The sequence below is a fragment of the Balearica regulorum genome, chromosome 14 (assembly GCF_011004875.1).
Source record: "Balearica regulorum gibbericeps isolate bBalReg1 chromosome 14, bBalReg1.pri, whole genome shotgun sequence".
Taxonomy (NCBI): Eukaryota; Metazoa; Chordata; class Aves; order Gruiformes; family Gruidae; genus Balearica; species Balearica regulorum.
The window spans coordinates 2845780-2988863 of NC_046197.1; the positions used below are offsets into that span (position 1 = coordinate 2845780).

At 44.4% G+C, this 143084-nt stretch overlaps 1 protein-coding gene and 1 long non-coding RNA gene across 4 annotated transcripts; both read left to right on the plus strand.

The window, feature by feature from the left end:
- The first annotated feature begins 14575 nt into the window (after window positions 1–14575).
- FBXW11 (F-box and WD repeat domain containing 11) lies at window positions 14576–91680 on the plus strand. Of its 3 annotated transcripts, none has more exons than XM_075766911.1 (14): window positions 14576–14735; window positions 23534–23613; window positions 54786–54848; window positions 55922–56147; window positions 65761–65947; window positions 66760–66850; window positions 78752–78889; window positions 79457–79575; window positions 80589–80838; window positions 82005–82123; window positions 82763–82873; window positions 83872–83950; window positions 85488–85676; window positions 89120–91680. In XM_075766911.1, the coding sequence occupies exons 3-13, from the start codon at window positions 54798–54800 to the stop codon at window positions 85647–85649; spliced, it is 1533 nt and encodes a 510-aa protein (XP_075623026.1). In that variant the 5' UTR covers window positions 14576–14735; window positions 23534–23613; window positions 54786–54797; the 3' UTR covers window positions 85650–85676; window positions 89120–91680. The 3 variants fall into 3 exon arrangements, with proteins under 3 accessions (XP_075623026.1, XP_075623025.1, XP_075623024.1); XM_075766909.1 differs by lacking the exon at window positions 23534–23613 and adding an exon at window positions 31952–32053 and having other exon boundaries at window positions 14656–14735; XM_075766910.1 differs by lacking the exon at window positions 23534–23613 and having other exon boundaries at window positions 14607–14735.
- Window positions 91681–109855: 18175 nt separating this feature from the next.
- LOC142603918 (uncharacterized) lies at window positions 109856–118355 on the plus strand. Its single transcript, XR_012837797.1, has 4 exons — window positions 109856–109970; window positions 113020–113176; window positions 113429–113542; window positions 118216–118355. It is a non-coding gene; the product is annotated as an uncharacterized LOC142603918 (long non-coding RNA).
- The last annotated feature ends 24729 nt before the right edge of the window (window positions 118356–143084 follow it).

A 143084-nucleotide genomic window follows, 5' to 3' on the forward strand; every position in this document is an offset into this window, starting at 1 on the left:
CGCCCTTAATATTCCAGTCACAGAACACCAGGGCATTTTTTTTTTTTTAAGAAGCCTTTTCTGCCCTGCCTTTTAGTGCAGGACACATCCGGATGGGAAGTGTCCTTGCTGCCTCTGGTTTGGTTTTTTTTCCTGTGTCTGAGCCAGGTGTCTGGATGACTTTCCAGAGAGGACCTGCCTCCCTCCCTAGCTGGGGAGGTGACATGCAAAAGACATCATTAATCTCAGGAATTTTAAGGGATGCTTTAAATCACCTGCCAGCTGGTCATGCCTAGCAGCGATTCTCTGGCTGAAGCTGAGCATCCACCTTCTTGTGCCAGAGGAGAGACAGGATCGGTGCCGTGTAGCTGCTTTGCCCGTTGCTGTTACGTGCAGGCTCACACAGCGATAGGTTTTCCTGGGAGCTCGGGCGGATTTTGGCTGCTGTACTCACTGCTTCGCGCTGCTGTTCTGCAGTTGTAGCAGACGGCAGAGCGTGGCTCACAATCTCCAGATAGCAGGAGTTTTGGAGAAGTGACGTTTCTGCTGGAGCAGAAATAAAAATGATGCACAAACCCCCTTTGCTGCACGCATCTCATGCTGTCTGCAGCCTCGGTACAGAAAACTGATCACCGCTGCTCAGCTCGTGGTGCAGATAAAAGCATCAGGCTGAGATCAGCACAAAATATTTAAAAAAGAAAAAAAGAATCCCATCAGTCAGCACATGTCACAGGAGAAGCTATTGCTTGCAGAAGACTACCCACGCAGTCCCACCAGTTGGTGTTACCAGGCATGTGGATGTACATTGTTTTCAAAAAACCAGAAGTATTTCTGTTAACCCTTTACTGGCACCAACAGCAAACCTGGTTTCTGCTTTTCAGTTTCTGTTCCGAGGGAGAAGGAGGACAGGGAAGCCTGGCTGCTGCCGAGGGATGCCCGAGAGCTGTCGAGTTCGGCGTCACAAGCGCTCCGTGCCAGGCGGGCTTGGAAGCCGCTCCTTCCTCACGTGCTAACCTTCTCGGCTGGTTCTCACGTCTCTTCCCCTTCACGTTTCAGTGAGAAAACACAAGTGTGTCTAGCCGCCGGAGCCGTGTGTTGGGTCCCTCTGTGCTCGTCTGGCCCCTCCAGCTGGCCGACCGCAGAGGGGCTCGCATCTAACTCCTCCCGGAGGCACTTCGCAACGTACAGAAAGATGAGGCCGCTGGAGAGAAACCTGGTGAAGCTATTTTCTTTCTCGTACCTGCTTAAAAAAGGTCACAGGGTCCCCTTAACCCCTCGGAAAGCAGTTTCTGTCACAGACCTGCTTCTGTCCCAGTTGCGGGGTCAGTGTTAGCACCCCGATTGTCTTGTACGTGAAAGCGCTGATTTACAGTCATTTTTACTTTGCCTCAAATACTGCAGAGCCACCGCGGTGTCGGGGCGGGTGGGTTCTGCCCGGCGTATAATATATATCATCGCTTGCAGCGCTCTCACCCGCGAGATTCGACCACCGTCGGCACGCTGGGTTGCGGCAGCGTGGAATGCGGAGGGAGTTCGGCGGGGCCGAGTCTCCGCAAGTGATCAGCGGATGCAGGTTTGTATTGGAAAGCTGGGCAGGATGGCTTCCCGCGTGCCCGCTCTGCTGGGGGCTCTCAAGTAATGTCACCCCAGAAGGAATCCAGTCTTCATTAGCTGGGAATCAAGAGGAGACATAAAAGTGTCGTTTCCAGTACGTGGCATGGAGCTGCTACACTGCACCTCGGAGAGGTTTAAAGCGCGCCCCGAGGGTCCCGTCCCTGTGCCGTTGCACACCTGAGCTCGGAAGCGGCGTGTCGCTGGGCACACACCGCCGCAGCAAGCTGCGAGGAGGCTCACCTGAGCGCTTGTCGCGGATGATCAGCTTCTGCTTGCTGTCTGAATGCAAGTTGGTTTGGTTTTTTTTCCTCTCGTGCCAAAGGGCTTCAGCTTTTCTGAATGCTTCAACTGCGTGTGCCTTACACCCTCGGTAATACCCGCTGAATTTTTATTTTGTGCGCAGTAAGTCCAGACGGCTCTTACTGCGTTCCCTGGTTCGGTTCTACGTTGGTACTGCGTACTCAGATCCTCTGATAATGCTCTTTTTAAACGCTACTTTTTGTATAGCTGTAATTAAAGACAGAATTTGCCCTTTCTAACTTGTTATTTCGGGAGCTGGAGCCCAGCCTGCGCTGTTGTTGCTAGCAGGCTACAAATGCCATTGTCCTGGGAAGCCGAGCGCAGCCGGCGGCGCTGAAAGGCAGCTCTGGAATTTCACTCGGCTATTTTTAGTCGGTGGTGAAAAATTGCACTTCCACTACTTTTGAATCTTTGTCAGTGCTTAAATAAATCAAAGGGCAAATCCTAACTTCTCGCTAACGAGTGGGATGAGGAGGTGACCTTGAGAAGGTGAAGTGCAGGGGGGGAGAAAAGCCCCAGCTCGGCCCGGCTGGTGATTGCCTTGCTCGGAAGGGGAAGGGGCTGCGAGGGCGGTAGGACATCACAGCCATAGCTGCCGGCCTGTCCCGCTTTATGCAGGTGGTCCGTGGCCGTAGCTATGCTGGGGTGGCTCCTGGCTCTCTGCTCTGCTCCCTGTGCCCCTTTTGGGGTCGGTCCCCCCTGTTTCCCTCTGCCTCCCCTGGGTCTCCTCCTGTGTAGCCGTGGTGGTGCCGTGCCTGCAGGTCTGCTCTGCGCAGAGCCGCCGTGGTGGCCGCCCTGGACTGGCAGCTCTTCAAAAGCCGGGACCTGGAGGCAGGAGCTCCTGAAGGATGCTGTGTGCCAGTCCGGGTGGCTGAATATCAACCTGTTGTGTGTTGGACTGTGCACTTCAACCCCGACCACCTCCGTAGCCTTAAGGCAAAACCAGCTTCTAACCCACGGTTTCTTCTTTTTAATGCCAGGGCAGGAGTTTTCTGAGAAGCTGCTTGGCCACCAAGTTTCCACATGGGCACAAACCGCCCTAATTCTCTGGCAACAGGATCCTCACAGCCGAGTTTCCTTGTCTTGGTGTTCCCTGCCGTGTGCTTGGAGAGTCCCAGGCGGCTGCTTTACTGCTTTCTTTCCCTGTGCTCTGACTTCAGGACTTGGTTTGAACGGGGAGACCTTTGACAGGGCTTGGTTGCGGCTCCCAGTAGCCTCCAGTTACCCGAGAGCTGCTCTGCGCATCGCCCAGGCTCCATCAGCCCCGTGGAGGTAAGACGGTACCGAGGGCAACAGCTCCTGGAAGGACACGCGCCGCGTGCGGTGACCCTGGCCGTGCAAGGGCTGCGCAGCCGCCACAACCCGCGGCCGGCTCCAGGACGCCCTGCCGCGTCCCCAGGGCAGGAGACCCACGGTGCTGGGTGCGGGCAGGACTGACCCTGCCCACGCTGCTGGGTGCCGCAGAGCTGAGCACCCCGGGCCAGCCCGCAGCAGAGGGCAGCCATGGCCGGCGTGCGCTGCCCGTCTGCCGGCTCCTGCCGCACTGTTCACGTGGGCGCTGGCCACTCCTCCGGGGTCATCGGCCCCTTTTTTGGGGATTTGCCTGGGTTTGGAGTTGCTCTGAGCATCCGAGCGTGGGGCTCGGTGCCGTGCTGGGGAGGAGCTGGGCCCCCGCAGCACCACGGGAGACTCGCCCTGTCCCTGGACACGGCGCGGTGCAGCCCCCGGGAAGCGGGCTGAGGGCAGAGGAGCTTTACCCAGGCTCACAGAATCCCTCTGCTTCTCTCTAGCTGATTTCTGGGGAGCTGCTTTCAGCCCAGGTTGCTGCAATTTAGTAGAAAAGTTCCTGAATGCTCCTGCGTTGCCGCTCGTGCTGCTCCTCAAAACCCCACGGGAGTGCTCGGGACACGTCAGACAGCCACGCTGAACCGCTCTCCAGTTAAACTCCCCGAAGGATGTTTAACCTTCTGTTTTGGTAAAAGGAATCGCGCCTGTTGCCTGCGTAGCCTCGTGCCCGCGCCTCTCGCTTCAGCACCTCTCCCTGCGTGCAGCCACCTCACGCCCCTCTCCATCTTTGCTTCTCTAGACTAAACAAGCCAGCTCCTTCGGTCCTTCCCCGGGGATCAGGTTGTGCCGCAAGTCTCTGCCCTGGTCGCACGCGTGCGTGAGCGTTCCTCGCAGCGAGGGGCTGGGCCTGGGATCCGACCAAGGCTGCGCAGGGCACAGCCCGCGTCTCACGTGCTTCTTGACCACGTGTTGGTTTTGGGATGGGGTTGGGGCTGCACAGGAGGACGCTGACTCGGTGGATTGGTGTGCGGGAAGGACACGCAGAGGACAGACCTCGGGGTTTCCCCCAATGGGGTGGTTCTGCATAATCCTGTCTAAATTCACCCAAAATAGCAGAGAAGTTTGTATTATTTGAGGACAGGAGGGGATGGAGGCCAGCAACTTGCCTGAAAGGTAAAAGTGTGCAAACTCCCTGTTTTCCTAGTGAGGAAAATTGAAAATCTAGAGGAAATAAGTGGCAGAAGAGAAGAGGAAGGGATGGCCGGTCTGATCCGAGCGCTGCTGTAGCTGGATGCCATCCTTCGGGAACACCGGGCAGCTCTGCCTGCTCACAGACATGCCCAGTGGTGGGGGACACTGGTCGGGGGGTCCCCAGCCGGGCTGTCACCGCTGGTGCTCGGCTGAGATGGAGGTGCCTCCCCTCTGCATCCTCTTGGTTTTTTCCTGCTGTGGTGCCTCTGTCCGGGCGCGGGGAGGGGACACCGCAGTCCGTATCGCTGGATGTTTTGTGGGTATCTGCCTTTCAGCACAGCACGTGGCTCCTCTGGCTCCCAAACTGCTCCTCCGAGCTGGGACTCGGCCGGTGCTCAGAGAATCCAGAGCTGTTCAGAAACATCGGCATCCCTGCGGCTTTGGTGGACACGGATTGAAGCCGCTTGGGTCACCAAGCAAAAAGGGAAAAGTTTACTTAGAGATCGTCTCTGTTTAAAGAAGGAGGGGTTATATCTATTTAAACAGCGGTTTGCGAGGTTTGCTTAGTGCTTAGCTGACGCGGAGGCATTTTGGAGTTGTCCGCAGGAGCCCACCGCGGGGGCAGGCGATGGGGACAGGCAGAGGGACCAGCTCATGTTCCTGGAACCGGTTTTCATTAAGAAAAGATTCCGTTCGTACGCTGCCCGCAAGGACCGCCTAAGGAAGCTCCCGCTGACTCAGTGCCTGCGGAACGCAGCAGGTAACCAGCCGAAAGGACGATGTTCATGCTTTGCATACGAGATAAGGCACGGGGACTTCCCGCGAGCGTCAGAGGTGTAGCAAGCGGTTGCCGTAAGCTGAAGCCGGCCGCCTTCGCTCAAGCGCCGCTTGGGAGCCAAGAACATATTTCTGGAGGGTGGGGAGGGAAGGGAGGATGCTTTAAATCCACGTCACGGGTGGCAGGGGGCTGTCGGGACCGTGCGCTGCCAGGACATGTCGTGTACCTCTGTGCTGGGGTTTCTGCTCTCATTCCCGTTTCGTCACGCATAGACGTGCCCTGTCTCTTCCTTGCCGCTCTCCCGACCTCCAGTCTCCACTTGACCTGCTTATTTTATTATGCCAGGATGGAGTTCAGCTGCATCCGCGGCCAAGTGAATCTTAAACACCTTCCATCCCGTGTCCTCTGTGCACTCCAGGACGGACCGAGGTCTGCATGGTTTTCCCAAGCGCATTTAGGGATGGCAAAGATATGCTTTGCAAAGCAGGGCCTGTGCTTCTCTAGACCCACCGTTGCTTTTCCATCTGGAGAGGAGCCTTGCTGCGCTCCTGCCGCCTTTGCTTTAATGCCTGGCGGCATTATTGCTTTTGCTCGTTTGCTCGAGCAGCTCCAGGAGAGGCGTCGCGGGGGTGTAAGGGCAGCGCCGAGGGGGCACATGCTGCGCGTGGCTCCGGGTGCGAGGAGCGTCAGGAGCTGCCCCCCGGCAGCGGCTTGGAGCTGCTCCAGGGCATCGGGGGATTCTCCATGTGGGAAGGGCAGATCCCCCGGAGCCGCTCTGACGGCTCATTAGTTTTTGTGTGACAACTTATTTATCTCGAGTATATCAGAGCTTGTTCATGAGGAATGCAGGGGCTGGGTTTGAAAGATTGAGACACGTGGGAGGTGAGTGGAGATGGTACCAGGACAAGCTCCTCTGCTGTGACCGTAGCTGAAAATCATTTAAATTAAATGAAAATTATTCTCCCGTCCTTTTCCTTGCTGAGGTGGAGATCCTCTCACGCCATGGGCACAGACCCCGGCGTGTGCTGCTCTGACGTGCTGTGGTTTGAGAGGGGCCCCTGTGCCACGTCCCCCGCCGGCTCGGCTCCCGCAGTACAAGCTACCAGGGAAATCAAAGAGCTGCCATAAATATGTAGAAGTACACCCGAGACTCGGCCAGAACTGCTGTTTCTCAGCCTCTGTCTGCAAAAAGCTGCGTTTCCTTTGGTGTCTGGCCAGAGCGGGGCTGTGGGGGGCTCCAGGGCTCCGCGCTGCTGTAGCTCAGGGGCTCCCGAGCAGGTTCCTGCAGCCGGGGCAGAAACCTGGTCTGTTGGGGGCCGGCGGGGGCTGGGGGAAACCCCAGGGCACTGATCCTTCCCAAAGTCCGCACAGTTGTAATACGTGGCAAAAAATAACCTGGAAATAATTTCCAGTTAAGACCAACAAAAGGGCTGGGGCTTTCCCTTCCACTTGCAAAACCGAGGGGTGGTTTAATGCCTCGCTGCCCCGGTGCTGGGAGTAAAGACCGTGTGTGTGAACTGCTTTCGTTCTCACGTTCTTATTAGCGGGGTAACCGAGCTAGTCATAGTCCCTCGCTGTCGTGCTCAGGTAGGTGGATGCGCCTGAAGGGTGCTGCATTGCAAAGCAAGTCTGTTCTTAGCTTTATTGTCGTCTCCTGATCGATTATTGGCTTCATGAGGTCGTCTTACAGTTGGCAGGACACCAGCTTCCCCGATGTCACCTCCTCTCGTGCAGGGTGGGGAGCCAGCACTGCCCACTTCCACGCCTAGGAGCTCCTGTCCTGCTCTTACAACTCTTCTGCCTTGCCAATGGATCTGTAAATTTAATTCAATCCTGAGGACTGTATTTTGCGGCACCTTCAATATACGATCCAATTCTGGAAGGGGACAACCACATAATTGCAGAAATTTAGACCGAAGCTGGGAGCGCAGCGAGCCGCCGCTCGCGCCATGGTGCAGCAGCTCCCCCGTTCCAGGGAGGAGAACCCATTGCACCGCTGGGCGGTGGGGTCGAGTTCAAGCCGAGGCCAGGAGAAGTCCTTTGGCTTTGTGGTGGGCTGACAGCGATGGCACCACTGAATTTACCGCGTTGCAGCCCACCTCGGCACCGGCACCGCCGAGCTGAGCTTCGGTAAAGGTTTGGTTCTGTTCTCAAATGGTGAAGCGACAGCAAAACGGAGGGTGACGTGCCTGGCGAGGGATGGAGAAACCCTCTTTTGTCTCACCGGAAAATACAGGCGAGAGCCGGGCAGGCTGCAGGGCAAGGCTGGCTCTGAGGGTACAGCGGGGATTGTGGTGCTGTTTCTTGTTCTCGCCATCCAGCACAAGGTGAAAATACATTTTTATTTCTTAAGTCTCCAAAACATGCTGAAGGCATCAAAGAGAAAATAAAGACATTGCTGGAATGACCTGACAGCGTGTCTACAGGATTTGCCAGTGAGAACAGACACAAACGTACTGCAGACATCCCAGGCAGGAAATAAATAATTAGAAGGGTGCATGTTTGGTTTGGGTTTGGTTTTTTTTTTTTTAATATTTGGGCACCAGAGCTTCAAAAGAAGCATTTTGATCACCCCAGGGTGCCCGTGAATGCTGCAAATAACTCAGGAGAGCAGCTGGGCTGGGAGAAGCAGGAGCGGGGGCCAAGGATCGCCCAGGGGTGTCTCTCGCAGGGGGTGTCCCCCCACCCCGAGGCCAGTGGGTTTCTGGCCGGGAAGGATGCGTGCGCTGGGGATGCTGAGCCGCTCGTTTCCGCACGCCGGGCTCAGGCAAGGGGCTGCGGGTGACTCCGGCCTGGGAGGTGCTGCGCAGGGCAGCGCAGTTCCCGCCCCGAAAGTGCAAGCAGTTGTTCGGACAAAGTGAAATGGCGTCAAAACCCTCAATTAAAGGGGTGCTACGGCACGTGACAGTGCCGGGACTGGGCGGCTCTGGTGAACCAGCCAGTTTCAAATACAGCTTATTAAAATTCAGCGTTTTTTTCTTAATAATCCAAAGCTGACAGTCTCTGAACTGTTCCCAGTTTGCAAAGATCCTTCTGAATTGTATGAGCTGACCTTTTTTTATTTTTTCTTTTTTAGTTTTCACGTGACAGGAAACGTTATTCCCTATTAAAGACCAGGTCCTGCCGTACTGGGCAGCTTTTATGTTACTGGCTTCACCTCTGTGAAGAACCTATGAAAAAAGCAACTATGTGCTGTTTTCTTACACCTGAGAAATGGTTTCTGGTTGGTTTTGGAGACCTGAGGAGTGGTGGAACTTGTCTGACCTGGATGAGCAGCGGTCCAGGGTCTGCGGAGGAGCATGAAGGAAAGCGGTGATCCCGTGAGGGACAGAGGGTCAGACGTTAAACCACGCTTGGGAACGGGATCTTCTGGCGCGCTCTGATCTTCAGACCACAAACTCACGTCCTGCTTTATCACGTAGGATGTGTCAACTGAAGCAGCACGGCCCAAGTGCTGGTGAGTCACAAAACCCCGGCACTGCAGCTGGCAGCCATCTCGCTGCCCACACCTGCTTTTCCTCCTGCTTTCCCCGTTCCTTATCTCCCCATCTTTATCGAACAAAGCCACAGGAAAGAAAAAGTGGGGTGCTGGATCCCGTGCTTGGGAGCGTGGATCCGTGCTCTCTGTGGTGCCCTCTGCCCCATCGTCCCAAAGCAGCAGTGCCGCCTGTGCCCATGTCCTCGTGAGCCCCGTGCCCGCGTCCTCGTGAGCCGTGGCCGTGCGAGAAGCAGCGCTGGGCACTCACGGGACAGTCACGTGGGTTTTGCTGCTCCGTGTCCCGTGCAGCCTTAGGGAAGGCAGCACCTCCTCCTTCACCCAAGGATGTGAGGGCTTTGCATTGATATTTTTTCTTCTTCCTTATTTACAAATAGTGGTATTTTGAGCTTCCTTCACTCCTCATCTCATTATTTTAGGTGGTGTTGCAGAGCTGGAGAAGGACCGGCTGCTTCTGTCTGGGTGGTGGCAGAGTTAGTGCATCTGTTACTGGGTAAGACTCCTTCCAAATCTGCTCAGGGTTTTTCCAGGTCTTTAAAAAAATCACCAAACCCAGTGTCACCCCAGATTGACTACAAAATACTTCTTTGAAGGAAGAATAAACGTTTTCATACTTCAAGTGCACTGGTCCCTGTCCTAACAAGAACATTTATTTATATCTTTCTTACTCCTACCAGCTCTAAGTTCAATAATTATTCTTCCAGCAGGAGCATTTGAAATGTACCTGCCCTTGCTTTTCTTGTGCTGTAACTTGTCACTGGCCATTGAGTAACCTCTGATCCCTATCCAAACAGCCAAATAAATGATTGCAAGATCCTCAGACGAGGGGTTTAGTGAGTAGACTATGTTAGGCTGGGGATTTCGGGAAGGCATCTGAAGTTTGGGAAATGGATACCCACAGAGCTGCCGGAGGATTTGAGCAGCTACCTCCTACCAGCTCCAGAGCAAATCCCAGAGATTGTGTCGTTTTTCCGCTGCCTGTCTCTTATTTTTTTTTTTTTATTCTTTTTTTCCACCTGTCTGCAGCCTTGCTGGAGCTGCGGTGGGACTGGGGGCAGCGTCCTTGCCTGCTGGTATGGAGGAGCCTGTCTGGGAGACACCCATGGCCGGTTGCTTTTATCCTCGTCCCGTGGGTGTTTTAACACCAAGCGGGAGCCCTGGAATAAGGGACGGCCTGACAGGATGACTGCCACCTGACTGGGCTATTCGAGGCCTAAAAAAATTGCAGAAATTTAAAAATAAATCACTTTATTCTACAGAAAAGATTTGGGGAGAAAAAAATTGAATTGTGTCCTACCTGGGAAATATTTCTCTACTGTGTTGGTCCCAGTATCCTCCCCCAGGTGCTTTTTGGGGTGCTGGCCCATGGCAGCGTGAGCTGCAGACAGACCTGCCCGTGTGCGAGAAGAGGTTGGAGGGGATTAGTGAGCAAATCCTTCCGCGGGACTGGGCAGGCTCCAGGGCTGGCAGCGTGGCTCCCTGCCGGGCTCCCCCCACGCCGCCCGCCCGGTCCCGATGCAGTTTGTCCTCTCTCTGCTGGAAAATACCTGTTGGGAGAGAAATACGGTGCATCACGCAATGAACGTACGGATAATGCGGACTTCAAGCGACAGCTGAGTTTCGATAGAGGTCCCAGCCCAGGGGGGACGGTCTGGGTTGGGGCTGCATCCCGGCACATCCCCGGCTCTTCGGGACAGCCTCTGGCCCCCTCGCAGAGCGGACACCGTCACTCGGATGCCCACACCTTTGGGGTAGTGCCAGTCTTTGCACCCGTGACACAACCTTTCCAGGGCTTTCTTTTAAACGCACAATTACTTTTGCTTCAATATGGTGAGGATGACGCCAACCTTAATTCTCGTGCTGTTGCACAATGTGGAGGTATCTCCGGTTCACTGGTGCCGGGGCTTTCCCTCTTCTACTTCCCCCTGGTCCTCATCCTCGCCGGAAAACTGGCAGAGCGAGTCCTCTGAGGCTGAAACTGCCCCACCACCCTGGTGTGCTTCCACTTAAACAAGGTCATCGTTAGAGCTAATGACCAGCTTTGGCCCTGCTTTGCCGCCGTGCAGATGCGTGACACAGATCTGTCAGCAACTGGCCGTACACACACGGAGGAGCCGGTGGTACAGCCTTGCGTTAACCCGAATTCGGAGCACACACCCAGAGACGTGCTCCTCAACTTAGTGCAGTCGTCCAGTTCACGTAGTCGTGGGAATAGAGTGTTCAGCTCCAGCAGAACCCAGTGGGTTTGGATCTCAGAATAAATTTATCAAAACCCTGATGTTTTCATCCATCTTATTAGACCTTGCCTTGGACACATCGCTCGGTCCTGATGAGCTCTTAAGTCACGAGTTGCTCAGAAACAATTTAAGGATTGATATGCCCTTCTCCTGCTTTTTCTTGGTGTTCTGCACTAAAGCAAAAAAAAAAGTGGGTTTTTTTTTTTTAATAATGCTTTCCTTAATTATTTTCAACATTTTTCTCTCCCATATCATAGAAATTGCTTTTTTTTCCATGCAATTAAAAGGAGATTACTGGCAGGTCGTGCCACAGTTTTAAAGACCCACGCCTGCTTCTGCCCTGCTTCGTCCGTCGTTGCAATGCGTTAACCATTCAGACTGCCAGAACGAGACCACAGATTTACTCTTTCTGCAAAGAACTGGAGGATTTTTGCCTTTTTTTTTTTCTCTTTTCCTATGTTCTGGGCAATCCTTTCCGTAGTCAAACTCGCCTGACTGTGCAGCTGTACTTTGGAAAGTGCCATGTAAAATAGCATTGTCCCAGTCACCAGATCTCTTCCCTGCGTATATTTAGACTGAGACATGCTGATTTTTTACTTTGGTGTCACAAACAAATATCTGCTGCCTTGCTTGATCTACAGAGCGAACGTCTGATTAGAGGGAGAGCAAAAGCAAGCTGGATTTTGTCCCACCTTGGTCTCGGTGACACCTTTGTGAGCTCACCGAGGTCGGTGGCATTACACAACGTGAAGGACGGGGTATAATTTGACCTGCGAGTCCTTTGTTATAGGTCGTGATGTGAAAGTGGAAAGAATTCAGCTCAGCTGTCAGCCCCAGTGCCCAGGTTTGACACGTCAAAGTTTCACCCCCAGACTCTGAGCAGCAGCAGTTTGATGGGGAAGGAGATCTGCTGCTCTTGCTTTACGGTTTTAAATGCTATGAGAAGAGTTTAGACCTCGTCATAAGTATTCTTTTAAGCATTTTTCAATTAATAAAATACATTTCTGCTGACATAAATGTACTGTAGAGCAGGTGTGTTGTCAGTAGGAAAGAACTTTCTGACATTTACATTTGTTCATCTTAACTGTTTGGCAGAGGTTTAAACGGGTAACGGGAAAAACGCTTAGGCTGAAGCTACTGTGTCCATTTTCATTGCCAGCACAGAGTCACTAGTGCTGTGCTGTCACATCAGATTGCTGCTTAGGACATTTTTTTGCTTCCAATTTCCAACGTCTACAAACACATTCGGTCCCTGCTGTGTCATCGGATCGCAGCCCGCGTGCCCTCGGTCACCCAAAGCACCTGAGCTTTTGGTGTCGCCGATCCCGTAACCCCACCTGACGCTCCCGGCAGCCGAAGCCTGCGGATGCTCGGTGCCTCTCCGCGGCAGTGGTAGCGGAGGATGGCGGCGAGCCGCGGTTTGCCAGCAGGATACAGACCCCAGAGGTTGAAAAAGCTGCTCGTTCCGAAGGGCTGCGATTAGCTGGATGGAAACGCCGCCACCTTACCCAAGTGTTTCCACGTTTCCTCACAAGTACGGCGCATCTCCTTTTCAGGCTTTTTATTCACCCCTTTGTCTTCATCTACAAGGACCATCCGCTTATTTTCCCAATGCTGTGCCCGCTGGCAGTCGGTAAATAATCCCATTTCAGTATATCCGCGGTGGGGTGGACCTCCGCTGCGCAGCTGGAGTAGCAAGGCAAGCAGAAATTGGTACTACTCCGTTTAAAAGCGCTGACACTAATGCCTGACCGAACAAAGCCAGCAAGATAAGTTCTGAGGCATGTGACTGGACAGAATAGGACTTATTAAATAAAACTGTTTATTAAATAAACAGTGGAGCGTGCAGAATCAGCACGTGGTTCTGCATACTGTAATGCTTTCCTAATTAAGTACCGTTTGCAGAAGCTGGCATTTTTCATGGGTTCTATTTTCATTTCTTAACACCACCTCAGGAAAAAAACCCAACGCTGCTTAATAGTTTGGTAATTCTAAAAAACATTATGCTAACAAGCTTCCGTGTATTCACTGTTTTACGAGGAAAAAGGTAAAAATAAACTACTGTTGGTGCTTTAGTTTGTTAAACAAAGCAAGTCCCATCCTCCAACTGCAGGTCCCTACGGACCGATCGGGAGCACCGGGAGGACTGCGGGTCCCAGGCGGCGATGCCTCCTCCCGTTACGCCGCAGCTGTGCAGGGGCTCGGACGGTGAGGTTTCTTATTTCCTAAGGTACCGTCACGTGCTGCAACTGCTCTGGGGTTTTAACCGTCATTTGGGGCTCAGCGGGTAATACCCAGCTCTGCCGCTGAGAAGAAACTCGGTCAGAGGTGTGTTAACAGCTTGCAGCAATTAGCTACAACACCAACCAAAGTATTGGTCTTTATGAAAGTGTTACTCTTTGCAAATCCTAAAATAAACCTCACTCTGACATTGACCAAAGCGTGCCTGACTTGGCCACTCCTCCTGAGCTCGTCCTGCTTCCCACCAAGTGTTTTCTTGATTAAAAATTAGAAACGTAGTCCTCAGATGCGGCACAAAGACAGGGGCCAACTTCCTCTCTGGGTAAGTCAAAAGGATTTGAGAGACGCTTCCTTGTGCGTGCTCCGTAGCCGACGCGGGGATTCTCCTAGGGACCGGCTGCCGGAAGGTTCTGCCCTCCCTTTGGGCCCTCCGTTGGTCTAGGTACAAAAGCAGGAAAACGAAATGAAGCCAACTCCTGGTTCAATGCTAGGATGTTAAACCTGACTCAGACGAAGTGAATTTATTGCGGGCGAGATAAAGTCATCTACTTAAAGTTGTTAATTTGATAAGTCGGGACAGGGAAAGGTGGGAGGGCAGGAGAGCGCAGGGCGAGCAGACGGTGGGGTCTCAAAGGCGTCCTCCAGCTTCTGACCCCCGGCATCCTGCAGCAAACCCCACGCCATTTCCTCTGCCACAAACGGGCACCGTAAGAAACGGGGCAGGACGGCCGGCACGCTCCTCCGGTTCGGTTCTGCGGAAAGGACCCCGGTCCCGGGCAGCGCGGCGAGAGGAGACGCCGTCCTTCTCGGCCCCTGCGCTCCCCCCGTGAAGCCCCGCCGCTCGTCCCCTCACCCCGCCTTTGGGCCGAGGCGCCGCTTTGCCCTGACTGAGACGGGGCGGCCCCAGTGCCGGTGCCGCTCCCCGGGAGAGACACCGGGCGCGGCTGGGCCCCGCGGCGGTGGCTATCCAGGTCGGTGCCGTCGGGCGGCGCGCCCCGGGCTCCGCGGGGGGAGGGAATCCCTGAGGCAGGGCGGGCCGCGGCCCCACACCGCCACACGGCCCCGGCCGGGCCCCCGCGGCCCGGGCACCCCCGCCGCTCCCAGCACCCCCCGCGCTGGCCGCGGGGCACGCCGGGAGCCGCCCGCAGCCAATGGCGGCGCAGGAGCCGCGGGGCCGCTGGGAGTTGTGGTCGGTTCCCAGAGGCGGGGGGGGTGTGTGTGGGTGGGGGGGGTGTGTAGGGGGGTGTGTGTGTGTGGGTGGGGGGTGTGTGTGTGTGCGGGTGTGTGTGGGGGGGGGTGTGTGGGGGTGTGTGTGTGTGGGGGGGGTGTGTGGGTGTTTTTCTTTTCTTTTCTTTTCTTCCGGGCGTCGGGGACGTCGCGGAGGACGCAGCGTGCGTGCGTTGGCGCGTGCGCGTGTGTGTGTGGTGTGTGTGGTGTGTGTGCGCGCGCGGCGGTGGGGGGGGGGGCGGGCGGGCGAGCGGCGGTGGCGGCGGGGCCTGGCGGGCGCGGGGAGGCGGCGGCGGCGGCGGGGGGCGGGCGGGGCGCCGCGGCGGAGCTGCCCGCCGCTATGGAGCCCGACTCGGTGATCGAGGACAAGACCATCGAGCTGATGGTGAGTGACCCCCGCCTCCCGCGCACCCCCCTCCCCGCGCCGCCGCCGTCCGTCCCCGTTCCCCCAGCACCTCTTCCCCCGCCCTTCCCCAGCTCTCCCCGTTCCTCCGCCCGCCGGTAGGCCCCGCCGCCGCGCCCGGGCCTGCGGGTGGGTCCGGCGCCGCCGCCCCGCCGCGAAGGTGACTCCGGCGAGGCCGCGTTCGGCCCCGGCCCAGGCCCGCCCCGCCGCCGGCGCCCCCGGCCCGCTCGGCTCCTCCCGCCGCCCCGGGGATCGGCTGCGCTCCGCTCCGCTCCTCCACCGCGGCCGCCGGTCGATCCTCCCGGCGCAGGCCGGGGCGCGACGAGCGCTTTAATTTAATTAAAAAAAAAAAAAAAAGAAAGAAAATCAAACCGCACCACTAAATCCCCCCCCCCCCCCCCCAAAAGGCAGGAGCCGGGCTGGGAGGCGCGGAAAATCGCGCTCGGTGATGCGGACACGCTGCAAAAACCGAAACCGAAATGCCCCGGAGCACACCGGCCGTGCGGGGCTCGGGCTCCCGCCGCCCCCCTCCCCGAGCCGCAGCCTCTCGTTTCCCGCCGGGGCCTCCCCGCACCACCGCCCCGCCGGAGCCGTCCCGGGGCCCTCCCCGGTGGCACTTGCGAGAGGCCGGCGGGCCCCGGGGTGGGTGGGGGGGTGGGCTGGGGGGGGGGATTTACACTTCCAACGGGAGGATTTGGGGCTCCTCCAGCAGCGGTGCCGCTCGGGTCGGTGCGGGGGGCAGCTCCCGTCTTCCCGGGGCAGCACGCAGGGGATTATCGACCTAGACCTAACGGGTGTATTTGTTATCCCCCCCCTAATTAACGCTCACGCCGCTAAATTCGGGTTAGTGGAGAGGCGGCCAGATGGAAGCAATAGAAAGAGGAGGTTGTTTTTGGAAAAAAAATTTTTTTTTTTTTTTTTAATATAAGCAAATCATAGATGTTTGTAGCCAAAAATTAGGAGGCCCTAATTTTACTGCCTTTAGGGATGAATAAAATTAAGTTAGGAGCTGAGAGAGAATAATAATCAGTAAATATCTTCTAGTTTATTTGTCATAAGCATCATTTGCTTTCACATACAAAATTTCATTAAATGCTGCAGAATTGGACGGTAAAATGCAAAAAAAATGGCTTTTGAGGCACACTGAAGGTGAGCTGGGTTCAGTGGAGACATTAAATGGGTTTTTTAGTTTGCTAAACTACCTGATCTGGAAAATACAAACTTTGGTCAGGTGTTGTCTGCTCTCAAGTAGCAGAAATTACAAAAAAAAAACAAGAAAAAAGAAAAAAAAAGGTAAACCCCCCAAAACCTTTGCAATTCTTTCTGTATTTGTTTCTAATCACTGAGGCCAGTAGCTTAAAAGCTGTACTTCGTGAGCCTCCTTTCCTCATCCCTATCGATTCGGTGATCTTGCACTTAACCGTGGGTGACATCAGAACTGTTTCCGCGTTAGTGGACTGCAGCGGCGTGGAGGATAAAGGCTGGGGGCAGCTGTGCGGGTATCCGTTACAGGACGAGTCGCCTACAGAAAAGATGTCCGCTAAATTTCTGAGGTGTAAAGTGAGTTCTGGGGGCTTTTTATCCCACCTGGAAATGGAGGGTTACTAATAAGTCCTCAGCCTGGGGTTATGTGAGGCGCTAAAAAAAGCATTTGAGGCTGGAAGGTGTGTTTGCCTCGCTCAACTTTCTTGCTCGTCTTTTTATAAATGCTCTCCTGTTTTAGAAGTTTCTTCTATTCAGGGCCAAATTGTTAGCAGGCAGAAGGAAATGTAACTTTTGCTGATAATTTGTTGTACCCTCTGTTTACAGTTGGACCTGGGAAATGTGCTTAATCGATGCAAATATTGATGGGGGTTATTAAGATTTTTATTAGGTGGTAGGAGGTTTAAGTAACAAATTTTTCTCTCTTTCACAAGAAATTAATAAATATAAAAATTTAATAAGATGACCGGTTAATTCCGTAGTTTCCAGTAGAAAATGATACTCTCTAAAATGTAGTTGGTAGCTGAATTTAATTTCAAGCTTAGGGAAGGCTTGGATAGAAGCACTTGCGTTTGAGCGTAAATGTTTCACTAAAATCATTGAAAGTCATTCCTAAATGAAGACATGGCTTGGAGGTTTTGCCTTCTTGTGTGTTGTAGAAGATAAGATTCTCCGGAAGATTTGTTTAAATACACAAAGCAGAAGCCGTATTGACAGAGTTTTCGGTCAGTGATTTCAGTATTATATGCAAACTCTTGTATCGGCTGTTAATGCTGGTGGCAAACATCCCTAAAGCAGGGATCCTCTTAGCCACTCAGGCTTAGCGCGATGCTTTTCTTTTTAAGAATGTTACTGTTTACTAAAAGCAGGATGTTTTACGCCTCTCTTTGATACAGGAGATTGGGTTTGGTGCACGTTGGGTACTCGATCACTTCCTTCCAATGCCAAGGATGAATCTATAGCAATTACAGGAGCAAACCTATGATGCGAAAGTTCCGAAGAGCAAATACAATATAATTCTGAGTGGCTGATAAATAAGAGATAACGTGTCAACATGTTAGTTGCACGGAAGTTTCAGAACCCGATGTTCTAGCCCTCGACTGTGCCTTTACTGGATAGATCATTTGCATTTATTTAAAGAAAAATCAGTCATGGAAATAATACTGTTCTATTTTTAAAGCTGGAATCTCAGAGAAATATTTTAAGGTTTCAGAGCGACAACTTTCATTTGCCGTATGAAGTCTTAGCGAGTGCTCTGAAGTCACTGTATCTTTTAGGACAGCTTAGGGCTTTGCATGTCTTGTTCTAGATTTGCACATCATGTCATCTAGCCATTTTAACCGTGATGAGCAATTGATTTAGTTATGACATTTCATTTGTAGATGGTATCTAACTCCACAGGGAAGATACCCGTTGCCTGTAGAGGTGATTTCAAGAGGCACGAGGCCTCAAAGTTCACCTTGTGTTGACTGCGGGAGGTCCAGATTTAGGCTAACAGGGATCTGACAGGGGTGGTTTTAGTTTAGATACCTTCGTACTTACGCTGTCTCAGTTAAATGCTTTGTCTGAGTGGGCAACCTATTAGAAAATGAGTAGTAAGGAAGTAATCCAGAACAGATGGAGGGCCAGCCAAAATGATTGAAAGGGCTCTTTCTTCCCCTGGTTTTGATTTTCTCTGTGCAATTAGATAACTGTAACCTCTTTGCTCCTTTAAAGAATCAAACTTTTTTCTTTCTTAAGGTGAAGTACCATCAACGATGCTTTGTGAAATAAGGGGGTTTTTTACCTTATTTCTGAGGTAAAATTCTGAGTTGTGTGTAAAGTCTGTATTGCTCAGTTGCATCAAACCCATATATGCGTTTATCTTCGATGCCTGCTAAAAGCCTTGTGTTTTTCAGTTTCTCAGAAAGCTTCACGGAACCATGCTTTTACCAGCAGACTTTCAAAGTAGGGAGTAATTCTCAGTTTGTATTAAAGTGGTTGTAAAAGAATACATAAGCATGGCGAAGATGTATTTTTATACAGGTTAAAAAGCTACACGTTTATGGGACGAACTGCCTGCAGCATAAGATGTGGGTAGTATATAAAAAAAAATAAATCTGTTGCTCTGAGACTCTTGCACCCAGCAGGCACCTATGGGACACGGTTACTGAAGCAGAAAGCCAACTGCGTGTAAATTCTCTCACTTACTGAGCTTATTATCATCTGTCTTTCCACTGTGTCCTTGATGTGCATGCTGTTCTCCAAACACAGACACCCCCCCCGCTGCAGAGCTGGCAGTTTAAATTCAATATAACATCGCTCCGTGGTAGTAGCATGAGCAGATTATGGAAAGACCACGCCTAGGAATAAAACCAACAAGCACTTGTTTACTTTGAATTAGCATTTGTATCTTAAAGTTATCTATATGGAAAATATTCTTCCTCATATATTGCCTTCACTGTCTAGAATGTCTCTCTCTGTCTCTCATAAAAATGTCCAGTGTTTAAGTGCCTCTGTAAATAATAAATGAAGAACTCTAATTGAATATCTTGCCACAAGTCTTTCAGTTTCTCCTGGCAGAACTTTGATGTGAGCTGAAGGTCTTCAAATCCAAAAGATAACAAAATCTCGGAATAAAGTATTTCACATAGGCATGCCTTGCCAGCAGGAGCCTCTTCTCTAAGTCATGCTGGCGGTACCTGAAGTTCCTTGGTTACTGCAACTGGAGATGGCTGTGCCCCCAAAACTATTTAAAGCTTTACAGTGCAAAAAGAAATCTTAGCATTCTGTTTGGAAACTAAAATACAGCTGCCTTATGGGTCTCAGTCGGGCTGTAACGTTCTGGCTTTTTTCTTCCCTGTCTCAATCATTGCACGCAAAATGGGCAGTTACGTTTTCGTGAATTCTTTTCCACACGTTCTTGGAGGAATCCCTTCAAAGAGTTTACTTTTGCAGCGATACAGATGGGCTAGGCAACGATCATCTTTGCATCTGAAACAAAGGAGGTACTGTTCTAGCTAAAATGTGACTGCTTCTTAATCGAAGGCTGGGAGTAGATGGAGAGCAAGACGTTTGTAAACCTGCGTGTAAACTAGTTGTGCTCTCTTCTGTAGGATAACAATCCATTTGCTTTGCAGTTATCTTTTTTTTTTTTTTTTTAATCTGCGGTAGCTAATTTAGAGTTGAGAGCTGCGTGTCAGACATTTAAGCATGCAGTTGGTGGCATGCTGGGCAGTTTCATACATGGGGGGGAAAAAAGGAAATGGTTAGAGCAGCTATCTAAAGAGGTGGTGGTTAGGTGGCTGTTAGGAAATCACAGATGAGCCTTTGGGGCAGGGGATTAAGATCTGTGCTGCTGCACAGGCCGTCAGATTGACAGTCACATTTCAGAGAGTGCCTGTGAGAGGAAGGATGCAAATATAAAGAGAATAGATTGCTGTGACTTTGGCAGTGGTGCAGAAAATGGGAAGGAAGAGCTTAAGAAAATGAATTAGAGCAAGGCAGCCAAATTCAGAGCCAGCAGAGTGCTGATGAAATGAGGGAGGTGGACAAAGAAGCGTGGAAAGCTGTATCTTTTGGGAAGGGTTAGATGAAACAATAGGCTGAGTGGGGAAATGGGGTGGCAAAGGGAAGAAGGAGAATACAAAGATGCGGAAGAGAGGTTACAAAGAAAAAAGTGATCTGAAGTTTGTGATGGCTGTGGCAGCAGCCATCGGTTTATACGGGTGATGGAAAACTGCCGATGCTCCGTTTGTAGGGATAATTCTGAAACTAGATTGCTTTTAGGTCTAATAGAAAAAAAGTTAGTTTCTTGGGGAGACTAAACGCTGGTGTTTCACCAAAGGCTTTTTAAATCTCTTTTGAGATCCAGAGACTTATTTTGCCTCGCAACGCAGTTAAATTCTCTAACGTGACTAAATTTTTCAACCTTTGCAACAATGCTGAGCGAGTAAGATGCAGCAGAGAAAGTTCCCTTGCTGCCTGCAATGCGCGTATGAGCACCTGCGTGTGCGAGCACCGCTGGGAAGTTTTCAGGGCGATGAGTTGCCTGTGAGCGCTGGCTTGGGACCGAGAGGTCCCGAATTGTGCTCGTAAATCCAGCGTCCAGGTGTCACTGTGGAATGAGATCACATCTCTGCAGGCACGCTGGTGTGCGTGCCAGCTGCCCTCTCCAAAGTGCTATTGGGTTGCTCCTTTAAAAAGTTGTAAAGGACACGTATGCCATTTCTGCGTGTCAGACTGTGCTGACTCTGTCCCTTAGGCAGAGTTGTTGAACGTTGCTAAAAATTTGGGTCACCTATAAGCGTTGCAGCAGCATCTCAGCAAAACAAACTGCCTTGTTACAAGCTGTACCCTCAGAGAGACTCGGGAACGCTCCTTGAAGGATGGATGTACCTTTTCATTTCACGTGTGTTTTAGAAAACACCTTCGCCACTTGTACAGTCGACTTGATGTATGTCTTTTGATGCATTACGTTTTATTGCTGGGGAGTTTTGAGGTCACTGTTGCTTTGGCATTTTCAGTTTCATCTTCCTGTGCAGCTTTGCTTGTGCAGCGGCGTGCAAAGTGAGATTGCTGATGGGTTTAAAATGAAATGGATGTTGCAGCAAACGTGCCAATGCAAGAAGAATGATGTGTGGGAGAGAATAAGAGACCATGGTTATAAGAGGGCTGCTCTATGACAAGTAATTTTTTGTTACTGTTGTTGTTGTTACAAGAGAGCAAATAAATTGAAGGAAAATGAGAATATTTACTGAGTTCTTTAATGCTGATTAATAACAATACTTATTTTTCTCTGGCGATGTCTTCTTTATACTAATGACACTGTTTATGTTGTTATATAATCTGATTCCTCGGTTTGATTTTCATAGTATGGATAATGCTTCATTATTCACAGAAAATCCACTTTTTCTGGAAAATCCCTTCCTTCCCCAGTTTATTGGTGTGTTTATCAGCTCAGTGGTGTGACGTCTGACAGCCTACTCCGTTCGCCTGTACCACTTCCACACATTTCCCAGTACAAGTAGTGCACGACCGAAACCAGATAATGCAAAAATAACGCAATGCCATTTGTATCTTAACAACAAAAAAGCACTGACTCTTTTTGGTAATTTAATTTGCTTCTCATGCAGGCTAAATTAACGATGGGAGCGTTTGAAGGCGTGTTGTTTCTTTGTTGTTTTGTTAGTCCAGGTCCCCTGGGGACTTGCATCCCTGTACCCCGGGAAATTAATGTTATTAATGGGAATCAAAGAGTAGTTCAGCTTCCCAGGCCCATTTTTTGTATGAATACAGAGAGAAATTTATAAGTTGTAGGTAGGTACCTACTTGCTAGGAATAGGGACTGATGTGCTTTCTGGGGAAATGGTAAAAAAGCTTTTTGGGTCAACTTCTAGCTGTGGCAGCGCTACAAGATTTTGGTTTGCTCATTGACTTAGAGGAGAAACACAACTGTATATTCGGTGTTACGAGTTGCAGGACTTCGTTCTGAGTTTCGTACTGTTGAGAAGTTCTTGAAAATGGAGTTTTGGTTCAAAAGGCGTTGTGACAACTTGCAGTGTTTGCCTTTTTGCAAGGCGTATGGATGTCAGGATGCTTTGTACGATGATACCTTGTTCACATCTTCCATCCTTTTCAGTCACGCCAATGTAAGGATTTCGGACAAAAATAGATACAGCTTTTTGAAATTTATACTTGCAAAATTTAAGTTACGATTACAGCTTGTATTTGATAGAGAATCTTTTAGGCAATGCTGTTTTGGCAGCGAAGGACTAGCCAGGGAAACTTGATATTCAGGCTGTCTCCATCACGCCAGCACATCTCGAGACAAAAATCAGACCTGCGCAGTAACGCTTGCGAGTACTTTTAAGGAATGCCTTCATGGTGAAGTGCCTCTCCTTCCAACACCCTGCTGGCTCTGTTGTGACTTAGCAAATCAGTACATTTATATAATTTTGATAGCTGGCTTCTTACTGAGCTACATTGTACTCTTAAAATTCTGAGTCATATGCCTTGACATCTTACCGCTTTACTTGGCAGCCTTAAAAATCATAGATTGGACGTGGCACCAGGCTTACAGTGCTGCTTTGTCCTTGAAATGTCGCCCTAAAATCGACTATTGCTTTACCACTGATAGAAAAGCAGAAAATCGCCCCACGATGAAGATGCTTCTTTCTTCGGGTAGCTCTGGGTGGTCAGGGATATGACTGTCCCCATCGAGACAGTTTCTTGGCACAGCTTCTCCCAACCTTCCTTCTCCAAGCTGCTGGGACTTTGAGACGTGGGACACAGTTGTGGAAGCTGAAGGACGCCTGGTTCAGCTCTCCAGAGGGCTAGGAGAGCGGAGGAAAGGGTGAGAGACAGCGTTGGCATGCTCTTCTGTGGATGTCGCAGCTTTATGTTCTAGAAAACGTTGCTGTTGCTTCTGGCTGCTGTTAGGGGAAATTTTATAGGCCATTATCTCAAACTTTTTGAAGATCTGACTGGAAGGTGCAGTCTGGTCTCTGTCTAGGGTATGCTTTCCGTTACACACGTAGTATGGGCGGGCGTTCTGCAGGCTTCGTCTTCTCTTAGATGTTACTGTTAAAACTGCTGTAAATTAGTCACTTAAACTCGAAGCGTAGTGCTGAAAGCGCTGGATGAAGGCCTTCTATCATCTTGCTCAGTAAGCGGTGACTTTTTCTTGTTTCAGGAGCAGCATGTCTTGGCTTCCTCTCTTCTAGTTCTAGATTGTTTTCCAGAGACATGGAATTTCCTGAACTCAGTGCTGTCATTCAGATCATAAGTGTCTTGAAGACTCCGTCTTTGTGGGGCAGACGCGTAAGGCAAGTCAGACCATTTTGAGCCTGGAGACAGGGAAATAATCATTCCAGTAAAAGGCTTTAGACCATGTATATGGCAAATTAGGAGAACTGTACTGGGCTGTTTTGAAAACCTATGTATTACCGTTCTGGCAGTCATGGAGCAGCTTGTGAGGCGTAAGCTGGCGGCTGAAGCTTTAGTGTTTGCTTCGTTACTTGCACTGCACTTTCTTCTCATCTTCCCTTCATCTCTGCCAAGTGAGCTGTAGCCCCCAAACACTTGTTGTGCGTTGGGTGATTCAGGGCAGGGGAAGGAGCAATTTCTTGTCCGTGAATCCGTTTCTCTGTCTTAGATCCACCAATCCGATGACCCCACTAACGTAGTCGTTACCGGACTGGTAGGGTGCCTAGGCTGCCTTGTCTCTCTAACAGCATTAGGAGTACGTAGTTGGGATTTCGTTCAAGAAAGAAGTAGATACACCAAGCTGAAGATGATTGGCTGCTCTCTTTTAACAGACAAGTCTGAGAAGGAAAACCCATTCGAATCCCCTTTCATTCTGGATTGGTGGATCTGAAGCCCAGAAACAAAGTTTCAGGTAAGAAGTCACCCTGTACTATATCTTGCTGCTTCTGCTTAGATGAGTTTGTCTGCAAATTCAGTATCTTGCTTTAACTGCTTGAAGTGTTAGAACACACCAAGTTAGCTGCTGAGCTTAGAGTAAGGAAGGGCGTATTCGGTAAATACACGTGCAATTTGTTAGGAAATCGCAGCTCCTGGAAAACGACCCTAGGAGCGTACAATAAACTTGCCTTCTGTGGAGCTGGCAAGCAGTGTGTACAGGTACAGGGGCACTGAGCGAAAGCTTTACAGACCCTGCTTCTGAAAGGAGAAAGCCTCACCAGTGACTTCGTTGAACTTCTCAGTCGAGTTCAGGAAAGGAGTAGCTATCTGCTCTGATTTCTAGCCACGTTCTCTGATAAGTCCATCAGAAGTTTAGAGAACTTGTCTAGTTGTTCGTAGTACAAATTCCAGTAGCTTCATCCTGCTAAAATATCATTTGAAACTCTGTTGCGGGCAGCATTTGGAGTCAGCCTTTTAAATCCTTCATGAGATTTCAACACAAAGTTGTGTTCCTAGTTGTTTTCAAAGCATAGCTGAGCCAGTTGTAAGGCACGGATCTCAAGAGGAACTTGAAAGTTATAGTGGGCTTATTTCAGAGTAGGGGAGTATGGTTGTATTTTGAGTCACATTCATCTGAGATTTTGAAATTACTATAAAAGGCTACAGTGTGCTGTCTTAAAGACAGGTTTGGGAGGTATTTGTGTGCATTGGGAAGGAAAGCCGGGTCCCTGGCTGATAGGAGGATAAAGCTATGTGAGTTAAATATCTGGTGTGGACAGGTGACCTGCACCTCTCCTAGTGCCCAGCTTTATTGTGACTTAGTGCTCTAATGAACTTGGCAACTTATTTCTAAAGTTAGTACGAAGCAATATGCCTCAATTCCTTTTGATATTAATAGCAATAACACTAAGCCGCTTGAGTGTTCTTTTTTGTAGACGGCTATTAAAGCGAATGTTAAGGCCTCGTTATTTAATCTACTGTAGAAGAAACTCTTGTAGGTGCTGTTGATCTCGTGTATTGTTTTAGCTCTGCGTTTGTTTTGCTGGCGTGGTATTTTGTGCAAAAATTACACTTGAATTGATGAATACATATATAATGAATTGCTTGTGCACAGGGTACTGTTGTTTCCTGGTTTGATTTTTTGAGTACTTGAATTTTATTTGGTTAGGGTGGAGAAGTCTTGGGCATGCTTTTTTAGTCTAATTCTTGTTAAAAAACCTGAGGGAAAATCGAAGGGAAATACTCATTAACCTTAGTCTGACACGTTTCTTGCAGTCTCGTCTAATATTCAATTGAATTTGCCCCTCATGCCAATCAGACTCACCTTGGAGTTAACATCTTCCCGTGGAATGTTTGCTGTTCAGGGTGTGCCTTTTTCTAAAATGAGAGAATGGGGAGGCAGAAGTCAACTTGGCATCTTTAATGATGAAAACTGAAAAGAGGAAATAATTTAAAATACATTGGGGGGTGGGGGGGGTGGGGAAAGAGGAACCATAAATGTGTACTCCTGCTGATTAAGATCCCCAATGTTATGATATTTAATATTGCTTAACTTTTTGAAAGATGAGAGAGTCCTACCAAAGGCAGTAGTAAAGCTAAGTTGAACTTGAGCGGGAGTATATGCAAGTTGGAGGCTTAGTTCTTGCCCGGGTTTCGAATCTTACATTTCAAAAAGTAAAATGTAAGTCAGCTATCAAAGGCTGTGTAAATATTCCTCTGCAGCATTTGATGTCCAAACCCTGAAAGTGCAAAGCTAGCATTTTATTATGTACTGAGCGCAGACTTCATATGCATTGGCGCGTCAAGTCGAAGTGCACGCTGCCTTGTCTGTACTAGATTATTAGATGGGGTTAATACTATTTTTAGATTGTGTTAGGCCTCCTCCTTAAAAAGTTAATACAGAAAAGAGTCTAAGACAAGTTTGAGCCATGCTTTTCTAAGTGTTTAACTTATTCACTCAAAATTTCTGCTATTTCAGTTGGCAGTGCTAGCTCTCTTCAATGTTTCTCTTTTTTTCCTGGCCCCAGTTCTGATTTACTATGAGCAGGTGGGCTGCTGTCTGTGGATGTCTGTAACCCCTCTGTTCCTGCTGCATAAGAGCATAGGAAAGCCATTTTTCTTGTCAAATGGCCTTTTTATGCGTAACGTAGGATACGTTAGTGCAGAAAGGAGTATCACACTTCAGGAGGTTTGGAACTGGGGGAATTGGGATGTATGTACATGAAAGAAGCAAGGGTTAATTTAAATACTGTGTATTTTTGGAAAATTTAGATGATTACAGTTAACATTCAGAGTGACTTACATAAACGTCTTGGGATTTTCTTCCTAGTCTTTTGTATCTTCCTGAAAATGAGACACTGCATCTCATGAGTCTTATCCTGATGAATAAATTATAATGGAGTAAGATTGTTGTTATATTCAAAGAAAGCATTTAATCTTTTCTCCACTGAACCCATATTCCTTTTGTAGCATTCATTTTGTTGTAGCAAACGCGTACTTTGATCTTCAGGAGCAGAGTGGGACTGCGTTATCGATCACCCTTCCGTGAATTCATTGTCCTATCTATAGAAGAACGGTGTGGTAATGAGGAGAATTTATCTGATAAATTATTTTCCCTTTGTCTTGCTTTAAATTTCCTGATTCCTCACTTAGTGTTTTTCCCCAAATGCAAGAAGCTTGTGTGCAGATCTTGAATGGCTGTTGGAAGGTCGTAATGTTGAGCGATTTTTATTTTGAATGGCAATCATTTAGATAAATGGATTTTTCTAATGGAAGGGTGACTCAGCTATTGGTTACCTATTTTTTTTTAGAATGATCTGATAACAATAAAGGAATAATCAAAAGCATTTCACAAGTTAAAATGAGTTTGCCACTCTGTGGATGCTTGTTTTTGAGAAATTCACTTTTGCATTTGTAGTTCATTGAAGGACAGAAATGCGAGAGTAAATTACATCTAAGACAAGGTTCTTGACCTGAGAATGTAGCCGTTCTTAAATCAAAGCAGAACACTTGAGTGCATTGTTAAATTCCATGGATTTTGGAAATATATTGTACAACTGGTACTCCAACAGCCTTCCAAATCAGACGCTCAAGACTGGATGTGAGATTGCATTTTGGACACGGAAAAGGTAGTGGTGTGATGGCACCGATTCCAACAAACTTGTATGGAGCATGTGGATACACTGCATCTCTCAAGGGACAACTTGGTTTTGAAATGAGAATAGGATGAGTGCAAAATACTGCCATTGATCTGACGTAAATTGTTTCTTTGAGTACCTCAGCAAAGATACTAAATGTTGCACCAAAACGTGCAGCGTAGTGAAGAAGTTATTGTGCCAAGCCAGGCTGTCACTTGCAGAACACGTGTATTTGTGTTACATGCATGCCCCCACACTTTACTTCTGATTAAGTATTCACACTTAAGAGTATACTTTGACATTTTTACTCTTCCACCTCTTGCAAATATTCAGACTACTTGTTCCAATGCCTGGTTGGTTCAACACTGTTCTGCTTGTCACTGTTTTGAATCAACCGCTTAAGGTGAAAACACCAGGTAAGATCTTGATGGTATCCCAGCTAGCAAAAGGGGATGGAGTTTGAGAACTTGGCAAGTGTAAAATAATACTGAAGGCCTTTGAACAGTGTTACTGCTTTATTTTTTTTTTTTAATGTCTTATTGTGGTTAATGCTGATTTTTGAGAAACTGAGATCTGAGCTTGATGTTAAATTTGACTTGGGAGCATACAGGTTTCATGAATGGTCATACTGTCCTTAGGTCTAAGTTTGCTTTTCAGAATTGCCTCTTTTTGAAGCATTAACTCTGAGCTACCGGGGAATGTGTCTGTCATTCCCAGCCATAGGGAGGGGTTTAAGTAACAGCAGTTACCCACAAATTTATCAATATGGTTAATGGAAATAAAGAAGTATCAGTTCTGTTGGCCCATGCCCTAAATCAAAGTAAATTAAACAGTAAATCACCAATGTTGAATAGCACGCATGTTTCTTATAGCTAAAAACCCAAAGAGAATTCAGAACAAAGGTTGAAGTTTTTTGGTTGTGCCTTTTTTGCCAGTCCAAAGCTCTGTTCGTAGCCCTGTGGACATCCAGAACATAAACTGACTTTACTGAGGAGCTGGTTTGTTGTCCCAAGACAGTTGGGAAAAGCATTTCAGACTTTAGCATTTGTGAACTTGAATGGTGTGCTAGGTTCTTACATTGAATTTAGTTTTGTAATGAACTGCATAAGATAAAAGTTGTTGCAGGAGCAGTGAATTAATATAATTAGTCATGCTCCCTAGAAAAAATAATGGAGTAAATTAGCTCCCTCATTTGTTTTACTGTATTTTTCTTTGAAATTCCAAAATACCTCCCCTCGCCAATCTTTTCTGGACTCTGTCTAGAAACTGCTTTTCAAAACCAAGGGTATTTTTGCCTTAAGAACAGAATTTCCCAAATTGTAAATACACCAATCAATTTTGATTCCTTAAATTATCTTGTATAAATAAAATGAATGCAGTGAAAAATTCTGAGGTTACAATTTTAATACTTTATAAAACTTCCAGCCATAAGGCTTCTTATGTAAATGCTGTCATTCTTAATTATGACATTGCAATATTTCCATCACTTGATATCAAAGGTGAATTAGTTCCATCAGGAGCACAGGCTATAGCCCATATTAATTTCTTGAGCAGATTAGTGGGCTTTATAGGATAAAGGGGTGATTTTTTTTTTTTTTTAAGGGGTAAGAAATTGTGGGGATTTCTGTGTGACACAACTCTTCATTTCACATGCACTGAAATGAAAGATTTTGGGACATTTTACAGTGCTTTAACAAAATTGCAGTGCTGTATACCTATAAGAAGTGAAAAGTAAATGTAAAATTTGGATTGTTCAGGGGCTGGTAGGTATGGGGTTTTATTTTTGTGCCTCTATCCTAAAAGTTACCACCTACAAAGTTGATTGCTTGGAAGAACATTGCTGCATGCTTTACTATTAATATAAGAAGTTCTTAGCATCTGACATTTAAAGACATTGAAGCATATTCCTTTTTTACTGAAACTACTGAGAATTTATAATTTTGAATGTAAATGCAACCATTCACGTAGGTTTCTTAAATTTGAGATTTAAGATTGAAACCTAAATCTTGAAATGTAATTCCTGAGGCTGGACCACCAAAGCAGTTCTTTGCATATAGAATGAAAATCAATCCTATAATAACAAAATTAATGTATTAATCTTTCCAAACCTAAAGGATCTAAAAGATCAGAATGAGGGTTTCTCTATTTGTCTTTATTCTTTCAGCATCATTCGCTCCATGCCACGAAGCCCCTCTTTTCATCTGCTCGCTCCTCCCCTGCCGGTAGTGCGTTCAGATGAACACACACCTATCTTAATGTGAGTCGATTAAAGCTCTGCATTGCAAATTAGTTTCTTCCTTAAAATTGGAATTTTGATTGGCCTTAGCTTAGGCTGTATGGTTCTGTTGTCTGCCAGTGGGTTCGACACTGGTTTATACGTGCATTTAATATTACACCCGTTGGCCAGTGTCGTTTTCCCATTCCCAAACTTTATTAAATAGCGCTGCAGCTCCCTGGGATCCTGACGAAAGGCAAGTGCAAAGTGAAGGCGTAAGTTCAGGCTCTTGTTATGCAAAAATTAAATCGTTAGTACGCTATTATGCTTTTATTTATGACAGTTCCTGTGCAAGCAGGGTTAAGAAATAACATGTCAGTGAAGCACACAAAAATTTGTGCATTCCTCTTTTAGTGTGAAGTAGAATGCAATATTTAATTTGTAGCATTGTGCAATATCGTTGCTGCAGCTGAGTGTCCAGTGATTTTTGTAAATCCTTTTATTCAGGGTTTTATAATACTGTGGAAGGGTTTTTGTGTGGCTTAAACTTGGCACAGAAATGGCCTCTGTGTCTAAATGTATTCTGAAATAAAGTAAAAAGTTGTTCTCAAGTTACTCTTATTTCTCTTAAGTTCTTATTCAGCTTATTTAGCTAGAGTAGTTCCTAAAACAAAACACAATCTAATAACCTAAACCAGTGATTTTTAGTGTATAATTTGTGGACTTCTGTAGGTGTAGGTAAATTTTACAGATTATACACACAATTTTGTAGATCTTATTTGAAAATCTTAAGAGAGAATTTTGTTGCATTTCTCAATCAGTGACTTTACTAAGTGATGTGAGCAGAACTGAAATTTTTACCGGGCCTATGTGTTTAAAAATGCAAAAACTGATTTGGATTTTAACACATACCTGCAGCAATTTTGATGGTTCAGTGTTGTGGAAACACCGTTCAGGTATTGTGCCAAATAGGATTAAATAATGAAAGAGATTAGAAGGGAAGGTTCTTGAATTATATGCGTTTGTTTGGAAGCAGAGCTATAAATGGTCATATAAGATCCTGCATCTTCACTATCACAGTCAGTGGGTTTGAACGGTATATCCTATCTTTCTTTAAAAATATAAAAATCTTCTTTTTTTTTTTTTTTTTTTTTTGGTGTCTCGTTGACATTAAGGTAGTTTCCCTAATGTCACTGGTTGACTATCTTAGAACAATTCTGGGAACTAAATTTCAAGTGTTTGCATGAGGAAATGTCAAAGTGAGTTATTGCAATGTAATTATAGATATACTGAATTAATTACTTGATAGCTAAATGAAAAAATCACGTTTCCCTAAACATCAATAAGAAACTTTTAATAATAGAAAATTGTGATTTATTTTCATATTGAAGGAAGAATAATACAATATAGCAGAAATATGTTTATTTTTACCTCTGTACATAAGGTATATACACCCACTCATCGCATGACGAGTGCATAGTGCAGAACATCCCTGTGGAATTGCAACGTCCCTGCTGGATAAGAGGGGAGAGGATTCCAGTGCATTTTGGTGCTGCTAGGGTTGTTCTTCTCCTGGTTTTGCTTTAATTTCTTTCCTTAGCATGGAGATGAAAATATTAGGCTATCTTTTTTTAATTCATAAGATACAAAATTTAAAAGTAAATAAAGTTTTTAACCTTTTAACCTCTTCAGTTGCTCTGGGCTCCCTCCTTCCCCTCGTTACTGGCACGATAACCGCTTTCCCTGAGTCTTCACCTCCAGTTATTCCACTTTCAACTTGATCTGTGTGGAATTTTTCTTTTAAAGATTTGGTGTTTGTTATAACTGAATTGGAAGCCTATGTGAAAAATATTGAAAGCTAAGTCTGTGCCAAATTTTAGAGCTGGGCTTGTGCACTGCTCGATAGGGAGGAATTGAATCCTTTTCCCTCAATTTATCTGATGGTTATGTAGCGTATGTACTATTCTGTCCTTAAAGGGAACTGCGAAATAATATTGTGGAGCTGTAACAGGTTTGGGGAGTCTGTCTGCATCAACTTCCTTCAGCTCCAGAAAAGAAACAAAAAGGATTTCCAAACTTTTCCTAAGTTCTAGTGTCAGCAATGTGGAGTCTGGTAGTTCAGCTTGGTTCTTTCTGGCTTGGGTGGAGGTACGTGTAATAAATGTAGATAGGGTCTAATTTGGCTTTCGGATACCCACAAGTGATAATCCAAACTTTTCTCCAACAACCCGTTTAATCAGGATACTATGCATCTTGACTAAGCAGAACTTGGTCTTGCAATTTGAACTTAGCTAGGTGGTGTTCCTCTTTAAAAATACTTAAATTTTTTTGTTGTTGTGTCAGTGTCCCAGTACATGGACTGTAACCTCAGAAGTTAACGTCAGCTTTGCTGTCAGAATAGATAAGCACAAATTGTTTGAGAAAGTTGAGATAGTGTGGGGTGCCAAACCTTAGTTACCGAAGCTCCTCCAGGTTGTGTTCTAAAGACTTGCCGCCCTAATGAAAAGCTCCTGCGCTTCTGCTCCCCAAAGGTGACCGCAAAGGTAAAAACCTCGCAAGCAATTACGGCCAGGCCAGTTTGCTGGGTAAGGCGTCTTCCCCCGTCGCAGCAGAACTTCCTTTGTCGGTAGCAGTAACTGGATGCATCGCTGAACTGACGGACCCAAACTGTAACAACTCTGATACTACTGGTAGTAAGTTAAAATGTTCAGCTGGGCACTAAAGCCGAGCAGTTGCAAATGAGGAAAATCAGCTCATTATCCTTGCTAGCATAGAGGGATGGCTTATTTTCTGAAAAGGATCTTCAGTCATTATTTTACCCTTGGCCGCTAACCTTGTGATTAATGTAGAAATAACATAGCTAAGTACCCACGTTAACATACTAATGAGTTGCCTGCCTTGAGTGATTTGTTGTGGCATCTAACTGCTTCTTCTCTTCCTTCCTTTTTGTCACCCTGCAGTGTTCTGTGCCAAGGTCTTTGTGGCTAGGCTGCTCCAACCTGGTAGAGAGCATGTGCGCACTGAGATGCCTGCAGAGCATGCCCAGTGTCAGATGTCTCCAGGTGCCTTTCTTCTTTCTTGTTGTAAATGTTATGCGTATGCTGTTGAACATTTGTTAAACTCTCAGGACTCTTGTTTAATCAAATTGTTAAGTCTGCTAAATGTTTTTTGTGCATCCTTTTCTGAAATCTTCTACTTAACTGCATTGGAGGAGTGAATCTTAAGAGGGCTTTCTGTACAGTAGGCTCTTGCGGGGAGGGGGTGAGCTTTTGTGTTTTATTGCCTGTTTACTCACGTTGTGATATAAGTAGCATAGTTGTGCATGTTGCCTGCTACATTTTGCTTTCTCATTTAATTTAAAAAAAATAATAAATAACATAATGAGCTTTGCCGTTTCTTTTAAATTGCAATGAACTGACCAGCCTGTAATGTCTGTGTGATTTAACCTAGAAAGGATAAGCTTTTTGTTTTCTACTAAGCGTGATGCTGGTTATAGCCTTACATTAGTCGTTGCGCATATTTGAATGCAGAACAGTTAGCGTGGAGTCCTGGAGCTCCTTGGGTTACTCTGTTCACTTTTTAAAAGTTAAGACACTAAGTTAAGAACAAGGGATGGGGGTTTACTCTGCATAGAAGATGGCTCAATCTCAAGTTCTCTGTTGTTTTTCTTCTGGCAAGCTGTTAAAGCTGAGCCTGCGTGATTTATAGATGGGGGAATTGCTGTTTCTTCACTGGTTTGGAAGGAATTGATAAAAAGGGAGATTTTGATACCAGTTAACAATTTTGAACTCCCAGGATATTTACCTTGGAAAGGAAATGCAGAGCATGTGTAGTAACTGTGTGGCACTACCTAAAGTGTTTCTCAATGTAATGTTTTTAGCAGAACATAACTATTATTTAATATTAGGCTCTTTGGTAAGGTATTCAGTGGTTCAGTCTTTCATGTGTGCAAAACGAATACTTAAATTGCTTTTGTGAACGAAGACTTAAACAAATTGAGTTTTGCTTGCAGTGAGTCCCTTTGAGTTCAGACGCTGGATAAGATGAATGTCTTGCCTTGGAGAGTAACCGTTCAGTTCAAAACCTCTCCTCTTGCCTGCAAAATGTGGCCACTTGAGTTCCAGCAAATTTGAGTTTCAGAATTAAATTTTTTTCAAAATTTCTGTTAAAATACAAACATGTTTTTCTGTTTGAATGCTTTATGTTTCCAATTTTGAAACACTATTCAAGGGAGAGGAAAAAACTTGTGACTAAGATAAACATATAGATGGATAATACAATTTTACAGAAATTGGCACTGCCGCATGGCCAAATAATGGTTACAGTAGACGCTTATAGTCACGACAGGGCGAAGTCACAGAGGTTTGGTGTCTGTCTGAGGAATAGTTACAAGCTAGTTCTAACAGTTCTTCCTGCTCTCTTTCCCCCACCATCAGCATTCACCCCCTCACTGGAAAAGTAAAATAAAACATTTTTCAGTGGGAATTCTGCAAATTTTGTCTCCTTGGACCTAACTTGTCAGTTAGGCCACAGAGTGTCTCAGAATTTTTCGCAAGCAATCAGAGTTGTTTTTGAGATGGCTAGTGACGTTGCTGGCAGGTCGGATGGAGCCTGGTGGTGTGGGCCAGTAACGGCCTCAAGGCTTGTGACCGAACCCTGTGAGGGATGCGAGCGGGGAGCTGCCATGACGGCTGCTTTGGGCTCAGGAGGCCGTTCTTCCATGCAGGCCTGGGGCTGCAATCCCACGCTTTCCAGCTTAATTTGTTTATCTCCTCTCTACCTGACTTCTGAATTTGCGACTTATGCCTAACTGTATTTAACGGCTTGATTACTTCAGGATAGGAGCTGTTTTGTTGTTAATAACTATCTTCTAAATGGTAGGTGTAGATCTTGGTTTCCTGGACTAGAAGCCTTGGGGAGGGCTAGCTGCTGGACCCACACAGGGAATTTCAGAAAGATTTGTCAGGCTGGGGGATCCTTGGCAGGCCCAGGGTCCCTGCTGCAGGCGAGGCGTGCCTCTCTGAAAATACCTGGTTTGGGAAATGCAAGGACTCCTTAATGATGAATCTGTCCCAAATTTCCTACGAATCAGCCCTTTGGAAATTTCTCATCTGTTAGCACATCATGGCAAGTGAACTGGTTTGGTTTTTTTTTTCACGACTGAACTTTTTATTACAGACAAAAATCTATATATTCAATTGAGTAAGAGTAAACCTATTTATTATGAACACTTTTTTTCTTTCTGTTACAGTATCTATCAGTAGGTACATAGTAGTTAACTGTAAATTCAACAGGTGAAAGCTCAGACCAGGCTGGGCGGTAGATTAATTGATGCAGAATGCGTTGTATTATGAACTTCTGTTGATAATGTTGATTACAGGATAAAATACAGTACGGTTTGTTCATGAACGTACTGCTTTATACACAAGATTTTTGGAAACCTGTTATCGGACAGATGTGGTGTGATATATAATTAAACCCCATAGCTAATGCAGCTGTTATGTCAGGATGCGTCACTTTGAAAAATTTCTCAAACCTATATTGTTTTCAGGAATTGTTACGGATCTGTCAGCTCTTGTGAAAACCACATTTGAAGTACCAGTTAATTTTGTAGGCTTTTTGCTCCGTGTGCCTGGAGGAATTTAACAATCCCAGAACATTTTAAACTATATCATAGTAACAACTAACAGGGTTAAGAAATTTTAGCAATAAAGTACGTCACTGAAAGGAGAACCGTGTTGTTCAAGCTGCTGGGATTGCTTTGAAGCTGGTGGGAGCTCAGTGTGTGGAAAGACACAATTTTGTGTACCCAGCCTGTTGCACTCCAGGAGCTGCTGAGGAGGGATTTCACCAGGGCGTTTGGCCCCTCTGCGTGTTGCAGGGCTCGCGCTTTTCTGCTGGCCGCCCCCTCCTGATGGGTTTTTTGGAGAATAAGAGGGATAAAACTGTCCTGAGTGGATACCTGTGGGGCACGCTACTTGGTAAGGTGTAGAGAGCTTTCTTGACTTAAATTTTGGATTTCTTTTTTTTTTTTTAAAGTCTGATTTTTATAGAACCGTAACCAAGAGTAAGGTGTTTTGAATCTTTTAGAAGCATCTGTGGGAGATATTTTAAAAAAAAAAGAAAAAGGTTCTCCTTTCAGGCATGTGACTCGATGCCTGAAGGGGAACTTGGAAGTGAAAGTGGCACCAGCTGCTTTTCCCCATTTTTTATTTTTGGTGCCCTGACTCGTCCTTCATTGTTTCCTGAGCTATAAGCCCACATGTTAAAACACGTAGAGCATATATACCAGGAGATCTTCGTTCTGTAGCACACATTCAGTGGTGATGATTAATAGAAAGTTTAAGAAGGGACGTATAGAAGCCCTTTGGTGATTCACAGAAGTTATCTGGGAGTTTTATCTATTATCTGTGTATGTTGGATGTGTAGAGTAGTGAATGGACCAGAAATAGGGGAAAAAAGGAATTTCTTCAGGAAGCTCTTATTCAGTCTTAGTGCTTTTTTAAACATTTAGGCTTCAAGAGTAATCTACCATCAGTCTAAAAGAATATAGCAGAGATTAGGTTTACTCTTGCCTTTCCATGATGTTGTTAGCAATGATAAAACCTAACTAGGCTCTTCTAAAATCGAGTTGTAACATTTAAGCAAATATCCTCTGATGCCAGTGGATTGGAGGTAGCGTTCCGATTCTCCACAGTTAGTTTGGGTTTGTATTCTGTGCTTTTTCTCATGCAGTAAAATACCTTTGTAGTATAGTTCCTGTAGTTTACTGGAGAAATATTTACTTTCTGCATTCTGTGAGCTGTTAGTCAATGGAGAAGAGAGATAATTTATTAAAAAATATTTATTCCTGTTTGTGGTACTTGAAGTTTGCTTTCATCTGTTCTGATTCTCAGCATAATTAATATAATTTGGAAATAAAGTCCTTGACACTTATTATCACTTGTTGTATGGAAAAGCATATATTAGATGCCAGTTCGTAATACTTGAAACTACTATAGATTCTGAGGCCTTGTTTTTTACTACTTAATTATCTTTAATAATGTTTTTGTACCGAGGAGCTTACTATTATGAGCACACTTGAATGCAAATAGCTCCTGTTTCCATCCTCTCTTTGATATAGATTTGACTGCAAGATTAAAAGCATACCGGTCTCTTAGGTGTTTGGAGAAACTGGTTTGTTGTGTGATGCAACCATGTGGATACACCACCTTCCATAGCTTCATCCTCATAGAGGCATCACAGTGGTTTTGAACATATTTTGTCACGCTGATGTGGGAAATAGCTCCAACAGCGCTGTCACACGAAGAGAAACCTTCTTAGTTCTGTAAGTAAACATCTCCAGTGTGAACTGAAGACTAATCGCTAAGCATCAGAAGATAAGTACTCAAACGTCACTTGGAATTCTTGCATAATGTAGGATGTGATGAAATAATGCTTGGGGAATAAATTATTAGATAGATGTAATGAAATCAACCTAGTAACCAAATACTGCTCAGCCAACTCTTTCTTCCATGTATTCAGTTATGCTTTTCCTTGACTTTTTTATAAAGAGATCATTGTATCTCTCTCCTAAAAATCTACTTAGTTTTTTCTTGCTTATTTAGGATCCCCCCCAGCATGTTGGATTTTTTTCTACACTTCCTTAAAATTGTCGGCTTCACTGTATGTAGTGTCTTGCTCTTCCTTTTATGTTCACGAGTGGGGTGTGTACTTTGGAAGCTTTAACAGAGCACTGATTCACTACAGGAACAATAAACCTCTCACTTCCAGAACTTCCAGTGTGAGAAGTCGACTTGTTCCTCCAGAGATCAGATCTTTCCAAACTTGCGGTGGCTTTCTCAGACCTGAAGCTGCCCTGGCTCCTCGCAGCCCCTTGGCCTGGGGGTCCGTGGGCTTGCGATAGCGTGCTTCACTTCACCTGTCCTTTGTCCTTGACTTCTGCACGACGGGACGTCCAGCTCTGTAGGTTTTCCTTCATCTGCATTTTCATTCCTACACCACGTGTCCTGGTGATGGACAAGCAGTAGGAAGGTGACATTGACTTAGTTCTTGCCAGTGTCGTTCCTGCTTATAGATTAAGACATGAATGTATTGATTTACTCTCCATAATGGGAAGCTGTCTTCACAAAAATGTGGCCTTAAAAGCCTTTTGAATCGGCCAATTCATAATTTATTACTCTTCAGAAGAACTTACTATTTGCGAGTGGCAATTTGAGGTCTGGAGCATTAGGGTTTTAATATTTATTCCTTACAATAGCATTTCCTGCAAAGGAAATTATTTGTTAGCAATACGGAATCTCAGTGCTATCGCAGCTGAGCTGAGGCACAAGAAGGAAGTTTGTCTAAGATACAATTTAGCGTTAACTGGCTTAAGCTTCTATTTGCTATTCTTTTTACTAATTTTGAGCTTCTATTGGTTGTTTCTATTCAGATACCAGAAGGAAGTACAACGACAGAAACTGTAGTTGGAAAAAATTGTATTTGAGAACTAAGAATTCTGATTTATTGACATGAAAACTTTGTCATCCTTTTTTCATAGAACAAACTCAGACACTGACATGATGCTGTATTCTTAAAAAGACAATGACTGCAGTAGATGCGCTCTGCTAAAAACTTTTCCTACAGCGCATGAAATCAGAAATTGGAAAATGATGAATAGCCTGTCGCTGCATAGCCTGCATCCTTCTGAAAATGTTATTCTTCTATGCAGCTGTTAAAATGAGTTGTCATGGCCAGACAACTGCTTTTCTTCTTCTGTTAGGTTTGAAGTAATTTACAAATACTTCTTTGACATGTTTTCTGGTATTTTGCCTCAAAACAGTGGGACTGTTACCATTTCTATTTTGGAAACAGTCCAACAGGTCCATTAAAAAGAAACGCATATTTGATTCCTTTTCTTTAAAGGAACAGAATGTTCTCTCCAATATCTGAAATTTGTGTTTGTCCCTTTATTTTAAACAGACTTCTTTCTGAGGCAGAAAGCTTTAAAACTAAGCATAGTATTGTAGAAGCAATTAAAGATATGCCTGCAGTAGGCCTCTTGCCATTTTGTGTGGTGAGATGACCTGAATTACCCAGATTGTAGAGCTGATGTAAAAATGCTCAGTTTTCCCTCTGTTAATCAGCAGCGGTGCTTCCCAGTATTGCTGTTTCTTCTGGCTGAAGTTGGAGTCTCCTCAAAACTAATAGCAGTTTGGATTTTGTTTTCAGCAGTTTCTCAGAATATCTTTTTTTTTTAATTATTTTTAGTTCTTAGTATGTGTGTGTTGCAGACTCTGACGACTGATGTGACAGCTCACTTTGACGTTAGTTGCAAGTATTTTGCAAAGGGTAACATTGCATTTTACCCTTTTTTTTTTTTTTTTTTTTTTCTCTTTCTCTGTCTTGTGCTCCAGTGCTTGGCCATCCTGGTGGTCTCCTCCAGACCACGCTCCAGTATCCCAGTGTATTTGGTATAGCGGAGTGCCCAAAACTGGGGCCAGTACTCCAGACGTGGTCTTACACAGCCCAGCATGGCTCTGGCTGCGGTCTCTTCCGCTGACGGCAGCTTGGTGCGGTGCTTCCCGATGGTGTGGCCGTGGCTTGTTGTTAGGTCCAGACACCAACAGGATAAGTAAATATAAAATGCAGGGATTGTTATTTTTCTAAGCGTGATTTATTATCGGAAAGGGGAGTGTTATAAGTGCTTTTTGCAGTCATTTTTTGTGTATCTAAGTGCTTTCAGTTTTGTGACTAATTATTAACTAAGCCTGTTCTTTCTTAGGGCAAGGAGAGACGCCTTCTCTTTATTGGGTCAATTCATACTGTTTATTTTTAAGTAGAAGAGGGTGGTTACTTACTAGATTACTATAAACTTAGCCAGTGAGCTAGTGTTGAGCTATGAACCAGAGCTCTTCCCCCTCAGTTTCCTTAGCCGAGGAGCAGAAGCGTGTTCCCTGATGTCAGAAGACTAGCAAATGTACTAAACATCACTCAGTTTCGGTTCCCGATTTTCCCCAGGCACGACGTCCAGCAGTCACTCGTAGCTGACTGGCTTTTACTGACCCGCGCCGGCTGCGTTCGTTTTGTGCAAATGTGCAGCAAATGAAAGGGGAAACGGGTTTGCTGGTATAAACAACTTAATACGTACAAGTGCTTTTTTGGGAGGGGGGGCTTGGTTGTTTTCAGCAGTTTTTAGAGAGCGCTAAGGATCATACGTTGCATCCCCAAGCTGCAAGTTTGTGTCAACAGAAGAGTGACTCTGGTCAGGAGCCTGCTTCTCTTTCTGAGCAGCTTTTCAGGTTATTTCACCTGTGGCTGTTAGTTGGTGGGCACTTCTCTCACCTTTGGCTTTTCTTCAGAAGTTGCCAGTATTCAAATTTTGTTAGTAGTTTACTTAATCAATAATCTTTATGATAGAGATTAGGAGGAAGTGGTGATACGACTCCCTCTTGAGAGATATTTCACTAAGCTGCTGTCTGCTGCAGAAGGGATTTCCGAATGTAGAAAAAAGTAACGTGAGCTTAGGGATCTGGTCCTTATTCCTTTGGATCACTCGCTAGCCTGCCTTTTGCTAGTGTTTCTCTCTTGTACCATTTAGAGACCACAATCTGTCGTCTCTCAGACTGGGCAGGATATGTCCCTAAGGAGGCAAGTACGTTTTTTTGGTGATGGATTCACGTGTCAAACAAGATACTAGACCTTGCCTCAAGAAATCCAGAGCCATTGCTTATAGCTGCAACAGATAAGCATCATTTCAAATATAAATTTATGTTCCTCAGAAAAGCTAACACAATCACACTACACTTAATATATTTCACAAGTAGTGCGCAGGAGCTGTTATTCCTGATACCTCTTACAATGCATCTGTAGAAGACTACATCTCGGAGTAGAGAGCTGATGTTAGCCACACCTCCACATTTATGCTTTCTCAACCTCCTTTGGAAAAGAGGATTTTTTTTTGCTGTCTGATTCTGTTATGGTGCAAAGAAATTCACTAGGTAACGTGCCTTGCTCTCTGCCTGCCTTCTAGTAGTGCCGTGCTTATGCTGGGGGGGGAGCGAAATCTTTCTTAGGAGAGGAGAAGGAAACGCAAGGCAGTCTGTCCCAGGTGTAGTTCATGTAGTCCTCTTCCTTGGAGGTGTTTGGTCTGTTTCCCACCGAAGAATTTTAAGAGAAAAATACAACCAAATATTTCCCGCTAAGGTTGAAATTACGTTTGTGCAATATCTTCATGCAGCACTGGCAGACTTTCTTATCGGAAACGGCACAGGCAGGAGAATTGGATCCCTCTTTAGTAGGGAATTAAGCAGCAGTCTTGATACCAGTATTAGTAATGATTTTGCTGATATTAATAATTCCACTCTAAAAGTCATCGTCATAAGGACATTTATTCTTTCAGTGTGAAAAGTTCCAGGGGTGCTTAGTGGGCAGGTCATTCCTAGGGTTCCCTGGGCCTCCTTTATTTTCATCCGATGAGTTGCTCCGTAGGTCCTGAAGGCTGTTGGGTCTTCGCATCTGTGCTTTGGTTTTTGTGATCCTTTGAAATGGCAGTAGAATCCAAATAAATCAAAGGAGGTGTCAGAGTTGAGGATAGGACAGCTGTCTACAAACCCAAATTTTATCAGTTTTACCATCTGTCCAGTGTGGAAGTGGTACAGCAGAGAAAGAAGGAACTATAACCAAAACTTTGTATTACTTTCCATAATATGTCTATGGCAAAGCAGTCATGTTCGCAGAGCCCCATGATGGAAAGGCATTATTTTGTGGCACAGGATGGGCTCTCAGTGCTTCACGCAAGTGGATTTTGCAGCAGATACTTGGGAAGTTTTAGAGTTGACTTTGTTGCCCTAGAGAAATAACATAGGTCGTCTTCATCCCAACCTTTTCACTTACTTTGTAGGTATTGAATTCTGTCCAGTGGCTTTGCAGTGGTGTTTTTAGAGACTCAGCTGAACTCTTTGCTTCTTAATTTTACGTGTTTTTCTCATTCCTCAAGTTCACACACAATTTTTGATATAATTATTAAGCCAGACTTTAGGGATGATCTGAACTACACTTCTGAACCTGGGGTTTTTTGCATCTATTCTACTTTTTTTTTTTTTTTTAAATAAAGAAGCTGCTAAATATTTACTACAAAGTGTATGAATGCAAACATCTTTTGACATGTTTGTGGATGTCACTTTTGACACGTCTGTGGAAAAAACTTCAGCCGTTTTTCTTGGATAGAGACTTGGAATTGAAAAATTCCTGTCAAGGAATGTGCATGTTGTAACTGATAAATGTCATTGTACCAAATAGATTAGGGTCCTGCATTCAGAGAGAAGTTCAAATTTCAAAGATAATAGTGTAAAAAAAAAAATAATTTAAAATTATTAATGAATGACAGTGGACTTTAAAGTTCTCTCTATATGAGATACTCAGTAACTAATAGTTAAATGCTCTATTTGAAAAATCAATTAAACAAGGATCAAATGAAGATATCTAAAGTTGTATATATGATTGCCAGGCTTGAATGCACACTTGAACTTACTTTGAAAATCAGAGGACTTCTGTCTGCTTTTGAAGATACTTGAACTAGAGAATTTATTCAAGGCATATAATACTGAAAAAATATGTACCCTAATGTTACAGGAATCCACGTACAGTTCTGTACACGTAAGCTCAGGTTGCTAGAGTAGATGTAATCTGAAAGTCTCAAACTTTAGGTATAAGTATGTGTGTGGTGGGTTGACCCTGGCTGAGGGCCAGGTGCCCCCCAGAGCTGCTCTATCACTCCCCTCCTTCATTAGACAGGGGAGAAAAAGTACAACGAAAAGCTTGTGGGTCGAGATAAGGACAGGGAGAGATCACTCACTAATTATCGTCGTGAGCAAAACAGACTGAACTGAGAGAGGGAATTCATCTAATTTATTACTAGGCAAAACAGAGTAGAGGAATGAGAAATAAAACCAAATCTTAAAACACCTCCCCCCACCCCTCCCATCTTCCTGGGCTCAACTTCACTCCCGGCTTCAACCTCCGTCCCCCTGTGCCACTGAGGAATGGGGGTTACAGTCAATTCATCACACGGTGTTTCTGCCGCTTCTTCATCCTCAGGGGGAGGACTCATTGTTCCCCCGCTCCAGCGTGGGGTCCCTCTCACGGGAGACAGTCCTTCACCAACTGCTCCAATGTGAGTCCTTCCCACAGGCTACAGTCCTTCACGAACTGCTCCAGTGTGGGTCTCTCCCACGGGGTGCAGACCTTCAGGAGCAAACTGCTCCAGCGTGGGTCCCCCACAGGGTCACAAGTCCTGCCAGCAAACCTGCTCTGGCCTGGGCTCCTCTCTCCACGGATCCACAGGTCCTGCCAGGAGCTTGCTCCAGCGTGGGCTTCCCACGGGCCACAGCCTCCTTCAGGTGCCTCCACCTGCTCTGGTGTGGGGTCCTCCACGGGCTGCAGGTGGAATCTCTACACCCCCTCATCCTCCCTCCATGGGCTGCAGGGGGACAGCCTGCTTCACCATGGTCTTCACCATGGGCTGCAGGGGGATCTCTGCTCCGGCGCCTGGAGCACCTCCTGCCCCTCCTTCTGCACTGACCTGGGTGTCTGCAGAGTTTCTTACATCTTCTCACTCCTCTCTGGCTGCAAAAGCTCTCTCTGACTGTTTTTCTCTTCCTTAAATATGTTATCACAGAGGCGCTGATTGGCTTGGCCTTGGCCAGCGGCGGGTCCGTCTTGGAGCCGGCTGGCATTGGCTCTGTCAGACACAGGGGAAGCTTCTAGCAGCTTCTCACAGAAGCCACCCCTGTAGCCCCCCCGCTGCCAAAACCTTGCCACACAAAACCAACACAATGTGTTTTGGGAAAAATGGTGAGAATTAGGCCAAATGCCTTTGAATTCAGTACTGAATAGTAAAAAAGTAGGATGCCTGGTGCTAAGCGATTATCATTGCTCTACTCTAGAGACTTTTATATTGTCCTGCAGTATCTATTAAATTCTTTTTGAGTCCTGCTAACTTCAAAGTTAGCTTTTGGTGCAGCTTTTGGAGGCAAAAGCCCTTTCAGATTCCAACTCGGGCCATGGAAACCATAGCTGGCACTTTGTTTAACGCTATCCTTTTGTTCAGAAATTTTAAAAAAATTTGGCAGTTTTCCTTGTGGAGCGACATCAAACCCAATGGTCTTCAGGACATGAGGAGATGATTGCTGATGGTCGCAGCTTTGGTTTCAAGGCTTCGTTGCACAATATAGTGGTTTCAGCCATCCCCTGCCTTTTCGATCCGCTGTCCCATGCAGCTTCTCACCACCTCTTGTTTATGCCGCTACAAGATGGTGTGCTGTAACGTAAAGTCAGTCACTGATCCGATACAGATTAAAAATAATCTTCCAAAAAGAGGAACCTGAGACACTGGGCAACTGTTCCTCCCGTTCTCAAATCCTTTTCTGTAGAATTTACCGTGATGTGTCTTTTCTATTAATCAGCTGTAACTTGTAGGGAGAAGCGATGCTGGCCTTACAGGTCAGGAGCATTTAGACAGCCATTATATAAATCATGCGAAATCTAAATTATGCAGTTGCATGTTCCTTTTAATACCTGGATAAAATGAGCATTCGAATGCAGTGTGTCTGGCTAACCCCAGGCCAGGCTGAGCAAATATTTGGAAAAAAAAAAACCACCACCAAAACCAATTTGGGTATTTTTTTACCTCTTGTATTACTGAAAGCTGCTTTCTTTAGCTGAAGTTAGTCTGCAGCCTTTTTTGAGATAAGGTTTTCTCTAGGCTTTCAGTTGCTTGGATATCAGCAATTACAAAAACACTGAAATTGTGTACAAGCAAAAGATTGTGTTTCAGACAATTAACGAGCGATTAGGCTTTCCTGAATAGTTATGATGGATTGATACAGTTTCATGAGTTGCCAGATCTGCAGTATGTTGCCATACATCTTTGGAGGAAAAAGCTGGATTTATAACAGCATGGGATTATTTCTTGGAGTAGCTGGCTGGTTTTAGGCTTTGTTTTTGTTGACTATTTCATTGTAGTGGCTACTTTTTCTATATTTCTTTTGTGTGCAAATACCTTCTATTTTGCAAAAGAAAAATACTTGACGGTTACTGTAATTTTATTATTTCAGACTCCTCAGTGTTTTTAAGTAACCTTTTTATAACTTTTACAGAAAAAATTTGTATAGAAACCTCTTCAAAATCTGGTTAAACTTTTGCTGATCCTTGGGGAAGAGCAAAAACCAAAGAATGAGAATAAATTCTGATGTAGTTCTGTTGGCCAGGGAAAGCAAGGAGGGATGTAGAGGGACAAGTGCTGGAATCTGCTCTTAGAAAAATTAGAGAAAATACATAGGCGTGCTTGGAGAAAAGTATTGAATGTTTAATTGAGGCTTATAGCTTCTTTTAAATCTCAGCCCTAGTGTATTAGTGTTTAATGCCAGTGAATTGGTGTCTGTGGGCTTGTAGTTATTTGGAGTTGCTTATTTTTAAATTATTCTTCAGTTATGTGTGCTTCGATACGTGGTATTTGTGGTTGTTGCTCAGCCACTTTTCTCAAGCTGGAAGTACGTGTCCGCTGCTTCTCATCCTTCTGTTCCACGTAATTGTTTTGCTGGGGCTTAAAGGGCTGCAGATCTTTCCTACATCTTAGAGGAAGGCAAAGGTAAGAAGCACCAGCGCATGTGGCGAGCAGTAATGGATAGGAGAAAAAAAACGCATCAGGTTTTGAAAAAAGGACTTAATGATCTGGATCTTTAACTGGCTGCAGTGTCCGTGTTTCTGATGCCCATTAGTGTCCCGTCCTTCCTACAGCTTTTTAGCCACCTTCGTGTTGCGGGATGTGCCTGTCTTGTGGCTGGCACGTGGAGGTAACTAAATTTGGACAGAGCTGGTTTCACAGGGAACCGGCAGCAGGGATCCGAACCTAAATTCCCTCTGGGAATCCAGGAATAACCCTTCAAGTATTTTAACTTTGCACCAGGCAGCCAAGTTGCAAATGTAGTTAATCTTAACATAGGCTAATTTATTTTTGATGAATATGAAGTCATCTAATTACAGGCTTTGCCTGAAATTTGCTTCTGAGGTGTTACATAGCCTACCTTTAATCTGAAATACTGTTAACAGGCTCATTAATTGTGTACGGGAGAGCGATGTGTTCTCTGCCGTGTTTACCCATGAACGTAACGCAGAGAAAAACATCCAACTTACAGCTTTTGTACACAGCCTTGTACAACATGAAGTGTAATTTGAATTTTGCCTTGCACCTTACTCGGGCTGTCCGCAGAGTGCAAACGCTTTTGGAAACGATGCTCTGTGTGAACTACTTTGCTTGCAGGAGGTGCACGCGAGCGTGGTTCGGGGCTTTGAAACGTGAGTGCTGATGTAGAAATAGCGTGCTAGCTCCAAAATGTCTTGGCTGCTCATAGAGTCCTTGAAGTCAGCTGCTGTTTGTGTGCTTAAATTCCTCGGTTAAAGTGGTGGATGTACTAATTTGAGCAGTCAGCAGTGAAATGCAACTTTCTAAATAGTTCATTTTCCTTTTACGAATCCTAGAAATGAATAGATGAGTGAATCTGAAGAGGTTTCTTTGCATCTGCTCTGGAAGGAAGAAAAGTTATTATAATCCTGAGCCAGTATTTTCCCTTCAATTTACATTTGTGATGGTTTTTTTATACAGTAAATAAAAGCTAAAGAGCCTCTTTACCAGGTATTGAGACAGCTTCTAGGGTAGTAAATACTACTTAATGTTGCCATTATAAAAAAAAAAAAAAAAGCAAGCTTGACATATCTAATCCTCCTAATCCAGTTATTTAAGGTAGCATTCGGTATAGTTGTAGACACAAATGGTCTGAACAAACATGTCTGTGATATAGTGGAAGCTCAGAAACCTTGTTGCATTTACTTCAGTAATTTCAAGGAGTTCACTGTATAGGTAATGTGGTTTGAAGTTTCCCTTGAGTCTTAAATATACAGAGGAAAAACTGGTTTACTTCGTGATGCATAAAGATTAGAAGTGCAAATAGGTTCTACCTAAATAGGTTTCTTTGGAAAATTAGTTAGAGGAACCATTAGCGATATTGTTAGTGCAAAAATAATAGTAATTGTAGCTGAGAACTTGAGGTAACTTGTCTTAATTAAAAAAATAAAAATTAAAAAAACAGAGTACCTTGCTCCTAGTGTCCGTGTACCTTTCTACAGGTGGTTTGTTATAGCCATATTTCTGATGTAAACACTTTACTGTGAAAATTATTATTTGCAGATGGAAAGGATTTCTCTTTTGGGGTATTCGTACTTTGTTGTGAAAGTTAATTCAGAAACGTTTTAGGAAAGTGATCGCAACCATTTGCAGCGATACCGATGATAAGCCTGAGGACTGCTTTGATATACTGGTTAAGTATTGAGATTTTTCTGCTCTGGGCAAGAACGTGGATTGCTGCTGTACCGCGCACGTACAGTATCTGCCAAGAAAGGCTGAGTGACGGTGGAGTGAAAGGCATGGACTGAGACAGCTGAAAACCAAGCAACGCTTGGAAGCTGAAGGTATAATTAAACCTCCTCTTAGGCTGGGAAAGGGCTGCAGAGTCCAGCTGGTTAGAAAAATAAAGGCAGTTCTCAGCTGAAGTAAAACATGATCAGTAAGCCCCAGGTGGAGCGGTGCAGGAAGGCTTGCTGCCTGCCCCTTACTGCTGGATACGCTTTCACAACCTAAGATGAGGAGGAGGATGGATGAGGAGGATGATGATGGTGATGATGATATTATTATCATCATTATCATTACTTCAGTTTTTTTGACTACCAACTTGAGCTGAGCAAGCAAGCACTGTGGAAAACGTTACATACAGCAAGGCTTAATGTGGCCCCCAACGCTTGCCTAGCTGAAGTTAAAACTGCATTTGCCATTTCTTTAGTAAGCTGATTCTGCATGAAACTGGTACTTTCAGTTTTGAGGGGCAGGTGTAGAGAAAGTGATTTAAATATATATATATATTTGGGGCTCAACGTATTTATATTCAGCAAAATAGTTTGCATGATGTGCAAGTTTTGCAAGCCTTCATGCTTCGGTACTCGGAATGGTGCAGGGATGAGTCATCAAACTGCAACAATTACACAATTCAGTGCTCATTGTCCTTGTAAATACAACATATTAATATAGGATGGATACAGACAGTTTTTGATCACTGACTCTTTACTCCAGACACTCAGAAAATTAAATGAGAGTTAGGGTGTGTTTGAAACAGTTACGCAAGGAGTATATTAGACATGATCCTGCAGTACCTCTTGAGGTAGGCGTTCCTCTAAGAAGTAATAAGCTGTTTACAAAAAAAAAAGCCCCAACAACGGAGAACCTGAATTGGCTGATGGATCAAAAGCATCCTCCCCATCTAGTTTTAGAAACCATACCTGCTGCTGAAAACACTGGATGTCTCTTGGGATTGCAATAATGGTATTTTTTTTTCCTAGTGATGTCTGTTTGCTGAGAGGAAATAGAGGCATGCTTGAAACCAGCTCGTAACTTGGACAAAAGTAGCACCTTTTTTTGTTTCTTATTACATCCTAAATAGGCTACTAGTTGAATCAGTGAATAATTCTGGTTTTTACACTATTTTTTATGGGAATCTGTATTACGCTATTTCTGCAGTTCTAAAAGCCAGCAGGGTGATTGTGCTGTTACAGTACGTACTTCAGCAGTTGTGGTTTGCAGGTTGGGGTGTGAATTCCCAAACGAACTGCTGCGCCGGGCTGGTTCAGACTGCAGTTTGTGCACGCAGCTGCCTATTAAAAGGATGTGCCATCACCAAAAGCTCCGCGGTGGAGTCGGAGTCCTTGTTTAGCGTTTCCTGGAATTGGATCAGAATAGTAATTCTGAACTGCTGATCATTTCCATGTATAATTACATTTTAAAAACAAACTACATCGTTTAGTCCTCTGTGGACACAGCCCACGTTGATCTGACTTTTGAGATGAACTTCATGTTAAGTCAGACATACTGAATACTAAGAGATACACAGTTACGTATTTACAGAAGATCAGCCAATTGATTTTGTGATGAGGTTAAGGTGAAGAGTGATACTTTGAAACAGTTAAAATAGTGGTACTAATTGCCAGTCATCAAAGCATTAGTGACTAAACAAGATAACCTGTTTAGTACCCGCTTGTATTCTTTTGAACTTGCAAAAATAACTGTTCTGGAACATTTAGGTGAAGAATGACTTGAGATTTTCTTTCTCTGAGCAGAGAGAGCAGGCAACTGTTGGGTTTTGGGGATTTACTAATCTGGACAGACCTTCCTAAAATTAGGCCCTTGAGAGGTGTCAAATGGAGCATGTAAAAGCATTGGGTGCCTTTTACAAACATCACATCTACAACTTGCGATCAAACTGCAGTCTGTGGTTTTAGAGACTTTAAATACCAACTGGATAATGCTTTGCTGGTACTGAATTTTCACGATCTTCCTGTAAACTTCTTGGTGGTTAGTCAGAGACCGGATAAAAATGATGCCTTATTTTCAGTATGAGGGGTTTTTTTCTAATTTTGCCATCAGCTGTTGTATCTTGGTAGACTCTTTTAGTATTTCAAGTATATTTTTGTTTGAGCTTCCAGCAAATAACTGCACTAAAATAAAACCTGGCAACTGGGAGAATAGCTAGCTAGGTAAGAAATGAAGCATATTGAGCTTAAGTTGTGCTGATCCCTAGTGCTTACATAAATAGCTTAATTTAAGCTGAAACAAGCAGTTACTAATACAGATGTCAAATACAGACATGTCCATGGTCAGCAGAATTAACTTTCAAGTTAAAATCATAGAATCATGGAAAATCTCAAGTTGGAAGGGATCCGTAAGGATCATCGAGGCCAGCTCCCTGCTCCTTGCAGAACTACCTAAAACTAAATCAGCTTTAACTTGATGAACCTTAGAGCTTTGTTTTCAAAGTGCTTTATAGGGACAGCGGATTGAGCTTATCTCAATCCATCAAACATTTTCAGAAACTCTTTTTTTTTGGAAAATCATTTGGCCATAAGCTCTATTTTCTACTTTTCTCAAGGTTTGGGGTTTTTTTCCCTACGTAAAGGTATGATTATCTTGCTAAATTAAAAAAAAAAAAAAAGTGTATTTTATCTTGGTAATGGAGAAATATTGGAAGGAACTGTTTTCTACAGGCGACGTGAGTGAGGTTAAACCCGTAGCTGAAGGTATGTTATTGGTGGTGCTGTCTTCTTTGTGAAGCCAAACATCATTATTGCGTAGGTTTGACTAACTGTCCGTACCTTTTTGTGCTTACTCCTTTGATAAGGGAATCTTTTATGTTGTTCCTCTGTATCTAGCCAATGGTGATGCTTCTGAAGATGTTTTTTGAAGCGATGAATCTTTGCAGTGGTTAGGATAAGCACACTTTGTCAGCGACCACCTATTTCTGACCTGGCATTTGGAAGCGCTGTAGTATTCTTGCATTTCTTTGCAGACTGGTGTATCCAGATTTTGAGGGATGTGATAACTAAGGGATTTGGTCCTTGCTGTGAGAAGAGTTGGTTCACATCTTAGGCAGGTCAAGTTAGTGGTTCTCCCAACTTCGTTCAGTGTTTGTGCTGCAGTATATTTTTGTTGGGGGTCTCTCAGTAGTTAAAAGAAGAAAATCCCCTCCTTTCCCTGATCAAGTATCAAGATGTTGTTAATAAACACTGCTTAACGGATTCCTGGATTAGAAAATCATGACCATTGCATCCTAAGGAGAGACTGGCATTCATTTCAAAAAGCTTTAAACTATTCGGGGGGTTCCGGCTATATTAAAAGCAAGAAGCCATGACACATGCTCATCGCTTTTAGATGATAAAGATGGTTACCCAGCTTTCTTCCTCACTGATGTGGTCCAGTTGTCACATTGGATGGTGGATTCCTCTCCTCCTCTGGGTGAATGCGTAATTAATACCTTCAGCAATCCTTGTGCTGGCAGAGCTGGTTTCAGAAGGCAATTTGAGTATACAGAGCTCGAGCTTAATCTGCGGCGTTTGACTTCAAGATATCCAAGTATGTATTAGTTATTTTTTATCATTTCTGCAACTTCTCTAAAGTCAGAAGTAGATGTGATTTGTTAAAGGAGATCAGAGCCCGTTTAGCTGAACGGGTTTGATTAGTTTTGCTTATTTTGTGATTTAAATGAAATTTCCTGGTGTCTTTTCCAGTGAGTGGGATTTTTGTCAAAAATTAGGTTTTTAAAGACTTAGCTTGGTCTTTAACTCAGATCAGAATTACTGGTGTAGTTTCAAGGGTAGTGGGAAATAGAAGTTCTTGTTTTCTATCACTTTCCCTTTCATTATAGCCAAAAAAATGCAGTAATTGAAGACTGCTATTCTTTTTTTTTCAAGGCAACACAGCTATTGTCTAGTTTTGTCCATCCGTCCGTTGGTGGGATTAAGTTTCTCACTGAAGAAACACAGCAACGTTGTCTGCCTTGCTAGGTACCTCTGCTGCTACTTGTGTGTCTTGTCCCAGTTCCCAGGATTACTGCTATCACTTCTGTAATTGCTCTCTCGATACTGGAACTAAAACTGGGTTAAAGAACAAAGCTGCATCATGCTGTTTCTCTTCAGAGTCAATTAAGTGACTGAAGGCACTCCCAAGTCCTTGCATGGTGCAAACCTAAGCGTTCCCTGCCTGTAGCTAACACAAATCTGCTTAGCCTGTACAGGTTTGATAGATTTCTGCTAAAAAAGATGCAGCTGTTTTTTTCCCTCTATCTCCTGAGTGAGATGAACCTTGCAGGCCGAGTGCCATTCATCTGCAGAAAAACTTAGGTGCTTTTGCACCTAATGTCGTACAATCGCACCTGTGTGGAACTATTGTGCTTGAGACGCCAGTTTTAGTTGCTGCCAGGTATCTAAGGATCTTAATTGAAATTCTGATTTATGAAGTTTTATAATACCTACAAAATTTTTTGCCTTTGGGGATCATTCATGATTGTTTTTACTTTGGAAGTTTTTCATAATCTCCAAAGGAAATTAGCTTTATGTAATTATGCTGCTGTCAGAACCTCTTTTGCCCCAAATAACTTTTGAACCTCTTTGCTTTGTTCATCTGCATCTCGTAGAAATCCCAAAGACAGGGATTGTGGGGCAGAACGACTAAAGAAAGCTTGAAGTTACTGCGGAACTAGGCGAGGAATATGGAATGCAAATCTTCAGGAAACAAGCTTTTAAACTTTTACAAATTGCTGTACAAGCTGCAGATTTTACTGCCATTGCTGGTTTTACCGTTAGTGAAAATAAAGACAGAGGCTTTCTTCAGTGTAACTTTATTCAGTTGGGTTCTAAGAACTCTAAGGCAACGGAAAACTCTGCTCAGACCCATTGTTCCTACTTCGCTGTTGCTGCCATTCCCAGTAGGGGATGGAGGGCGCTGATGCCAGGCTAATTAAGGAATGACAGCTGGGTGGAAATATCAGTCTCCTTTTGCAAGAGCTGTGAGCAACTTACCAAGAATTTCTGGAAAAAATGAACTTACGAACAGGATTAATTGACAATATTTAGAAGCTAGGCTTCCTCTGTGAGAAGGTGCTAGGCTTTTGTTGTTGTAGGGGTAAAAAAAATCAAGCTTGTTCTTTCAGAGTCTGCAAGTTGCGGGTCAATCGTATTGCAGGAGTAACTGAAGGAGAGCTCATCGCTTGCTTCAGGTCTTGATGCTGTTCAGCTGCAGAGAAATGGAGCGGGGTCCATGTTAAATCCACCGTAAAGCTCCTCGGGAAAGCTGCGGGGGCAGCCGGCACGGTGGCTTTCTGTAGAGGGTGGGTGGGGTAAACAGCAAGGTACGGGGTGAGGGAAGGGAACACCATGATGAAGGGGAGAGTTGAGCTTGTAGATGTGTTATCTTCCTTCTTGCACAAGAGCTGGAGGCCTTCCCCAGCAAGGACTGGTGACACCAGCTGTTAGGAATTTTGAAATTATTCTTCTGCCAAGTGCTGTGGATGTACAGGACAGATTAGGGATGTCTAATTGCTTTTTCCAGACAACAGGACAGGATCCACCCGCTCATCTTTTAGTCTTCAGTTAATAGGCTAAGTGGTTTAGAGACACATTAGAGTCTTGAGTTGGGATGTACGTGATCTGGGGAATGACCCCTAACATGAAGCGTTTAAGACAAAAGTAGAGCGAATTTATTAGGAAGAGAAGATATAATAGGGAGAACAAGCTATGTAGTTGGGAGCAGAAAGGGAAAGAATGAAGGATTAAAACTGTCAAGCTCTAAAGCAGAGTAAGAAAAAGTAGAGTGAGTTTAGGAAGGGAAAAGAGAGAAAATGCAATAAACACTGTAGTAGATACCGTTAAATTAACATGTCTACCTACTTCCCGGTTAAGTGCATAAATACAATGTTTAATTTCCAGCCCTAAAAATCAATCCATGTAGTCCGTCCTTACATTCATGGCCCAGATGCTGAAAGGGCATGGAAATAATCTCTCAGCAGCAGTACTGCCTGCGCTGGGTCACCACTTGGGGGATTTCAGACACTGTCGTCTTAGCCAAGGACGTAGCATCTCCCTAAAGCCCGCTGCCCAGTTTTCCTTACCGAGGCAGCAGCAGAGGCACAGTAGAATTGAGGAGGTGCACAACAAAGACAAAAACTTGCTCTGCAATTTGTAGCCTGGCATGGAAGTCCGATCGTTTTGTTGAAGTTTGTGTTCTTGCACACTTTGCGTTACAGTGCTGCTGTAGATTTATTATATGTTCCTAGAACAAAAGGACATAACATTTAGGAGACAGTTCTTACCCTACATCCCAGGGAAAGGTAGCAATGATCTCTGAGGTGTTTCCCAATACAGGAGCAGAAGAAAGCAATGGCAGGGTCTTGCCGTGACCTACTGAAGGAAAGTTAGGTTGGGGCTAAATTGATACAATGTGGGATTTTGGCTGCATACGCTGACCCCGTTCTCAGTGGGAGTTCCTGTGCCGTGTCTTAGCACAGAGGATTGATGCATATATTTACTCTTCAGCTGCGACAGGGGATGAGATGTTCTTTACTCATTTAAGCACATACTAATTGAAAACACTTTTAACAACATATAATCACTGTAATGAGTATTTCTACCCATTCAAATTTAAAATTTAAAAAAAAAAAAAAAATCCTGCAAAGTTCCCTGGAGTGGTGGTTGCTGGTGTGGGCCACTTGGGTACCAGTAAGTCTGTGGCTGGTTTGTGCTCCCTCTTGTGGCACCGTGCGGTGGGAGAGCATCGTTTGCACATCGTTTGCACATTGGTCATAGTGCAGTGTGTAGTTACGAATAACTGGAATGGCCCTCGAGACAATAATTTTGAAAATGTAGGCAGTGTCATTTACTTTTCCAGTGTTACTGTTCTATGTATGTCCAGAAACACTAAAATATGTGTATCTGTGGAGTAACACAAAACCTTTACTGCCTTTGTGCGCTTTTGGATTCCCCGCTAGCCGTCTCCTGGGCTTGTATTTGTCATTGTCATGTGCGCCATAACTAGATAGACTTGAGTTTTTCCATCGCCCAGTGGACATAGTTTTTATAACGTAATCTCTCGTCCTCGTGATGCATGTTTTTTTCAGACCTAACTGCAAGGCAGAAAAGGGCTCAAGGTAAACTTGAGACAAAGCAGTGTAGTCTGGCGATGGAGGAAGGCTTGCCTACAGGGGTAACACTGTTAATTTTTCAAGTTTTCTGGTTTTGGTGCAGTACATCCCTTATGCAAGAAAGAAGAGGAGATGAAGCGGTGAATGCTTTGAGGTGGAATTGTGTTTTAAATGGGGGTGGATGTAGTTAAGGGGTTAATCCACAGCCCGTGATGGAAAGATGAAAGGAGTTGTGTGACTTATTCCATCATGTGTTCTGCCTGAGTGCGTTGTTCCTCTTTCTGCTGAGACAGCTGATAGAGGGGAAGAAGGCTGAAATAAATACAGACAATGTTTTAAGATGTTCAGTTTTTCACGATAGCGTTCTGCCTGTTAGCCAGTGTCTCCTGGGCACGAATACCAGGGAGGACAGGGTTGGCGGGAAGCTAAATGAGCAGGAATCACCTAGGTGTGGGGTACCGATGAGGAGGTGGAAATAGATGGTCGTGGTGGTATGGACAGCAAAAGGGAGCAGATCATTAAGGAACAAAGGAGTGAACGATTTTGAAAAACTGAGGTAAGGTCTAAAAGAAATGTTTGCAGCTGAACGTTTATAGAAATTCTTACATCTCAATCTCGAACAAAAGGGAAGAAAAAAGTATGCAGGAGCGGTTATGATGTGGGGAGAGCACTGTAATTAAGTCAGGGTGAAGAAAGATGGTGACTGCCAAGGGTTATAGGGCACAGACGGTGGCAGTGAATTACAGAGACCTTCTGCAGAGAACGGTCCCTCCTCCTTGTGGTAAGCTAGAGCTGGCAAAAACATTGATATTCTGTTGCATGTAAGTAGTGTATAGTGATTTTTTTTTTTTTTCCCCAACTAGATGTATGCAATTTAACTTTGGCAGAAAGTGCTAGTTGATTACTTTGACAGGTTTAATTACTTTGGCTTGAGTAGGATGAAAGTGAATTTATTTCCCAGTGAGACAAGTGTTGAAAGGCTGCATGAAAACCTGTCAAAGGAAATTGAAGAGGGGTTGGGGAGTTATCTTTACAGTAAGTGGAATTGACAAACATGTCAGTTAAAAGGGGAATTTATTTATAATACCCAGGTTTTGTGGCCAGAAAGCTTTGATCATTCTGTTCACTGGGAAAATGAATTTTATCTGTTCAATTGATTTGCTTTTTTGTAATGCTTGTAGAGCAAGGAATTGTGATAGAATAAAAAATTCAAGTAATAATTCTTTTTTTGTTTTCCTAGAACACATCAGTAATGGAGGATCAGAATGAAGATGAGTCTCCAAAGAAAAATACCCTATGGCAGGTAGGACTAACATTCACGTAGAAAGAGTTGGCGTGATTTTATATGTTTCTGCTTTTAAGAAACTTCCAAATCTTGCGTCTGCATAATCATCCGTGTATGTAGTTGACTGTATCATCCTAAAATTAGCTGAGCCTTCAAGTGAAGGATGATGCCAATGAATAATACTTGAGAAATTACTAGATCTTCTCAGAGTTTTGTAGTTTGTGCTGACCTTGAAAGGGCGATTCTACATCGAAGGATACTTGGGAATACAGTTCCACCTCTCTGAGCACTGTCATTTGAAAGGAAAAATTGAACCCCTTCACATGGCAAGGAGTTGCAACCAATTTGCTTTGAAGAAGTTTGGGAATGTTTCAGAGAGCTGACAGTTGTTCCCCAGCAGCCCTCTTGGTCTCCTGAAGGGCTCAGAACAGCCTGGCATCAATCTTTGGTCTATTTACTAATTAGCAGTAAGTCCTGGGGTGTTCTTGTAGCATCCTTATTTGTAGCTAAAGCTCCCAGGATTTTAATGATGTTTTTATGTGGATGTCCCAAATATTGACATGAGCTGTTTTTCAAAAACAAAACAAGCCCTTGACATCGTGTAGTTCTCAGTTTTCATTTATGGACAAGCAGTTCAACGCTGACATGAGGGTCTCGAATTTTTGTGTTAGTTAGATAATTAATACCCGACTTTGGTATGTCTCTAAATGTGTGTTATTTTAACTGCTGGAACCTGTGTAAATCATTTGTGGAGGCAGACTGCAATACGGAGCAGAAACCACTGGTTTAAGCTGGAAAAGTTTGTTCCAAGAAGAATTAAGTTCCTTACTCTTTAAATGGCAAGAGGTGTAAGGGAACTGAAGTCTTTCAGTGTAAAAAGTAACTTATGAGCAAGGTCCTTTCATTCATCTTTATCTATGAAAGATGAAATTCGTATGACGTAACTCATAGCTTTAAGAATTTATTTTAAAATTTAGTTCTATTGATTATTTCTTTTCATCTTTGCCCATTCTCTTCCTTGCAAGAGTTCTTACAAAGCTGTTCCTGTTCTTGTTTATATGTAAATACTGATACTCCTTTTCTAAAAACAGATAAGTAATGGAACTTCATCTGTGATTGTCTCAAGAAAAAGACCATCGGAAGGAAACTACGAAAAGGAAAAAGACTTGTGTATTAAATATTTTGACCAGTGGTCTGAATCAGATCAAGTTGAATTTGTGGAACACCTTATTTCACGAATGTGTCACTATCAGCATGGACATATTAACTCTTACTTGAAGCCCATGTTACAACGGGACTTCATCACTGCGTTACCAGGTAAATTAATGTTTATTTTCCAAGAGGCACATTTCTAAATACTTTTTTTGTTTAATACATTGGGTGCATGCAAACTTTTTGGAACATCCTCCAGATTTAGATTCTCGCGTCGAAGTAAAGTGATGCTTCCTAGTCAAAAGAAGTGCAGGAGGGTAGCTGAAGTCATTCGCTTCTGTGATTAATTGAATTGGCCACTGGATGCCAGTGTTGTTCCATGTAAAAGTAGTTGTGAGCAGCATATCCCAAAGAATAGTTTGTGTTTAAACTGGAACTGAGTTGTCATAAAAGTTGTATCTCAGCGAGCTCTCGTCTGAATTCCTTTTTTCATACAAACCCCGTAGGTGTAGAAAATACTGCAGAGATGTTTTCATTTGTGAAGTCTTTATTCCATTTTAGTTTTGTTCTAAGTTTCCCCAATAAATAAAAAGCTGCCTGCTTAGATGAGTGAATCTAGTTTGTCTGGTCTTGTTGCTGACTCAAGAGCAAAAGCACTAATGGATTTTTATTGTATAGTCCAGCCATGATTCCTTCCTTCAATTGCTCAGAACCTCTTCTGCCACTGATCAGTGTAAGCCTGTATCAATACTTCAGCTATTAAATCTGTTCTTTCACTTGCTGTATGCATTTCTGAAAAAAAAAATATGGAGCAGTAATAAGTGGGTGTATAGAATCTGTAGCTTTCAGTCTCCTGGTAAGTTGTCTATATTTTCCCATTAATTTCTGGAAGGAATTGTATCCCTGGATTTTTGCTGCTGGGGAGAATGATTCATTCAATTCTTTGAAAGGTAAATGTGCAGACATTGTTTCCAAAGCGGGAAATAAGTATGAAAGAAGGGGTCAAAGTGTTCTGTTTGCCACTGGCAGTATAATAGCACAGATCCACACCTGCAGCCGAGTGCGTAGTCTGTGGATGTTATCCCAAGAATGCCAAGACACAACAGCGAACACCGAGAGAGCAGGAGGAGGTGATACAAATCATAAAAGGAATTGGAAACTGGTAATTTTTTGAGCGCAGGGACCACTGAAGTAAAGTTTCTTTAAAGGTTGGTCATATTACAAGCCCTGAAGCTTTCGGTAGCCCCTGGTGTGCTTAGGTGGTCTGGGGAGCATGGACTTTCCTGCTCTCTGGGACAGAATGCTGCTTGGATGTTACGGGCTTCTGCTGTCTATAGTGCCACTAGGTTTTTCACAAAACCCAGAGGAGTTCAACTTCTGGAGGCGATGGGGGGATTTTTGCTCATCTGTCAAGCACGGTTGAAGTGAACTACTTAGTTGGAGAGGAATGAAGAACATAGGGTAGGACACAGAAGTGATATGGAATCTCATATGTGTTCTATTTTCTTAAAAAACAGGCTTAAAGATGTGAAAGCGGGCTATGAAAGGGAGAGAGCGTCCTTTTGCCCCACACCTCGGTTTCTCGGAAGTTATTTTATAGAAGACTTAGCTTGTCTGGCCACACACACACCAATGTGCTCCTCGTTTCGAGTGGGGAGCTGTCTCCTTTAGGTAGTGTGGATATTTCTTGCAGCTTGTTTTCAAAATACTGATTTTTGATTTCTCTAGGGAATATTAGGGATTAACTAAAAAAATAAGGTGAAATAGATAGTCATGGTCGTCATGTGCAAGTATGAGCCTCAATTATAATTTTATTTTGTTTGCTTTTATTTTATACGTCAGGACTGGTATCATGGAGGTATGCAGTTCTTTCATTTATATATTTATTGCTAAGAAATTTTTGCCTAAGCTGACACTTACTTACACCACATTTGTATATATAAATAAATAACTATATAAATAAATATATTGAAGATGTAAATACTGGGAACTGCTCCCATACTCAGCCTTTCTTAAAGGTAACGTGGTGTTTGAAGAAGGTCTGTGTAAATTTACCCAAGAACTTAATCTGAGTTGATTGAAATCAATCCCAGAGTGGACTAATATCACATTAAAAGATAACAGTAAAGTGCTACTTTTAAAAAGATAGTTTCACTTGTCGTAAAACAAAGGAATTTTACTTTTTTAAATGGAAATAGGTTTTGCTTGCTACTGTTCTTACTGATTTTACACCTGTGAGAATGCAGGAAAATGGGAAAAGTTTGTTGTATCTGGCTTCCCTTGACTTCAGTGGAAAAAAGTGATAATTCTGGTGTGCTTTTCTGTAAGCGGTGGCAGAATGTTTAGTCTGTAGCGCCTGTTCTTACAAGTTGGGCTGTGGTCGGGCTCTTTCCTTTACTACAAATCACCCTCGTGACATACAACTAGCTGTATCAGCTATAGCTGTACGGCGTATAGTTGTATCAGCTATTCCAAGTCCCGTTCATCAGGTGGTTCAGAAGCCTTTCCGCATTGTTTTGCCACATCTGCCAATGGCGTTTCCTCTAGCACGTCAAAAACAACTCTCAAAATGGACAGCATAATTGCAAGAATAACTTATGTCACCTCTGTGCTTTTGGTTCTTAATTATCTTTTAGATCTTAATATTCCTTGCATGGTCTCATCCGACTTGTGCCCTTTCCTTAAATGAATTACAACTTCGACCCTTGAGCACTACCTTGTCACCCTTGATTAAGAAAAAAAGTGCCTTCCATATCTGTTTTGTGCGTTACAACTGTTGGAGAACTGTACATTGTGTCAGGCAAGCAAAACCCTGCCAGGCTTCTTTTGAAATTTGTTTTTAAAATAATAAAAGCCTGTGCAGTTGCATGATCTAAGTGACTGTTTCGTATCTAATGTTAGTCAGTTTTATAGAATTGACATCCCACATTTGGGTTTCATTTTCATACAAAGTGATATTTACACATTGAGCTTTGAAATCCCTGTGGATTTTAATTGTTTTAATTTATTATTGAAATTCAACCAAAGCTTCATCTGGTACCTATAATCAACAACGGCTGTAATTTTCCACCATTTTCTATAAAACTGCAAAAGCTCCTGTAGAGGCATAAGAGTTGGGAATAACGTTTTCCTTTGAAAAGTGTACCAATAAATGCTAGATGGATTTTACTAAAGAAAATTGATAGGTTTTAGTACTGATTCCAGAAACTTTTCATAAAACTAAATGCTCACTGTCTTTCAATGCAAAATAGGTATATGCAGCTATTTCAGGCCTTAGCATGTCTTAAATGTTCCTACATGTTGTCTCGAATAATTATAGTGGGCCTGTCGAAGTCTCTGTGCCTTGGACCTGTTCCTACTATGTTAATAAGGGTAAATATTTTACTTGACGTCCCTTAATGTGAACAATTTAAAATCTGTGCACTTCTGCAAGCAGTAAAAATCAGAAGAACAGACTCGGTGGCAAAGCAAAGCACTTGTGTGTTTGTGCTCAGCGTGCAGCTTTCCAGGCTTCTCCGTATTCATAGAAGACGAGATTGCTGTATTTTAACATGAGAAAACACTTGCGTTTCCGACTTTTTAAAAATCTGGGTTTAACTGTGACCAGGCTTATACAGAATTGTGAAAATTATGCATCTTAATAAAGTGCTTCTGCCTGGTAATTCGCCGTTGATCCTTAAAACTCAATGAAATATTGACTTCATAACGAACAGGCTGTATGCGTTAAAAGCGTGCAGTCCCAGATCGGTACGCGTATGTGCGTGTCTTATCGCTGTTGTGGAGGTGTGGTACCTGATGGCAGTTAGCTTTTATTGAAAACCTTGCTTTAGTTCAATTAAACATTAATGAGCATTTGGTACTAGGATTACACCACAAGCAAGAGTCTGAAAAAGCCTTGGGTTAGTGAAGTGAATAAAAATTAACTGAGCGCTTGTCACTTGGGTTTTGTCTCTCCAAACACTTGGTCTGATCCTTCCATCAGACATCCTTCTGCAGATAGCAGTCAAGTCTGTATCTTCTCAAGAACGTTCCTAACCCACAGAAAACAAAAGTCACCATAGGAGGGAAGATTTTCCTTAGACTTTGAGTTTATTTGGAGAGTTACTCTCCTTAGGATCCATGTTCCAGCCCTGTCTCTAAACGCTTGGTATGTATATTACAGTGAAATGATTTTTTTAAAAATTGGATTTTGAGAAAGGCCTGAGTCTTAGCGTGATACTTCCGAGTTCTGCACATGCCACAGAAGGCACCGGACACGTTGTAATACCCAGTCCCGTTCGCACGCTGGAGCGTAGTCTCTGTCGCAGTGTTTCCCACAGCGGAGGAGAGGCTTTGGTTGGGGATGCTGGGGCAGCTCTCCGATGGCACGGGGAGTTTTGTACCTCTCTTTGTCTGAGGAGATGGCGTTAATGACTCCGCTCTGCAGCTCTGCTTCAAACCGTCTTGTCGACAGCCGGAAACGGCAACATTGATCTCTCCAAGAAAGGCTTAGCTTCTGGATGAATTGGGATTCTCAACTGTTTTTCGGAGGATCGTTATTGCTCTTTCCAATGCAGTTGTGTGAAAGACTGAACAATTGCAAAATGTCCCTGCTTTGTCCTCTGTCATTGTTCTTAATCACTTCTGTGCAACTGCATTTCAATCTGGAGAACTCTTTAGAAAATAGTATTTCAGAAGGAAAGAAAACTAAAAGCGATTGAACTTAAGTTGGTGAATACACACATTGTATTACTCAGCTATCACATTTCATTTCTAAATAGGAAATCATAAACCCATGGACTTCAGCAGTCCTGTTTGCCTTGTGCTGAAAGGTGTTTGGATAGAAAGCAAGCCCTGGTGGGTGCCGTCTACCATCATGTCTCTGATCCAGATACTTTTTTTTAAGGGTCTCAAAATTGTAAGCTAAATCAAATTCTTCTGAAACTACTTAAATGACATGTACGTTCTTAGTCACACAAAGGATTTAAAATACAGCGTGGATTTCTAATAATGGAATAAGCTGTGTGTCACATATCAGACTCCTGAAGTGTTTGTACTTGATTCAAAACCTGCTATCGAAAAATGAGTGATGCAGTAGTCCTAACTCTGAACGGCATTTCAAGTTCCACTCAAGCTGACCTGTTCTGTGTCTCCTGAAAGATGATACAGTTGTGTTAGAATTGGGGGGAAAACCCCAAGCCACAAAAAAACCCACAGAACTACGCACTTGTTGAGTTCAAAGGATGCTTTGCGGCGTAGCCTTTGTATTAGGTTGGTTATTGGTAACTTTACAGCTCCTCGGAGTTCTCATCTCTATTTCAGCGGAGGATAATTATTTAGTTTGTTGCCAGGAGATGGCAGTAACAGATAAACTTTTAAAATATTATTTTGTGCATAAATATCATTTGAACATCTCTTTGTCAGTCACTTTCTCCGTTGGGAATTGCACATCTGATGTGTTTGTGATCTTTGCCTTTCAAAGATTGCTGACATCTGTAAGCACGGTGCGAGCAATATATTGAAGTGCCAGTGCGACTACTTTGTGCCGTAACCTTTCTTGGAGTACATGGTTGAAATAAGTGCGGAGTTATGGTTTCCTTAGCGCTCTTTGACTGAAAGCATTTAAGTTTTCCTCATTTAAGAAGGTTAGTATACATGTGAAGATTGTTTTACTAAATTATGCCAATTAGGCAAAATTAATCTCAACTTTGGAAGGAGAAAAGCATCCAGTAGATGGGTACCTGTTCAGCATGGATCCTGTCATCCCATCTTTACTAGAGAGAAACAGCGGTGTTTGGGCCAAAATGTGCTGAAGAACAGCTCTTCCTTTGGCCGCACAGCCAGTTTATTTGATGAACTTTGCATCATTCAGTTGCTCGTTCACCTGCAATCTTTCAGGTGCATGAGTAAAGAATTTCACACCTTAAAAGCACAGACATTGAAAGATTTGCCTGTCATCAGCGTATCTTGTTCTACTGGCTTTTCTGGAACCCAGACATAGCTGGAGCGTGCTTCTTTTCTGATGAAGGGGAATTAAGGTCATCTGAAAAGGTTAGTTTGATGTGTGCCTCTGCTCTTCTGCCACGCCACCGCTGATTAAAAACGCCTTTCACCCAGAAAGGACAGGACAGCATCCTTGTATCTCTGGGAGAGCTGGAAGCTGAAAGTCGGTACACCCACGTTTTGCAGAAATACTGTTGGCATCCGGGTGTTTTCCTCTCTTTTTAATAATTTCTAGGCCTACTGATTTAACTGTAACCTACTTTGATATTTAATCCTAGTTTCTTCTAACGTCTTCCAAACTTTGCGGTCATTCATTTTTATATTTAAGTAGTAACCTTGCAACATAGTAGCCTGGTACTGGTTGAACTGAATTATCAACTCTGTCATTTCTTAGCAGCGTAGTCTCTTTTATTACCTAATGATTTGCCTAAATATCCCTCCGTGAGGTAAGTGTTGATATACCCTTAACTATGGTAGACGTGCCGGGAGGATAGTGAATGCACCACCTTAGTGCTCTGGAGAGGGAGGGGAGGGTGATCTAAGGTCTGATGTTGTATAATGGCTGTTGAAAGAAAAACGGTGCAGGGAAGTGGGAGCCTGAAACACCTTTTGTACAGGAACCTCAGTGTACTGCTCTACTGAGAGAGTTTGCAATTATGGTGGTTAATTGCCACGTTCTCTGCGCTGTTTGCTTTGGGAACTGCAGTGCTTTACGTCGAAAAATTCCTTCTTCCTCTTCAAAATATAACGTGCTCTGTGCTGGGAAAGTACATAGAGGGCTGCATTGTGCGATTACAGCGTTACAGATGAACTAGACAGTCACTTGCTCCGTATAGGCTGATCTTATGTTGTTGAACGCGACTATTTTGCACTGAAGTCTAAAATAGCTGTTAGATCTGTTCCCATTAAAACACGGCGGGTGCCCTGTTCACACCTGTAACCCTCAAAATCAGAGAAATGCTTACTCAGCAGACCTGCTCGTTTTCTTTGGTTTTGTCTAGCTGTGGCACCCACTTTGCACAATGAATTAGTTTGCCTTCTTGATAGCCAAGGATTCGTGATTTTAAAGTAACTCTTCAAAATGACCTTCTAGTGATTATATTTTCTGGAAAAACCTTGAGAACTGTTTCAAATCACATAGCATCGCCGTAAGATAAATACATCCTAAGTAAACTGTGTTTTAGAATCTCAAAGTTGTTATTTTCTAGAAAAATTGAGATGCGGCAGACTGGAAGACCATCTTACAATGTATTTAAATGCCCTGGTATATTCTTCAAAGTGCTGATGTAGGAGATGGTGCAGCTTAAAGCTCTTCTGAGTCGTGGTGGTGTTAGGAGAGAATTTGCTGCTTTGGAAGTGGTTAGATTCGAGACCCACCAGTTATTTGGACCTTGTTACATTTCAGTTAATTGAATCTGTTCTTATGACCGATATTGAAAAATTTGTGTAAACCCAATTTACATTATAGGAACTTTCACCATTATTTATAGCCTTTCTATAATTCTCTAAATTATGTAGAAGAAATTAACAGATACTCTTCAACTACATGTATTGGTTTCTCCTTTCTGTTCATTTTTGAAGGCCGTGCCAAATTTAGCGTGTAGTGGAGAACTAGATGAACACACTTTCTTAATTCTTTACAAAATCAGCAGTAGTTTCTTTGATTTTTTTTCAGGGCTATTTGAAGCCTAAAGTAGGCTGTCATGAGATAAAGTGGAAAATTAAAAAGGTCATCATCTCCTAGTTTGAAAGATTTTTTTCATGCTTGGCCAACTGGCGTATGTTAGTCATGAAAATGAAGTTATTCTAGATCTTTGATTTAGTGGAGTTTTTGGGAAAGCAAAATTGCAGGTCCTTTCAAATATGTAACAGACTTACCAGTGATTTTTTTGTGGGACCAATGACACTGTAGTTGGAACATGAACAAGAAAAGTTTGATTGCTATTTTAAATTTAGTGCAAGCATATTATCTAAGTGGTTTCTGTGTATGTACCTTTACTCAACTACAGTCACATTTTTAAATCTAAGACCCTCAGCAGGAGACAAGGTGTAGGGAAAGACCATAAGCAAATGCATGCGATGTTCCACCTGGTTTATGTCTTGATAGCTCTGTGGTGGCAGCTTACTGTATTCATCATCGTTATTGTGGTGCTTGTTCTTTCTATCAGGTTCAGTACCCAGTGCTTTTGGAGAAGTATTAACGGATATTTATGAAATAATGTATTGCGGCATATTGCCTTACTTAGACCTGTATCAACGGGCAGGACCCCAATTCTGCTCTATTTGAACTTCTGCTGGCGTGTTGAGTGCATTTAATATGTAAATCTAACCCTACCATGATATAAAAGGATCACAGGGGTTAATAAGCTGCTTTTGGTAGCTAGGATCTTTGCGATGAAAGTCAGTGTTTCCCCAGTCCGCTAATAACTACTGCTTGTTGACCAACATGCCGTATGCTGCAGGTGCAATTAGAGCATGAGAGTTGCCCAGGTACATGGTGTTTCTGGGATGTCGAAGTACTGGCAAAGGGCTTTTGTTTGGACTATTGCTCTTTTACTTGGGAGTTTTCTTGTGGTACATTGCTGAACTCTTTCTTTGACCCAGTAAAGCTAGCATCGTCAAATCTGCTGTACACAAACGCATACATCACACCATGGCCGGAGAAGGTAGTGTGCCCCGAGAGTGGGAGAGCAGTGGACGCAGGAAAGGTGCGAAGATAACACCTGTTCATATGGCATTGTAAATACATTGGGAAATCAGTGCAAAGTAAATTCCGTTGAGCTGCACAGAGGAATTTGCGGTGCAGAAGCTGAGCTGTCACCTCTCGTTATTTGAGAGTAACTGGACTCCTGCTGATCCGGAGGTTTCTTAGCTAACTCTCGTACTAGGAACAATGGCACTCATTGGCCCCAAAATTAATGCCGTATTGAACATTATGGTCAACTTGAAGTTGTTTCAAAACATCCCTCTTGAATTTTTCTCTAGCTGAAGAGAAGCCTCAAAGCCCCCAGCTTCTGGTATAAGTCATTCAGTAATTATTTCTGTAAATATGGAGGCTAGTGACAGTAAACCATGAATCGGGATAACTGCCTTAGATGTCGAAGCACCGGTTGCAATTAATGAATTACTGTCAAACTCATTGATTTCCCCTTCCTGCCCCGGGCTGCAGGGCACAGTGTCCCTGCCATATGATTTGCCACCAGAGTCCTGAACAAAATTCAGGAGCGGACTTGGCACCTGCAGGCTATAGAAAGAGCTGAAATACAAAAAACGGCCTTGCATTTGATGCTAGAATTTTTTTTTCAGAACCTTTACTCATGCTTCTACTAGATATGTCTGTATTTGTTCCTGTGGAGTCCTGTCTTCTGCCGAGTTGAATTCTCTATTGTTGTATCTAAGGGAGTAGTAAAAAACCCCTAATGTTTTAATTTCGCGTTACTGTTGCTTAGTGAAGCATCTGCTTGAAGGTGATGATCTTTTTGGACCGTGTAGCCCAATGCATTACGTGCTCAAAAAGTCCAGAATTCTGTGCCCAGAAGAGGCAAAATGCTTTCTGCTGCTTGTGTACTGTGCTGAATTTTGGTTGTGCTCATTCTCGCTCTGTGGAAGTGGGACAGTCCAGCAGGTGTACCTGTTTGGATTAATTTGTAAGTGGTGCTTCTATGTATGATAATTTAATTATCACATTGCTCCGGTGCCTTAAAGCTGTGTTGGCTTTCTCTGAACACATTGCAAAACTTGTGTAGTAGTTTACTGTGAAGTGATTGATGTTTTGATTGCCTTTATTTCTTTGTAGAGCAAGGCTTAGATCACATAGCAGAAAACATCCTTTCCTATCTTGATGCCAGATCGCTCTGTGCAGCAGAGCTGGTATGCAAGGAATGGCAGAGAGTCATCTCTGAGGGAATGCTATGGAAAAAACTGATTGAAAGAATGGTACGCACAGATCCGCTGTGGAAGGGACTGTCAGAAAGAAGGGGTTGGTAAGTACCTTGACAATAACTAAATTCACTTTTTATGGTGTTCTCCTCCTTCACAAATTTCCCTAATCATGAGCTCTGCCAAAAAGTAAGTTTATAGTAAATTGGTGTCACTGCGATCCTTATCTCTGCCACGAACTAGTAGGGGTAGCTACGGCGAAAGCTGTCAGCATTGTCCCCTGTCCTTTTGTGCACCAGTGTCTTTCAACATTTGCTTTCTTGCAGTCTGTCTGCTAATTTGTAGTTTCTGTTTTGCAGGGAGAGCTAACATGTAGAATCAGCTCACAAAAACTAGCAACATGTTTTGCGGGGCTTTTTCCCGAATGAAGCATTTCCAATTAACTTTTTTTTTTTCCTTTAAAATGTAAAATAGCTGATTAAGGCTGCAGAAGCCTCTTACAAAGAGAAACCATTTATGTTTGTAGCAGTGGAGTTTCTCTATCCTTTACGAGTATCTGAAGAGACGAGGTGTTCTGCTTTAGAAACCTGTTTTTCTGTGCTCTCTAGTGGTGTGCCTAAGAAAATGCAAAGCATATTATAAAGAGAAGAGGACGACACCCTGCTGGCTAAAAGCCTTATGATGCAGTGAACCCTAATTTGGAAAACCATAAGGAAAACACCAGTGATCTTTTTAGTCCTGGACATTTTAAATACAGCTGTCAAATTGTAAAGTCATAAGGGTTGTAACAGCAATACTAAAAACTCTTACAAGTATTCTGTGAGAATATGTCATAAGGTTTTGTTCTGTGCAGATTTTGAATTCCTTTGAAGATTCTTTGTGGTAAATTGTAAAACATGTTTCTGGTTCTTTCTAGGGATCAGTACCTGTTTAAAAACAGACCAACAGATGGCCCCCCAAATTCGTTTTACAGGTCCTTATACCCAAAGATAATACAGGATATAGAGGTACGTTTTCTGATATATAATATCTGCAGGAGAAATAAGGTTGCATATTGTTAGTGTTTCAAAGATGGTGCATGTTGGAGCAATGAGGTATATGGTATGCATCTCTCATCATGACTACTTTGTGAGCTCTGGCTCTTCAGGCAACGTAAAAAACACCCTCAGCAACTTACTGCCGCAGTACGTGCATTAACGTGTTACTTTAAGTGTTAACACCATCTTTTTTGCATCTGAAGTTTTTTGGAACTCTTGTGGGACAATGGCTTTTAATAAAATAGCTGTTTTAGGAAACTTTGTACTCCAAGAGTTACTACTCCAAGGAAATTCTAGGTGTTTCTGAATGTTGTGATATATTGGTTACACTCCCTTAGAAAGTGATCTGAGGGTTAACACCAGTCATTTAAAACGTTGCTTATTTAGTAACTTACTATTCCTAAAGCAGTCACTGTTGCAAATACAGCTTTCTTCAGGGAGTGGGATTCTTTTTCCCCCCTTGAGTGGTTTGATGAGAACAATCAGTCCTACAATGATAAACACAGTAAGGTATTGGTGGTAAAAAGACTGTAGAAATGACTGTTCTTTTCTTTGATATAAAATTTTGCTTATCTTTTAAGAGTTACAAAGTTGGGCTTGCTCACTTATTTTACAATGTTTCTGATAAATCAGGATCATCTTGGTATTCTGCCCACCGGCAGAAATTCTGTCTTGCTCGTTTGCTGCGTACCCACCACAAAACTCTTTAAGTTATACCACAGACTGTAATGGATTTATTTCAACCACGTGATGGATGTGAAATTATTGGTCTGAAATTCATTAGTGGGTAAACACATGGTTTGATGTTTAAGACAGATGTGAACTAATGGAATCATTCTGCTACGGGAAATGTGAGTTTGTGTTGCTTGGCCCTCAGTAAACAAAATTATTCAGAAATCTTAACCTATCTCTAAAATGTATCTGCTGGAAAACATAATCCAATTTTTAAATATTTTTTTAACCCTTGCTACACAATTTATAAACACGTAAAGATAAAGAACTAAGCATGAAATGTAGCCTAGGTAAAATAAGGTCGTATTTACTTGTGAGCTGAATGATACACATTTTATTATTTGAAGGGAGATGTCTTCTCCCTGTAAGGAATGAGAGAGTGATATTGCGATGATAGCAGCCCATGGGATTAAGGAGAACTCTTAGTGTGATATTTTCTTGCTTTCTGCAAAGTTCTGGCGTTGTCTGTTAAATAAAATAAGCAAAAAGCAGTGTGAAAACACTGAAGGAGTTCAGCATTATTATAACTCACTTTAAAGTTACTCTTCTGAAAGATTAATGATGGGAGTATTCCTTAGAGATGTTCTGAGGACTTTCTGAGGCCTTTTGAACTGTCACCATCTGCTGTTTAATGCTTTGATTCTGTAGTTGCTGTAGATTTGCTAGTACGATGCACAGAAATTAAGGTCCTGAGCTGGACAGTTCTTGCTAGTATGAAATAAGTAGGAAAAACCTAAACCCCTCATGCTTCTCTCGTCACCAGTATCAATATTAAATGTAAAAAATTGTCAGTCTCTAAATATCTGGGAGTGGGGAAAGAGTATGCCCCCAAAAATATACTGTAACGATGAGCATGTTTCTTAAACTACATTTCATTAAATTAACATTAAATATATTAAACCCTCAAATTAGGAGAAAAATGTGCACTGCAGAGCCTGCAAAGTAAGGGCTCATGTATTCAAAATTCACACATTGGTGTTTGGAAGTCAAGAAACACAAATTTATAATGCTCTTTTGAACCCTAACTTTCTTTCAGAGTTTCAACTCATAAAATGTTGTTTTTCATTATATAATGCTCAGGTGGATGATGTGATAAATGTAGACTATGCAGAGTAAGGGGTTATCTCGTGTCAAGCTTTGAGATGGAGTTGGAAGGGTAGAACGTGCTCTATGTAAAACACACCATGCCACTAGGACTTAAAAATAGTAACGTGAGTAATGAGCGTGGGAAAAGAGTTGTCTTTTCGGCGGCGTACAAAGAGTAAACCGTAAGCTGTTGCCATAGTTTCTGCCCATTCCAAACTGCCTGGCAATCCAGCTACTTTTACATATGATTTCCGTAGTTTCTATCTAATGCTTATATCCTTAACGGTGTTAAATATTACTGGGAGATGCAGGGAACTCCTCTGTCTCAAACTCCGATGGAGGGAGGCAAGAATAGAGAAGCAGAATTCGGGCTGCTCAGGGAAAATCTCCAGTAGTTCTGTACTTTCCATCCCACGCTTGTGTCTATAAACCTATGAAAAACCTTTGGTCTTTACTGGTTGTCAGTCACTTGGGGTAGAATTTAAGGTATTGGCAACTAGCCTCAACGCTGTCCATAGCCCCTGGATACTTTGGTAGAGCAGCAGAGCTGAAAGGAGCCAGGACCTGTCAGCTGTGGGCTCTTGCCTCTGAACTTCGCTTTAGCAAAAGTAAGTGTAAGCTTCTGTTTGCCCAAATTCAGGAAACAAATGCGTCTTTGTCCAGTCTTCTAGAGTGGTGAAGTCTCTCTTTGAAAACTAATGGCTACTTCCAGAATCATCAGTGCTCAGTTTATACAGGCAGCGTGTTTCCCACTCCTGGTTCTTCGAAACTGCTGAACTGGAGGGGGACGGCAGAAGGATGGGCGTATCATGCCACGTCAAATTTTTCCCTGTTTACATATTTCCTTCAAGCCTTCTGAAATATTGCTGTTTTCCAGGTTTCCAACCTGGAGTGGGATTAGTTTTTCTGCTAATAGTCAAGGGTCCAATAATTCTTCCACTTCCAAATGCCTATTATAATTTTTCTAATAAATCGCCTGTTAAAGCACTTTTCACAAATTGCTTCCCTAAAGGACTGTCAAAAGAAGTTTTCAACACCGTTTAAAAGCATAGATGGTGAGTAACAATAGCAACAAAACTTAGATTAGGAGCACTTCTTAACTTTTTCCTCCCCTTCTTCTGTTTTTAGACCTAAAGTCATGCTCTCCCTCAGTTTCATACTTTTCCCGTTCCTTCATTTTTCAAAGCAATGTGCAGAAGCTCTTAAATAAGACTTTTGTCTTAGCGGTGATGAAGAATTTTGTATCTCTGAATACCAAAATGTTTTTTCTTTAAATATTTGCCTGGACCTTTAATAAGATCTTCTGTTTCTGTCAGAGGGTCAGAGTTTAGGGAGCTAGTGATGAGCCAAAGGCTACCATATTAGCATTTATATAATAATATAAGTATTTTTATAAGACATTTATCTTGTGTCCAAAGGACTTGATTTTTTTAATACAGTAAAATATATTTGATGTAACACAAAAATCTTGTAATTCAGTATTTTACCTGTGGAGCACAAAGATTAAACCAAATTCTGTTAGACCATTTCTAATGATAAGAGTTATTAATTTACGGCAGCTGGTACTAAATTGGGTTGTGGGTAGAGATAAGCTCAAAGAAGAATGTGCTCTCTCCTTTGAATTGACTGACAGAATTTGAAAAGTAATCCAAAACCTAATTGGAAGGAAAAATAAGGAATGATAAATAGCAAATTTGAATTCTTTCCCTTGGGCTCTATCTGCATTTTTGGGTCAAAAGTCCATGCAACCACAAAGCGGTGTTAGCTGCAAGGTAGTACAGGCAGTGATTTGGCAAAGTGAGGTTCCCTTGCCTCTCTGAAAATTTATTAGTGCCAATATCTGTTTATTTCATGCCAAACACATTTTAGGAACATAATGTCACTTCTGAAATCATTGGATTTGAAAATAAGAGGACATTTAGAGATCTGAAACCAAATTCTTGGAAAGAGGTAGTTACTCCCCACCTCCACCGTGAAGCCAAATATTTAATTAGGTTTCATTTCACAAGAGGTGGTCCAGTAATTTTAAATGTCTCCAAGTCAGACGTTGAATTGCCAAGCTTCTTTAGGAGCTTTTTTTAACGGGAAAACCTAATTTGAGGCTTATCCTAGAAGCCTGGTTTTGCAAAACCTTGTTTATGGAGATGGCCTGGTTGGTGCAGGGTGTCCCATGCCCAGGTGCAGTCCCAAAGCCTTGTGGTGAAGGTCAGCTGTTTTAATGGGATTGTGTTAATCGGCACCTGGCCAGGATGGGAAGTTTAATACTGCTGATTCCAGAACCCCAAGTCCCTGGATTTTTTCCATATTATTTGTGAAACTTGGCCAACTGTTCTGTTTTCCCCTCAGGGTTAGCACAAGTATCTATTTCTTGTGATGAGTCGAGAAGACTCATTTCATGAATGTTCCCCTTATCTTTAGGCACATGGCAAGTGCCCTCATCTTGTTTCCATGGAGTCTTAGGTCCACCTAATTAAGATGAGAATTAAAATGTGATTTTGCTGAAGACTTCAGGAAAATGTAGTGCCAGGCCATCAGATAAACACCATGTGTTCTGCTGAATTTTGAAAAAGTTCAGATTTTAGGGCTAGAACTGAAATTTTAAAGCCTTGGGAAAACTTGAAAAGGGGAAAAGTCAGCTCTCACCCTAAGCCACTGCCAGCATCGGGAGATCTTTGTTTATGAAAGTTGCAGTGTAGAATTTCTGAGGAAATGGGTTTGTTTAGTACTGTTCTAATTATGATGCTGGAGAAATTTTACGTGCATGTGTGGGGAGAATCTGGTTGGCGTTGTATTGCCTAAAAGTTTTTTTTCAGCCAGCATTTGAAATCTCTATAGGCACTTTCCAAAAGGCGTTTCTTAAAAATGAAAGTGGCCAAGGAAGGGAGAGGCTTTTGAGCGGCAGGGACAGCGTTCTTGTGGTGCTCGGCACAGATTGCAGCTCTCGTATCTGAGCAGGGCAGAAGACTCCTTTCCTAGCGCGGGACAGATCCCTGACTTGGCTTTTTTTTTGTTCACTTTGCCCACATCACGCCTGCTTTTTTCCCACAACAGGGCAAACTGAGACTGCCGTTTGTCTTCTGCAGATTTGAAAGAGGGATTTATTGTTCCTGTTTGAGTACTTCGAATGCCCCTATGCTCTGATAGGGGCTGATAACTACCTGTTCAAATAGAACTTTGTGGTTTTGTGGTGGTGTGCATAAATTTAGTTATTGTCTCCAATGGAACGTAAAAGGTGCAATAATTTTGTTTTTCAGCAGCATTGCTTGTTGTCAGGTGTTGTGTATGGCCCAGATGCATGTGTCATCGAGGTACCCCAGAGGACCCCTCTCTGTTTTCATTGCTGTTGGCTTGTATTTTTAAGATTTCCCCTCCAGATCTGGAAGGTACAGCACTACTTCTCCTCTGTCGCTTTGGTGTAAGCAGGAATCCAGTTAAAGTTAGTGTATTTTGACATTGCATCTGTAACCTGAAAGCTTGAAATGATACTGTTAAGTGTGTTAGACCTAGTTGATGGAAGTTGGGGGAAATGGGGATCCTTTAAGAGAAAACCAGCGAGACCCATCAGTGTTACTGTGATCTTTGCAGCTGCAAAGATGAAAAAGGTTTTCTTTATCAGATGCTACTCTTGATTCTCCTTTTGGATCTCGTGCTTTGTGGCTGCGTTTGCAGAGGTGCTTGATAGAGAAGACAGACCTTTTGGGGAAGAGAACTGCTTTGTTCATCTGCATCCCCCTGTTGCAGGTTCTCCTGAGTAGGAGCTGAGAGGATTCTTTACTCCCTTCCCTGGGGAAACCGATCAGCTGTTGCGGTCGGATCAGAGAGTGGCTAGCACAGCATCCTCTCTGCCGACAGCATCCAGTAACAGATGGATGGGGCAGAGCTCGGGGACATGATGCGGCTACACTTCATCCACGTGGGAGCAATCAAAGTCTCCAGTGTCCTGCCTCTGCGGTGGGTTCTGTCTCCCGCAACAAGCCAGGCATTGCCGCCATTCTGGGCGGTAGGGTAGTCCTAATGCCGAATTACTGTTCTTTAGGTCTGAAACTTCTGTTTAGATTGCCTTTTTTATCTGATTTGCCTAAGCTGTCTCTGACACTTGGAGAACATGCTGTCTCTTCTCCATGCTTGATGACACGGTCAGTATTACCGCTACCAGCTTTCTCCCAAAGTGATTTCCTATATTCCTTGTGTGTCAGTGGCCTGTAATGCAGTTTCTGCAAGTCTTCTCTTCCTCTGTAAGACATTAGCATGTTCCACGCTCCAGATTCATCTGGTTCAGCATCATAAGGTCAATCTGTTCTTTTTAAATGGGGCTTTTAAAAGGGTTCAGCAAAGTTGCAGCAAGACTTGGGAGTAGTTTTACTTGGTGGACCTTTGAGCAGCTTCATACATCTTGGATCATTCGCATGCAGAAAGACACAACACTTCATCAATTTATATTGTCCACATTTGGATCTTACCTAAGAAGCTGTAAACATTAGGAACTTAATTTTTAGTCTCGAATTCTGCCAAGAAATCGTGTATTAATTGTAACACTTGCTAGGAAAAGCTTCCCATTCCTTTTTCTCTAGAGTTGTTTAGATTTTTGGACTTCACTGTTTACAATTTTTCTTCTGGTCTTGGAGTTCATACTGAAAGTGATATTTTTCCCCAAACTGATCTGAAAGCCCATGTAGTGTTCAGACATGGAGTGACTCTTAGTAGTACACTCCTAGCTTTTTGGCCTCGCTTTAATTTCAGACTGGTCTTCAAAACATAGTCTGAGTAACCTGTGATTTTTATAAATCAAGCCAGAAGCCCACTTTCCAGTTACTGGAAGTTTTTTCCTTTTTTTTTTTTTTTTTTTTTTTTTTTTTTTTTTTTTTTGGGGAGGGGGAAAGTGGACCTTTCTGCTTGCATTAAACAAATACATGCTGAACTTTAAATATATACGAGATATACAAATATCCCTATTTCTCTATTTGTTAGACTTGCTTCAGTTATTCTTTATGTAGGTGGTTTTTATTCTTACTTGACTCCTCTGCTTGCATGAAATGAGGTAAATAACAAAATGTTGATAACTGTTTTGAGTTAATCTTTGCTTAGCTTTACTTCCTTGCATTTGTTTACTGTGTTAGGGTTTACTACCTCTTCCCATGTTACATGGCAACAATTTCTTCCATGTAACTTTTTGCTTTCTTCTGGACTTTCACTTAGCTTTAATTGGGAATAATCTAAAATGTGAAAAATTCTTGGTAGTGGAAAGAGCACATTTTTTTGATGAGCAGTAGTGTCTGCATTTCCAGATCAGTAGCGTATAAATTTTAACTTAGACGCTAAGCGGTTCTCATATGAGGGACACGGTGTCATGCAGCTCCCAGTTGTATAGCTGCTTCCTTCTACGTTTCAAAGCATTTGGAGAGTAAACTCCAAATCTAGTCACTCTTCTGAGTCCTGTAGTGTAGCATGAATCATGTTGGTTCAGCTTTTTCATGGAATAGGGTGAGAGAATTAGTCAGGAAAAGCAATATGCTTAATGGTAAAAGCAGGATAGTAAACAGCAAGACGCGGTGGTGGATGGTGTGCAGCACTTGGTGTTCCCTCTTCTAATAGCAGCGCCAATTTACGTTCAAGGTGTTGGCATGGATGTCTGTATCCCTGCTGCTCGCTTCCAAAGACGTGTTTACTGGCTCAGGTGACAATAGGCTCAAGTCTTAGTGAATGTGTAATTAGGTATACTGTGCCTGCAGCCACAACTCTTCAGCTACTCCGTTGAGATGTCAGCTCTGTCGAGCTTCCTGACCACATAATTTTCTTGTTCATCACTTTCATTACGCAGCTGGTCTGAGGAGGAGGTGTTTTATGAAGGGGATGTTGGAGCCAATGCAAGTACTTTCTGCTGTGCTGCTTTGGCGCAGGGATTTTATTGCTGTCCATGTACGAGACCCTCCCCAGTGCTGATCCAGTTCCTGTGGTCTGTGAGGTTTTAGTTGTCTTTGCTGCTACATGCCTACTACTGGCACTTAGCTCCTTAACAGTGGTTTATAGAAGTGATGACACTCACAAGAAAAAGACGATGATGCTCTTTACTTGCAGAGTTTTTATCCCTCTGCGGGCTGCTTTGGAAGGAGGCTTTGCTGCTGGCCCGTTTTTGACATCTTTGCTGTGAGGCAGTCATCCCTGTGTGGTCAGAAATCTTGTGGTTCGTGCTGTTGTGGTAATGATGGGACAGCTAGCTCTCTGCAGATTCCTCTTGAGGACCATTCAAGCCTTCTAGGTAATAACCATCATGTAGCCTTTCTTCTTCAGGCTGATACAGAGACTGCAAAAGCTCTTTGGCCCTCACTGCCTAACAGCAGCTTGGAGAGCCAACAGTGAGTTCCAGACTCAAGCCAGGATGTAGGGAATCCTTCTTCAAGAGCTCGATGCTGGTTTTCCCCCCTAATCGTTGTAGCATCTTCAGAGAGTCTGAGAGAGGAAAGACAGACCTCAAAGATGCAGGGAGCCTGGTGCCGTGGCCAAGCTGTCGTTTTGTCTTTGCTTCTTCAGGAGAAATCCCTACGTATGTGACGAACGCGCGTGTTCCTTCTTCTTTTCTCTGTCCCAATTTGTGTATTCAGAGCGAACAGAAACTCCTTGGTTTATGGGATTAAGGTAAACCCACTTACTCTGCAATAACATTCACGTGGATAAAAATGCAGTTTTTACCAGGAGCTGAACACAGTGTACATTATCAAATGGGGAAAAACCCTGTTCCTAGTAGATTATCCTTAACACTTCCAATCTATAGTTAATGTTCCAACTGTTAATCCAGATGAATTGCTTCTTTTTTTACTGTGCATCTTTGTATCAGTGAACATATTCTGGCATGGTCAAGGCTTGGCTATACCTCTACATCTCGGGCTATTTTCTATCCGTACTTTCCTCTCTAAATGCCTTTTTTTATCCATTTATGCATTTCTTCAGCTGCCAAATGGCTCTCCTGCTGTGGCAGATGCTTTGATTTCGTGCTTGGTCTTTATCCCTTGCATGTCCAGATTTTGTTGGTTATACAGCATTTGTCAGCTACTTGCTGCTGTTGGTCTAGTGAGCTTTTAGAAAAATGTGAGAAACTTCTTTTTCTGTGTGTGAACTGAGCACATAGCGTTCTGCAACATCTTGCTTTTAATTGTGCAACCCAACTTTAGAGGCAGTTATCTTGGAGGCTTTGAGGGAATCTGTAGAAAATGCAGTAGTGGGTCTTGCATATATTGATGTACGGTTTGGTACCATAAATATGCAAATAAACCGTGGGTCTCGTCATCATTGACTCCCTGATGCTTGTAACAGTCCATAAAACACAGCAATTTCTTCCTCTCCCCTTGTACATGCATGCCTACCTACTCGGCATATACACAGTTTATTAAGATATCTCCTGGAAGGAGGTTGCAGATGAAGACTTTTACTAACTGCGCTATTCAGTAACAACCAGAAATTTCCTACAGCAAGAAGCTTTAATGTGGTTGCCAGTATTGTATTAAACATGTTCCTTTTCAGAGGGTCCTCCAGGTTGCCCACCCACTCAGCCGTATTCAGTCATCTAAAATAATGTTATTTCTCTATACGTACACATCTGTTTTCACTCTATTGCCAATTGAAATGCTGCTGTAGATTCTCTGTGTATTGTGGCTACTTTCCCAGCATATTGAAAATTTACGCAGTGTAAGGGGATTTTACAAGTTCTCGAAAAACATGAAGTATTTTCCCACAGTAGCCGCACCGTATAATGTCTAAATGAAATGACATCTATTCACAGAATTAAAATGTGCACCTGCATATGACTTACTGCTTTATCGTGCCTTCACATAGATATAAATAATACTTTAGTTTCTTTTATTTGAAGCCAACATTTTCTTATGGGGAGCTTATTAAGTAGCTTCCTATAGTGAACTTCGCAGAATTAAGCCAGCTAGCGTCCCGAATGTCTGGTGAGCGTACTTTTGCTGACTGCTGTTTTGTTTAGGAAACTGTTAGAAGAAAAATTTCTGATTTGTGGTGTTCTTAAGGTATTCTGTAGCTATCGGTAATCGCACGACTGAAGTGTGGAAGTGCTCGAACGGTGTTTGAGCACTCGGCAGGTCGAGTAATCCGGCGCGTGTTATGTGCAGCTGCTTATTTCAGCCCCTTCCAAGAGCATTGCTTTAGGGAAACTCTCCCTTAGGCGTCTCAGAGCTGAATGTCTGAGCGTACATGGTTTCTAAGACTGTTTAAACTGTGTAACTCTAATCTGTCATGCTTTATCTCCCATGTCTTCAGTGTTAGTATTGCATTTTTAAATATCTTGCCTTCGGATCTGTAATTATATTGGTTCATGCTATTAATGTCTAAAAGCCTCTCCTGTTTCTGAGGATCATCTCTAGCAGCAAAGGAGTTAATGAGCTGCAGTTCTGCCCTCCTAGCACAGATGATAAATCTTAAGATAAAGCTTGAGAATTGCCTGTCCTTCCTCCTCAAAACCTCCATCCCTTGCGGAGCAAGTGGCAGTCTGCTACCCTCAAGGCAGGAGTCCAAGGCTGAACCAGCACAGTGTCAGATTTGAATGTTTTAAGCCCAGTTCCCAGTCTAACAATTAGCAGTGCACTAGCTGGCCAGAAAAGCTGATCCCAAACTGACAGATGACTTGCTATCTTAATTTCATTAGCTTCCCCACCAAATGAGAAGAGAATGAGAGAGGATGAATAACTTGTCAGCATGCTCATCTAGAAGCATCTCTCCGTACTTATGATTTAGACAAATTCCCGTGGCACATCAGGTTTTTATTATGACTATGTATAATTCTCTCCAAATTGCATAACAGGAGACAATTGAAGGAGCAAATGCATGGAAAACAAAGTGGTGGGTTAGTTTTTCCCTTGGAGCAGACGCGTTTTCCTAGAATTGGGACGTCATAGTTGCACTGCACTTTTGTCTTTAATAAGCGTTTCAGTTGTTTTCCAGCCTTGGAGGAGCTGCAGAGGTGCCTGCTATTGCTTTGAAAGTTAGGATTTGGTTCTAAATGTGCTTTTCCAAACAAACTGGCAGTCGATCAGCTTCTCCCCAATTTTCCATGCAGTATTTGGGGGGGATCCCAGGGAAATGGCTAAATAAATGGCCTGTTGTGGTGCCTGTACTGGAAGACAGAAAGCATCCCAGCCTGTCTCGGTACTGCAGGCGTTGGCCTGGAGTTCTGTGCACAGATTCTCTTATGATTGTTGTTACGAACTTCCTGTCCAAAATCCCACTTTTTTTTTTTTTTTTTTGAATCCAACATTTGTTGTCTTAAAAGTAATAAAACTGATTAAAACATGGAAATATCCTGGTTCTGCTATGGAGTAGTTTGCGGCTTTTTAAGGTGTGTCAGGTCTCTTTCCTTAAAAATATCTCTCAGAATGAAAATGTTGATAATTACACTTCCACAGATTTTAAGGGGAGGAGAAAAGTAAGTTTGGATTATTTGAAATCTTATAGTCCCCATTCAGTTTTATTTTTATCAGGCTTTAAGGTGCTTAGAGGAGGCTTTCGTATCTCAAAATCCCTTTCTAAGATGTGTAACAACAGTTGATAGGTGAAAAGACTGGGTAGGGGAAGGAAAGGTCCAAGAAGTCCCATAACCTCGCTGTTGGACTCAGCAGTTCCGTACTGTTGGTTACTCAGGTGAGGCCGAACATGGCAACGCATGAGCTCCTGGTTTACTCTTTGCTGCTTATGTCAGATGGTCTTGTAAATGTAGGGGGAAAACTGAATTGTTATGAAATGTATCTCTCTAATGGCTCCTTTGGAAATTCTTGTTAAGGTTAGTTGACCATAATTTTCACCACTAAACACAGCTTTTGTCGTGACAAATTATAAAAGTCCTAATTCTAATTTATTGTGAATTTATTGTGTTATGTGTATTTGTATTGGGGGGGGGAGAGAAAAGATACATTTAGGTTTTATATACTTTACATTTAAGGATGGCGTATGTAAAGGTGGAAAGATTGCTGTGGATGTGTTAGAGTAGTTGTGCTCAAGCACGCAGCCTCGTGCCTAACTCCTGATTGTTTCCCCTCTTCTTAGACTATAGAATCTAACTGGCGGTGCGGGCGACATAATTTGCAAAGGATTCAGTGCCGCTCTGAAAACAGCAAAGGTGTCTACTGTTTACAGTATGATGATGAAAAGATTATCAGTGGCCTACGAGATAACTCCATTAAGGTAAACGCTTTTTTCAGTCTTTTCCCTAGAGATAAGTGGGTAATTCTGCCTCGGAAAGCTAGCTGCTTGTGTTTCCTTCATTTCTTTTGCCTCTTCATGGGACAGTATTTATCTGTGCAGGGTTTATGAGGATGGGATGTCTTCTGTAGCCTGGCAAAGGTCTCACCTGCGCTTTGCTCTGGAAACTTTGGGGGCTGCCAGCCAGATAGCGATACTATTGACCACAAAGAAATGTTGTGAAATCAGAGTTCACATAACATGAACGAAGCCTGTGTGCGCCACTCTCTTTAGCTGTGTCATTGCTAGTAGTTTGCTTTCATGCTAGTAGGTTGCTTTCATGTTAATTGTCTGTGACATTTCCTTTTATCATTTCATGATCATTGGTTATTTCACTGTTCGGTCAAAAACTTGCATCAAGACTTCCTTAAGCTAAAAGGGAGAACAGGCTCGCTGTCCGTGGGTTCTTCCTACTGTCTCTAGTTTTCCTTCCTTCCTTTGCAGTTGTTCCAAGTCTTGGATCCCTGTTCTTGGTCTTGATAAGCCATTTACGTGTCTTGTTTTTAACAGATTTGGGACAAAACAAGCTTGGAATGTTTGAAAGTATTAACAGGACATACCGGTTCGGTTCTTTGTCTGCAGTATGACGAAAGAGTCATTGTAACTGGATCTTCAGATTCTACAGTGAGGTGAGAAGTTTTTGCACAAAAATCATTTGAGTTTCAGGGCTGGGAATGTTTACAATAATCTCTAAATATCAGAAAACATCCCTAGTATGAATGTGATACTATTATTCCAAAACTAATGTAATCATACTTGGCAAAGCATCACATTCAATATTTTTTTTTTTTTTTCCAAATCTGTCTCATTTTCTTTTAGTGTTAAGAATTTTGAAGGACCTGAGTGATTCAAGGCATCTCCCAAAGTTGTAGAATGGCTGTTGGCCGACTATACAATAATTTCTTCATTTAGGGTTTCTTGTTCTGCCTTCTGACATCTCTTAATTATGACTACTAATGAAAGGGTGTTTGGTATATATGGAGCACTTGTCTGAGTGCAATTTTGATGATACTGTGTTTAAATTCTTGTATGAATTCAATGGTCAGTAGATGTCCAATGTAAAGACACTCAGGTGCGGTTCAGTGGCAGGGCCTTGTCTCCTCCTGGTGTCTTGCACTGGTATACCACTGGTGATCTCTAGAAAACTTTCCAAAATTTAAGAGCTGATCTTAACACCCTTCAGGTACTATAAATTCAGTAGTGATTTTTCACTTCTGTACGCTAGTAGGTAGCCCTGGAGGGTGCTACGTCCCAGTTGCTACTGGTGTGTGCGAAATCTGAATCAATGGTGTAAAACTGAAAAAACCCTGTATTTGACAGTATTTGTTTTGGTCTGTTCCATCAATTTATACATCGTACAGGTTTTAGTCTTCCTGGAAGAGCTGTAGAATTGTTAAGCAGCTCTTTCTCTTAGCAGCTTAGGCATTTCCTGGCATAATTGTGTGCTGCTCTAAATCGTAGCTTGTGAGTCTGAGACGTGAACTGGGATACTCACAGCACCCATCTTCTTGCCTTCCACAAGCCCTAAGAGATGCTGAGCAACCAGAGAGCTCTCATTAGAGACAGTAGCAGACTTGTGCATGTTTACGCTTTATACTGCGCATAGCCATCGTCCTTCATTTGGAATAAAACTCTTTTGCAGAGTCTGGGATGTAAACACAGGTGAAGTTCTGAACACGTTGATTCATCACAACGAGGCAGTGCTTCATTTGAGGTTCAGTAACGGCTTAATGGTGACATGCTCAAAGGACAGATCAATTGCTGTTTGGGATATGGCATCGCCTACTGACATCACCCTGCGCCGTGTCTTAGTCGGCCATCGTGCTGCTGTTAACGTGGTAGACTTCGATGACAAATATATTGTGTCAGCGTCAGGTGACAGGACCATTAAAGTAAGTTGGCAGGGCTCTCTCGTCTAGCTCTGCGTGCCTACCAAGCCAGAAAAGCTTCTGAGCGTTACTTGACTGTGAATAGCCAAGGTGTTCCCAAGCAGTTCTGTGCCTTTGCCTTTATGGTTCAGCTAGCTGCTTCCTCTTGCTAGCTGTTAATGTCTTTATGCGCATAACTAGGCTCGTAACATTTTTGTGGCTTCTGTCGTACAATTGCAAAAAAGCAAAGCCCATTCGCTGTTTGAACTCTAGTCTCAAGATCGGTTTGTTTGTTAAATGTGGCACATTTTGTGCCTTTTTCCAAGCGGTATTTTTTATTTCAATTGGCAATCCTCTTCCAGACGTGAAATTTATCAGCAGTGGCCTTTCCTCACCACACCTTCCCAGCAGCTCAACCAGACTTTGCCATGTTTGAAGAATTAAGAGGCTGTATTTGAAGACTATTACATACCAGAAGATTTGAGTTACCCAGAGCGTATTAATATAACAAAGGCGTTCCCACCCTTCCCTCTCTAGAACCAGAGCTACCTTAGACTGTGCCAAAAAGCTCTCGGCAGTTTAATGTCCCAGTGTTTGCCAGAGATCCTGCTGCACTCTGTGTTGGAAAATGAGCCACTGGATACTCTGCATTACAACTTCAATTACAGTTCATTAAAAATGGGCAAAGTTGATTAAATCATTTAATTTTAAGAAAGAAGCAGCCCCCAAACTCTTATAGGCCATGGTTTTAGCCTTCTCTTACTAGTAGATTGCTAGTGATTTCTTTGGTAAAAAACATGGGGGTTTGTGTACGTGATAACTTCGACTTTTAAAAACGATTACTAACTTCCCAAGATTCAAACATAATCAAGTTTTTGAAATCATTTGGGGCAGTCTCTACCCCCTGAAAGTATTTTATATACACCCCTCCCCAACTTTTCTCCTTGCCTCGATGTGCAATAGCAGTGCCTGTGGCTCTTGTCACCGCTAGGTCCCCGTAGCGCCCGCCTTCCGTTAATGCCACGTACCTGCTCTTTGCCCATAAAAATACGACATAGTTTTCATTCCACCGCCCAGCAAAGGTCAGCCTCAGACCTCTTCTGTTTATGAATTCATCACGGCTTCTATTGACATGCAAAAACCTTGTTTGGGCCTAATTCTTACAGGAGCGTTTATCTTGTGTTTCACAGGTCTGGAGTACAAGTACGTGCGAGTTTGTTCGTACTCTGAATGGGCACAAGCGTGGCATTGCATGCCTCCAGTACAGGGATCGACTAGTTGTCAGTGGATCTTCAGACAATACCATTAGGTGGGTGCCCACAGCCTGCTGTCGGTATGTAACAGCGTACTTTTAAACGTGTGAAAATAGGATTTCGCCTGACCTTTGATGCTGTCCTGCTCTGCTGCATGTGCAAAACGTCCTCGGTATGCCTTGCTGCTGGAGCAGATGATGTATGACTGAAACTTAATTCAGTGTGAGAGTAAACACCTCCTATCCCTGTGAAAAAGGGGGATGCTGAGGTTTATCTCAAAGGTAAACAAAACTTCTTATCTATTGCTGTAGTTTATCACCTCGTCTTCTGCTTGGAGACATGAGGAAAGACGGTCACTGATTTTCCTAATTACTTTCCGAACCTCTAATCATCGGTTTATGCAGAATAGAAAAAAGTTTATTAAAGTTTCCCAAGATGACTTAACACATATACAACCTTTACTTGTATGTAAACTTTGAGTGACTAAATTAATTCTGATATACTGCAACTGCAACACAAACTTATCTCTGAATTGCATGCAAGGAACATCTCGTGGTTCTCATGCATTTTTAAGTAAATTATGGGATATCTGCCACAAAAAGCCATTCAGCAGCATGCTTAAATCACTGCATGTGAGGGTAAGGGACGGTGCTGAACCTGAAGTACTCAAAGACTTTCTCTTCTGTTCTCTTAAGGCTATGGGATATTGAATGCGGTGCCTGTCTAAGAGTATTAGAAGGCCATGAAGAACTGGTTCGATGCATCAGGTTCGACAATAAACGGATTGTTAGTGGAGCCTATGATGGGTACGTTTCTGAAAGTAATTTCAAAGAATTTTGCCTTTCTTAGCAAAGCATCTTCTGAAAGCCATTGAGCCACGTGTAAGAGTTCTTTTCCAGTTTGACTAATGGATCAATATTTAACTGAGTGGCTTCTGCTCGAGCATTTCAACACAACAGGCTGCAGTTTTAAGTAGTCAAGAAACTGCTTTTCTGGTGCTCTTCAGCACGCTCCTAAATTGCGTTACCACTCAAGTTTGACTTTCCGTAGAAAGTGAATTTTGTGTGGCTGAAGTGACATTCCTTTGTTTCTTCCTTCAGGAATTGCTCCTTGCCAGGTCGTGAGTGCTTACAGTAGTTTAGGCTTTCTATTTTTATAAGACAGCAGCACTGAAAATGTTTATTGCAAGTGTAAATATATCTTGTAGGGCTCTTGGAATTCTTCAGTGACCATCTGTGGTAGGTTGAAGGCAGGAGCCCTGCAGTTAGTACTTCTGACTTGCTCAGTATTTTCAGTGTGCATTGGATTCAGGACAGCTTACATCCATGTCCAAATTCTCCATTTCTTTCTCTGCCTGATTGATATGTCAAGTGAACAGTAGAGTTATTGAAAACAATTCTTGAGCTGTGTTTGTCTCTTCCTTTTATTTGGGTTTCGTGTCTCGCTGAGGTGGCAGTCCCAGCTTAATTCCCACCGGAACTTTGCACCTCATCAGTAGCGCTGTGAGCTTTCAAGACATGCTGCAGTTCCAAAATGGCTTGTCCAAAAAATAATTAATTTGTCTTTCATATGACCAACCCACTTGGGTTGCACAAAGCCAGTGCTGCAGTTGCCGCTAAAAAGAAATAGAAAACTATCTGTGTTGTACAAGATTTAGCGTTAGTATTTTATTGAAGACACATTCTAATGTTCTGCTTGATTCTGGTAAACCAGCTGTAGGGAAAATCAGGCGTACTTCCCATTGCTTTGGATGTTTCTACTTGAACCAATGCTTTCATAATGACCTTCTTGTTTTACTTTATAGCAAAATTAAAGTTTGGGACTTGCAAGCTGCTCTTGACCCTCGTGCCCCAGCAAGTACATTATGCTTGCGTACGTTAGTGGTATGTAAAATTAATTCATTTGGGGTTATTTGAAATCTTTTATTTGTAAGTAAGAGGCATTTTATTACATCTTCGGGGGACAGGTGGAAAAACTCAGGATGTTTTATAAATCCTAGACTGCTGCTTATTCTAAGAATAAAGAAAAATTTATGTATTGTTATATCCTGAATGATTTGGAACTTAAAAGAAAGTTTAAGTTTTTCTAGTTTGAGATTCTCAGATACTCTTAAAAAAAAAAATCAACATGACACTGCATCAAATAATTCTAGTTACTGGTGTGTTTCCCTAATACCATTGTAGGGCTGGCTTTAAATTTCCTGTTATTAAACAGGAGAGGGGGAATCTCGCGAGCTTTTCCCAAACCTTTCTCCTAATCCTTCAGTTTGAAAGGAAGAGATGCGAAGAGGGAAGGGAGGTTGAGTTGGACGGGTTACCACAGGAGCTCCAATCACTTCAGAGGACTATCAGATTTAAGGCTGTCGCTTAAGTTATATTTTTCCTTGTAATGAGTGTTTTGGTTCATGACAGTGGACTTAATTAAAAATCCATTAGGGAAACAAGTTTGTTGTTCTTGTCACTGAAATGTGCATGGAATTTTACTTCAGGAGTCAGTTTGACAAGCTAGTAGCGACCCAAGGTGGTTGTCTGTACATGATGGTAACCGGCTTATTCAGCATGTGCTTGGCCCTTCCAACACCTAAAGAAGTGCTTACATGGCACTCATTTATACTTCTCATTTTCTTTCCTTTCCAGTAGTCTTTGTGTAGAGATGGGATTTAACTATTCTTTTATTCCATATGAGCGCGGTGTAATTAATTTTACTGAAAAAGTTGATTCTTTCCCTTCTGTGGGTATACTGTAGCTCAGGTTATAGTTTGGTGATCAGTCTGACAGCATCGGTTCTCTAATAAAAGTAGCATGCCCCTTTTAAATTGATTAAAAATGGAGAAGCAGGGTGAGAGAACAAATTTCCTGGGCCTCCTAGTGCCACTTTGAGATTTCTTGAAAGCTGACAGAGTGTGCGCTCCTCCACCTCCCTTTCTTACGGCAGCGTTTGAACACAGTCTGCTCCCACTAGTAAGTGAGCCGTAACGATCCTTTCAGCAGCATGTCCTCGCTGAAGCTGCGATGTGGTGTATCAGGGCCATACAAAAACGGAGTTAGCATGGTGTTGGACGCAAACATTTTGGAAGAGAAGGAGCCCTGGCAGATAGTCAGTGCCAGGCAATCTTCTAAATTGCCACTGCTTGATTGATAGGCTGCTTTTGTCTTTAATAACCTCAGTCTCTAGGGCTGGCCCTTCTGGGGGAGGCTCAGGCTTTACAAGCACTGGATTTGGAAGCCATGTGTTTTGGTGAAAAAAATACGTACAAAATCGGCTTTTCTTAAACTTGACTGTAATTACAACTAACGGTTTCTTAACTAGCACACTAGAGCTTGAATACACCGTTCTGTGTCCAGATACGCGTCTGAGCACAAATGTAGTGAAACGTTATCCTCTTCTTGCCTCGCTAAGCTGATTTCTTCTTGCTCGCAGGAACATTCAGGACGTGTCTTTAGACTCCAGTTTGATGAATTTCAGATCATTAGTAGTTCCCATGACGATACAATTCTGATTTGGGATTTCTTAAATGTGCCACCCAGTGCCCAGAACGAGACCCGCTCTCCATCTAGAACATACACTTACATCTCCAGATAACAGTCTGCACTTTACTACCCTCAGAAGGTAAGTCTCCCTCTTTTTATTGGATGTATTATAAATATGTGAAAGTCTCACTCTGCAGGTTGGCTTAGTCAAAACTCATCATGTTATTTTACCCCCTTCTATGATCCCTCCTGTTTATAATTGGGTACTTTGGGTATTTTATGGAAAGTTATTACGTATTCACAACATTCTTGGACATTGGGGAGACTTGGTGTATTGCACAGGTATTCCAGATATCCTGTGAAATCAGAGTTCTTGATGCATCTGCTCACTGCATGAAGCTTTGTGATGAGCGTGGTAACGCATCTCTGGTAAACTGAATATGTGTCTGGTCTTCGGACAAATGCTCACCAGAAATGAGCAGTTCTGAGATAACCACAAATAGTAGGGAAAACTTTCAGAACTAAAAATGACATCATGTCAGGCAACATCACAACTCCGAGCTGTCAGTACACGTGAACTTTGCCTGTTTTGTTTCCATTTTTCTGCAAGTCAGCCTCATTTAGTTCTCAAAGCACGGTGGGCAAAAGCTCCGCTGCAGATCTGTCTGTTAGAACAGTGGATTCTTTTCCTTGTGTCATCTGTGTTGCTGCCGACAATTGCACTTCAAACTATAAATAGCTGTTGAAGGCTGGGGCTCGGAAACACAGAAATTGCCGTACCAAAGCAGAGCAGTCACCCCTTTCTCCAGAGCCCCGTCTCTGCCAGTGCTGAGGCTGGATGCTTCCAAGAAAGTGGAGACACCGCGGCCAGAGGAGCTAGGAGTAACGTTGCTCCAACAGGAAGGATTTATTTTATTTGAAGCAGCTAATTCGTAGCTTGCTTAAACATTGTGGGAAAAGCTTTCCCCATCTTTGTGTAAGCGTGGATTTTCATTATCTATCTGTACGTATTTCTCCTCGCTGTGGCAATGAGTTCCTCAGGTTTTTCCACTCCTTCTGTAGGATTTCCGCTTCTGGCTAGGAAATACCTTCCCTTGGGAAGACACGCTTCGTTTCTTTGAGATGCTGGTTCTTAAAAATTAGTTGTCACTTGGAAGCCTTCCTCAGGAAAGCATTGGCTGCCTTTCCTACTAACTGAGCTCCTACTCAGTTTAAAAAAAGCTGAGATAACGTCCTCTCTGGATGTGACACTTGGGTCTGTTGGCTCGTTACGTTTCACAGAAGGTCAAAGCAAAAAGCTGGCCATGGCTAAACTGAGTTGCCTGTCTTTCTGAGCCTGTAATTACTTAATGTAATTACGCCCATGATTAAGGAAGAGGTTTAATGCTGTGATGATGAGCTAGCGTGCAGAATCAGCAGTTAATGGAACTTGCCCTTAAAGCCACACTTAAGAACACTGCTGCAAGGGTAGTTCAGTAAAACTCCGGGGCTTCCTTATCCTGCCTGCAGGAGGACCACAGAAAGGTGAAAAGGCCAAACTGCTGAACTTCATGTTTGCGCAGGGTGGGGAGGTGGCTAAAACCACAACGTTCTGGGAGATAAATCCTGAAACTGCCCAAAGACCCAGGTCCTCCAGCACAGCTTCCCTGTGACTTCAGCTTCAAAATGATTTTGTTTGATCTGGGATGACCTACTCTGTCCTTGTTGTGGAAAGCTTGGTGTTGTCACTGACGGTAACGTCCTTAGGGGCTGCATCCTGCTCCTTTTCAGACGGAGACGCTGCCGTTGGCTTCTGTGCCACCTGGGCCCGTACCTAGGTGAACTTCTGCTCTGGAAACTCCAAAGCTTGTTGAACTTGAATGGTTTTCCCTCTCTATGGAAAACTTTTTTTCTCCTTTCTGAATAATTCTTTTTTTTTTTTTCTTTCCCCGTGCTTTTTCAGGCATATGGAAAAGGCTGCATAAGATGACAAGAATAGTTTTAGGAGCAATCTCGATCTTCCAGTTCCTACACCAATACTGTCTTCTGTTAACTTATGAGATAATTCGAGATTGACAGATTTTTTTGTTGTTTTGGTTTTAAGAAAAATTACAGAAGTATATTTGGCAAGTTTCTTTTATTAATTTTGATTCATGGAAAAGCTACATATAGCGTGTCTTAGACACAAAAGGAATTAGGAGCTGGAATAAAATTTATACCAATTTGCTTGACCAGCAATACGCTGGTGTCTGTCTTTCCTCTCTTGCCACATGTGGCCCGCAAGACCCACTGTCGTTGAGATTTGCCAGTGAAATATGAAATGCCTTTGGCAGGGTGTTCTTCCATTCCAATTCTGCACGCTTGACAATTTTGCGCAGCTTATGTCTGACTTGTCCTGTGACGCACAACTGAAACCACGCAGACCTCCGTATCCTGGGAGTTGTTGGTGTTGGTAATGACAGTCCCTTAATCATTATTTCCTGTACAGGAGAGATGCTGTGATGTCACTTTTTGACAGGTTTGTCTGAATTCAAAATCCAAAACCCATAAATCTACATAAAATTATGGTCAAGCAGCTAATATTTCATTATGACATTTAATGAAACAGTTTTATATGCTTTCAAACATTATAGTTTTCTGAATTTTGAAGCAGCCCCGTCCACTTTTTTTACAAGGCTTGCAATGTTATGTCTCTTCAAAGCGAATCATTTTTGACAGTCCTGGCAGTTGGCTGTGAGAGTTTTATTGCTTTCTATTGAATTCCTGTTGTTTATTGTAACATGATAAAAATTGTTACCATATGATAGTCTAATATTCTTATATTAAGCACTAGGCCTTGGGCTGGGGGAAGGGAAGTCAAGGGAAAGTGCCTGAAGATCGTTTTAACCTTTCATGGGAACTTCATATCAGAAGAGGGTAGTTCTCCATAGTCCATAAAACTGATTTTGGGAAGTGGCAGGTAAAATCAAAGTTCAGATTTAATTACGCGAAGAACTTGCACTGTCTCCAAGCTAATAGTGGGGTCACATGGGAAAGGTAACCGAAATAGAAAACTTCTTGAGTTTTTTTGTCTGTTATTAGAATACCCGTGTATTATAGCAACTGAACTTTGCATCCTGTGCAAAGCTTGCTCCTCTGCGGTGTGGAGAAGAAAGGAAAGTTTTCTCGCAGTTGTCTGTAGGTCGCTGTTTCAGTAAGTAGCGTTCAGCAGTTCGCCAGACTAGCCGGGGGTTCACCTGTTCGTCCCCAAGAGGGTTTTTGATTCTCACGACCCGTAAGAAAACCGCCAGTTGGTAGGTGACCCCCCGGCACGGGTGCCATTGAGAATCTTGCTCTTCACCTGAATTCGGAGCGTGTTCTACAACGCAGGCAGTGTCCTGCGGAGCTGCATCTCGCCTCGAAGGAAGGACTTCTAGCGCAGAGGGAATTATTTAAGGACGAGCATCCCCTTAGTGTGTCGCCTAAGCGTTGTGCTCCTCGCGGGTGTTTTGTCCTTTTAGTTTCAGCCCGGAGTGCAAAAGATGGCGTGGGCCTGACCTCCTCCAGATGTTGCTCTTTGATTTGTGTCTCCTGTCAGTTCAGCTTGTCTTTTGTCTTTTGCAGGGTTTCACAGTCTTGAACTACTGGATTTTTGGCTACTACATGCCTGAAGATGTTGATTGACAGCTAAAGTCAGAATTGGTTCTAGATGCTGTGTAGATGCAAAGCAGCACAATTCTATATCTAAATTTCTTAATCTTTCCTGCTCTCGGTGGTCGTCTTTGAATTTACTACAAATTCACTGACTTCGAGTAGATGAATTTCAGAAGCCTATCCTTCCCTGCAATGAGAAATCCAAAGCTTCACATGTAAATTGTCCGTAGAAACTGAACTCTGATGGCTTGTTTTTCAGAAATAAATCAGAAGTCAAGAAAGGACTTGGCCTAATTTATATTGCTTTGCACTTTTGTCTGACTTTAAAGAAAACAAAAACATTCTCCAATGAAATTTGGGTGCCAAACACATACCCAGAATGTACAGAGCTTTGCTTTCAAAGTCACCATTGTCCTTTAGACTTTACTCTCCTGACAGATTCAGAGCCTGTTTTGTTTGGTAGGAGTGTACGTTGGACTCTTAGAAATATTTCTGAATTGCTCAGTAATATTTTTGGATTACAGTTTACTTGTTTCCGCACCAATATTTTCTTTTAAATTAAAGATTACCTGTAATTCAGGCTAGGTTATCTAAACTAGTTGTATAGCACTGTCTTTTCCTTTTAACTGTGCTCTGTACTACAGCCGTCCTACGCTTCCTAATGTTTGGTATAGTAAAACCTTTCCATGTGTGCTTGCCTCATTTCAAATACTGTATAAGCATGTAGATATAATGTACATAACAGCGTAACCTCCGGGTGCTAGGAGTCAGGATTTCCTGACACTACACACTAATATAAAACGTGGTAGCACTTGGCAGCAGGATGTTCTAACGACTGGCACTGTAGGGGTTAATCTGCGTTACCTAGACGTTTTCTCTGCAAAAGGAGGTTTTCAGTATTCATTAGGATTTTTTTTTTTTTTAATGGGAACTACATATTTTAAAATGTAATTTCTGAACTTTTTAAAGATTAAAAAAAATGTTTAATTTATGTTCTGTATCTTATATTTTTGTGCCGCAGTATTTACAGATGTCTTTCTTTTAACACCGGGAGGTTCTCACAAACGCCTACTGGTGTCCTTCCTTAGCATTAGTTTGGCTGCTCGATGGAGAAGACGCCATGGGCCAAAGTTAAATTTATTTATGTTTGATTTGTAACACTTCCTTACGGTGGAGTGGAGGTCCCTTCAAGTCAACGCTCTGGTTACCATGCTGATTACCATGCTAATTACCCTGCTAGTTTTCTTTTCTGTAGCTGTCGGCTGTGACCGCGTCACCCGCGTCCTGGTCGTGGCTCCTCTTCGTTAGCATGCTTTTCTGAGGAAGTCCCAGCAGTTTCTTCTTACGTTGTCAGTGTCTGTCCTCTAATTTATGTGGTCATGTAAACGCTACTGCATTTGTCTTATGTCAGAATAAGACACGGATAAATGCAAACGTGAATGTTTTATCTGCGCTGGCCGTGTGCGACTACGCCTGGCGGTGGCTTTTCTTTCATGCTTCAGTCGAGCTCAGCGTGCAATCCGCCTGTTTTCCTGGGGAAGATGTGTGTTGGCACAGAAATGTATTGTCATTCCTTCCAGCCTCTGTATGTCGTGGTTGTTTTGGTTTGGGGTTTTTTTTTTGTCCTCTGGCAGCACTTTCTTGGGTTTGCGGTTTTTTTTTTTTCCCTTTTACAATCAGAGAGGTTAGGGGATGTCTGATTGCCGAGGGATCGCCGCCGCGTTGCCGGCAGGACGGCCGTGGTTAGACGCATCGTTTCTGTGTCAAGTGAATTCAGAGCAGGCGTACGTCGAGGCAATACCGAACCGTTACAGAAGTGCGACTTTAAGGTTTTCTCCTCTCCACATTGAGAGAGGTGTTGGGATCAGTGTTTCAATTAAACTCCCATTTACGTGTTACGACAGCAATATTTATTTCATTGAGATGACCGAATGTGATGAAGTACAGAAGATGAAAAACACGCTCCTAAGCGTCCATACGATCACTTTTTGGTAAGCTTGACAGTAGTTTGTGAAAGTGTCTTACTTTACCCTTCTCATCTAATAGCTTTAATATTAAACTGTTCAAAAAGAAAAATCTCTCACAGCCCTGAAGAAAAAGGTATTTGTTTCCGAAGAACGGAGTCCTTTTTTTTAAAATGCATGTGTAAGATTTAAATTCATGTTTTTCCTTGGGAGATAATGGTATTTGAACATGCAGTCTAAACTTCTTTGTGCTTTGTGTAACATAGCAGTGGACTTTTGTGATTGGCACCCAAGGAACTTGACTCCTGGGATTAATGGTAGTGATCCTGGCTGCACTCTGGACTTTGTTTTGCTAACCATAATTGAGCAACTGTACAGTACTGCTATATTAATGTTTCAAAGCACTGGGATAGTCTAATTCTAACTTGTAATTATGTTTGCCAATTATCTGTTTGGAAAGTTGGTGTATGAACAGCTTCTTGAAACTGTTAAATTGTACAGATATCGTTCATGATCTAAAGCTTTGTACTGTGGAATGTGCTTAATAAAAAAAAAGTTTGAACTTAATTTGTCAAATAACTGGTTAAGTGATGTCACCTAACCCAACGTCGGTGTTAGTATGCGTTCGTTAACGCAAGTTCAGTGCACGGTTACGCTGGCTGGGAGCTCATGTTGGTAAGTGTTCCCCTTCGGGCCGTGCGGGGTGCGTGTCACGTGTCTGCAGAAACAGCACGAGAGGGTTTTTTTTTTTCTTACTTTATCAAGAATGCAGAGAGAATTTTTAAAATATTGCCATTTCTTTGGCTGCTAAAGCACTCTGTGTTCATGCCCTGAGCCCTGTGCAGATACAGGGTCTTCCAGTGCTAGCTCTGTCTCAAAAAAACCTTTTTTTGGGGGGTTTCTGTAGCTAATGTGCAGCGACTAGTGAGAATAAGCGAGTCGAAGTTCTCGTCTTTGCCCTTTACCCCCTGGTTTTCTCTGTGTAGTTTGATTTGTGAGTTAAGTTCCCTTTAAAATGATTTGAAAAGCTGCTGCGTGGTCAGTGAGTTGCTCCAGTCCATTAGACCAGAAGCGATGGGTCACCCAGATCCTCCGCCGCTGCTTCGTGCCATCAGCGCAGGGGGACGGGACAGGATCTCGCTGCCTTGCCAAGGTCCAGGTACGAGGGCAGCGTCAGCGTGAAAATGTCTCCTTAAATCATCGTGCTTCAGCCTCTGCAGTGCACTGCACGCCGACCCTGGGGCTCACCAGCAGCCTTCTCTCAAAAGTGTTATTTTTTGTAGGGTGTATGGTGGAAGCACCAACCTGAAATGTTTTTAAAGGTGCTATAAACGCTGTGCTGAGAATATCAACAAAGTTCTGACTAAGTATTGGCAAGTTCAGTCTTCAAAATGTCTCTCTAACGTAGATTTTTATTCTTTTTGGCCCCCTCGGCCGCTGGATAATAATTTTCAAAGCAGTGTTGCTGCTGCTGAGATTGTAGCTGCACTTCAGCGAGAGGTGAAGCAAAATCTCATGTATTTTCTCCTAGGCGTGCACTGTAAAAAGCGAAGCCTGGCTGAACTATTTAAAGGGGTTGTGAATGTCCTGCTGAATATCATTATCCAAATAAGCCATAAAAGCTCTGTGATATATCTCCTAAAATCTGGAGTATAAACTTTGAGGTCAAACTTTAACATTCCACCTTACCTGGGTGGCCTTTGGTTGGTTTGTTGGGTTTTTTCCCCGGGCAGTTGTAGGCTGTTTAACAGTCGCCCGTTAATTCCCACCAGAGAACCTCGCGGTGACATTGCGGGGTGCTCCCCCCCCCATCCTGGCGTGGGCTGGGGACCGCCTGGCCCTGCTGTGGGAGAGGCCACGGGCCGTTCCTGTGCTGCGAGGTCCCTGGTAGCCCTGGCCATCAACCGCACGGCGGGTCGGGGTTGTACCCTTGTACCCCGCTTGTTGCCGTACGGCAGCGCGTGGGTTTCCTGTGCGGCGTTACCCGACGCTCTCAGGGGCTGCGGGACCCCGGGCGGCTGTCGGTGCCCCCTGCTCATCGCTGTGGGCAACCAGGAAAGGGTTTGGGCTTGGAAATGGGGTGATGGGGGTGTGCGAGGTCCCTCAGTGCCCCGAGTTGGGGGGAGCAATGTTTTACCAGGAGCTGCGTCGCTGTCCCGATCTGCACCGTGGGTTAGTTTCTCTTCCGGGCAGCAGTGGGTTTGCTTGCTCTGGCACAGCTGTGGGCACTTTGTCATGAGGACTGGAGGGCACAAGTGCTCAGGAGAACCACAAATTATTTTTTATGAGATTCTTTTAAAGGTAGGCTGCAGCGGGCTGGGCCGTTGTACTGGAGGGCAGTTGTACTGGAGCTGTGACTCTGGCCAGAAGGTTTGGTGTTGGTGGCTCCTCTGGCTCCGGTTGTCCCACCCGAGTGGCGTTCTCTGGCCTCAGCTGTCATCGAAAGGCTCCTCTTAACTCGGATTCAGCTCAGCTGGCTGTCAGGGTGGGGGCTGTGGTGATGAGCCTCATTGGGTACAAATGCACATTAGTCAAATTAATCAACGGTGAGTGTGACTGAAGGAGGCGGTGGGAGGGAGAGCTGCAGGATGGGTGTTGGTGGGCTGGGCAGGAGATGTTTGGGCCTGATCTGTCCACCCGGAGCCTCCTCCTCGGCAGGGCAGAGCTGTGAGGGCTCCAGGGCTGAGCTTCTCCTCTGCTGCAGCGTGACTTTTCTTCCCAGCTGCCTGCTCTTCGTTCACCTCTGCTTCTCACCATTTCCAGAAGCTTTTTTTTTTTTTTTTTTTTTCTCTGAGCAGCTGTGAGACGAAGAACACCTGAGTGGGGAGTGAGAGCAGGACTGCCGGGGCTGTGGGAAGGCGGGTGGGGGGCCCTGTGGGAAACCTTGCGGAGCCCGGATAGCTGGCAGGGCCTGGCCTGCACGGGGAGCACTCGGGTGTGGAGGAACGCTGTGCCTTCCTGGCCGGTGGGGCTCCGGTTGTGTTTCTGCGGCGGCTGGTTGTGCCAGGTCTCCTGCCGTGGGGCAGCACCAGCAGGGAGGGCGGCCCTTGCCGGTGGAGGGAAGGTGCAGGGGTTTGCTCTTGCCCGGCTCAGCGGCGCAGGCTGCCCAGCACCATCCTGCAGCTCACCCTGTGCAGACACCAGACCTCTTCGCTCAGCTGGAACTGGGAGCTTTTCATCTGGTGTGAAGGTCACAGGCCTGTTCGACGCCTTTCCAGTTCCTCGTGTAGGCTGGAGGGTAAATAACGTCTGTCTGGAACGGGTCTTTCTGGCTACGTACGGACCAGCTCCTCAAGCTGCCTGCTTACAATGGGTAAGATACGACATATAACCATGTCCTGAATAGTGTGGGACTGTCACAAGTTGTAACACAGTTTTGCTAACTAAATACATTCTTAAAAATACAGTTCATGATTTGCTGCACGGTCGTTTGCCAAGCTCAGCACCCCCAGCCCCGTTTACTGCCGGGAGCTCCGGTGCCGGCTCGGCCAGGCCGAGGCTCGGCTGCGGCCAGGGCTCAAGATGTTTTGCTCCACGTTGAGATCTCCCCCCCTTGAGATGTTTTGCTCCACATTGCCTCCGTGCTTTACGCTACAGCAGGGCAGCACGCACCACACTGAGCCATAGCTGTGCAAACGTCGCTTCTACCAGAGCAGGAATTGATGGTTGGCCACGAGGTGACTCTGGAAGCACTTGTCCTGCAGTGAACAACCATTTTGAAGGGTCTGTCATCTTGTGGGCTGAACTAAGGAAGCGCCTGGAATGGCGTGTCAGCCTTTCTTCCCTAAGCTTTACAGCGAAGCGTGCAGGGAGCGTGACAAAACCTTCCTGTGCCAAAAGCATCAGCAGATCTTCTCCCTCTGCCCTTCGGGGGAGCAGGGACAGATCCTGCTTGCTCCGGGGCAGGAAGCGCCCTGGTGAGAGCAAAATGACCTGGGTGAGCGTGGAGCAAACCTCCTGTTGTGCGCAGAGGGGAAGGTCCCTTGGAGCCCTCCCGTGTGCGGGTGCGACGTGCCGTCAGCGTGTCCGTAACAGCAGACTCCCAGGCAGAGCTCTGGTGGCTCATTTCTTTACTTGGTCCTAGTTTTTGAGCTCATGCATTCATGGTTTTGCTGGTTTAAGTCCACTCGCCGGGTTGAGGGGCTGTGACTTTCAGAGCTGAGGGGGGGGCGTGGGACAAGGCAGCCACTCGGGAGGGGTTGCGGGATGCAGATGGTCCCCCCGACTGTCCCCGCCTTCCCCGGCAGGGCAGGAGCTGAGCCTGGGGGCGACGAGTTTGGGGCCGATCTGAGGGATTTTTCAGGTTTCGCAGTGCCGTTTGTGGCAATGGAAGCACGATGCTGTGAGCCGGCTGCACGCTGTGGCCAGGGCTTGGTTTCGTGGTGTGGCCCAGCATCTGCCCCGAGGCGCTGAGCGCCAGTGCCCCGCGCCCGCTCTGTGCCTCCCTCCGAGCGGCTGGGGGCTGCAGGGAGGAGGGGCGGGCCGTGGGGCGCCGGGTAGGGTTGCTCTTGCTCTGCTGTGGCTCTGCACCTCCAAACCCACCCCGGCCACGCATCGCAGAGGCCGTGTGCCGCTGGATGCTCTGGGGATGAGGTGGACACTGTCACAGAGGTGCTCAGGGCCAGCAGCTGGTGAAGGGGATGGAGGGGGCTGCACGTGTCCCCTCCTGCCTGGGCCCCCAAACCAGAGCTGCTGGGGGCAAAACTTTGTGTTACCCTCGACCTTTCGTGGCTGAGGCAGTGTGGGGCTCTTGGCTACTAACTAGGACCTAAATAGGCCAGGGAGTGGCAACAGGCTGGTGCTGAGGGCTTGCACGCTCGTGACATGCCCTGGGGGCTCAGGAGGCTGTAGGGGACCAGGGCCTGTGACCGGCCAGCTTGCAGCACTCAGCTCCAGCAATGGCTTTGGTATCCCTGTGGTCTGAGCCGGTTTCCAAGCGTGGGTGCTTCCTGCCGGCTGCGCGGGGCCGTTCATCGTGTCAGGTACCATCTTGTCCTGGCCCCTTTCCCCATCTGCCCCGTGAGTGGGAGCTTTCCTGCCCCTTTTCCAGGGGGTGTCCCTTTTGTCCCCACGGATCGGGGTTTCCCTCTGTCATTCTGAGCTCCTTTGCCCCTGAAATCCACCCGCCTGTGCCTCTGCCATGCCCTCACCCCCGCACAGAGGGTGGCACGGCTGTGCATGGCTAGCGGCCACAGCACAGTGGTTGTGGGTCCCTGCGCTCGGCACCCACCGCCTCGCCTGGGCCCAATGTGGGTGTTGCCTGTGTCCCTGCCCGCAGGAGGCAGCCACCGCTCTCCCCTTCCACGAGCCGCTCAGCTGCAACGCGGAGCCGCTCCTTGCACAAGTCAAAAAGCCTCCAGGAGGATCGGAAACAGCAACTCTCCCTTCCGGAGAAGCGCGAGGGGTGAATATTTTTGGAGGTTTATTCTTGGTACTTGCTGGAAAGGCTCCAGGAACAGCAGCAGCCACACGTGCCAACAGGAGGAGAGGATGGATGGGGGCGAGTGCCTACTCCAGGGGGGACGTTTCCCCTCTGGACAGGGAGAACAAGCTGCGAAATGTTCCTGCTATGTGTTTCTGGATCCGCTGCGCAGGCCGCAGTTGCTCGGCTCCGGCACGTTCGTGCGAGATGCGTCGGTGTGGGACCGGCTTCCCTCACAGCCGGCAGTGCCAGCGGGGTGACTGTGCTGCCGCGTGCCCAAAACTGGCCCCAGCCTCCGCTCGCCAGGGCCGTGAGGCAGCCCCCGGCCGCGTGGCCCCCGTTTTATCTGGAGATGGGTCTCAGGCTGAAGTAGAAACAGCTTTCCTTGTCTGAATAACTTAAATAATCGCAATTTCATCTTTTCCTTGGCACAAGCCAGTGTAAATAAAGCGAGATGCGTTTGTATCTCTTGACTATTTTTTTTCCACAGTCAAAAACTTTGTATTTTCTTTTCCTCCTTTTTTTCCTTTGAAGAAGCCCTTTGAAGGTTTTATTTTTAATTTCCAAACACATCATGCTCAGAAGAAAAGCTTGCTTTTTTTTTCCCTGTAAATCTTTCACCGGGACGGGCTGGCACTTCCAGGCCGGAGGAGCGGGTGAGCTGGGGCGGGGGGGGGCTTTGCCAGACCAGCCTCTCGGCTGGGGGGGCGATGGGCAAAAAGAGGCGATGCCTGCCCTTTGAGAGGTCACGGGGCGCCCGCGCAGCCTCCTCGGTAGCAAAGGCTGCTCCCGCGCTGGCACATCCCTCCAGCAAAGCCTCCGCTGCAAGGAGAGGTGCCTCTTCCACAGCCAGATTTCTGCCTTGAAGAGACCAAAGGGTAAACTGAGGCACCGGGCTGCCGCGTCCCACCCTGGCAGTGCTTTGGGGCGCGCGGAGCAGGGGACGGCTCCGTTTCTCCCCGTGTCCGGCAGCTCACAGCTCTGGCTGCGCGACCATCGTTTGCATTACTGTGATGATGCTCCGGTAATTACTGAGCTGTGTCCTCACCTGAGCTGGGGATAACCCTGAAGCCTTGCTAGAACAAAGACGTGCAAACACAGGAGAGGAGGAGCGTTGTCTCTCCTACCGCCATCGGATTTACCTTCCTTATGCTCAGTGAAGCGAGCTCTTGCACCCTGAGCCCTTGGCTTTCTCCTTCCTAACGTGAACGTCTCTGGAAAGCAGGTACCGAGCTGTGGGTACCCAGCGCTCGGCTGAGTGCCCTGCATTTTTCCCGGGTGCTGGTCGGTCCGAGGTCTGAGGGAGCCTCCTCAGGCTCGAGGTTTTGGGGTGCTCTGAGCAGCAGCTCTTTCTAACAGCAGGGAGATGCGCAGATTTGCGGGTCTCAAATGGGGCCAGCTACCGGCTTCCCCTGGTGCTCAGTGCCGAGGCATGGCTGCTCTAATTTGGGAGTCGGAGAGCAGTCTGTTGTGCGAGTTCATTAAATCCTGCAAATGGGAAAGTTTTCGAAGGACGGGTGTGTTCATGATTAAAAAAAAAAAAAAAGGCTAGAGTAATTTTTTGAACGAGCGAGCTGGTATTCACAAGAGGTGGGAAAGAAGCTGCTGTGAACACTTTGTTTTTCAAGGACAGAACGGTGTGTTTCGGAAGCCCCACGTGGCTGTTGGTTTTGTGATGCGATTTCTTCGAGGAGGGCTGCGGTGAGTGGCCGCGAGGCTGCTGCTCCCCTCCAGCTCTCCGCAGAGCGAACCCGGGCAGCGGTTACTCCCGGCAAGCAGCCGCCTTTAAAGGGGGATTCACCTCCGGGCTGTCTGGTGCCATCTCTGGGAAAGGGCTGGTGCTTACCGTGCTGGTCGCCCGGCTCCCAGCTGGAGCAGCTGATCTGTCGGCCTGGGCCCCATCTTACCTCCCTCCGTGGGAAGATGCTCCTCCAGCTGCCGCCTGACCCTTCCTGTGCTCCCCGCAGTGCTTGTTTCCTGCAGGTGAAGAGTAACAGGGACAAATGGGCACAAAAGGATTCCAAATGGTATCTTCTGGGGTTCTTTCTCATTGGTTTTATCAGATTTGCTGAAATTAATCTGTTGCTAAAGAAGTTAACGTTCAGGAAATATGTTTCTCTGATACGGTTGGTGAAATTCCAATGTATTTTGCAAAGAAAAAACCCAACCAACCAAACCCCAGACAAACTAAAGCTGTAGAGAGATTTCAGGATGAGAATCTTTCAGCTGGAGAGAACTCCTGGGGTCGGCAGGACCACGCGCCTTCACGCGACTCCTTGTGCCTCCCGGGTGAGCCCAGCCCTGAGAGCGGCCGAGTTTCCCACGGGAGCCACCCCCTTGGTGTGGAAAGCGAGTTACAGGACTGAGTTCTCGGCGCTTTTCCAAGAGAGCGAGCCCAGATTCATGCCCTCGGCATCTGTATTTTTACAGCACCAACCACAATATCCCATTGGATCAAGATCAAGGCCACAGTCCTTATTTTCAAGGTGTGTGACGGTTTGGGCGATGGATTTCTGACAGCCGAAAGCTTCCAGCCTGAATTAAACAGCAGGGCATTGCTGGCAGTGTGGATGGGGAGAGCACGTCGGTGCAGGATGTGGCCCTTCCTCTGCACTGCACCGAGAGCCTGGGGATGCCTGGGAGCGGAGGGACAGCGTGGGCACTGCTCCAGCCTTCCCGAGTGCCATGGGAGCCTCAGGACCAGCTTCTCCCAAGGAAAGAGCGTAGGTATAACGTGAAAAATACATTCAGGAAAGAACCTCTTCTCCACCTGACCCCAACAGCGCTTTTCCTAAAAATTCCGGGGCAGACCCGATCCCGAGGAACGCATCCCTCCCTTGAACGCGCTGCTCCGCTGCAAGAGGTGAAGAGAAAAAGCACCGTGTGCCAGACACAAGCCACATTGCTCAGAGCAGCATCGAATGAGGCTGTGATCATCAGTGCAGTTTAAAACCCACCCTTGGGGATGCTAAGATTTCACTTTGGTTGCTCTGTCATGGCTTGATGGGGTTTTCTTGTGATCCAGGCCCAGCCTGCCGAGCAAAGCGCCGTGCTCCGTGTCAGCAGCAGGTTTTACGGCCGCCCCGCGCAGCGTCGGACCCCGGGTCCTGCAGCGCCCGGAGCGGGGTGGGCTGGAGCGCTCATTGACTTTTCCAAGCTCCAGCTCTTCCCTGGCTGCTTTAAAAGCATTTGTGCTGTGCTCTGTGGTACGGAAACGGGGCACAAGCCCGTTGTTAATCATTTATGTACCAGGAAAAAATACTGCTACGAGAGGCAGCGTCTTCGTGGTAGTGCTGTGCGCCTTCTACAGAAACGGTTTTTATTTTCCTGTGAAGGTTTTTATTGACAAGCCAGAATTCAGGACATAAGATGACAAAAATCAGCAGTAATTACCCCTATCGATAGCTAACATCCTCTTTGAAGACCCAGTCGGGGCCGAGTTCAGGTACTGTAGGAGGATGAAGGACTTATTTGAATCCAGACCTCTTGATTTAGTTGGTTGAGTTTGCTCGGTTTCTCTGGGTGTTTCCACAATCAGTAAATACGTGGAATGTGCCCACTAGAAGCTGTTAGCACTGGCTGAAATCATTAATTTTTATCCTTAGGAGATTTTCCTTTCATTTTAGCATTTAGGGTTTTTTTAAAATATTCTAAATTGTGATTTAGCAAGTCAAAATTACAACTGAACCAAAGAGAGATTCCGCAGAATTTTCAACGTGGTTTGCGCATCTCCGCACAACGTAATTGGACGTGTCCAATTAGGCATTAGAAATGACCACCTTTTGTCTTCGATAATGACTTAACGCCGCTCCGCTGCCTTGCCTGAGCGCCGTCAGCGCTGCGGGAACGGTGTTGAGTTACGGCTGCATCTGGAAAGGCTTGGAGTTCGACCACCCTCTCCCCCCGTATCATCTTCCCTGCTGTCTGATCGCGGCTGTAAAGCCGGAGCAGCCCTCGTGGTCGGGTAATCCAGCCATGTCAGAGGAATGCAGGTTCTTCCCGGCTGTGGGATTTCTGGTATCGGCACGACGAAGCTTCTCGCCAGCAGATGAACGCGATGATCCTGCAGGTCTTTCCTGTCTAAGCGCGATGTCTCTGATGAGTTTTGCATGTGTCTGCGCTCTTCGCCCTGCAGCGTGCTTGTCTGCATTGCGGCGGCTCCTCGGAGGTGGTGCGGGGGGAATTGATGGAGAAAAGGCGCTTGGAGTGCTCGACACACACGTCGTCGACTCCAAATCCCCCCGGCTGCTTTGGCAAGCGATAGGCAAAGACATCCCGCCGGCTCCTCCCCAGCGCTCGTAGGCATCCGTTTATCTCGGCACATGCTCCTGGCTGGCTCACAAACCCTTGTCACACTTTGCAGCGGATGCCATGACACTCGAGCTGTGAAAGAAGTCCAAACCACCAGCGTTTGGATCGAAACACAAACATTTCCCTCTTGAACGAGATTGTGCTGAGCGAGGAAGAGAGGCGTGGGGAAGTGGCCGGGGTGGTGTTGCCCCAAACCTCTTCTTCCCCTCAGGCGGGAGAGAAAATGGCTTACTGGTTTTGCACGTGGAGCCTCGCTGTTAGAGACGCAGGCACAGACGGGCGGGTAAGCCTCGGTGCACGGTCTGGCTGTGACCTGCCACAGACCCTCCGTACTCCCGGATCCCCCTCCTGCTGCTCCTTGGCACGGTACCATCCCTCTTTGCAGCCCCTCTCCGTTGGATCCTGGCCCGCAGGCAGAAGAGGGGTGCGGAGGAGGGGGCACGGGGATGGGAAGAACAGCACAGCGGCGGTGAGGAGCAGCCCCGAGGGCTGCCGCAAGCGATGGCGGCAGGAACATTTGCTTTGCAGAGATGCCTCCTCCATCCTGGTTGCACCCATTTCTTAGCGAAACCCATGTGGATCTTGCTCGGTGCCTCCTGGATGAAGAAGACACCGACCCGCTGACAGCATCCATACGTACCTCGGGCTCTGTTTGCTCTTCAGAAAGAAGCGAGCTGTTGTGCTTAGCGAGGGAAGGGTGGAGAAAGCTGCTGCCTCCTGGAATGATGGCGCTGGTGACAGACGTGCCAGCGAGAAGCTGAACGTGCTGTCCCTGAGCTGCGTGAGGCTGAACCAGCGCTCCGGGCTCTCTCCGTCTTACTGGGGAGATGGAAGTCAGCAGAAGTCAGCGGAGGGACAGGAGCAGGCAAGGAAGGGACTCTTCAGCCCTCCTCTGCCCTGCCCTCTTGGCTCGAGGACCCCGCGGTGTCGTGCGTCTCGCCGAGAGCGCCAACGTGGGACACGTTCACGAGGAGACTGAGCCATCGCACCCACCTCTGCCTGGCTGTGGCGACGGGAAGCTGCTGAGCACCAAACCCTCCTCTGGGAGCAGCTCCTGCCCGCACACGGCCGCAGCGATGCTCCGCAGCACCTGGAACCCGCCAGAGCCTGCCTGCTGCCCCGAGCATCCGTTGGGGTGGCTACACGCGGGCAGGAAGCGTTGGAGGGCAGCAAAGAGACAACCTTCTCTTCAGCAACGGCTCTTGCCTCTCTGCCTGGTCCGTGGACGTGCTTCAGAAGTCAAGTCCGACAGCCAAACGTCCTGGGAGCCACCTGAGCGCAGCCACCTCTGAATTGCCGGTCCGGAGAGACCCTGTCGAGGACAGACGATGCTTTGCTCGCTAATCGCATTTCAGGACATATAATCCTTACTTCACACTTTTTCCCAGACAATATCTTTCCATATAATCTTAATGATTCCTGCTGCAATAACAAATAGGCAGCCCTGAGAATAACTTCACACTTAATTGCTCGTGCCAAGAATCTCACCACTTGGCCCTTCTTTGGGTGTTTTCCCTCCAATCCATCTGCACAAACAGAAGTGGGCCAGTTCTCCGCCTCAGGAATGAGGAGATAAAAAGGCAATAATTTATTTTTCCACCAAAGCTAGAAGTATTTTATAGAATTTGCTAAAGTTTTTGTTTCAGGAAATTTCATCATGTCTCCAGGAAAAAAAAAAAAAAAAAAAAAGCGCCTAATTGGCCTCAGATTTTCTAACTCCCTTTTCATTTTTGTAATATGAGGAGGTCTAGGTCATCTCAAGGTCACCGCAGTTAGTGTTGCTTTAGTGCACCTCTGTGGATACCTCGTTTCTGCAGCAGTTTTGCCTTTAAAAACAGCCCTAGCCTGCTGCTGTAACAGCCACTTTCTTTGGCAACCATTTGCATTCCTTTAGCATATGGAAATATTTTTTAAAACACATACCAGTGTATGCTGCTTATAGGTGAAACCCTCCATCAGAAAGGGAGCAAATGCTTCTAAGCTATTTGAATGTTGCTATTAAAAAAAAAAAAGAAAAAAGAATAAATCCCTCAGCTTTTAACAGAAAACTGCCATTTCCCATTATCTAGATTGGATTCCTAGTTAATGTCAAAATATAATGCTGGTGGTTATCAAATTAATAAAAATGTTTTGCTTGGGAAAAATTTAATTTTACCACCCTCCCAAGACTTCCTGCTGTCTTGATGTGTTGGCTTACATAGCTTCAGCTGGCGAGTTCATTCCAGCCTGGGTTTAGCTTGATTTTTCTGATCTATCTCACCAAAGCTGCGGACTCCAAATCTTTTACCTTAAAAAAAAAAAAAATAAATTTGTTATGTGGTATCCTGAAAATGGAACAAATGCTGAGTCCATATATGCTGTAGAAACATAGTTTTAAAAAAAACCAGGGAAAAACGTGTGTACCTGAAGGACCAGATTTTTTGGAACAGATAAGGCATCGTGTTAACCTCGGTGCCAGCCCTCCCGACGGCGAGGCTTTCCTCTGGGCGTCATCGTCTCGGGCTGGAGTTACTGCGTCTTTCAGCCGTACACGTAAAGCAAAGCCAATGCGTTCCACACGTACCCCCGCGTTGTCTCCGTCTGGTTTTGTCTCTTCATGCTGCTGGTGTCAAAAACTGGCAAAAATCTGCAAATTCACAAATGAAAGGCCCCAAGCGAAAATTGGAGGGGAGAGCCTGGGCAGGCACGGTGAGGGGGAAGACGCTGCCACGCAGACGTGTGCCTGACCCCACGCACACCGCGATCCTTTAAATTTTCTAGTGATGCCGAGGAAGGACAAAGTGCCTGGCTGTGGGAGAGGAGAATGAAACGGAGCGGACCGGGCAGCGCGCTCCTCAACCGGCTGCCGCAGCGACGGCCACAGAGCATCTCGGGGCGGGAAGGGCTGGGTGGAAATACGGACCAGCCCAAGGAGCAGGGCACAGCCCCAAGCAGCTGGGCTAGCTTCACCATCGCAGACGTTTGCCAGATTCGAGGGGACAGCCGATGGGCTGAGAGGCTGGGAAAGGACCTTAGAAGACGGTGATGCTACGCCAGGGAGTTTAATTATAAGCAGGACTTGGAAAAAGATAGGTGTGGAAGTGGTTGTGTTCCTACAGGAGACTTTTTTTTTTTTTTTTTTTTTTTTTTTGGCAAGCACGTGGTTAAGCAGAGTGCTAGGCTGGATCCTGGTACAGAGATATCTGTGTATTTATTTGCCATAAAAAGAAAATATTTCAGGTTGCACCTAGCAGTCCCTCTGGAAATGTGACAAAGGCCCAGGCTTGGGACGGGGGTGCACGTGAGTTTGCGTTGTTCACCTTGCAAAAACGCCGTCTTTTTTACTCGGCAGCATCCTCGCTGCTCTGTGAAAAAGCTGCTGAGTGCCCACTGCCAGTGATGCCTTAAGAGAAGGCTGTCCTGGCCTGAAAGGCAAGAGAGGTCAAACTTTGCTTTGCTAAAGATCACATTTCAGCAAGCGGAAAGGCCATAAATGCCTGCGCTGGTTGCCTTGACAGGGGTTGGAAAGAAAATTGGAACAGAGGGGGAAAAAAAATCATATATTCAGGGCAAGAGCAGCAATGAAAGCAATACCAAAATGAGCCCTTCATGACCTGCAAGGCAAATAGCGATGCTGAAGAATGAATTAGCTTTTCCTTCAAAGCCACGCTTACAGAGCCTGCTTCGCTGCAGAGACGGACTGCAGCAGGTCAGCAGGTGCTTGAGGTAACGTGCGCGCCGTGAGCAGCGCGGTAACGCTGTCACGCGCAGCACGCGCTCGCTCCCGCGCCCTCCTCGCACCACCTCGCGCTTTGAAGTTACTTTGGAAGATCTTGGTGAGCAGAACGTGGGCTTTCCAGAACAGAGGAAATACACATCTTGTTTTATTTCTGTAAGAGAAATGTTCTCGGTGCTGTTACTGGGCAAGAAAACAGATTAGCTGCCCCCTTGAGTGTTCCCCTCGGTGTATTTGCTGGGATGCGTGCAGTCCCAAAACATGGACGTTTCCCATTTTGAATCCGCGTATACGAACTGGTTTCTTGTTTGTACTGCAGTTGTCTCTTCTGTGCTGCCCCTTCTGCATATTTACCTTTCTGAGGTCTTTTTACTTTGCATAACCCTTGGGGAAACTACTAAGCTTGCAGGCATTTGGCGCTAGAAACGCTGGGGTTTAGATACGATGGGGGCCTGTTCAGCACAACCGCAGGATGTAAAGGTGTGGACCAAATGCCCTAAACTGCTCAGTGACGTTTTGTTGCAATGACAAGCAATGCCATCAAACAACTACAACAGAGACCTGTCTGTGCCGGTTGTTTGGTATTTTTCCTGTGGTTCTTTTGGAATGCACAGTTATTTTGCATGGATGCAAGAGGGAAAGCGAATACAGATACTGTATTTGGCTAAGGAACATTAGAGCAGCCTAATTTCTTGGGTAACAACACCTTAGAGCAGAACTTCTACTTTTCCCTTTCCTGTGTCTCTATTTTTCTTATTCTCCGGTTGCTGTTAATCTGAAACGTACCTGTGTCAGTAATAGTGGTTTGGGGTTCTTCATGTGCAAAAGAAAGAAAGAAAAAGAAAGAAAGAAAGAAAGAAAAAAATATGCTGTGAGCAGAACCTCATAGAAATAGAGGTAGCCTGAAATGTCATATTTTTTTCTTTATTCCTAATTCCAATGTCAGTATAAATTGCCCCAGTAGATCACTGCATTGCTTAGGGCTTCGTAAATGAGGAAGAGCTGAAGCAGGGGCAGAGGTTCTGAGCAGCTGGAGGCAGTGTGGGCTGGTGGGCAGCATCCCCTCGCCTGGAGATGCGGGCGCGGGTTTGGTTCAGCTGCTCGCCTGCTTGTTCATCGCTTTACATGAACCATTTCACTCAGCCACAACAGGACCTTGATCTCGCTGAGGGACCCTTATTCCACAACCTTATACAAAGGAAAATTCTGTAGCTATTATTTCAGGGCTTAAGTTCTCTCTCTCATGACCAGACACGTGGCCTAATATCTGCTGGCAAGCTGGGAATACAAAATGAAACACCATTATATATGATCTATTCACAGCTGTATATGTGCTGGTGCTGATCCATCTGTGTTTCAGGCCATGTGCCACTTGGGGTATACTGGGAGGGGAGCCCATTTAGAAAACGAGGTTGCAGAGCAACGTATTTCTACTGATGATCTTGGACAAGATCTTTCGCCCTCAAGGTTTCATTTTTCTCCGGCATCTGATGACCGCTGAGACAATAGCAAGCCTGAAGCCAGGTTGTTAGCTGTCAATGGTTAGTTCCAACAGAGTTCAGCCCTCATTGAGGGACCACGTTGGGTGGCAGGGTTTTCCAAAGGGCTCGACGCGTCTGGTATCACGTGCTTTTGAAAATCTGAGCCGTGTACGGGGCTGAATTAAAAGCAAAGCAAAGCTTTTGAAAGTTGTGCCCCACTCGTGGTTGCTGAGAGGTCTGAATCTTGCATGGTGATAAAGTCAAGTGTCCTTCCAGGTGTATGGGACCCTCGCGCCCCACTGGTTTTCTGGTGAGTGTATTGTGGTTTGTTTGCACCTTCTGCTTCGTCCTTACTGGGTTTTGCCGTATTAGGCAAATAATGGGACTGGCAAAGATGCCAGAAATAAATACCATATTTTTCTTCTGTTGATGAGTTTCCTGCAAATACCCATTTCTGACAGCCTGCTGGTCAGAACTGGCTGAACACTCCACACAAACGTATTGCTTGCAGAGTGTTGGTGAACTATTTGCCGTGACTAGCCTTTGGCTATTTACTGAGTTATGCGGAGTGATTAATCATGTACGTTTGGTGCTTTTGTTTTGTTTTGCTTTTTCACTTCATGACCGGATAACTGAAACAAGAGGAGTGAAATGAGGAAATTCAAGTTGCCACATAAAGACTTCCAGCGTGAATGCTAGAGCCAGCACACATTCATGTGAGAGCTGGCAAGACTTTTACTTCTTCCACTACCTCTATGACATTTTGGCAATTCCTGAGCCCATTGCTGAGCTTTTAACTTGTCCCATGTGACACAAGCCAAACAGGCAGGGCCATGCTCCTTCTCAGTTACTGCAGTGATAAACAGCCTTCCAGATAATATTCCTCGTCAAGGAAAATCAATATTTTTTTGTGCAAGAACTTCACGGACTGGATAGGTGTCCTTTTTGCTCAGCCAGTGCTGCGGTGTGGTGTGAGAAGAGAATCAGCATTCATGTGAACAACAGGGCCATGAGAGTTCGAGGTACGTGGGGACACAGCCCTAAGGCAAGTTTTATTTTAGCTCGTTCTGAGATAGGTCAAGGTCACCTGTGCCAAACCAGTGGCTTTAATTTTACATCTTTGAGGAGCGTTCAGCACAAATCCAGCCTGTTTCCCAATAATAAAATCCCCAGTGGGAGCAGGACCCTGTTGATGAGGAAGCGCGTGTGGTGGTGTATGGGCTGAGAGCAGGAGAACTCTGCTCAGTCGAGACCCTCTGCCTGTCCCAGTCGCATCCAGGCTGGTGCCTGCTCTGCTTTGGCTGAGTTTGGAGTGAGCAAAGCGGCTTCTCCAACGGGAAAATCTGGGCACTAGGTGGGAACTAGTCTGAACTGAAATGCTCCTTGTGCGTACAATATGGAAACTACTGATTTAAAGCACGTGGTGCAGTGACCTCAAGCCCAAAGTTGGCTAAACCTAGCAGACATATACAGCTGAAGCTGCTAGTGCTCTCTTTGGATTAATATTCCCTGTATAATGAGGTTTTATGACTTATAAGTATACCTGTTCATTACCTAGCTCCTTCAGCATCCCAGAACCTATTGCTTGTAAATAGTTTGTGAGCACCTTCAAAAAGAACTTCTTCCAAATGCATACCCTCCAACGTTGCCTGGGGATAAAGGTTCCCTGCCTCATGGAGTAGACAGGGTTGGGGTTTTTTTGTCCTCGTTTTAAACTCACAGGCAAAGATTTTGAAAAATGTCATATGATTTTGGAAATCACAGTGGTTGAAGATTAATTTAGAGACATTGTTGAACTACTTTGCAACTCAGGCATTGAATTTCAAGCAGCTCAAGTCATACCCCAGAATAAAAATATTTAGAATGATTAGTTGCTTTTGAAATTTTTACTTATGATATCTTCTATTACCTTCTGCTACTTTCATTCACAGAATAAAAACCACATTCAACTGCAACTGTGCTCCTGGGCAGCAGGTACGAAACAGAAGACAGAGAGTCAGTGCTTTGGCAAGCCTGGAACAGACAGGCAAGGCAAGGAGAGAGTACGGAAAGGAGCAGAGAAGCTGGCACCCGCAAGTTCATTTAATTGCCTTGGTAGTTCTTCAGGTACATTGAAATTAATTTATACCTGGATCTTTGACCACATCTTTAATCTGGCTTAGCTGCACGCTTTTCACGGTTGTTAATTGCGTGTGGGTTTGTGTCATGCTTCCTTCTTTCTAACACTTGTAATGCCCTGTCTTGACTTTTGAGCGGCCAGAAAGATTTGGACTACTTGTCTGGGTTGTTTCCTTGATAGGGAGGAAGAGTGGAGTCTATTTTCAAAATCTCTCCTATTCGTAAGTTATTTACACCCTTGGACAGGATTTTGATGGCAAAGCTGACGCTAATAGCAGGTGCAGATCTATTTTCAGAGCTACAGCAAGATCAGCGCTGTCTCTCGGCACCTCCAGCCAACAGCAGTCGATTCTCTGCCCAAAGCATCCCATGACACTGCGATTCGGAGCCCTAACTCTTCCCCAGCACAAAACGGGGCCCCACTGCAGAGAACATGAGCTTGGCACGCAACTTGGAAATTATTTCTCTCCCATATATTCAGCCACCTGGCTCAGCTGTCGATTAAGTAGGTTGTTCTCCTCACTTATTTTTGGGGCCAGTCCAACTGGGGTTGTCTTGCTGACAAAGAGCGTGGAAGGGGTCCCTGTTCGCATATCGTACTTGGAAGGACTAGCTAGCATTTAGGCAGAGCGGCACATCTCCCCTCTGCCCAGCGAAGCCGTTCCCTTCTGAAGAGCACGTGAGTGCAGGTACGTTACACGAGTGTCCTGTCCCTGCAGCACAACCCCCGGGGAGCTTTCAAACAAAGCTGCTTTCAAGATTTTACAGGGAAATGAAATGTTGCATAAAATTCCAAAGGAAGCAGAAAGCGTTACTTTCTTCTTCAAAAAGAAATAAAACTTCATAGCTTACTGATATCTTTTTGGCTAGTCCTGCTCCACAGCTTTATCACGTTGGCTTACGCACATCCATTGCCGTTGTTACATCTGATATTATCAAGAATACAAGCCTTCCTTTTGGGAAATGGGCTTAGTTGTTAACTTGTCTTCTCCCTTTTGGCTTGGCTGTGAAATCCTATAATAAAAATCACACACAAAAATAAGATGTTTAGAATTCCATTTGCTGCAGAAAATAAGGAGTTTGGTGATATTGCTGATGAAGTGGAAGGGGCAGATAGCTGTGAAAATATATGGTGACTATTGCAAGCAGCTGGTGAAATGCGACTGTTTACCAGGATGAACCATTTTATAGTGCTTTAGGTTCTCCAGTTTGGCCCCAAAGGCAACCAGAAATAGAGGAAAATATTAAATTATAAATGTATTCTTAAGGTAAGTATAAAGAATAAAACTGGCAAGATGAAATCTGGCACCTCCAGGGAGTACATCCTATCCCTTGTCTAATTCCAGTGATTTGTGTGAAGCAAAGTTCCTTATGTTGGGGATTGCACAACTTTTGTGGTGTTACATGCAATTACCTTTTACTGCCTAGACAAACTGTCAGGGCATTAACCTGAGGTTTTCCATGTAATGTTCCAGATGCAAGTCCCCCTTGAAAAAGCCCATAATTCAGCTTATTTATAGCTGAATAAAAAACAATGCCTCCAAATAGAAGTCAAAGTTCAGAGGGATTGGCTAGTGCAGCATTTTAAAGCCTAGTTCTCAGCAGGTTATAGGGCTGGGGAGAGGCCATAATAGGATATTGAAATGTTTTTCTTTTTCAGACTTGGCAATAAATTCCTTGACATCCCGTTATAATTTTATGAGCTGGTTGAGATTGTCGTATTGCGTTAGCTCCTGACAAGCCTCCATGCAGGGAGGAGCGCAAGCCGGCGTCTGTTGTCCACCTACGTGCAATGCTGGAGAGAAGCGGGGTACGTTTTTGACTCCTCTGCCCGTGTGGAAGGAGATAACCGAAGCAACCTACAAACTGCCCAAGTGGCGTGGCGTTTTAGTGCTACAGTGGGCTATCTCAGATACTTTGGAAATCCCCGTCTGAATCTTGAAAGCCACTGCTAGTTCACATCTGGAACCAGGGGCGTGGAAGCCAAAACCAAAGGAATGAATACGTGAGCAGGAGCTCGCTGTCCGGGCTACACCAGTTGTCCCCTGTGTGGACTCGTATCTCACGGTATCGCAGCCCGTGGTGATCTGTAAACAGACCCACTGCAGCATCTCACCTGTATGAACTGATTCTGCATCTCTTGGGTTATAAAGGCATTAGCAGTCGTCCTCCCGTGCCTTCTCCGAGTGTTTTATGTGCTGCTTCCCTTCATGCAAAGTAAACAAGTAAATGGACTGAAGGGAATTTTCGATGTGGTAGTTACATACATAACAAAATGCACATATGACCTGTCATCTGTTTCTTTTTCCCAATGAACTGCAAAATCAACACACACAAATATGTTTATATGAACAGGCCAGAAAAACAGCTGGTTCATCAAATAAAAAGGGGCATACTTGGCTCTGCTAGGCCAAGTGTTCAACTGGATCCCATGTATTTATAAAGTGAGAAAGTAGAGCATATTTGAAAATGCAGGTGTATAAATATTTCTGCCAGACCTGTTGGAGTATTTGAAGTCTCCCTCAAGCCGCTGCTCTGACTCACCACTTTCCAGCACGGGGAGCGCTGCCGTGTGGCCAGCAGCAGTCCCCATCCCGGAGACGACATCGGCGGTGGCCCCGGGGCCGCGTCGTCCCAAGGGGGTTTTGCCCGAGGAGCACTGGAGGACACCCCCGGGTCTGACCTCCTCCTGGCTGTAGGAGCCCAGCGGAGGTGGGACCCAGCAGCAAGCGAAGGCTGGGGTGGGAGCTTCACCCAGGGTGGAAGCAGTAGGTTGACTCTGTGGAGGTGCTTCGGGCAGACGTGGAGCTGACCGTTTGTTTCCTTGGCCTGCCATCCGTGGAAGGAGGCTGCAGCTTAACTGCCAACATGGAAAAACCGTCTCAGTTCTTAAGTCTAAACTTCAAAGACGGTCATTATATTTAATGTTGCAAACCCCCTAATAATCCCGAGGAGGGAGAGCGGAGCAACAACGCTGGCACGCTGACACAAACTGCAGACGCAGTGCAAATATTATATTAGATACTTCCCAGCTATGACTTCCTCTGGGGTGCTGTCACTGCTGCACATGGAAAAGTAAATCCTTTCGTAATAAAACACATGCACACACATATACACACCTGCAGAGCCATAACCCCTCAGTTGCATAACGCAGGCTTTCTCAGCAAAGCTCGTGCAAAATCGCTGTCCCTTATAGAACAATCCTGCGGTTTAGTTAAGCTGCAGCCAGCCAGCGCAGGATAACATGCTTATACAAAATAAGTTTTCCAGCATTTCAGCTCCTTTTCTGTATGTAGTGAGTGTCCGTGACTAAATAAAACAATTATTAATAACTTTTTCTCAGTTATAGCCTTTTAGTTAAACGGGCCTTCTACGTGGAAAGTTTGACCAAGTAATGAAGAACTTTTTGAGCTGAAGGGACAGAAAGAGAAGTGTAAGACCTATGGTAGAATTTGAAATCACGGTAATGTTCAATAGCTTGAAGCTCCAAAGCCAGCTGAGCACGGTCAGACAAGCAGAATTTATCTTCAAAGAACGTCTGGCAATTTTTGTGCCCAACTAAATTTTGCAGGCAAGCTCGCTGAGAGGAAGAAAGGGACCCCACAAGTTGGTTGTAATATTAATGCTATTCCACAGTTAACAAAAAAACATTTTAAGCTGCACAGCTGATGATAAACTTCCATGCCAGCACTAGGAGCGTTATCTTTCTACCAAACTCTGGTATTAGTTTTGCTTCAGGAGCTGGGGAGCATTCCTTGCCTCTGCCAGTTCGGTGTGTGCACTGCCTCAGTCCTGTTATTAAAAGGCCAATCTTGACTTTTTTTTGGTATTCCTGAGCATAACAGTCAGTCTGTAGGCAAATGTGTCCTGGCTGAAGGCCTCAGGAGGAGCTTCAGCTTTGGGGGAAAAAAAAGTCCGTTTAAGCCATGATCTTTCTTTATGGAAAACTGTGGCCCAACTCCTGCTTCTTTCAGAAGGAGCTGGGCTGTGCCCGTGGCATTTAGGCTACATGGTCTGTGAAGTGCCTCGGACTGAACATTTAGAAATCTGAGAATATTGTTTCTTTAGTTCATGGTGAAGGAGCTCTCTGGCGTGAACAATGAGATATTTTAGCTTGGATAAAGGAAGTAATGAATTTTACCTTTCTTGTTATAAACGTGAGCTGAAGAGATCACACATGGGTGTTATACCATTAGAATTTCCTAACTTAGAGTTTCCTTTCATTATATTATTATAATTTTATAATTTTAATGAACTCTATAGACATCTTAGAAGAGCTCATTCAACTGCCACTGACTCTCAACAATGGCATACCAACCCCCCAAAACTGGATCTGTTCCCACGAGCCTGCCAGTCACCTCTCCCTCGCTCATCACGACGCTGATGAAAGCCACTAGATGTCACTACTATGTTGCACTAACAAAGTTAAAATAATATTTTTCTGGCAATAAATGTCCTGACTCATAAGGAAGTTGGGTTATAAAAGCCGTGGATAGTTTGGATTCCATCCAGTTAAAAAACAAAACAAAACTTTTTTTTCTTTTTTTTTTTCTTTTACTAAAAATATTGGATCCAAGTTCAAAACAGTCATTTAACAAATAACATTGACTTGTATTTTAAAAGGAAAAATACTTTGAAGTTAATACCAAGTCTGTGGCTCTGTGAACTGAGATGATGGGAAAAAATTATATCTGAAGGTCTACAGTGCTAAAGACGAGGCTTGACTAAATGCAGGGTTGGGGACATTCAGGAATACTCATATACTCTTGCTCAACCAGAAAGCGAGGCAAAAGGCCAGTGAAATAATAGTAATAGCAGTAATAATATTGTATATTTATATGGTGCCTTTCATCTCCCAGGTTTCCACGCTGCAGTGTCTAGCTGACTGCAGATACAGTAATCACTTCACTCACCACCGAGCAGGAACCACCCTTGGCAAGGCCATGGCAGCTGTCAAACAGCACATTAGGAACCGCCGCTCCGATTCAAAAGATCATGAGGGCAGTTTTGAAGCAGGTAAAGTGTATTTTAATGGGCCGGCTCTGCATTCGCCCTATTGCTGGGGCTAATTCAAGTACTCTCATATGTTTCTCTCTTCTGGAAGGGTGTTTTGGCTTTGTTTTGTTTGTTTTAAGACTTTGGGTATTGAAAAATTGGCAGGTGAGCTCAATTTTTTAACCCTTCCTGGGAAGAGATTTACCGTGTCTCAAGTGGCCACTCGATTACACCTAACTGTATCCTTACGTTTTTTCTTCTGACGTCACCTAGGCAGGAACCAGCCGGATCTGACTCACACTGCCGCAGGTATTGAACGTGCTGAACTCTTGATGGTGGAAGATGCAGAGAATGTCCTAAATTCTAATAAGAAAATGCTCAGCTGAGGTAGGGCCTCCCTTCTCTATCTAGGGAAGCTCTTTTTTGAAGATGAGGAATGCAAAGTTCTTCTGAGATCAGCTGGGATGGGAAGGGAAGGGAGGGGAGGGGTATTTTTGCCCCATTGGATCCTTTGCTTTTTGTTTACCAGTAAGTGATCTGGACATCTTCATGCAATTTGGTAACCAGCATTTTGGTATGGATGTGAGAGCACATATTAGGAATGCAGCCATTTTTGGCAGTGTAGGAACCTGCCCCCGCTCATTCTTGATTTTATTTATTGCAGTAGAATTAGCTAAGTTATTGCCATTTTCCAGAGGAGCGTTTTACACCCTGAGGACCCTTAGTGCACCTGCAGCCTGGAGTGGAGCCCCATCCCTGTGTCTGGGTGGGTCGTGCTGCAGACCGTGAGGGGGTCTCATGGGCCTTTCACTCCCAGTAAACGTAGCTGCTCCATCAGTCCTTGCCCAGAAAGATGGAGAAGAACCTTTCTGTACTACTGGGTACAAGTGATCATTGAGAGAAAGCAATTAGGTTCTCTCTCAGGGCTTGAGTAGTTTTAGTCTGTGCCAGCTGCGTAACATGAGTGGGCTACGGTATAAAACGAGCGTGAACCGTCCTCTGGCTTTCGTCCACATGGGAGGAGGTAGTTAACTGACCTGGAACCAGCATCAAAGGTAGGTGAGATGTTTTTTGAAGTGTCTGGAGCTGGGCTGGACACAGCGCCTGAGAAAAAGTCCACTACACATCAACTTGGGAGGGGAGGTGCCTGCTGTGTGCCTGCTCTTCTCCAGCGATGCCTCTGTTTCAGTGTTAGTTAGGATAACTTCGGTGGATAAATCTATGGTTTGGAAAGCACTTTGGGACTAATGGTGCTGTATCGCCGTGGGCTTCTATTAAATACCTGGCATCAAGCAAAAAACTCATGCAAAGACACTCGCAGACAGGTGCTGTAACTAAAACTGGAGAGAAAGCTAATCGGCCTCTCTCCTGATGGGTAGTACTACAGAGTTTGTATGTTCTAGGTCTAGGTAAACTCCCAGACGGAGAAGGAACGAGACGGAGAAACAAGGCAAAGGCAAGAATAACTCACTTCCCTGGCTCAGGTTACTGACAAAGGCATGAAAGCCTCTGCCTGTAGTATAAATTATGACCTATCAACTCAACCAGAGTCATAATAAGAAGGGAGGAATCAGATGAGTAAGGCAATAGGGGAAAAGCAAACACTGTGAGTAATGGCAACAAGAGGTTAGTTCCCTAGAAGTTGTCTAACCACATTAGATAGCACAGCTTAGTGACTGAGTCTGGGCCCAGTGTCTAGAGAATAAATCAAATGGGTTTTTTGTTGTTGATAAAACATTTTCTCCACAGCAGATGGATTTAATATTTCCTGGATCCATACTGTTCAAGACTTGGAGTGGGGATGCTTTTCCAGGATTGCATTATTGGTGGCTTCGTTTCCAAGGGATGCAAACTCAGAGAGTTCTCCTAGGACTTGTTGCTATAAACTGTTAAGTGAGGATTTTTGTCTCTCTCTTCTTTGTTTCCTGCCTCCGTTTGTTGACTTAAGTGTTTGCTCCTGATCCACTTCACTTCTCTAGGTTAATTCCTCCCACTCTTACTTCTACTTGCTTCTCTCCCCTGCTCCTCCTTCACTATCACTTCCATACCTCTCAGCTCTCCAGGCTGTGGGGACCAGCCTAGATTTTGCCAGGCTGACAGTGGTAGCAGGCAGCGCTGGTGTCAGTGGACCACCGAGCTCCCCCTCACACTCTCAGTGTGCCAGCTCCGTTTCTCTCCAGCTAGCTCCCGAGTTCCTCCTTGCCCAGAGCAGGATGAATGGTGGAGCATTCCCAAAGTGCAGTGCAAGGAAGCAGAATGAATCTGAAGTGGGACGGTCTATCGGCTGAAGGCAAAGCCAAGGTGCGTACCACCTCCTATACCACGGGTTATTATTCTTTTAAAGTGATGTAACCTTCAACGGTATTTTTCTGAAAGGTACATCCCAAAATAAGCCTCTTCTTTAAACTAGGTTCTGTGCATAAATATATCCAGCTGGTGCATAAATACCTGCAGCTGCCACAAGATCATGTAAATTCATAGGAATCGAGTGGCATAAAGTGGTCCATCGCCAGCTTCTTCAGTTGAGTTGTGCAATCTGACCACGGCTCTCGAATGAAAGAGATGTAACACATCCGGGCTAACCCACCACCAAAATGCTTTTTCACACGTGAATTTTCATTCTGCCATATCTTGTCTTTCAGTTTTGTCAGATCGTACTGGATTTGCAACAAACTCAAGCAGCGTAATCTTCTGGTCCTGAAAATCCGTTGTGGGGAGCTCTCCCTTCCGTACTGTCGGGCTGTCGATTTGGTCTTCTTGCTGACCAGGTGACACTCTAACCAAACCTGAAATTCAGCCTGTCTAGGTCAAAGGTGGCTGTTTGGCAGGTCTAGGTGGAGATGTGTAGTAGACCAGCCACTACAGAAACCTTGCAGTGTTACAAGAGGGTGCTCAAACCTACTGAGATATATAGATATATATATTTGTCTTCAGATGGACAAAATTTTAACTCCCAAATTGTGGGGCCAGGAACAACCCAAGGCTGGCTGCGTGCCCGACAGCTGCCCTCCTCTCCCAAAGAGAACTGCGCCATTCCCATTACTCCCAGCTCTGATTTGGCAAGCAGTCATTTAAAAGAGCAGGAGGAGTGAGTGGCTGGGAAGAAAAGCCAGCTTTGAACGTGAAGAACATACCTTTCCACAGTGGTCCCTGACTGGCTGTAAATCCTTCCGAGCCCATCTTTACATATAAAATACACTGTAAGTCAAGAGGAGAGCAGCCTCTTTATAGACCAAGTACCCCAATAGTTGCTGTAGGACATATACTGCCCCCCAGCTGAGACAAAGTTTGGATTATATTTTTTTCATCAAAAAATATATATACAGTTAAGAATCAAGTATTTCCTACCATGTTTTTGCTATCCTTCAATTATATGAAAGGAGGGTCACTGCAAAATCTTTTGAGTAACATAAAAATTCAGCTGTTAGTGATGAGTCCTTTGTTTTGGTGGGTTGTGGGTTGTTTTTTTTTTTAACTCATTAAAAGTAGCTGAATTTAATTTCTTACTCAGCCTGTAAATCCTTCCTCTTTGTGTATCTCTAGCCCACTTCCTCTTACTTCAGCACTTCCTGCTAGGTATATGCGGTGCTCACAAGACAGTGTTATTCCACAATGACTAAGTTGTCCTGAAGTGTGTTATGTTTTAATAACAACAGGAATTAGGTTTGCTGCTACCAAAACCATTTTATTATGACACATCCAAAGACAAAAAAAAACCCCTCTTGTGCAATAATAAGGGAAAAAGAAAACCTCTTTCCATCCACTTGTACAAAAGAAGCCTCAAGAGATTAGTACCATAATAAGAAGAAAACAAATATGATTCAGTTTAGAAAAATGTAGCTAATATGTCTAAAGGAAATGGCAAGTACTTAATCAGAGAGAGATTTGGGAAGCAGGATTATTGGACATGACCAGTGAGTTACAGGGAGACAGCAAATCAGATATTAAATAGATAATTATGCTTTTTGCTGAGATGGCACTGGCAACCTGGGATTTGGGATATCATGTTCAGTTGTGTGTGTCCCAACTGGATGGAAGATATGAGTGAGTTGGTGAGGATTCAGTAGCCATGAAAATAATCAGGTGAGGGAGACAAAAAAAATGTGGGGGAAGTACTTAAAAAAGAAAGCAAGTATTGAGAGTTTAACTAAGCGATGGCAGAAGGAAGGGTGGAGGAGTTCAAATGTATGAAAGCCCTAAGTGGGAAGAGGAACCACACAATGAAACACATGAGATGGGATCTGAAGGGTGAGAGGAAAGAAAATTTTAGGTTGACTAGCAAGAGGGGACTGTGAAACCTCTTAAGATTCATAATGGCTACCCCATCCTTTCATTTTATTTAAAATAAATACACGAAAGTACTGGGAAATACCAGACTAAACAACTTGAGTAACTTTGGGCAGGAATGGGAAGAAGGACTAAGAAAGGAAAAATCAAGTCAGTCTTTTGCATCTCTGATTTCAGAGCTGATTCACTCTCATGTCACTAACGTACTTCGGGGTTATCTTGTCTCAACTGCCGTGGATCAAAAGGTTGGGTGAAGTTCAGCGAGGCTTACCTGAGTTCTGTGAAGCGCTGTGAACTTTTTAATCGGGGCAGTTAAGGGGTGGTTGCCTCTGGAAAGCTTCCTACTTACTCAAAAGTTTGAAAAAGAGGGTATAACCTCCTCTCCTCAGTCTTCCAGTTGTAGGCAACTAAGAGCTACGGCCTCGGGGCTACTGCTGCTACTGAGTTAAGGTTATCGTATTGAGCTGGCCAAGGTGAACCTGTGATGTGCAGTTACAAACATGAGCGCAGTGTTTCTTCTGTTTTGGCACTGCACCCGCTCCAGCTAGATACCAGAGATGAAAAGACAATCTAAAGTTACGTATTATTGATAATAAAAAGTTAATGGAATCTTTTCAGACCTTCCAGTGAAAGGTTCACTTTGGTTCACATCTTATTTTCTCCAGCCTATTTGCACAGCTTTCCATATTACACAGGATATCAGATAAAAAAATAAAAATGCTAATACTTGAGAAGTTTTCTGGTTGGTTCTGACCTCTGTTTCACCTGAGTAGGAGCCATGGAGATATACAACCAAAAGTTTTCAAGAGCCTACGGTGCACGGGAACTGAGCCACATGACCTGCAAGTCTCCTGTTCGGTGGCTTTCGTACAGGCCGACAGCGAAGCAGACGGGAAGCGAGAGTTCACTGAGAAACAACACATCCTCGTCGGTGCGCGGAGACGCAGGATGCCAGCCTGAATTCCTAACATATTAGCATTTGAGCCATAGGCAACTGCCAATGGCTCTCTGGCCAAGCCAGGCCAAACAAAAAGTTCCTCTTGAATGTTAAAATTAGAAATAAGATATTACTCAGTTGGACATCACAATAATAGCAATTGCTCACACTTGCTCGGAATCGTTCTAGCAGGTTTAGGACTGACTCTCTCCCCTCCTTTCCGGAGGCTGCAGGTACGTGACCCTACTTTGACCTGTCACGACCCTCTTCCAACGCAGTTGCTGTAGTATTGCCCAGTGCAGAGTCGGTAACTCTGAAACAGCAATGCCTTGTCTTCTTGGACTTCGTAAGAAGCAAGAGGTAATTTTCTTTTTACTTAAAAGCCTTTAACAGTGCTTTGATGATGCACTGAAGGTCTCAAGTAGTTGGGTCTATTACTTATATCTGTTTGGGGAGAGGGATGTAAAGAAAGGGGACGAGGAGCCGGGGGGAACCAACTAGCAGAGCCTGGTGTCCTGTGGAGATGTCTAGCGGAACAAACAAATAAATGACTTAGAGAAGAGTAAGTCCTGAAGTTTAGTATTGTTTGTAGCACCAAAAGGCGCTCTGTTCTGTAACTCCTATGGGCACAATGAAGAAGTTCTCTGCGTGACTGAAAATCACCTGTGTGCTCACATGTGGAACTTTGGGACGAGGCAGACAGACGGGCAGGCACACCCCCGTACAGCGCCCGGTGCCTGGTTTTGTTTTCTCGCTCTACCTTGGTTTCAGAGTTCTTTGTTTCTCTAACGTTGGTTACCACCTACCTAACACGACAGGTCTTTGATGTAGAAAGCATGAGGCGCTGCAGCTTGAAATAAAAAGCCAGCCTTGAAGCTATGACTATAATGACTTTTCTTGTAGATGGGCTTGTCCCAGTGGGAGAACTGTGACATGCACCAAAAGCAAAATTTCTTCTTCCAGAGTTCTTTTAGTTTAGATTAATAAAAAAAAGGGTGGTGCATCCCAGCAGAGCTTGATTTCTCTGTCACTGTGGAACAATGAGCAGTTAAAGCTACATTATTATCTGCACTTGGCTTGGCCGGGGCTCTCTGCAGCTGCAGACTTGAGAGCAACGTTAGAACTGGCTCTACTAGATACGGCTGCAGTGGGAGTTTATGGGGTGGGGAGGGGCGATTGTTAACTTGAATTGCATACTTCTGGGTTATTTTTTCTTTTATTAGTGGTAATGAAATGTTCTTTACTTGCTAAAACTTAGGAGCGCTCCAGTCAGCAGCATGGGTGTGTAGTGGGGGCTGCGCTGCCTGCCCACCGTGATAATAGCTCTCTCATGTCATGGCTGGCATACTCCTGTGCATGCACAATCATCAATTTTTTGCCATTGGGTGAGACTTCTAGATCAAAGAGGTTTATGAGCAGAACCTCCAATGTGTTTGAGGTTTGCCCATCACTGCATGATACTTCCCAAGAGCATATTTCCTCATTAAAAAGTAGCCAGACTTGTTCCTGACTGCATTATGGTTAGTTTTGATTTGAGGCTGCCTCCAGAATCAATGGGAGTGTGCTCTTGGAAAGTACTGTACAGAGATGGGGAAACCTCAAACATTTTGGAGGTTCAGTTTGGAAACCTCTTTGGTTTGGAAGTCCACCAAAAGCATGTCATGAGATGGTTAGAAGGCTGGGTGGGGTTTACATCTGAGGATAGAGTGCAAAAGTGAGAATTGTTTAGCTTGGAAGAAGAAAGGGTTGGAGAGTATGTGAGTGAGGTGTTTAAGAAAGATACCATGAAACCTAATCCACTCCTCAAATTAACGTTGCTCCCTAATATGAGACCAAGGGGTCAGTTAGCAAAAATGAAACAGGGAGAATATTTTAGCATGGACCATTTAACTAGCCTGTTTAGGAGTCCTGATCCCCAAGAAGCTGTAGACAAGCAATTGGTACAAAGAGCATGATTTAGCAGAAAGGGCACCGATTTTGGGACTTTGCTGTGTGCCCCTAAGGAAAGCTTTCTCTCCTCTATATGCCTCCCTGTCTCTTCTCTCTGTCTTGCCTGTAAACGTTGTGAATAAATTACAATGGGGAAATCAGCCCTAATAATTGTATGCTTTTAAAGCAGTTCACTCAACAGGGCTTCAGTCCTGGTGGTGCACCTTAGGCTTTTCTGATCTAGCACAGGTTTTTGTGTAGCTGTGACAGAATCAGTTGGGGCAGCCTTTGGACTGTCATTGGGTGCCTGAAGGGATTTTTGAAAATACCCACATGACAAAAATCCTGTTAGGAATCCAGTGTCCACCTTCTTTTGAAAAGTTTACCAGGTAGGTGTTTTCATCCCAAGAGTTTATACACAAAACATTCTTCCACTGTGCCTCCCAGTAATACACCAGGTACACCAGCAGGAACTCCTCTTAACGGTACCTTGTGGAGGTAGATATGTCAATCTGTGAGATGCCTAGATAGTAGAAAACAAATAAAGCTTAGAAAGATTGGATTCTAGAGAAACTTAGTAAAGAAATCGTCCCAGTTCTGGAGACTAGCTCTTCATCCAGCTGCTTCAGACTAGTGGTGATGTGACAGTTTACGCCAAGAACGTTTCCGGACAAAGAAATTACCTCGCTGCTGAGTGCCTCACCTGTCAATTTATGGAAGTCCCCTTTCTGTGCTCTTCAGAAAGCTCATGATGCACTTAAATCGTAGGAAGGGAATGTATTATCAATTAAACGTAAATTTTTAAAATGTAAACCACAGGTGACAGTGTATAGTACAAGCCCAAAAAGGAGCTGAAAATACAAACTGAATAGACTGGGGTTGAGGGGTAAGTCCCGAAGTAGTAGTGGGAGACAAGCTGAATCAGAATAAAAGCAACAAACCGAAGGTCATCTGTCTCCACCGGGGTGGTGGACAAACCAAAGCAGTGTATTTTGTGATGCCTACAGCCTGGGACTATTGATCATGGTCCAGATCTGTAACCACCTCTTCAGGGGTGAGGGCGAGGGAGAAGGGGAGGAGAATCTTGTGCAAGTATCGGATTATCCTAAGGGTTAGAAGTAGGGGTTTGTGAGAGGCTGTATTTTTTTCTTAATCACCTTCTCCCTCTATCTTCCAGCCTGGAGCTGCTGTCAGCTGTGACCCAGGTGAGGCAGGGGGGTAGGTGGTCACCACTGGCATGGGGAGGACAGTGCCAGGCAGTAATCTGCTCCGCTGGCACTGCAAACTCTGTTTTGCCCACCCTGCCGAGAAGCCTTCAGTTGCTCAGGGAGATAATATTGTTATCACCTGGAGATGTTTCTCTTAGAAACTATCAAGCCCCTATTAGACTTTGAGGACCTCGAGCAGGGCTTTGGAACCGCAGCTGACAGAAAAATGCAGAGGCGCTTGGCTTGTCAGCAGAGAAAGCAGCAAGGACAGTTTTAAAGCCTCCAAGGGCTGGAATAGCACTGCACGTGAGTAACGGGTACAGGAACCCAGCCCTTCCCTGGAACAGGTATGAGCCGTGATTTCTTGAGAGAGCGTTGATGTAAAGCCCCTGTGATTAATGCAACTCACCACTGGATGTCATTGTTTCTCTATAGGAAAGCAACAGGGACACTTTTATTTGGCAGTAAAATTGTTTTTATTGTCTTTTTTTTTTCCCTCCCCCAAATAAAGAGCCTCACATATGAGATATTCAGGTGTTTGGCACCTTTTCCACTTGGCTACAGCAAGCTCAGGAACCAAGATTACGCTTCTTGTTTTCCTAGGGTGGGGAAGGTTTACAGCCTTGTGATGAATATGGTCTATCCTCAAACTCGCAGCTATCAGGCCAGATCGTCAGCTGGTGTAAATTGTACTGCTCTGTTGAGTCAAAGAAGCAATGCCAATTTAAACAGGCTGAGGATCTAGCCCGTTATGCCTGCGTCTTTCAAGTCCCACTCAACTACAGCCAAGCCTTCCTGCTTCCTCAAACACCTCCTTCTGCCCCAGTGTCCCACCTGTTTTCTCAGTGTTCTCTTACAACAGACCTAATTCTTTGCTCTCCTTTCTGTCTCAGTGCACTGTTTGAAAATTTCATCCAAATCTTGGTATCAGTCATTTTTCCATGTTCTTTCTGCTTTTGTTTGTATTTTCTTCAACATGCCCCTTCCAGATGCAAATCTGGAAAGACAGCCTTAGAGAGATGTGGTCAACTGGAAAAGGAAACAAGTCATAGGAACTTAGCCCAGAATTTTGCCCAACTTCACATCTACCTTGACTTTTTGGTTGTTCTGAATTTGCTTCTGATCCCATCTCGGTGTTAATTTTCCACACCCACCCCTGTATTTTTTTTAAATTTCAAAATATATGTTTGGGCAGGTATAACTGTAAGATGGAAAACTAAAACTCTTTAGTATTAAACACGCAGCATGGGAGTTTAGCTTGCTAGGTCCTGACACGGATACAGAGAAGGTCTGGGAGGAGGTTAATTCTAAAATCAGCTATTCTGCTGATTACGCAGACGCTCTGTGCCATCCTCCAGCACAGAGGGTAGATTTGCTTTCTGCAGGTTAAGGAACTGAATGGCGCCATTGAGAGAGCACTGCAGGATGGGTTCAGTTTTCTTCCGGTGAGTAGTTTCCTTAGCATCCTTCTGCCAAAGTTCAGCAGCAGCAGGAGGCTCTCAGGCTTGATGGCTTACAGCGCTCTCACCATCTTTCAATGCCATTTCCTTACCTACAATGAAAAGTTAATTAAACCAGTTAATTATTCATACAGCAACAAACAAGGAAAACATCTTTCAGCATCACACTGATAGACCGATTCTTTTTACTTTCTTTATATCGACAATATGTCCATCAGCTCGGGTAGAATATTGTGTGAAGGATCTTGCAGATTGCTTTTCTGATCACAGGTATGAAGGCCTGCAGGAGAATAAGAGCCTGTTCGGTCAAATGAGCTGTCATTTGTTTTTTAGTAAATCTGCCCGCCCTCCTTGCACATATGCAGTGATAGATATAATGCCCCTATACATTGTGCATTATCTTTCTCAGAAAAGGTGTACCTCAAGGTCCAGGATTGCATGCACAGGACTTAGTGATGAATCTGATTGTGCCCTTCTTTCTACATCTAATCAGTTGGCTGTGCTGCTACTAAAAGCACCGAGCTGGGGCTAGAGGAAGGAATTCAAACATCTTGTTTCACTCAGGGTTCTGGAAGAGATGAAGAGGATACCATTGCTGCTTGAAAAGAGGGCACAGAAAATAGCAAAACAGGTCCGTGAGATGGTCTTCATCCAATTCGTGGTAGATGTTTCATGTAAGTGAAGGTAATTTGTAACTAAATAGAGAGATGATGGAGCTGTGGGCTACAAGGATTTAGATCTGTGATGTAATGAAACCATCCAACTTCACAGGGTAAGGATAGATCTTGCTCTGATGAAATAGAACTCAATTCTTAGTTTCCCTGCGGGGGAAAAAAAAAAAAAAAAAGACTTGATATCTCCCACAGAGAGTCTTTTGGGATTAGATAAACTGAAATCTTATTGAGTTTTAACGTCAAAGTGCATTATAATCTCAAATGTGGCTGTAATAACACCAGCTTCTTACCAATTAAATAGGTAGTCTGTGTGGGTTTGGGGTCTTACTCACTGGGTTAAAAACAATTAAAAAATATTCCCAGCTTGTACTCCTATTACCTTACCTAGTCATCAGGGCTGCAGCAGACAGATGTGTATTCTGCTCGGATTTCGCAACGGTAATTAATTTTATATCCATTTTATAATTTTCATGTTTTATATGGACAAATGGTGTCTCTGGCCATGAGATGACTAGTGAGCAAGGCACTTCCAGGGGCTGTTTGGTATGTCCGACAGAGAAGTACTTTCTGAATCCTTGCCAGCTAATGTAAAGGGCTAAAGTCTCCACCTCAGTGTGCCTCTCAGAGGTTACCTTGTTTAACAAGGCAGCACTATGAGCAGGTGATGCTCTTGGTGTGACATCTGAGAGAGCGAACCATCTGTATTGGACATCTGAAGAAAATTCATGGTCAGAACCTCCAGGCTGTCTCACTTTGAGTGCAGTAGGTTTGGGTTTATTGTTTATTTATCAACACACCACAGGAAATATTTGAAATAGCTTTGCAGATCTGTAATCACTGGTGAAACATGTTCTAAAATAGATTCGGGGTGGGGCTGGATAAGATGAATCACATTTTCAGAAACAGAAATCTAAATAGATGCAGCAATATGAAGCCATCAGACTGAGGCTGTTCTACAGGTACGTAGTTTAACTGAAAGCAGGACCTGTATTACAGAAGTTTCTCTTGGTCTCTGACACGTTGTGATTTTCAATTCTGATGCCAAAATCAGTTCTTTTACACTGAGAGAGTCCATTTCCTTATTTATTTTGCCAGCTGCTCTCTTTTCTCATCTGCATATATTCTTTGGGTATTACATCGGTATCTTTTGACGTAATGTTTTCAGGTCCTTGGTCATGAGGCTGCTTAGGGACCATAACCAAATAAATAAATGATGAGTGCTAAAGAGGGAAGACAGGAGATATTAAAAATACAACAGGACATAATCTGGTCTTTGGCACGGAAGATAATTTGCACCTCAGCTCTACCACTGCTTAGGTTACATACTCAGAGATATTTGCCTAAATATTTATTCAAAAAAATTTTTTTTTAATACAAATATCTCAGTTGAAAACGATCAGATAGCTTCTGTGGATATGGCTCAAAGTAATTACTTTTTTTCCTGGAGTTTCTGGTTTGTCAACAAACAAAACCACTATCAACAAAAGTTGTCGTCTCTGTTTATGGTCAGTCCTCGAGGAAGCACTTTTTAAGGACACTAACATGAAAAGAATGAAACTTTTATTCCCACCTGGTCTGAACATTGTCATTGTTTGGGTTGAGACCAATTCAAAATTTTATATCTACGATGATTCTTCCCCTGTTCCTAACCACGCTGGCATTGCAAATTAAGTGGCAGTTAGCATTATAGCTCAACAATCAATATCTTGTAAAACTGAAGTTCCTGCATCACATAACATACAGCTACCGCTATCATAGGTAACAGGTATGCTGCTGAGGGGTTTTAGCAGAAGGTAAATGGTTTAGATATTTAACTCCAGTGAAATAAATAAGGCTTAGGCTTCTTTGTAAATCTTAGCTATCATGCCTGTACATTCAATTTGATGACTCACCACTGTAATCCATCTGCCCAGGCTGGAACGTGGCAGCCATTCTGTGCTAACAACAACACAGCGGTTCAGTTTTCTGAAGAGGAGATGTGAGGAGTAATTTGTCCAACTGAAACTGCAAGGTGAGTCACAAAGGTGATGACCAGGATTAACTTCCCGCAGCCTTGATCTCATGAATGCAGCAACATTTTCACGAGTCCTGCAGGAGACAACTTCCCGCAGAGCTGGAACAGGTCTGGATAACTGTCCGTCAGGAATGGCCTTTGAGTACAGCTGGCGGCTGGGCTCTTTCTCTCCGTCTATAAAGATGAGACTTTAAAGGTTTTTGTCTGCGGCTGTGAACATTTTCAAATGACTGGCCAAGACCGAGAGCTCTCACTGATGACTCTGAAAGCATGCTGGTGTTCGTTTAAAATAGCTTTGTTATTTTCAGCTAGAGGAGTTCAGTGTTCCTTCCTGCTCCTCCAAAGCGCAAAGGAGGAGTTCATTACTTAAATACTTGTGGTCTTTCGATAGGAGTGTGATACCCAGCTCCTTCTGGGTGCCTTGAAAAATGTCCCGTTACAGTCTTGCTGAAACTCGCTGTGCTTGTCTCATTTCACACCCGAACTCTCATGTAGCACAGCCACCCTTGCACTAGGAACCAGCTCCAGAAGCGACCGTCCTTACAGCACGCTGTAAGAGAATGTCTGATGGCAGGAATATGCTGACAGAGAGAACAACATCGCAGAGTCTCATGTTGTTTGGGTAACAAATTAAACTTCTGCTTGTTTCCCCAAATTGTAGTTGTGACCTGGACATTTTGCAGCTGCTACGCCATTAACTAGGAGTTCATAGTATTGCCAATAAAAAATATGACAGAAATAATTTTCAAGTGGTAGATTTGACTTACCTTCTTGTTCTAGGGGCTCTAAAGTGGATTTCAATCATGTTCAGTCACAGCCATGTCAAACTCAATTGCCCAAATGAAGCCTGTTCCCGACTGCCTAAAACTGGTTTTGCGTCAGGAGGTCTATGCAACACTTTGCAGAGCTCTGACCTAGCAAATTTGCCCTCTGGAGCTGCTGTTTTGATTGTTTCCAACACCTAGAAATCCAATTCCTTGAACCAAGTATTCAGTAAAGGGCTCGGTAACCAGCTCTACCGCACAGTATGTATCATGGAAGGAAAGGCCAGAACAAACCAACTACTGCAAGTATTAACTTAGACGAAACTGAAAGTAGCCCAAAATGCATTAAACAGTAAAAATCACTTTGCCACTCTCAGGGCTTAAATACAGATTTTGATACGGACTGTAAAGGGCAGTGATGCCTTTCTCTTAGATGAAAAAGGAACAGACACGCCATGTTCTCTCTGGCTTCTTTGGAAAAGCATTTAGGAGCTCTCATGTTATATGGAGAAATAAGAGAAGCAATTAGCACTGAAGCCAAACTGCAACTCTCAGTCTGAATAGTGCTTCACACAAACAGACCTGCTGAACCCCACGGTTTTATTCAAGTAATGAAGTGTTGCTCAGTGTAATTAAGGATTGCCAGCTTGGGACCCTGAAAGTATAATAACAGCTTTCATCATGTAGGACCTTAAAGCATGATGCAGGCCCCAAATCAAGTTCTCTGCGCTCTCTCCTTTCAAAATGAAATCAGACACGTTTTCTGCTCTTCTAGGCCCGGTCTCCCATTTAGAAAATGTACTTTTCTGTTGAGCCAAGGAGCAATTGCTTTTCTGGCAGTAGTTAATATCATAACACTAAGGACGGTACTTTCGACAGTTTGTATCATCCTTATTCATAGCTGCAGCGAAGGTTATCCTATTAGCGCCTGCTGTGGAGGCTGTCTCCTCCCGGCCTCCGAGAGCCTGGAACCTGTTTTGCAGAGCTCACCGAGAGCACGAAACCGATGACTGTGAATGTTAAGACTGGCAATGAAGTACTTTTTCATGGATGAGGTCTATTTTTCTTTCCGATGCGATTCTACGCTACAATGCTACCCCGATTTGTCATTTTGGACCTCCTAAGTTATCTTGATGACAAATAAACCGCAGGTGCTTTGAAGGGCCACCTGCTCTGTCAGGTGGGATTGATGTAAATGTCTGAAGTACTTACAAGTTTTATCCTTTTGTTAAATCTAATGTTACATACGTGGCTGAATGTGCTATTGCACTGTGTGTGCTGAGAAGCAACAGACCTGAATAGCATATATGAGAAATGATGCACAAAGCCTGTGAGTTTATATACTCCTTTTTGGGCCAAATACTATACTGAGGGGGATTATTGTGAGTTTTAACTTCTGCAGCTGTTTCTCTGTGTTCATAAAAAATTCAAAGTTCGGTCTCATGTTACAGCAGGGTAAACCAGATGTACTTCATGTTTCAGGTACTGCCCACTGAAAATTACTCTCAGTTCAGAGCAGTAAAAGCATTGTGCAACCGGGATGAATTTGTCTTTCTGTGAGGCTCCTTGTCCTTATCTCTCTGAGGAACCAGTCCAAAACTCCTCCGACTGTTGAGATCTTCTACGATACTAATTCCTTCCAGTATTGCCATTTTTTTACAGTTTAATCATAAATCTGCTGGAGCTGGATTTGCGTTAAGATGAAACACATCAGTCGTCACACTCTGTTCCTGCCTGCCTGGGGGAAAGCCCTGTTTGGGTCGGATCCCTTTCCTGCTTCCTTCTTCTAGCAAAATAGCTGGGTGCTGGGGAGAGCTAGCAACGCTCTGTCCTTCCCCTGGGGAACTAAAGGAATTGTGAGATAGGAGAGGGGGGACAAGAGGAAAAGAAACCAGTCTCATGGATGATAAAGGATCTTTGCCCCTCTTTAGGTAACAGGTTGTTCTGCTGTATGCTCCTCTTGGCAGCAATGCCAGGAGGGTCTGAATGAAAACAAACGGTCTTTTAGCTGTAGGGGGACAGTGGCTCGAGGAGAACAGAAGCACAAAGGCAAAATATTGGCCGAAGATGGAAGATAATTATGCAACTGTGAGTTGCAGGGACAGCTAGCAGTCTTGTATCATCAGACAGCGCCTCATGCCAAACCATAATCTTTACTTCGTTCCAGTGAGAGTTTCTGTGAGTCTGGGAGCGCTGCTAACAGACTGTCAAACCAGAGAGGAAACTCGGAGGGAAGTTTAAATGTCAAAGAGTAGGATACAAGCTATTTTTAAAAACACTTTTGGTTTTTGAACTTGCAGAGTTGGCCAGGAGACATCCCCAAGGGGGGGGCGTGAGGCCTGCGGTCCTGCCCTGCCGCCGGGCCTCTCCTGTCAGGGGGCAGGTGCAGCCCATGGCTTTACCCACCAGCGGCCTTCCCCTCCACTCGCTCCACTGCTTCCTCCCAGCCACGTCTGCTCTATTATCAGCTCGAACTGCAGGGCAGACAGATAACATCCCCCGGTAACGCAGCCCCCCAGCAGCCTCCGCCCGCCACACCGCTGCCAGGGCTCGGCCGAGCGGGAGGCTGGAACGAACCATTGTGCGGGAACGGGCGGGAGAGGAAGGGTCGTTGGTTCTCGCGAAGCAGCTGGGTTAATGAATGCTCTGCTTCATCCCTCCGGCTCGGCCTTGGTATTTCAGCATCAGCAGGAGAGACGGGACAGCACTCCTGTAGTGCCGGCTGCCATTCCACCCACCACCCCCTCCCCCCCCTTTGGAGCGGATGGTACGTCCCAGCGCGGCAGCGGGCACAGGTGTCTGCGGGGCGGGGCTGCCCGGAACGTTCTGGAGAGCGCGCGCAGCCTCGCCCCGCCCACGAACCGCGTGATCGCGGCGGCGGCAGCAGCGGCGGGTGTGAGGGCGGCGGCTCCGCGGTGCCGGGCCTGTACGCGCTTTGCTGCCGCCGCTCGGCGGGCTGGTGCTCGGCGGCACCCTCGCAGTCTCCCTGTGGGGTTTGGTTTTTTTTTTTTCCTGTGTCTGGTGCTGTGTGGTGCTGTGTGGTGTGGTGTCCTTGTCCTTGTCCTCCTCCTCCCCCCCCGCTTTGCTTGAGGCTCTACGCTTCTTAAACTCTTCCAGTGTAGTTGTTACTCTGTGGCTTCTCTGCTAATTAGGTCAGGCCGTCAGTGTAATCAAGTGTCACTTCAGGGGATCTGTGTTAATTGCGGAGTGAGGGCACTGCTGGTCCGTGTGGTGCTGTTGGCAAGGCAAGCTTGTGTGGGGAGGGGGGGGGCCCCGTGTGGGGAGGGGGGGGGCCCGTGTGGGGAGAGGGGGTGCAGCCAGAGCTGCTCTGGGGTTAAGTAAGCGCTCAGGGACGCTAGTGGCCAATGTTTCCCTTGAAGAGGAACCCAGTGACCAAACTGGACTTAACAGCATCTGGTTTATGGATTTTTGGTGGGTGAAAGGAAGGGCCGCAGCTATGCGCTCCACCTGTGCGGAACTATGGAAAGATACAAAGTTATCTTGTTACAATGTAATTCTAAATTAATAATGCCCGTTAATTTATAACTATAATTCATATATACTTGAAGATGTTGTTTACAGTCTGTGCAATAATTTATAATTAGGCATAAAAAATGATATTTCTCATAACACTGGCTGGGGCCAGGCACTAAAGGGGAATTGATTTTTAAAGTAGATTAATTAGACTAGGTGTTTTTTGGAATTAAACTGATTTCATGTGGCATATTTTGTGACAAGAGTGTTTTGCTTGTTGGGTTTTTTGTATTTTTTTAAAAAAATTTCAGTGGCTTTGTGCAAGCTTGCCTTGAAAAAACTAAGTGCATAAAGTTTCTTTTTGGCTCTGTAAAAACGCTTAGGAGCTCAGGTACTTTTTGGAGCAGCAGAGTAATGAACCTTTAAGGATTGCTCCGTGTGTTTAGGAGCATATGTTAAGCTAGCTAGAGTAAACAATATCAATGTAAAATACAGTAGTACAAGTAGTACCTAAGTCCTCAGAGCCTTTGTCTGATTTCTCTTTCTGTGGCACCCTACCACAATCCTAGAGCAACAGAAAAGGTAAACCGCTTCCCCCTGTGTAGCCTGAAAGTCTCCAGAGGATGCAACCCAAGAACTTGGCTGAGAGATTCAGTTCAGCGTCAGGTTCCCAGCTGATTGCTGGGCATGGCAGGGTCTCCTGTGTCATCTTCAGAGACTGAAGCCGTTCAGAGCACACTCTCAGTGAAAGACTTGAGCTTGTTTTAGAAGATCTTTCAATTTTTTTATTAGATTGGAGTTGTTCATGAAACACGGGATATTGTAAGGCTTAAATTAGAGTCCTGTTGTTGACTTCAAGCAGTTGTAGCATGTCTAACCTCAGACTTGGTACGAATGCATGTTGCAATACAAAATTATCTTGCACCTGAATTCTGTCTGTAACCAGCCCCAAGTCCAGCCTCTGCCCTCTCTCCTCGGGGTAAGTGGTACTCGCCCCCGGTGAAACAGCTATGTGGAGTGTGCGGCTTGTCCCCGATACTGTAGGCTTTGTGGTACCACGCTGCTCTGCTCAATTCTACAGAGTTTTACTTAATTTGTGGGAGACTTGTAGGGACCATTACTTTGCTTTGGAAGATACAGATATTAACTTAGGAATCATTTTTACTTGTGAACAAGCAACTTTGTCTTTCGATCTACTCTTTTCCTTTCTGACCTCTCTTCCCCTTTCTTTTTTTGTTGGACAGCGTAAACAAGTCCCAGCAGAATTGCTGAAATGACCTTCGAGTGATACATTCAAGCACTGGAAAGGTAAGATCTCATTTATAAGCAGCAGTGAATGGCTTTGTGCGTATCTGCCGTGTGCATGCCCATCATCAGCACTGTGGGGTGGCAGATTTTTGTATTTCTGTTTGTATTATTCTGTTTGTAACTGTCAAACAGGGAAGAGAGTCCTCCAAAAAAGGCCAGCATGCTGATAGTCTGCTCACGTCCTGTGCTACAAGAATATTTTCTGTGGCTTCTGATAGGGAGTTTATTAAAGAGCATGAAGTGCTGTGTGGTACGATTGCTTTTCTGGATACCTTCTTCTACTCGATAACTGTGTGGTTTCTGGAACAGATGACTCAATGATTCCTTCCCTTTGTATGCTGGAGAACCAGGTGAAGTCCTGAGTCAAGGGTATTTGAGGGTGCAGGAAAAATGCCTTGCTTAGGTGGGAGGAAATGTTGATTAAATGTTTGGAAAAGATCACGTGGATGGACTGTTCTCTGGTTATGGTCAGGCTACTGCCTCAAGCCAGACCTTGCAATGATGTATGGGCTGAATTTTGTTCTGATGTGGAAGTAAAGCAGTCTTTTAACAGGTGAAGAGGTGCTTCCATGTGTTTTGGGCTTTGATTTCTTTTTTTCAGATTCTTGATTCTTCATGCGTTGGCCTGTGGGGGTTTATTTATAGGAAACACAGATGTTTTCTAAGACCCATCTTGGGTAGGGAGTATCATTTCCAGGTCCCAGAAGTGGCTCTCCAGTTAGTCATACTTGTGAGAGAGGGTGCTGAAGAGGGTGATGACGGAGTAGTTTTCATGGCTGTTGCCAGGATTTGAAGGTCCCAGATGGAAAGTTGATGAGGTCAGAAGATTGGTTCCTACAACGTTTCCCCCACTCTCCAAATAAAGGAGGGGGGGGTGTGTGGAGGAAGTGGTTGTCTACGTTTGTTTGTGCAGTGAAAGACTGTGAAAAAGAAACAAGATACTGAATTTTCTCCTCTATTATTTGCTTGCTGCTTGTGTTTTCCTAACACTACCACTCCCCCCTCCCCCCCCCCAATTTTATTTATCTCTTTTGATTTTTGGCAAAAAAATGTTGAGGTGCTAATGGGCTGTAATTCTTTTTATTTGATTATACATGGAAATCATTAATAAAGAGTCTGGTTGGTCTTACTTGCTCATGTTTTACTCTTCTAGCTCTTGGGATGTCACCATTGCTGTAGTTCTTCAGAGTGGCTTCTTACCTAGGTCTGAATTTCTGAAAGCAAGTTTGTTTATCTCCCTGTGCTTCTGAAACAGTGGTTCAGGGTAGTGAGGAACTGTCAGATTGGGAGCTGGTGTCACTCCATAACAGTAAAATGATTTGCTTCTCCAGTCTGATTGGAGTGAGAAACCAGTGTTTATGGGAGAGCAGATTTCAGCTGGGATATTTCTAGCCAAAGGCCTATAAAGTGCTTGAGGAAGTAATTTAACAATGAAGTAATTTTATGATAGTGTTATAGCATGACGTTAATAAACAGCACGAGCTTGATGCACAGTAGTAGAAAACAGACTGATTTGTAATACTGTTATACATAACAAGTCTAAGGATATGTCAAAATAGTGTTTTCTGGCAGGAAAAAACACAAATATCTCCTGTAGTTCATGGTGTAAGTAAAAAGATAATGTTCACAGCAGAAAGCTGTGTGAGGCAATAAACAGTTTTTGTGGGGCATTGTATGAGGAGGCGAAGTTATGCATTCTATGAATATGGCTCCTGCTGGAGGAGATGCACAATCTAAATGAATAAACTTCAATGTAATCAAAATATTTTTCTGTTTTCAAGTGTGTCTGAAAGTTCAGAGTTGCTGATGCCTTGGATTTTTCATTGAAAGTATTTAAGGTGGTATGTTTTCGGGGAAGAGATAGTTGAAGGCAATAAGAATTGAGGGAGAGAGATGACAAAGTGAGTGGAAGAGAGATGGGACATGATTGAACACATTTGGGGGTTGGCTCATTTCTTCAGTCTCCCTGGAGCACAAAGCTTGCAACTCACGTCTTTGTAAGCATATAAAACTCTTGTCCCTCTTACCAGAAAATATTTAAAAAATAATTATGTGCTGTGTGTAGCCCTAATAAATTTGGGGATGTAAGTTTTTATGTGCATACAATTTTCTAGACTAGGTCTTACTGTCAATTCTTTCTGATTACATCTGCTTAAGTGTGTATAACACCGGAAATAACTGTTCTCTGTATGGGGTGAAGGTTGTAAGGCTGCGTTAGCTTATACTTCTTGATAGCAAATTGGTATTATTGTATGCAAACCTAGTGTCATTACCAAGCTTATGGGTAATAACATCTGCCTGGATAGACCTAATACAGATCCTGTTTTATAGAAATGGCACACACCTTCCCTTTTTATTTCCATTTTCTCTCAGACAGGTGTGCTTTCCTGTCTTATTTTATACCAGGTGCTCTTTCCTTGTCCTGATGTCAGTGTGGCATTGGCCTTACAGCCATCCTTTGTGTTCACCCTGTGTCCTGATGTTTGTATGGTCACAGAAGTCAGTCTTGCTGGCTGTGTTTACCTTGTTTTCAGGAAGGAAGCCCATAATACTCTCTAGGCTTCTACTTAAGGAATAAGCAGATATAAGGCCTGCCTTGGTTTTTCTTTTGCTTCTTGCCTTTGCTGACATGCTTTACCTATAAAACAATGCTCTGTCTGGACTTAAGGTGTTTCAGCCACTTTCAACTCCCACCTCTTCATTTTTTTTCCTTCTTTTAGTCCAAGTGGCTTCTGGGCTGTTGGCAAAACCTGCTATTTTTAAAAATCTTTTCTGATGTAATGTTTCTTTTCCCCATCTTGCCAACTATTTCTGCTTTGTTGCCTTCATCCCTTCTCTGAATTTGACACCTTTTTAATTTAAATCTCCCAGTCAGTGTCTTGCTTTACTCACGTCTCGAGCATGCCAATTACATTACACTTCTCCCTTAGCACATGTGCTTCTAATTCACTGTATTGTCACATACCAGCTCCAAGTGTTGCTACGGATCATGTTCATGGTTCGATCCTTCCTTGCTCACTGCAAGGGGAGGAAGTAGTAATGCGTAGTTCATTCACCCTCCTTCTGTTAGCAGTGTGGGATGCTTCCCGGTGAACTGAAGGGGGGTTGTATGACAAATATTTTTTGCTAATGCCCTTCACTGGGGAAAATAGTCTTCCAGCTAGGAGCCTTTATTAATAGGATCACACGTGCTACCTTGCTTGGGTGTAATCCTAAGCTGAAGGTTGTGTTCTTTTGATGCTGACTTCTGCTATTACTTGCAGTATTACGTTCTAGTGTTTGCACCATTCGGCTGGTACAAAACAGCTGGCTGTGCTGTATGGCTGCTGCTGTAAGGTGCTTTTTGCTAAGGGGAAGGAGAGTGCAAAAAAACAAGGCTGCCTCTCCTGCCTTTCTTACTAATGCAAGTTGTTTCATGTGTAGCAGAGTTAGTGAATCCAGGTTCTTAATGATTTGTTTCCAATAGCTGGGATCTCTGGTACATAAGAGTGAGCTGTGAGTGGTATATAATCAAGGCTGCAGTGTGAGTTCATCTCTCTGTCATGAAAATAATCTCTTTCCTCTATCTGGACATGTATTTTCATGACCTTTGCAAGACAACCAGTTTCAAGTAAATTTGATAGAGGTGTAGTAATGAATGACACAAGTTGTTGGGTGGAGTAAGCAGACTTTGTGGTTGCTTAAACCTTGTTTCCATAAGAAAAGAAGCCTAAAATCAAATGCGTCCCGGTGTGGGAGGACACACAAAAAATATTTGCATAAGGAATCTACAGTCCCCTAATTGTGGCATTTTCCATGTCTCTCAAAACCATTTAAAAGCTCCTTCTGTAACCACCAGCTCTGCGGCTGTGGCATACCGGCTGGTGTTCCTGGTCAGCACTGCGGCTGATGTGGAGGTCAGGTTTCTTTCACATGGTATTACCCATCCTTGACAGAGTCAAGCTGGTTCCGGAGGCTGGAAGCGTCTCTTGACTTCTGAGCTTTAGGCAATACTCCTGGAGAGCAGGGGGCCAAATACATCTCAGGGTTCAGTCCGTGTGGCTGCTAATGTCTTGAATAGCAGCTTTCTTGAGGTTGTTCCAGTCTCCACAAACTGAAAATCGAGGAGAGTAATTCAGGGGGTGCAGGACCTGACCATGAAGGCCACAAAACATATTGGGTAAATACTAGGGAGCAGGTCAATGTGTTCTTCGTAATAGCACATTACTAATACATATTACACGTTAGTAGCACACATGTCTGTAGCTTACAATATAGATGGATGTGGCAGCTGCCACAGCTTTCTTCAGAGTTACGAGGTATTAAGAGTCTTCTGTGAAATGCTGTCCTGTTAAAGCTGACGGCGGTGTTGGATGTGCCTTATAGGATGTATTTATTTTCTTACGTCATTAGTTCTCTCTCTCCCTGTCCTTCAGCAGTTGATTGCTTTCAACCTGAGGACTCTGCCTGTTGGGCTTGGGAGAACTCCCAGGTGTTGTGAACATGGTTATGAGAAGGCGTATTAGTTTTTGAGAGTGGATCTTTTTTTACTGCAGTAATAAATCTTAAGAGATGGCAAACAATGCTGATTTATATGCAACCAGATTAAAGTTTGGAAATAAGAACATAATTGCTGGCATGTCTGTCTTTTTTGATCATGTACAGTGTTCAGCTTAGGTAATGACAGGCTTATCTCTGTATTTGAAAGCCAATGCCATGTTGCATTTACCGCTTAATACAAATAAGCAGAATTCTTTTGTGCTTCAGTGAGTGAATGTAATTGTTGGCAGATGTGAGTTTTAGGTTAGCATTCCCAAATTGCTCACCATTTACAGAGTTCCCCTGAAACCATGCTGCAGCACAAGCCTCTGCTTCAGCGACAGGAGGCTGAAGGGTGCACCGCTGTGATATGAATGGGCAGCAGAGGCAAGTCTTCTCCTTCAAAGCCAGTGCTGCAATACCCCTAATGTTTCACAACGCTGGCAGGCAGCCTAGATGTTCCTTATGGAAAAATGCAGCTTGGGCAGTTTCTTCTATGACCTTATCATCCAGGTTACTCTGGTTTACTCTTGATGCCATGCTGGTGTATTTTTGGTAGTTCAGGATTACAGTGACGTTTACAGCCTATCATTCTGTTGTTCCACAAACCCTTTTCTGTTCTATGATGTTACATCTTACATTAAAGTATGGCTGTAAGAAAATCCCGTCATTTTATTAAAACACTGCACAGGAAGTGGTCTGATTTATTGGCTTGAGTAAAGTCAGTGTTCCCCCACAATGTACTTGATACAAGAGAAGTCTGATGAAATCTGTGTGTTTTTATACACCAGATAGCTAGGGTAAGTACTGTAAAAATGCCTCATTTGAGCTGAATACTCTCAGATCCCTCTGAACATTTTGACAAAATTGGATGCTATAGTTCTTGCATGTCTAAAACTGCTCAAACATTTTTCCCCCATCCTTCATTCCTCCTGAGCCTTCCAGCTCGTGATAGGAGCAGAATTGGAGGTGCCAGAGTACTAATGCTGAAAAGGAGGACTAGGTCTGCAGGGGTGAGATTAACCCTTTCCTGAGCTGCCCACAGTGCCACAGAATAGCCTCTGTCCCTGGACAAAAAAATATCTCCAATTCTTTAGTGCTCAAGACCCTGCAGCGGTCACAGGCAATACGGAGGCAAAACTGTGTCACGAGTCCAGTTTTGAGGGTGAAGGCATTCTCCTCAGGCTGGGCTTGTATGAAGTCAATAGATAACTACTGCTAGTTCATTTCTAAGACAGTTGGTGAAAGTACTCTAAAATAGGATGATTTCACAAGTGAAACAGTGTTCTGTGACCAAGCTGTGGAAGTTCACAGCTTCCTCTGATGTAGTCATGTCAAAGCTGGGTTGAGGCTCATTCCTTTAGAAAACTTCCCTGGGGTATATGCAGAGAGAAACGATCGCTGTTTGAATTTTCAGAGCAATGCCTTGAGCAAAAACCTGCTGGGGTTCTGCCGTAAAACAAGATTAGCTGGAGAGAGAGTAACGGATATATGCATCAACCAAGGAAAGATCCATATGGGTCAATCTTATATATAAATATGCACGCTGAGAGAGTGGTAAGAAGAACTTGCTTAATGTATTTGTGTTAGAGAGGAAAAGAAATGAAATACTCTGAGCTTAGAGATGAATTGAATGTAGCTCTTGTCAGTGTACCAGTGTATCAGACTGGCTCTGAAAGCCCGGCTTTTCTATGAGGAATTGCTTGCATTTCTGTAATGTTGCTCCGTGGTGATGCAAATATCCCAAAGAAATACAGATATATTCTGTAATTTTTCATACAAAATGGAGGATTTTCTTTACTATGAAGAGCAGCATGCCTTCTTTCAGCTGCCGCAGCCGAGCCCCTCAATGTCAAGTACAAGTCTGAAACAAATATTTTACGGCTGAACTGTAAACTACAGGAGATGCTTCTAATCACAGTGGTGCTGTCTGGTTTAGGCAGATGCAATGTGAAATTTGCTGCTATAAATAAAGTTTTCCACACCTGTTTTCATAAGGATGATGTTGCATGCAGAGCTTAAATCGATTTTGGAAAAAAATAACTGTGGTGCTTAGCTGCTGAGGGCCACCTTAGCTTTTTACAGTTGATAGTTGTTTCCTGGCTTTCTTACATCACCTCCATTGGTGCTGCAAGATTGATGTAGGAAACTTTGTGCAAATACACTCAATCAAGAAGCCATTGTGTCACCATGAACTCTTAAAGATGTTCGTTGCAATGTAGCATAATTGGCAAGGTCACCATGGAACAAGGCTTCTGTGATTTATAAGTGTACAAATATGAAGTCTTTAGGAAAGTTGGAGAAGTACTTTACAGGTCACCTTTATTTTCTTACCATAGATGCCTTGCCTCACAGGCTTCCTCTATGTCACTGTGTATTATTGAAGTGAATAAAGAAGTTGCTGTACCTTTAGCTGAGTAGAATATTAGACGTAGTTTTGAGAGGTTAGCTTCAAAAAAGGCAAACTGAAGAAGCCCCAAATAAAATATGAATGTTTTGATTAAAATGAACGGGGATGTAAAGTTTGCTGGAAAGAATGCATTTTAATCAACTGACAGCTAGAGAGCTGGGATTTATTTCTATTGTAGTAGTGTTTTGAAATCCACCTCCGCAGGATGTGTTGCCGTTGCACAGGTGGTAGTATGTACAAACATACAGGATGAAACAGCGCTCGCATGGAAGAGCCCACCGTCTAACTAGAAAAGAGCAAGAGAAACTGAGGTATTGTTATTTACGCTTTACGAATAGGAGACCTAGGCCTGAAGAGGTAGATGAATTAGCCAAAGTTAAACAGAGAGCTTGTAGTCAGTGAGAGAACTGGAAGCAAATCTCCCACATCTCAGGCAAGGCTTTGGGTAAAAGGCTCATTCTCCCTCTTAATAAATGCATTTTGATTGCTCGTAGAACAAAACAGAATGTGGCATTTACATAAGATATATTTTTCACACTTTTTATATGTTGAATAAACCACAATTGAATACTGAGAGCATCACACTCTTGCAAAATTTTCCTTCAGTCCCCTCGCTACCATACTCAATTTCTGAGTTCCTGAAATTGTTCTTTGACTTGGTTGTCAGTAGAAATGGGGTGGGAAGCCTATCGCCATCTTCAGGTTGAAGCCCCTACTGAGTTTCTACTTTGGGGGTAGTTTGACATTTACGAAGAGAATTGTAAACCTCTCAGTAACTATAGTGAGCAGTGTAGCATTAGACAGGAAGCTAGTTGTATATAGTAATGCCGCTGCTCCCCAATAAACCAACCCCAAAACATAAAGTATGTTATGGTCTGATGGTGTCCTAAATGTTTCTTTGTAATCCAGACTGTGTGTTTGGACCTTGAGAATACTTTGATATATGTACGTGCTAATTTCTAACCGTGCAAATGTTGAAGATTGTGATTTATTACCTGATAAAGAATTAATCCAGTGTTGCAAGATTGTGTGGATTCCCTCAGGAATAGGAGATGAAAGCAGAATACATGCTGCAGGAGCCCATGGAGAAAGCTGGGACAGTGAGAACTGAGCACTGCAATGATGCCAGCCAGGTCCCTAGCAGCATATCTAACAGTCCTATTTTGGAATTGGTTCCTTTCCTTTTGAAATTCCAGGTACTATCAAGCAGATCTGCTGAAAATTCTGTATTAATAATTTGCTTTTATCTGGAAACCAATTTCTCACAAAAAAAGTGTCACCATTTGACCAGCTCCAGAGTTGATTGATATATAGAAACTAGAAAATGGCCATGTTGTAACTTGTGGAAACTTGAAACTTTTTGAATATTAAGATCTTTTGAAAACCTGTGGCTGCTTCTACTTCATATCATGGAAGTGAGATTTTTTAAAGTAATGACTTCTATGTCTGATGGCTGATGCAAATAGCTCTGTTGTAGTTTTGGCCAACTTTGTGAAAGACCCCAGACTTACATACATTTCAATTTCAGACTGTGTTTGTAAGAAGGTTCAAATACTTCTGTACAGTATTCCTAGAAAAACAGACCTAGCAAAGCCAGTATGAAATTTTAGTCCTAAATATATTATAAGTGCTGCTGGTAGTGCTGCCTGTAATTAAGCTTGCCTCACATTTCCCATTATAAGACCCTGTTTTCAGTGGCATATAACTTTGCCAAATTTTAACTGTTGGGCTGAAACTTTCCATGCTGAATGTCTGCTTCAGATGAAGTGTTTGGAAGCTTCAACAAAAAATGGTTTCACCATTTCTGGGAATGAAATTAAGAGAAAAATATTTTCTTTTGCCCATGCAAAACTTAATTCTGGCATTTCCTAGGTTTGAGTGCTTGGGTCTGTAGCCTTGATGTTTTTGTATATGTATATTTACATTTCCTTCAGAAAAGGGAGAGTTTATAAAATAATGCCTACATGGGTATATTTGGATAGCTAGAGAACTTTTAACTCAACATGAAAACTGTAAATAATTTACTTAGGTTGGAAACAATCTAATTACATTGATTTATTGTTTATCCTTGGGCAAACTGCTTGAGACCTGATTTCAACAAGCCCATCTTTCATAAGGGACTGGAGTATGGATTAGTTTTAAGATTGGTCTCCTAATCTAAGTTTTACTTCAGTTCTTAAATATGAAGTATGGCTAATGTTCTCCTCCTCTACTGTTTGCTGCCAGGCAGAATTCAGGTTTACAGGGCATTTTGATTTGAGTTGTTGGAATAGACCCCAGTATCATCCAAATCTATTCCAGTAGCAGGCTTGATCTTTAGCTGTTTGAAGTGAGGGTTGTCTTCTGCACCACTCTCTGTCTCCAGATACCAAAACCATCCAGAAACCTAATTTTAGTTGTATCTCTGATAATTTCTACTAGCCAAAGTTTGACTTGCTGTTCCCCAAGTCTCTTGCTTCTCCGGAGAAAAAGTTAAAGGAATATCCCAAAGCTTGGACTTAATAAAATGGGAAGAAAAAGAGAAACTGTAATAGCCACTCAAAATGCTTCAGAAAAGGATTGGTTTTTTCCAGATGCATATAAAATGGAGAGGAGAGATGAGATGTCAGCCGCTATTGTTGCACATACAAGCGTGCAGTTTTGGTCTGCTGCCTGCAGACTGCTTAAACAAGGAGGGATGAACTCTCTTGCTTTTGGAAAACAGCTTAGCTGTTGGTTCTGCTTATCGTGCTGGCTGGAATGAATTCTTTTGCTTGTGCTACCCCTGCATTGAGCTGTGCCCTGTAGCTGTGTTTCAGTCCTAGTGCCTGCTCAGGAAGTGTATCTGCTGGGAATCAGCCTCCAAGAGATTGGGGGATTTAGAGCTTTCATCAGTGTAGCCAGTGCCTTGTGGTCCAACCTCTGACTTTACTGGATGCTTTGGTTATAGGTAAGGTCCCTCCCTACCAGAGCTGGTACTACACAAATGTGTAAAGCAACATAGTTGCTGCCTAGGGTTCAAAATACAAGACTTGATGAGTGGGAGAGGGATGGAGAGCTGCTTAGGCCTTTAATTAGTCTGTGAGCCTTCAGTCAAAGGTAGAGTAGAAGTGGGCACCTACTGCTGCTTGTTAGAGGCCGTCTCAGATGAGCGAAGACATCAGTTTATCTTTGGATGACTTTACATTGTCTCTCCTTGGTCTGAGCTGGCCTAGGGATACATAGCCAGTTAACATGATGGGATCACATATTGTTCCCTGAACGGCTGTTGAATGACAAAAGAGGATGCTAGCCAGTGGAGAACATACTTGGGAAACTACAAACGTGTTAATATTTGTCTATGAGCTGACATGACTGGGAACAAGATGAGGGAGTGTCGTAGATGGGAGCACAGGACTATGTTCTTTTTCCATTAAGCAATCAGACTGGCGGTGGACAAGTCCCTGCTGCTTTGATCCTGTTTTCTGTTCCCCTTGACCTGCGTGCTTAGCGAGCAGTCTGCATGGAGCTGTGAGCATGCTGTGTGCCACCTGGGTGTTTGTTGGTCTGGCCACAGCCAACTGGAAACCTCCCTGGAGCCTCTGAGGCCCTGTTACATGCTTGTATTTGCTCTTTTTCCGCCCCAGCTTTGTTTCTTGCCCTTTCACCTCCATCCCTGTTAGTTATTCCTGACTGTAACAGCAATCTGGTGTAGTCTTGCAACCAAAAACTCTGCTTTCTGTTCCTACATCATCTTCCTCGCTGGCAGAACTGAAGCTGAAGCAGTGGGAAGGAAGCAATTGTGACTCTCCTCTAAATGCAGATCAGTTTCAGGGAGAGACCCAAGCTGTTACACGGGATCTGAGGGAAATGATGTTGATATCTGCCCTGAAAGAAGGATGCCATTGGGAAATACTGCCTGTATCAAAAGCAGACCCATGCTTCAGAAAGTGCCATGTGATGCCAGAGTTCTCAAAAACTGCTGTCCCATACGCAGGTTATTTTGATACACAGCTACTAGTAATGGAAACATCAGGATATCTTTGGTTTCCTGGCTTTTACCATCGATGCTTATTTATTGTTTGTTTGTCATTGTTCACTTATCCAAAAGATTTCAGAGAATTGTGTATTCCATCAAAGCAAAGTTTGTAGTTGGGATGTGGTTGGATTCCATCATATTTTAAATTGAGAGTTTTACTGGCAAAAATCCCAGGAGTGTTTTGTATCATGGCTCCTAGGAATCCCAGCAGACTTCTGGGGACCATTTCCAATAGCCTGGACTACAGAAGGAGAGTCTTGAAGCCCTTACAGTTTAGGGACGGACACAAAGAGTGCAGATACTGAAAGAGAGAAGTGAAAAGCCTAGTTCAGTGCCATGTTAACTGGTCATAGCAGGACCAGGACCCTCTCTGCCACCCTGCTTGTGGCGTGGACTGAAGAGACCAGGCTGATACACAGAAGGTGTTGGTAGGAAAGCATTGGGTGATAGTTGTTTGACTTATTCAATAAATTTGAACAAACCCACAGTCAGCTAGTTTCACTAACAACAGGGGAAAACAAACTTCATCTTTGGGCCCCTGACAGGTCAGATGATCTAGCTATGTGTGGACACAGTTATTTTAGTGGTACCCTCAAGGTAACCTCTATTTTTGTTACATATTTGACGTGATTTACTGGATAGAATTTTTTAATGGGGGGGGAAAAAAAAAGGTTTTGGTTGAAGTATTTGTGAAGTAATTAAGATGGATTTTTTTTTTGAAGAGGAGAGCTGTTGGGGAATCAGACAGGTGTGTAAATTATATAATTTGTTGTGTTAACGTTATTTTTGCCAGGGGTTTTTAGTTGCACTGCTCAGGAAATTCTTTTGGGGAAAAAAAAATGGTGCCAGCTTGATACATTTTTCTGTATTATTGGCAAGAGCTGTGACAACAATGAAATCATTTTCTGTCTGTGTGCTGCAGGCGCAAGGCAAGACTTTCTTCCTTTCA

Bases quoted from the DNA above. Each gene is read 5' to 3' on its own strand.
- FBXW11 (XM_075766909.1), top strand. From the start codon at position 14,691: ATGGAGCCCGACTCGGTGATCGAGGACAAGACCATCGAGCTGATG. The intron at 54,849-55,921 runs GTAGGACTAACA...TTCTAAAAACAG, and splicing joins AGAAAAATACCCTATGGCAG to ATAAGTAATGGAACTTCATC. The intron at 82,124-82,762 runs GTGGGTGCCCAC...TGTTCTCTTAAG, and splicing joins TCTTCAGACAATACCATTAG to GCTATGGGATATTGAATGCG.